The 114,547-nt window shown below is 38.1% G+C and overlaps 10 protein-coding genes, 2 long non-coding RNA genes and 1 other non-coding gene across 18 annotated transcripts; 5 read left to right on the top strand and 8 right to left on the bottom strand.

Annotated features, from left to right (window-relative positions):
* Positions 1-8,024: 8,024 nt before the first annotated feature.
* On the bottom strand, positions 8,025-16,590 carry LOC113666599 (protein DD3-3). Its single transcript, XM_027182425.2, has 10 exons — positions 16,350-16,590; positions 14,390-14,553; positions 13,321-13,407; positions 12,413-12,743; positions 11,428-11,646; positions 10,647-11,070; positions 10,132-10,188; positions 9,552-9,835; positions 9,294-9,338; positions 8,025-8,630 (listed from the first exon to the last, which is right to left on the bottom strand). Exons 2-10 carry the CDS (start codon positions 14,540-14,542, stop codon positions 8,314-8,316), a joined length of 1,917 nt encoding a protein of 638 aa, XP_027038226.2. The 5' UTR covers positions 14,543-14,553; positions 16,350-16,590; the 3' UTR covers positions 8,025-8,313.
* Positions 16,591-21,126: 4,536 nt separating this feature from the next.
* LOC113665425 (protein DD3-3-like) lies at positions 21,127-27,584 on the bottom strand. Its single transcript, XM_089195167.1, has 10 exons — positions 27,426-27,584; positions 26,858-27,013; positions 26,069-26,155; positions 25,644-25,971; positions 25,323-25,541; positions 23,979-24,402; positions 22,768-22,824; positions 21,824-22,107; positions 21,686-21,727; positions 21,127-21,535 (listed from the first exon to the last, which is right to left on the bottom strand). Exons 2-10 carry the CDS (start codon positions 27,008-27,010, stop codon positions 21,207-21,209), a joined length of 1,923 nt encoding a protein of 640 aa, XP_089051293.1. The 5' UTR covers positions 27,011-27,013; positions 27,426-27,584; the 3' UTR covers positions 21,127-21,206.
* Positions 25,070-25,143, top strand: Trnar-ucu (transfer RNA arginine (anticodon UCU)). The gene has a single exon. It is a non-coding gene; the product is annotated as a tRNA-Arg (tRNA).
* A 1,537-nt stretch (positions 27,585-29,121) lies between the features above and the next one.
* LOC149050382 (uncharacterized) lies at positions 29,122-30,295 on the bottom strand. Its single transcript, XR_016183320.1, has 2 exons — positions 30,153-30,295; positions 29,122-29,455 (listed from the first exon to the last, which is right to left on the bottom strand). It is a non-coding gene; the product is annotated as an uncharacterized LOC149050382 (long non-coding RNA).
* Positions 30,296-33,864: 3,569 nt separating this feature from the next.
* On the bottom strand, positions 33,865-39,807 carry LOC149050381 (protein DD3-3-like). Its single transcript, XM_089195166.1, has 10 exons — positions 39,658-39,807; positions 39,230-39,385; positions 38,358-38,444; positions 37,934-38,261; positions 37,614-37,832; positions 37,060-37,483; positions 35,684-35,740; positions 34,605-34,888; positions 34,432-34,473; positions 33,865-34,271 (listed from the first exon to the last, which is right to left on the bottom strand). The coding sequence occupies exons 2-10, from the start codon at positions 39,380-39,382 to the stop codon at positions 33,943-33,945; spliced, it is 1,923 nt and encodes a 640-aa protein (XP_089051292.1). The 5' UTR covers positions 39,383-39,385; positions 39,658-39,807; the 3' UTR covers positions 33,865-33,942.
* A 5,167-nt stretch (positions 39,808-44,974) lies between these two features.
* LOC113668037 (protein DD3-3-like) lies at positions 44,975-50,722 on the bottom strand. The gene is made up of 9 exons (XM_027184260.2): positions 50,570-50,722; positions 49,712-49,798; positions 48,393-48,693; positions 48,055-48,270; positions 47,589-47,976; positions 46,986-47,042; positions 46,319-46,602; positions 45,698-45,739; positions 44,975-45,335 (listed from the first exon to the last, which is right to left on the bottom strand). The coding sequence occupies exons 1-9, from the start codon at positions 50,720-50,722 to the stop codon at positions 45,025-45,027; spliced, it is 1,839 nt and encodes a 612-aa protein (XP_027040061.2). The 3' UTR covers positions 44,975-45,024.
* Positions 50,723-56,473: 5,751 nt separating this feature from the next.
* On the bottom strand, positions 56,474-62,034 carry LOC113665613 (protein DD3-3). Its single transcript, XM_027181362.2, has 10 exons — positions 61,974-62,034; positions 61,348-61,504; positions 60,886-60,972; positions 60,304-60,625; positions 59,481-59,699; positions 58,993-59,407; positions 58,426-58,482; positions 57,655-57,938; positions 57,113-57,154; positions 56,474-56,877 (listed from the first exon to the last, which is right to left on the bottom strand). Exons 2-10 carry the CDS (start codon positions 61,498-61,500, stop codon positions 56,573-56,575), a joined length of 1,884 nt encoding a protein of 627 aa, XP_027037163.2. The 5' UTR covers positions 61,501-61,504; positions 61,974-62,034; the 3' UTR covers positions 56,474-56,572.
* Positions 62,035-63,646: 1,612 nt separating this feature from the next.
* On the bottom strand, positions 63,647-71,655 carry LOC113665515 (protein DD3-3). The gene is made up of 10 exons (XM_027181260.2): positions 71,477-71,655; positions 69,504-69,660; positions 69,177-69,263; positions 68,536-68,857; positions 67,846-68,064; positions 67,345-67,756; positions 66,792-66,848; positions 66,183-66,466; positions 64,840-64,884; positions 63,647-64,375 (listed from the first exon to the last, which is right to left on the bottom strand). Exons 2-10 carry the CDS (start codon positions 69,654-69,656, stop codon positions 64,065-64,067), a joined length of 1,890 nt encoding a protein of 629 aa, XP_027037061.2. The 5' UTR covers positions 69,657-69,660; positions 71,477-71,655; the 3' UTR covers positions 63,647-64,064.
* A 970-nt stretch (positions 71,656-72,625) lies between these two features.
* On the top strand, positions 72,626-81,330 carry LOC113680347 (ATP-binding cassette sub-family D member 2). Its single transcript, XM_027197714.2, has 9 exons — positions 72,626-74,445; positions 75,505-75,670; positions 76,377-76,507; positions 77,041-77,328; positions 77,903-78,048; positions 78,621-78,766; positions 79,191-79,275; positions 79,801-79,926; positions 80,374-81,330. The coding sequence occupies exons 1-9, from the start codon at positions 73,549-73,551 to the stop codon at positions 80,576-80,578; spliced, it is 2,190 nt and encodes a 729-aa protein (XP_027053515.2). The 5' UTR covers positions 72,626-73,548; the 3' UTR covers positions 80,579-81,330.
* Positions 81,331-82,631: 1,301 nt separating this feature from the next.
* LOC113681330 (protein DD3-3) lies at positions 82,632-90,971 on the top strand. 3 transcript variants are annotated; one of them, XM_027198770.2, is made up of 11 exons: positions 82,632-82,947; positions 84,163-84,240; positions 84,457-84,808; positions 85,336-85,548; positions 86,226-86,595; positions 87,535-87,594; positions 88,132-88,330; positions 88,577-88,661; positions 88,818-88,889; positions 89,224-89,385; positions 90,013-90,971. In XM_027198770.2, exons 1-11 carry the CDS (start codon positions 82,777-82,779, stop codon positions 90,219-90,221), a joined length of 1,971 nt encoding a protein of 656 aa, XP_027054571.2. In that variant the 5' UTR covers positions 82,632-82,776; the 3' UTR covers positions 90,222-90,971. The 3 variants fall into 3 exon arrangements, with proteins under 3 accessions (XP_027054571.2, XP_089051289.1, XP_089051290.1); XM_089195163.1 differs by lacking the exon at positions 84,163-84,240 and adding an exon at positions 84,040-84,113 and having other exon boundaries at positions 82,675-82,947; XM_089195164.1 differs by having other exon boundaries at positions 82,696-82,947; positions 84,040-84,240.
* A 7,026-nt stretch (positions 90,972-97,997) lies between these two features.
* On the top strand, positions 97,998-103,848 carry LOC113682315 (protein DD3-3). The gene is made up of 10 exons (XM_089195161.1): positions 97,998-98,194; positions 99,132-99,287; positions 100,212-100,298; positions 100,397-100,724; positions 100,830-101,048; positions 101,161-101,584; positions 102,079-102,135; positions 102,788-103,071; positions 103,200-103,241; positions 103,415-103,848. Exons 2-10 carry the CDS (start codon positions 99,135-99,137, stop codon positions 103,738-103,740), a joined length of 1,920 nt encoding a protein of 639 aa, XP_089051287.1. The 5' UTR covers positions 97,998-98,194; positions 99,132-99,134; the 3' UTR covers positions 103,741-103,848.
* Positions 100,293-102,048, bottom strand: LOC149050380 (uncharacterized). Its single transcript, XR_016183319.1, has 2 exons — positions 101,914-102,048; positions 100,293-101,799 (listed from the first exon to the last, which is right to left on the bottom strand). It is a non-coding gene; the product is annotated as an uncharacterized LOC149050380 (long non-coding RNA).
* A 1,246-nt stretch (positions 103,849-105,094) lies between the features above and the next one.
* LOC113667687 (uncharacterized) lies at positions 105,095-113,928 on the top strand. Of its 4 annotated transcripts, XM_089195162.1 has the most exons (7): positions 105,184-105,389; positions 106,712-106,758; positions 108,398-108,566; positions 109,859-110,066; positions 111,312-111,503; positions 111,612-111,838; positions 112,408-113,928. In XM_089195162.1, exons 3-7 carry the CDS (start codon positions 108,477-108,479, stop codon positions 112,654-112,656), a joined length of 966 nt encoding a protein of 321 aa, XP_089051288.1. In that variant the 5' UTR covers positions 105,184-105,389; positions 106,712-106,758; positions 108,398-108,476; the 3' UTR covers positions 112,657-113,928. The 4 variants fall into 4 exon arrangements, with proteins under 4 accessions (XP_027039378.2, XP_089051288.1, XP_027039578.2 ...); XM_027183577.2 differs by lacking the exon at positions 106,712-106,758 and having other exon boundaries at positions 105,095-105,389; XM_027183777.2 differs by lacking the exons at positions 105,184-105,389; positions 106,712-106,758 and adding an exon at positions 106,509-106,668.
* Positions 113,929-114,547: the final 619 nt, after the last annotated feature.

Raw genomic sequence — 114,547 nt, 5'->3', positions numbered from 1 at the left:
CTTATGCTTTAGCTGTGCGCATATCAAGTTATGGATGCACTTAGAAAGTTTGGAGAGCACTCAAAAAGCTTGAGTTGCTCTCGGCTGCGCCTCGAGCTACTCTTACGCATTTCTCGTTCTCTCAAAACTCCCGCGTGCATCCATAACTCGATATACGCACGCTAAGCATGAAAAAATTCTTAATTTTAACTCCAAATGTGATGCTATGGTCATCAGACTAAATATATACGAATAAATATGGGCATAAAAATCGACTTGAGGAACGATATAGGGGAAAATCTGATGTAGTAAGAGTCCTGCATGATCTTCATTAAGAAAATATGTAAATTATTGCTTCAGAATACAATACAAATCTTTAGATGGTTTGAAATTATAACTCTAGAGTGTGGATCTCCCGAACTAAATTTACTTTTCAGTGGAATATTCAAAATATATGACATACTAGGGAAACTTTCATTGTCACCTTTGTATCAACAGCATGCCGATATACGGGACGCCTTTGTATTACTTCCAGTGTTCATCTCTCCCACAGCAAAGACGCAAACCTCAAACTCGCTCCTTAGTCGTTTTTTATTGTAGGAAAAATCATATGACGCACGTTGAATACACTAGAAAGCAGGAAGCAACCATAAACATCGTCAGGTGATATCCCCGTTTGTAGAACTTACTATGTAGTCTTCTAACGATTTTGAATTTAGAAACATTAATTATTTTTAAAAGCAGACTGTTCGGATTGTAAAATACACTGCGCACTTTGCAAGAATCATCATGCAGATGGTTTGGGACTAACAACTTCGATAACTCCAATGTGGCGTCGGTCGGAGAAGCTGTTATTGCGCGTGCCCATATTGCAGTACTTCCCAGGCTTCTTTATGCGGAAGCTCTGCGGATTGCAGGAGGCTGAGGCCTTGTTTAATCGAGCGTTCAGGATTTTTACGTTACCGCTGTGACATCCAGTGTTGGGGTGAAGATTCAATTCATCTGGATCATCAAAGTCGTCAACATAGTCAACCAGTTCGAGAGGCTAGCTGAAACATGCTGCTGGTTTGAGATAGCTGCATCCTTTTTTTCACGAGTTTTTGCCACCGTAATCACCAAGAATTGCTAATGGCGCCCTGCTAATCAGGTTTCCCGTTATCTTTGTGGTTTTCGCTAAAAGTCTGTTCAGGTTGACTGCTTAAGACATAATATGTCCTACCGATATTCCAAAAAAATTGTATGGTACCATAGTTTAACAAGGGAAAATCTTGCTATAAGGCACTTAGCAAAAAGTAGAGTTGGTTCGTGGTTGGTCAGGACGAGTCTTCCCGGAGATGTTCTCATATTTCAGTTATTTTCCTTTTTCTGCAAGATGTTACGATAATCATATCGCCAAGTAATAAGTCTTATAACTTGGAAATCACACCCTGTTCTCCTCATATCTTTTTTCACTTGTGCTGAGTGCCCACAGTGCATTAAGTATAAAGAAAACAAACACTTTATTATCGGCAGGTATGTCTTACCCGAGAATCAAACAACTTAGTTGCGTTACTAGAGTTTGTAGGAATACGTCAGACATGCAAGGCTTCAGAAGTAAAGCCACGAAATATCCCCAAATCAAACTGTATTTAATGGTCTGTTTAACACATACAGAATCGATCTGGGAGGTTTTGCAATTGTCTTGTAGAAGATGGCAAATTCTACACTAACCTTTTGGTGAAACTTCCGTAAAGTAGAGAAATTAATTTTTAGTGAGAAGGCAGTCTAGCTGTAAAGCATGACAGCAAATATTGGTACAAATCTGGGAAACACCCTTCAACTCCCAGGAATAAATGACTAATATGTAACTTCTCCTTTCAATATCATTACATTATCCAACAAACAGGTTATGAGACTAAAAGACTCGTCAGCTTAACAAAGCTTAAGATCTTTATCTTGATATGACACAAAATTCTCTCCAATGCATGGTTTCTGTTGATTTTAGAGCTCGTAGAGAGAATAACGAAAGTAACAAAACCAGAATGCCATTGAACAAACACTACTGATTCAATACACCAAAATTTTCAAATCTTCACGTGGAAGGGTGAATGAACCGAGGATTGTACTATACGCACTCAGCCCGGCTTTGATTTCGATGCGATGCAACACTTAAACTCAATTTAGAGCTTTAAAAGAAAATTCAGTGTATCTCTCTTTGTGTACAGTTTGATGATTGGGTGCCCTAAAGAGAACAGAAAATCATCCAACATGGCTTTTGAATTTTGGAATAAAGACACCTGGATTAAAATTTAACCTTGGGTTAGCGCCAATCGGCCTTCGAACAACTGGGCCCAATTCCGGATTTAAATCAGAGAGCCCTGTCAATGTAATTATTTACATGTATACTAAAAATGTGGAATTCGAGCTCAAACCCAATATCGTGACACGCTAATTCGATTGATCAATAGAGAATAACACATGGGCGTGCGTAGATATGGAATTTCTCTTCGAGTATTTAACTCGACAGCTCACGAGTAAGCGCAGCGAGCGAGTGAGATGTCGAGTTGAACACGAGAAGAGAAATTCCGTATCTACAAGCAACCATGTATTATTTTGCTTATCATATAAACATAATAGCCCTTTACTGACGAGAAAAGCCGACTTCATCGATGAATAAAAACAAATGAATCGACAATCCCCAAATAACAATCGTAAAGTGCGTTGGCGCTAACTCTTAACATGAAAAAATGCGTTGAATCATGATTACAAAAAAACAATGGTCGTAATTTGCAATTTACAAAATTCTTATTTATTGACTTTTTCCTTACCGACGGAAGAAGTCTTTCAGGTAAACGGCCAAAATCGGCCCGTGGCAAATCTTTCAGTTGTCATTGTTACAAAGTAACAGTGATTAGATCTTTCCTAATCCCAAAATTATTATATGTTTTTTCAATAATAGAAACCCCACCCGAAATTATTAAACAGATGGAGAAAATGATCTACAAATTTTTGTGGAAAGGCCCTGATAAAGTCACAAGGCTTTCTGTGATAAATACTTTAGAGAATGGTAGACTGAATCTCACAGACCTTGAGCTACATATTAAAGCATTAAGATTGTCCTGGATTCCGCGTCTCATAGATGAGAAGGAAGGGCCATGGATTTCTTATCTCAAATACAACTTAAAAAAATACGGAGGATGTTTTCTTTTTAGATGTAACTATGATGTAAATGATCTTGACTTAAGTCTTAGTAAGTTTTACTTACAGCTTCTTAGATGGTGGGCGAATTTTAGATGCTCCTTTTCTGATGGGAATTATTCTCAAAATGCAATTTGGAATAATAGGGATATACGAATAAATAATAAACCTGTTTTTTATAAAACATACTTTGACAAGGGCATAACTTATTCGAATGATTTACAGTTCGATGTTGACAATGTGCGTTCTTATGAATTCTTTAAGCAAAAAGGACTTAACACTAATTTCCTGACTTGGACAGCCTTGAGATCTTCTATTATTAATATGAAATCAAAAAGCTCCTGCCCCATCCCCACAGCGGGTAATCTCGATCCTATGAATTTTGATTATAAGTCTAAATCTTTTAATGCATATACTGCAAAGTATAAACAGTTTTATTCTACGATGATAACAAGTAAAGCGAGAATCCCGAATGGCTTTAAAAAGTTGACAGCGGATTTTGAGCTTTCAAATGCGCAGGAAGTTTTCTCTATTCCTTATCTTGTTGCGAGCGAAACGTATGTTTGGTCGTTTCAATACAGAGTATTTAATTTCATTTTGTTTACAAACGATAAATTGTTCAAAATAGGGTTAAGTGATTCGGACAAGTGTTCTTTTTGTGGAACCTATACGGAAGATCTGTACCACCTCTTCTTTAACTGCTCCTTTGTGCAAGCTTTTTGGAAGGTATTTACAGTCTGGTGGTTTGATCTTAGTGGCGAATATTTAACTTTGTCTTTAAAAGATATTATGGTTGGCTTACTTCAGAGGAACGATTTGTTAAATTATTTGATAATTTTAGGGAAATTGACTATTTGGGAATGTAGAAAAAAATAACACCTCTCCAATATTTAGATTGTTTTTGCACAAGGTTGAAGTTAAAAAACAAGTTGAAAAAATAATTGCTATAAGAAACAGAAAGCTTCGCGATTTTCAAATTAGATGGGAATTTCTCATATAATTTTGTGTTTGCCCTTTTTTTAAGGAAAAGAATGGAAGACCAATGCATAAACTTAGATCTCATATTCTTCCTTGTTTATTAGTTTATTGTAGTTTGTTTTTGTAAGAGAATTAACTGGGCGTCGCCATCGCCGGTATGTGTCACTGTGCAATGTTAAAAGAAAATAGTACTTTTTGTATGTAATGGTATAATTAGTCGATTGTGTTGTTAATGGAGCTGGATACTGTAAGTAGTGTAATTATTAGTGACTGTAAGTAGAGTAATGTAAATAAGCATTGTAATTAGTGTAAGTGGTGTTTCATATTGTATTGTAAGTATTGTGTTTGTAATTTAAAAAAAAAAAAAAAAAAAATCTTTCAGTTGTCGGTTTTCATCCTCAGCCGCGAGAAAAACCGACACCAAAGCCACTGAATACTTAACTTTCGGTTTTTCTTTTTGTATATTGGTTTTTTCCCCTTCTAGGAAAGTTTGAACCTCACTGTCTGTCAGCAATACGGATATTTAAGTGTTTTGGCCGCCACAATCCGAGAAAGTTCTGATAAACTACCTTGTATTGAGAGTGATTGGGGTCGATTCGGGTCTTCTTGATCTAACCTCATGGTCAGTTTTTTTTGCCATAATCCCGAGGTAATTTTAAATTTTCATTCTCCACGACGCTCTCTGGTACATATCTACACCATTCTTCTCCTCGCCGGAAGCCGCGTTTTCCTGCAAAGTCCCAATGAACTGGCCTTACAATGTTGTCGTACCTTCTCTTATACTCCAACTCAGCTAATGAAGGGGAACCATTCACAATATGCCTTCCTGTATTTCCTGGTTCAACGACGAGGGCCTTCTCTGTTTCAAGCTCCTCTCTCTACATTCCTACCTATGCCATCATTTCTCTCATTTTGCCTGAGAAGTTGGCCATATAGGCTCTCTATTCTGCCTTTCTATCCATTCGAATATTATTATCCCTATTATTACTACTGTTATTATCATCACCATCATTATTAGTACCCTTGTCATCATTATTATCATTTTTATTATTCCTATTATCACTGCTGTTATTATTGGGAAGCTAAAATTAGACTAGTATGCTTGATATATATGTATATAACACTGATTTACTCCTCGTAACCACACGCAGGATTTTCTAGAGCAGAGAACGAGTAGGTCAAGTCAACACGAAGCCAAATTAATAGCTGCCCTACGCCGCTACTTCATTCTCCAAGACAACGAACAGATTGGTAACAGTACGTTGATATGTACAATGCTGAGTAGTAATGAGGCTAACAAGAGAGGCTTCTTTCTTGTAAAAAATCCAAGTCTATTAAGCGGAACGAAAGGAGAACTACATCAGTATCCCTTAAATCTTTTTGGCTTCTTTATTGTTGGAAAATTTGAACATGATGAAGATTATTTGTTAACTTAAGGAGAAAATGAGTCATTTCCATTGAGAACCGTGACTGCATCCGAAAGGTTATATGTTATCAATTAACAGCCTTTCTGTGACTTTAGGGATCACCTTTGAAATGAAAGGGCTATTTGTTAACAGATTAGAAGTGAATTGTTATGATATGCAGGCGTGCTTTGAAAGACGGTTTGTCTCTTAATCGGACAATAATTTCCTACAAAACAGGTTAGAAGTGAATTGTTATGATATGCAGGCGTGCTTTGAAAGACGGTTTGTCTCTTAATCGGACAATAATTTCCTACAAAACAGGTGTACTACTTAGTAAGCGTGAAAGGGATAGGTACAATCCCCCACACCCTTGCCATAACAGCGTCTTATTTTGATTTTCGGGTCAAGTCTTACTGACAGTCTTATCATTCTTATCGACAGTCTTTGATTTAACAATTACACTTGGAAAATTTTCAGGCGACACATTTCGAAATCGATACACTGCTCGAATTCAACGTGTAAGACGGGAGCAGAACAGTCAAGTTTGCGACAAGACAGGTTAAAGTGACAACCAGAGTCATAGCGTTAATTCAAAGTGCCTTGCACAGGTTTATTGGCTCAAGTGTACAAGAGCTAAGTTTAACTTATGATCGTTTGTTTAGAAAAATTCCTTAAATAGCATTAGCCCCTAGTTCGGCATTTTAACTCCACTTATCCTCTTATTTTTGTTCTATAAACTGTTGTTTAAGTCTTTCTTTTTGTTTAGAGTGGTTCAAAGTAGTTTCGTAATTTTTAAACACGAGCTCTTTGAATTACTTAATGTGCTTCTCTTTTTCATTTGTTCCTTTTAAAAATGGCGAAAAAATGACAGATTTTTCCTACCATTTTTTATGGTACACTAGTTTACTATAGCAACATTAATTTTTACAAAAAAAATAAACAAGTTTGGCGATTCTCATTCTAATCATTGAATTGCAATGAGCAAATCAGAGTCCATGTTTGTGCCAAGTTTGGCTCTGAGCAATGGGTTAACTCTGCAGGAGTACTGAAGTCAACTCTAATATATAGATTTAGCCAAGCCTAAAAGCGGAGCTCGCACTTTTTTTTCCCCGCACGTCTCAAGGGCACAACGCCTTGCTCCGGCCTGGACTAGAACCCGCGTCGTCCAACTTGGAGCCCAGTGCACTGACCACTGGACTACTGAATAAAGCCCGCGGCGTTCCCGCGGTACAGTTGACCACGCATTTTAAAAGTAGCACCTTGTACGGTCGCACAGTCGTACGGTCGTACATCCATATTTTTTCGGCTTAATTGGTTACTACTATTTTGTATAATTATGGGGCTGCGCTCTGCGAGCTGCGCTATGAATAATTATAAGAAATGGGGCTCATTCAACTTGTCTTCAAGCTACAGGTGCGTGAAGCTAGAAATAAGAGTGCTTTTAAGAAGCTGTAGTTTTGCTATGGTAACCTAAGTTGCTAGATGAACTATCACAACTTGTTGATAAGTAATGGCGTCATTTTTTATTCCAGTTTAAAAGAAAAAAACGAAAGTGCACGAGCTGTGATCCGTCGAAGAATTATTGCTTAAAAACAGGCAGGAAACTAAGCAATCGTTTTCAATCGTTTAGTTCCTTTGAAAAAAATGTCTGAATGGCTACATAAAGGTAACAACAGCACCTGCTACGAGTGAATCTCTTTGCTCTTAGAAACTATATTCTTATTTTGAGGGTCACATCACAGAGTGAGGCGAGGTGATAGAGGAAAACAAATGTCAAGATTGTGAATGAGGATCGTTGGCCACAATCGTCAGAATATCAGATGTAACAATCACAAAATAATCAGTAGTAACCCTTATATAAGGGTGAAGCTCAGTAACTCAAATTATAAAAGTAGAAAACATTTAAAAGTCTGCAGAGGGAGCTCTATTAGTAAGTCTCCTTATCAAGATCGTTAGAAACTATCAAATTAGCTTTTTAATTGACGCATTGTAGTCGTAGCTTCCAGCTTTTGAGAGAACGTTTTAAACCGAAACTACAACCTTTAACGATACCCGGTCACGTGACCATAAGGTTAGCTTACAGACTCATTGTTTATTTTGTATTGCAGGGGTAGTCCTTTCTAATTGTTTTTTGCTTAGCCGTCGGGGAACTGAAACTTGCCTCAGTTTAATATACTGTGAGACAGATATTATCAGCAGGTCATGATATGTTCATCTTAAACTTTCCTAACGATCGTGCGAGGAGTAAAATCTACAAATTATTGCTTTGGAATGCAACTCGAATCTTTAGATGGTCTGAAATTATAACTCTGGAGTTTGGATACCACTAACTAAAAGTTTCTTTATAGTGGAAGATTTTAAGGATATGACACACCAGGGGAGAAAACTGTCAGTGTCACCTTTGTATCAACAGCATGCCGATAGGGGCGACACCTTTGTATTAGCTCCAGTGTTCATCTCGCCCACAGAAAAGATGTAAACCTCGAAGTTACTTTGTTATTTTATTTTACTGAAGAAAGAAAATCATACAACGCACACTGAATACACTTAAAACAGGTAGCACCCATAAACATCGTCAGGTCTTATTCCCTTCTGTGGAACTTATTAAGTAGACTTCTTACAAAAATTTTCCATTGGAGTCGACCTCTAGAAAATTTTGGAATTTGGACACATCAATTATTTTTAAGAGAAAGCTGTTCATATTGCAAAATACACTGCACACTTTGCAAGAATGAAATCACATCTTAAATGCAACGTTGAATCATGCAGATGGTTAGGGATTGACAACTTCGATAACTCCGATGTGGCGTCGGTTGGAGAAGTTGTTATTGCGTGTGCCCATGTAGCAGTACTTCCCAGGCTTCCTGATGCGGAAGCACGGCGGATTGCAGGAGGCTGGGGCATTGTTCAATTGATTCTGGAGCGCAGCGGCTCCGGTGTAGCATCCTTTGTTGAGGAAAAGATTCAACCCTTCGGGATCCTCGTAGTCGACAACCTGTTCAACCACTTCAGTAGGCAAGCTGGAACACGCCGCTGGTTTGAGAGAGCTGCATCCTTCTTTTACCCAACACACGTTTGTGCGATCCGAACCTGAAATATGAATGACAACTTTTCAATCTCGTATTCAGCGGTGTTACAGACTGGTTTTTCACGAGTTTTCGCCACCTTCAATCAATAAGAATCGCTGATGGCGCAGTCCTCATCCTCACGTTATCATCTTGACAATAATCGTATGATTTCGGCTATTTCACTTCTTTTCAGTAATGCCCACCGAAACATTTGATTACCTCATAACAAAGAATACTTCCCATACTTAGATGATAGCAAAAATTTAAGTCATTCGCGTTTGCAATTTCTCATTATTACCCAAGAGATAGAAACAAGTTCGCGCATGTGTAAAGACGAAAATTGAAAGGGCTATGGGGAACTCACCAAAGTATCGGCCTTAGGACATTCGGCCGTGTAAAACTCGAAATCTGGTCACCCTTGCATCACAGCACAAGACGGTTAAAGACAGTTGCTCTCGAGCTCCCTCTCTCAGAAGTGAAACTTTTAGTGTCATAATCAAGTTCAATAAATTCGGATATAAAAATCAAGAAAACCACAGCGTTATGAGCCCTAAGTAGCCTAATAGTTTTGGCTCAACGCCGGGGTATTGTGATATCATCTGAAGTTGTAACTTCAACAACCTATCGCAAAACTTACAGCGTTGGGGAATACTGTTCCCTTATTTTCTAAGAATGACAGTCTTACCTGCTTGTCCGTTACCAGCGTTTCCGCCAGGATTGTTGTTTGAACCTATGAAAAATGAAGAAATGCTGTTGAAACTTAAATGCAAACGTGGAAGTATGTGAAAGAATTTTATAACAAAGGTCGAAAATGGCAACTTTATTTGAAAAATGAGAGATTACAAAAACTAATTCTATGTCAAAGTCACACAACGTTACAGCAACTTTTTGTCAACCAAATAAAGATGTAATTCTACACGGAAAAGACAGGATTTCTTCCTACCAGACCACACAAAGCACACCACATCTTCTGTTGTAACTCTCTGTCGTTCAGGGAAGAAACGATACTCCATGGCTGGATAAGTCTGCACAATGTTCCCCCTTTTCCCCATTCCGAAAATGTAATAGATGTTGCGATGTTGATGTTTCTTTTCCATTTTATTTCGGGCTTTAAGAATGAAAACATGACTTCTGTCCTGGAATGTTCGGCCAACCTGAGCAGTGTTCAAAGCGAGTTGAAGATCCGTTTTTCCGTCAACAGTTTTAGTCGTGGGGTTATTCTTAACTCTGTAAACAAAAGTCATGACGATGAAATTTTCATATTAAAGCAAGTGATTTGTGTTAATTCCTCTTGTTTTCATCTTGAGTAAGGTTTGAATATTTCTAATAGTGCCCTTTATGGAGTGTTTGTTTTAACACAGTGGTAGTTTTCATTTAATCTTAACATATAGACGTGTATTTGAGCGCATAAACTGTTAGTTTGAAGTTGTGAACAGTTCTGCGAGCTAGTAGCCGAACCTCATCTAAATCTACGAGTTCCTAGCGCGTTACATGGAGTTGACCTTAGTTCCATCAATACTTACTGTCCATTGTTACTGGCATTAAACTCGCGTGGTACGTCATCTGAGGTGATGTTGTACCTGCAGATATGTAAGACACGATCATAAATGTACAGCAATAATCTCATGCCTATTTTCCTTGTGTGTTACGACTACGTTTGCGTCTGCGTGCTTCCTTTAGTCAGGCACTTGACCAAGAATTCTGCCAGTTATCTAGTGAAGTAGCTTCATCGGCTTTCCGTCTCATGAGCTGCTCGCTACTGTCTCAAGGTAAACTCAGGAGGGAGGTTCGAGTCAAGTCGTCCTTATTTTTTTTCTCCCTCGTTTCTATCGAGCCGTTTATAATCATGCTCGCGCTTCATTTTACTTATTCGAGGTCTGAAACAGGCTTCATTATTATGAAAAATGTGTACATTGTTAGCTTGACATGCGAGTATCCCAAATAGCTAAAAAAATAAGTGGAATCCCTTCTAAACTCAATTCCCTGCCTGCTGAATGAAAACACGCTTCTTCTTTCCTTGTTTTATAACACCTCTTACCTTATTCGCAGCACACAACGTTGAGTAATGTTTGTTGGAAAACAAGGAACTTTCCATTTGTAGGACGAAAATTTGCCATTTGAGCTAATTCCATTATGATTAACGACCGTGGATGGGGCGAAGATCACTTCGGGAGACTCGTGAAGGAGGACAAACTGGCTAGGATTGTCAGATCCTTGTGAAATCTTATGTGCTTCATAGGGAACACCTCTGGACAGTTTCTCGTTGCCTTCGCCATGGCAGGTGCTTAGTACTCCTCCGGTTTTCTCCAAGTAGTTTGTGATAAATCTAACCCAGCGGCCTTTATGCTTTTTACAATCTTCTTGCGTGATGTATGGGCCCACGCACCTAACAGAAGCCCTGTTATTGTTGTCTGGGGGGCACTTTGGGTTACCGTGGACCCCGGAGTCCATGATACACATGTCTTAGAAACACAGTTCAAGGAAAAAATTAGTTCTAAGATGTTTAGTCATTATGTTTGCAATCCCTATACAAAAATTCTAAGTGTATCGAACTTAACTGTAAAAGCTGATTTTGATATGCAAACTTTTCAAATTAAGAATTGCTGAATAACATGTTGAATGTCTTATCGTTTGGTAAATGCTGTTACTGAACTGATTTATTTCCCAACAAATTAATGCGGTATGTTTTTCTAGAACTTTTCATTTTCTTTCATTTCGTTTTTTTTTATTCCTAATTAATACGTTAAAGATAAGAAGCATTTAGATGAATGCAAGGATCCCGAAATTTTACTGACGAGGATGAAAAATTCTAGACTTACATTTGAATCCATAGTGTTTGTCATTCACGTAATCTTTCATTAATTTCTCGGTCTTATTATCGCTGACCATTATAGCGATGTCCTTCCAAGGAGTAGGGCCCCAATATGGAAAATAATCGCGTTCCTCAGGGACTTCCAAGCCCCTTCTTGTACCTCCGGGATTCTGTCGCGTATGAATAGCTCTGTCCGCTGTAAGTTTTTGGTCATCAGTGTACAAACCTGCCAGAGAAACGAGACACAATGGTTCGTTTGTGTTTAACATCAATTAGCTTAACCGAGTCTTGTTCTTAGCTATAAATGTGCCTGGCTTTAGTAGCAAATTAGTAAACTGCATTGCTTTAGTTGAATCAATGTAAAATCTTCAGTGGAAAAATAATGTAAAAACGAAAATCGATTTCCAAGTATGTTCGCAAAGCTTCATTTGAGGCCAGTAAACTAACTTATAAAACTCACTTTCGCTTTGCTTGCTACACAAATAATTTATCATGCTTTAGGTCTGAATTCGTAGCGCCTAAAATTCCGAGAAAAATTCGAATCATCATAATTTATTTCAGTTATATCACAGTAAAAAGACATAGCGATACTTAAAATCAAACTTACCTCGACTTATCATTCTTAACACCTTGAAAGAATTTAATTTATGTCCTACTGTTCTCTCTCGCGTTATACTGAAACTTCATCTCAGATAATGTGCCAAAGCACCTGAATACTCAACATATTCCATATTTTGGCTTACAAAACAGATAACATTTTGATTTATAGAACAGATCCTTGGAAGTCGTGGAAACCAGCAGTCATTCTGAGCCTCCCTTAAATATAATTTTCTTGGGTGACAACTTCATTGACCCACTTAGTGCCTTCTATTGAAAATACGCGCTTCACTCTTGTTACTCGCTCTCCAGAGCCAACTGATGTTTTACCTATATGGGTGTTTTTAAAGCATTTCTCGTTTTCGGGATTTTATGCACACTCCGATGATTCTCACCTGAATTTCTTTTCCTGGTATAGTATGACTGATAGTAATTTGCGGGCTCGTGAAGCCCTACAGCTTTACTTATGTATGCATTCTCGCGATGACCAGTCCTAAAAGCCACTTGGGCAGTTGATGACTGTCCGTTACGAATGGTATGATATTCAAACTCTGAGTTAACATCGGAGGTTGCCATCTTTTCTCGAGGATACGGCTGGCACATGAACTGTAGGATAATTTGTGATTCTACCATATCATCAGTCTCCAAGCCAGTTCCATGTTGATTGGTCCACATAACTTCTACTTCAGTTTTTGCCTTGTCTGAGCATCCACTCATGTAGAATTCCTGATATCATGAAGTCATGATCGGTATTAGTTCCATTTCGCGGGCCAGTTAGTCAGTCAATAGGTCAAAACTGTAAGTCGTCCACATAATCCCACTGACTGATAGTAAGCCATTCACACAATCAGTCGGGTAGTCAGTCAGTCAGTCACTGAGTCAGGCAGACCATCAGTCAGATCAGTGTTGGTCAGTCATTCTATCACGAAGTCAGCCAGACCATCATTCAGATCAGTGTTGGTCGGTCAGTCAGTCAGTCGGTCACTGAGTCAGCCAGATCATCGTTCAGATCAGTGTTGGTCAGTCAGTCACCGAGTCGGTTAAACCATCATTTAGATAAATGTTGGTCAGTCATTCTATCACGGAGTCAGCCAGACCATCATTCAGATCAGTGTTGGTCAGTCAGTCAGTCAGTCAGTCACTGGGTCAGGTAAAACATCGGTCAGATCAGACTTTCAGTCCGTCAGAGGATCTGTTAGTCAGTTTTTCTTTCCTTAATCAAGTAAGTCATTTCATTTATGCATTATTGCAATAATAATATGCATTCATTTACTCATACGACATAAATAATTCTACTGGTTACCATTGGCTTCTGTAGAATTTCAGGAATGTTTTCTCCAGGGTTAGCATTCTGTTTGTCTCCAACATTGTAGCCGGCTTTGCCATTATTCTGAGGAACAAAATGAACGTTAAAACGTCCTGAAATTATCAAAATACTTCATCACCTTCGAAACACTTTGACTCTGCCAACACAATTTGCTTTTTCAATTACGTAATAACCACAAAATTGAAAAATTCAACGATTTTAACAAAATCTGACACAATTGAAAATTGAAAATGAGAATTGATTGTGTCAAAAGTGAATGAATAAATTATAGACAAAGTATTCTTCAGATAAACTCTACGGAAAAATAATAAATGGAAGGGGTTTCGTGACGTAAACATAAAATCAATCTCGAAGAAGCTCAACAGGGCTGATGTATACGGATGTATACTGGAGCTAACTTCTTTGAATTTTGGAGTGAAAAGCACGTTTTTCCTCAAAAGCGTCATTGTTGGGAATGTATTACAAAACTACACAAAAGGTACACTACTTTGTTTGCCTTTTAGACACGATACCAGCAGCCGTTTGGAAAAATAAAACCAAGAAAATTTTGTACAATATCGATTCTGTAAGCCTTGGATTGAAACGATTCTGGAACCTCTCTTAAGTCGGAGAAAATTATCTTCCCTTCTCTGTAATCTAATTACCGAGTTTTCCTTTTTAATCAGTACCCGAAAAGAGCAGGGAGGATTTGAAAGTTTTAAAACGACATTTGTTTACACTCAGCGATGGAAAGACGTTTGGCTTTGTTAAGGTTTGGGTGGAGTGATTAATTCTTTATTGGTGAAATTGCAAATGAAACTTGCATTCAAGGAAACAAATACAAATGTTCATGTTCTATTAAATTCTCTTTAGAAGTCACTACACAGTTGAAACTTGAGTAACGTGCAATATTCTAGTTTAAGATAACGTGCAGGTAAATGATAAGTGTTATGCCTTGAAAACCATACCCTGTTCTCCTTAAATCTTGGTTCTCTTTTTCTGAGTTCCCACACGTGCAATAAGCGTAAAGATAACAAACACTTCATCATCAATGGGTTTGTCTTACCTGAGAATCAAACAACCTATTTGCGTTCCTGACATTAGCTTGGCCACCATTCAATCGATTGTTGGATCCAGGTGGAGTATGGAGGTATACGTCAGACATGCAAGGCCTCAGAAGTACAGCCACGAAACAGCCCCAAATCAAACTGTACTTCATGGTCTGTTTAACTGACAAAAAATTGAACTGAGAGGTTTAGAAATTGTCTCGTAGAAGATGACAACTCTTACACTAACCTTAAAGCTGAAACCTCCTTAAGGAGAGGAATGAATTTCTGGTGAGAAAGCAGTTTAGCCACACGACCTGATTGCAAACACTGGTACAAACCTTGGGACCACCCTTCAACTCCCAGGAATGAATAACTAATATATAACTTCTCCTTTCAAAATCAACACACTATCCAGCAAACAGGTTACGAGACTACAAAACTCATCAACTTCAGGTTTTTATTTAAGTATGACAAAAAATTCTCTCCTTTGATTTTTTTTTTTATTTTACAGCTAGTAGAAAGAATAACGGAAGTAACAAAATCAGAAGGCCATTGAACAAACGCTACTGATGGGAATTATTCAATGCACCAAACAGTAGTATTAGTACTACAGAGTCATATTTGCGTTTTTTTTTAAAATTCTGATCAGTTACTGCTCTGAATTTTCGCAGTTCATTTATCCTTTCAGAGCCAGAGTGGAAACACAATTTTAGAGAAATGAATGGTAGTTTTCATCTAAAAAATTTTTGGAAAGAACTTATCTAATGGAGTGCGTATTTTGTTACATTACATATTACAATTTGTAGCTACTCAGCTACAATTTTAAAAGTACCCTGTCAATCTGTCAAAAAAATTTATGCACATTTCGCTTTGATATCAGATTTGGTTTTCGATGAAGCAATCGCATTTCAAAGATATCCAGTTTCTATTCAAATAAGATTTGGAATCTTTTCTTTGCATGCGAAATGAAACATTCCCAATCAGCGCCCACAGTCAGTTGGGGGCGGCTTCCTCCATGCAGCTTCTGTTTGACGTGATATCAAGGGTATCGCTTGTTGTTATTTTAGTAGTGGTGAATATTATAAATGACTAATGTAACTCCTTTTTATGGGCCAGTCAGATACAAATTTAAAACTTCTGCTCGCAGCTGTCTGTCTGGTAAACAATACCTCAAGCAAATAATTACAGTGAAAACACATTTCTTTTCAGTAAGGATTTATTAGAATCATTTACGATTGGGAATAAGGCTTGAGGTCTCTTGCTTGTCTAACGAAGAAAGCTTGTTGAGTCATCGAAGCATATAAGTACGTGATGTCTTTTTTTCTAGGGAAGATGTAAGCGTTTCAAGTAGATCATATTTTTCTTCTAGATCATGCTATTTTGATGACACGGGTTTTTGGGACCTATTGTTATCTCTACGTCATAAACATTCCTAATCCCCGCAGAATTTTAAAAGACAATTTTCTGCACGAACCATCGCTTTGCCTCATTTAGCTTAAGGTTGCTTTTATGAAAAGAAAACAATGAAGGTTAATGAACTACCTTAAGGCACATGCACATACATGCATTGAGCCATGAAACCTTTCTCTTTAAGGGCGTTGTCAATAAACAACCATGGAATTTAGCCCTTGTGGAATGTTGCTCACAAAGAACATGGAAATTTTTAAGTACTCACAAATACACTTTTTACTTGGTAGTCTAATCTTGATTACTGAAGGGGCCTTAAAAATCGATAGATGTCGCTAAATACGTCCAGAATGCACACTAAAAGATTTTAACAACCGAGTACTACTCGGTCGGTAAGGGTGAGAGAACCGAGGATTGTATCACACGCACTCAACCCAGCTTTGATTTTGATTTAACGCATGACTTTAACACAATTTAGAGACCAGTTGCGGGTTTCAATCACAGAATCCCCTTAAATTTCATAAAAGAGCGATCGGTTTCGGCAAGGTGTTACTAAATGATCTCACTTACCTTGGTTTGACCGATTGGTAAGTTAAAACGCCTTACAGCGTAATTAGTGTGATGAGGTCCGCACCAGTTGAGCTGCAACGAAGTTGTAGTGAGCTTAAGGTGTGCGCCTGGATTTATACAAAATTGAAAATCTGAACATAAAAGCGGGACAATAGCGGGTCAAGTAGGACTGACATTGGTTGCCAAATACCATTAGCTCACTGAAGCTTCACGTTCACGAGTTGTTTGTCAGAATATTCATGACATTTTTGCATTGAAATAATATTTACTCGCTTATCTGCATACTTACCACTACTGACTGCGTACTAACTCATTCATTTAGCTACAAAAGATTCTTTTGAAGATGGAAGTATAGGAAAAAGTAGAATTAAAAGTGGGCTCCTTAATGTTTTAATGTAATTATATGCATATCCTCAAACAATGAATATCTCCACCTAAATTAATTTTATGTCCACTTTGGGCCTTTTTAAGATTCCTCAGATTTCTTGAGGATCTCAGAAGTTTTATTTCTTCAAAGTGTTGGTCAAATTTAAGAGAACAGATGTTCTGATACATTCACCAATGGGTTTCAATAAACTTATGAGGAGCGACGAGGTCAATGAACCTTGCATTTTGTTCTTTTGTTCTTTTGGGAGAGGCAATTTGTTTCTGCTGTGATGAACCTGAAGAATTAAGAATACAGATTAAATGACAGAAGTTCCCGTTGTGGTTTTCACCACGAAAAATCTTTTGCGTAAAAATCTTCTATAAATATATAATTACAATTGTTTTATCCTGTGAACTCTACCGCTTAACGCCCTTTTGCTCGCCTTTTTCCTAATCAATTAGTGCTGTGCTTCCAAATGGGGCATTTCTTTGTTAATTTATCCCATCAGGATTTTGTTGTCGTGCATATTTCCTATGGCTTTTTTTCCTTTTATTTTTTTCTTTTCTCGACTTTAATGCAAAGCTTTTGACTGAAATACTAATGAATTGGTAAAAGATGAACTATTTAGTGTTGCGAACCAGAATCGTGCCCGATCTTTCTTGTTAACTATGCATGAGCTGGTACAAAAGTGAATTCAATATCTTAACAATCTGTGTAGCCATAATAGATATTGCACTATGTCTATCCTGTTTGTCCGTCTCCTTTTACTCATAATGCACGCTACTCGAGCATCACCATATCTGAGTGATGCATTCCATCTATTGACCGAGTATGATGAGTGTTTTGCCAAAGTTTAAGTTCAGCAAGTGATTTTAAGTGTTTGGGGATGTTTTGTATATTTTCTTGAATTTATTACAATGAATTTTTGTAATTGGTTAGTTGGCGTTATTTTGGGCACGGGAACGGACTTTTCAGGCATATTCTCAATCTTGGCTCCAAATGAAGAGTGTTACTAAGATCTCTAGTTTGCCGTTTTTTCCGAGGAATTTAGCTAATCGACGTTCATTAATGTTAAGTATTATCCTAGTTTGATTTTATACTAGTTTCAATTGTGATGAAACCTCATCTAATTTCAACGAATCATTTTTACGATGTAGAATGTAATCCGAGATAGAAGGTTTTGGTTTTTACCGGCGAGGATAGCTCTGAAGAAGCCATTCTTTTTAAACAGCCAGCATTTCTCGTCTGAAGATATTTCAGGGTTCTATGCCTCTTGCGAAATATGGTAGACTTGCGAGTCGATGCAAATTTTTAATTAACAACTGTCGAGGTCGTGAACGATGGACCAGTTGCTTTGTTTTCTTGGTTGGATCTTGATTAATGATTTTTGTTAACTGCGTGCTTGAGTTGTGCATAAATAATGTTTTATATGGCACGATCTGCATGCATCCAGTCCAGTAACAGTATATGATAAGAAATTTGCCTTAATTTTTGGTGAAAACTTGTCGATTCATACAACTTCTGTTCTCCAAATCGTCTCTTAGATCGCGCGCTTTTTGCCGATACGCAACCAAACCGAGCATTTTTTGTCCAAAGGTCATTATGGAGTTGTTGTTTTGTTATTGCATACATCACGCGAAATTCCCGCACATAGAAAACCAACTCCTTCCTCTTTCCCTTCGCCATGCCAATGCAAAAGTCTTCATGAAGTTTATCAGAAATCAGTTCGGTTTAAAGCCGAGCTAATAATCAAGATTTTGATCTTGGATCGTGGCAAATTATTTCAGGCAATACACGATGCATGAGTTATTGCAAAGATGAATGAGACTGGACCTAATCTTCCTTCCCCTTTGCTATATGTTCCGGTGCTTTGTTTCAGCATGGTACTTTAAAATCGTTGCATACACTTGCTTGGCTGTTGCTACGCAATGTTCAGTTCATGACACGTCCATTTGTCAGTATTCACTAAAACTTAATTTCAAACAAAGTACTCGACTGCTTCGAGTCAAATGAATAAAGGGGTAAGTTTCTAAAGAAACTGTGGTGCTGCGTCGGTGGGAGAGTATAGCAGGTAATTTAGTGTTAACGACTGAGTTGAAAACGTAAATTAGCCACCGTAAAGGGTAAAAAAGCTGACGTTTCGAGCGTTAGCCCTTCGTCAGAGCGATTGGAAGAGGGCTAACGCTCGAAAGGTCAGCTTTTTTACCCTTTACGGTGGCTAATTTACGTTTTCAACTCAGTTGTTAACACTGAATTACCTTCTTAGAGTCAGTTTTTTAGGTTTAACATTTGTTTTGAGTTTCTACCAATGTACATGCAGGAATAGTGGGAATTCATTGTAGTGAAAGTTTCTATCATAAACTTTTTGAGCTGAAATCACTGATTAATCGAGATTATTTGGCTGGAGATATAGGGAGAGGACAAATCTACTCTCAGTACACGGGTTGAGCCGACTTGTGCCCACCCCCTGTGCCTAAGATGCTATTGCGTAACTGCTAAATAACTCAAGTAGGCGTCTCGTGGCACAAAAATAACGGCCAATGATTTTGATGCAATAATAAAAACACTTAACAAGCCATGTAGGCGGTTTATTGCATGCGGTTCCTTTCAGGAAAATGCGCTTTGTTTAGAAAAAATAATTATGCCGACATAAAGGAAACTGAGCTTTTAATAATGTTGAGAGACGATTGTTTTTCAAGACACCAAGGTTGGGTTCCAGATGTAATGAATATATAGCATGCATGCAGCTGCTCAGTAAGAAAGCGAGAGAGACTGAGTAACTACTTTGTAAGCTACGGTTCTTGGCATGGGGACCCAAGACATTCACATTTACCCAGTGACGGAACAGAAACCTATAACTAGAGTTAGGGCGACTTATCTTGGAATAACAACATCCCTACAACCCCCTTTTACGACATTCAGGTTTTAAACTGATCAATTAAAAACGCCTAAAGCTATGGTGCTTGTCACAGTCTGTGATTTTGCTCGCTGGCTTGGATGCCTTTCTATATGAGGCTATTTTCGGAGCCATTTCAATGGTTTCAAATTTACCTCAAGTAGTTTTAAACAGCACTATCTTTTGTATCATTTAGAAACTGATTATTCTCTCACCAAAAGTTTCAACGGGTGACATGTAAAACATTTGCCACCCTTAAGGAAAATTAAATCGTGATGTAATACTGACTCCCTTACCAGCATCGCAAAACAACGCCATCGATTTACTTATGACTTTCCCGCAACACTATTCTGCTGTCTAACAATTTTGAGCCTGTCATTGTTTTGCTTTCAGTTTTTTCGAAATACCAAAATTTCAATTGAGTCACAGGCGGCCCAAGCTCACGTCTCGAGAGAAAGCAAACGATTAATTCATGAAAGGATCATGTGCTGTGTGACTCGGTATTAAGTTTCGAGAGGAACCGTTGAGAATTTGAACACGCTGTAAGGATTAGTATGGGAAACGAAATATGGTCGATTTACAACGATAAATATTTCGAAATATGGACATTCTACAGAGAGAAAACATTCTCTAAAGAGAAAATTGACCTCGTACCCAAGTCTCTTCCGCGGCCGTGTCTAGTCTGATTATCAAGAGCATAGCCAGAGAGAAGCGAACTTGGAAATGCAAGTAGAAAACGCTCGTTTTCAGCGAAATGCACGGGGAGTTTTGGTATTGAGACATGTCCCAGGATGTAATGATCTTAGATCGTGAACTATGGCTGAGAAAAATGCCGATCGGGAGGATTTTTTGGGTGCAAACCACTTTCGCGTGGACAACGGTCGAAAATGGAGTGTGCAGCCTCGACTTCGTCTTTTTACTGGAATAACAGTGATGGAAAAGCAAGCTTAAAACGGCAGAAATCGCAAGAAACCACAACGAACACACAAGATGTGAGTAAGTTCTATTGATTTTACGTGTAGTATGCTCATATTTTGAAACATTTATTGTTGTAAATCGACCATATTTCGTTCCCCATACTATGCCTTACTGAGCGTGTTCAAATTCTCAACGGCTCCTCTCGTAACTTACCACCGAGTCACACAACGCGTGACACTTTCATGAATTAATCGTTTGCTTTCTCTCGAGACGTGAGCTTGGGCCGCCTGTCGTTGAGTTGAATCTGATCAGGAGGGTTTTGTTTAGTTGGCACATTTACCGTGATCTTAAGTTTTGTGATCGTGAGTTTCGTGTCCGTGCCCGTGAACAGGCTTTATTTAAGGGACGGATGCAACCTTATCCGTGAGCTTTACATCGAAATCTGGATAAGACAAAAAAATAGAGGGTGAGGAGTAACTACATGACGTACTAAAAACATCAACTTTCAATTAAAACCGTCGTATCTACGTAAGAAATGAAGAAGAAAAAAACAACAACAACAATAAAAGCAAAGAAAAAGTTGGACGCACTTGTTCTTCAGTTCGAATGCCTCCTCAGTTTTTTTATTTGAGAAGCGTTCCTTGCTCTGTGTTTCTAGAGTTATTTACTGATAAGTTTATTTAGGAGTAGTTTTAGCTTTACTGACTTTTATCTGTCCTATGTGACGTCGGTTGGAGAAGTTGTTATTGCGCGTGCCCATGTAACAGTATGTCCCGGGCTTCGTGATGCGGAAGCATGGCGGGTTGCAAGAGGCCGGGGCGTTGTTCAGTTGAGCCTGCAGTGTTTGGCCACCAGTGTAACAGCCCTTGTTAAGGTGAACATTTAACTTGGCGGCATCAAATTCGTCGACATGGTCAACTACTTCAAGAGGAAGGCTGGAACACGCTGCTGGTTTGAGAGATTGGCATCCTTCCTTTATCCAGCACACGTTGGTGCGATCAGTACCTGAAATGATGAAATGAAATGGAAAATTATTTAGGGCGGTATACTTATAAGATTTACTTCACTCAGCTGTGTTTTGCTAAAATTTTCAAGTTTGAGCTTTTTAAGTCCGTTGGGTGCCTAAATAATTCATATGTGCAGTATTTTTCTCACGTGCTGTTCCCTCTCCAGCATTGTTCTGATTGTTGTTTGAGCCTACCGATAGAAGCAAATAAATAGGTAAACAATTAGAAACAATGAAAGAACGAAATGGAAACAACAGTTCGTATCAAATAGATTGTTCCTTCTCACCGGACCAGACGAAACACACCACATCCTCTGTTGTAACAGTAAGCCGTTCAGGATAAAAGCGATATTCCATGGCTGGATACGCTTGAACGATGTTTCCTCTCTTGCCCATTCCACTGATGTAGTAGATACTGCTATGCTGAAATTTCATGGGCAGTTTGCTGCGTGGTTTGAGGATGATCACATGACTTCTATCCTGGAATGTTCTGCCAAGCTGGGCAGTGTTCAAAGCGATTTGAAGAACGGTCGTTTTGTCAACAGCTTTAGTTTTCGGATTATTTTTAACCCTGTGAAGAAAAGAATATTCGATCTGTAAAGGCTGTTTTCCCACGTTGGTCTTTATGTCCAGTCGGCTCCTTCCGGTGGAGTGTAATTTTACCGAGGTCTTTACCAGTTTGAATCAAATCCCAGTGTTTTATGTTTCCTTTCCACTCAGTAGTTTTTCACTTATCCTAACGGATTTCATGTCGATGGAACTCAGAACTGAGAGCTATCAGATCAAAAATTACAAATTGAACGATTGTGAATTCAAGATCACGGTAGCAATGTGCTATTGTTGTAAAAAGGAGAAAATCGAGCCTTATTTTGTTGATAATAGAGAATAAACATTGTTATTAGACGGTCGGGTTTACAAACATTTAGGAAACTAAGACATTTCACTTTAACTTTTGTTAACTTTGGTGATTCTACTAACGGTAAAATGGAATGACTTGGTAAAGAAGGCATAAACCCTTAATCTCCTAACATCAGTTTGCATGTTGTCCATGTACTGCTCACTACATATTTCCTGAGTTACTAACAAGGAGAATTTGTTTAACAGTCAAGAGCTTCTTAAGTTGGTGATCATTTCCTTTATTCTTGTGACCTTAGTGTTTGATTAAGGGGTGTTATTGTAAGGAGAAATGAGAAGCTGGTCACTCTTAGGGGTAAAAGGATTACGTACTTACTTGTGATTGTTGCTAGCAGTAAACCCACGGGGCACATCTCTTGTGGTTATGTTGTACCTGCGAAGAAAAACATCAGTCTCATTTAAGCTTAACAGACTTTCTTCATAGCTGACTTAAGTTTTGAGTTAGGCACTTTATGTCGGTTCTAGATAAACCCGTGAAGTGATGAATAAATGACTGCACGTATATGAAAATCATATATGTGAACTGCGGTAAAGAAGTAATATTTCATAAAAACGAGGGCGAGTGTTTCATCAGGGTTTCCAAACACGAGAAAACTGATGAAAGCACGAGGCCAAAGGTCGAGTGCTTTTATTGTTTTCGAGTGTTTGGAAATCCTGATGAAACACGAAGCTCGAGTTTATGAATGGCTTCTCAAAAGGGCCTAATTTATTAACAATAAACACAAAAACAGAGAGACCACGTAAATAATCAATTTTTGCTTTCTTTTGTTTCATTATCGCATGTGCATAGTTGTTAGTAAGTGTCATGAAGGGCGTTGAGTTTTTTCACAATTTCAGCTTTTTAATCAGAGCCAGTCACACTTTGCATTGGCGTCCTCATTTGCAATTTTGAGAAATGGAAGAAGCAGCCACGGAAAGGTCTTCTTGGTTTCGACCGCCGAAAAGTTGTAAAGAGGAAGTTTCTTTGCTCAAACGTTCAAAGCATAAAAGTACTCAGCACAACGGGGGTCACACAATTGGTTAATGTTAACCGCAAAGAATGGTTACTGTAATCCTGGAACTTAATAAACGTTTGTTCAAGTACTGCATTCTTTTGGAAATTGATTTCCAAACAAAAGTGTTTGGATATCCTAACACGTGTGTTTGGATACCTAATCACGCGTGTTTGGATCTGTTCTTTACCGGGTATCAAGGGGCATCCATGTGACCCAAATGAGGCCACACAATTGGTTAATTACCTCATGCATTATCAATGAGTTTGAGAAGTGAATATGAAAGCGATCTACGCAGTAATGAACATTACTTAATAGGATTTGAGAATATTGGTGCTGAAAAATCATAAGGCCAAAACGGGTTACATGAAGGAATCTTGGGTTGAATGCGACCGTTTCTCCTTTCTGGTGAAAGAGAGGAAAATTTATCATTATGAAACCTACTGATATTTAAAGTCCCGCTTCTTGCTTTCAACGCCCCATCGCCTTTACTATCATCGCACGCCTGGAGTCAAAGGATTATTAGTTGTCTCACCTGATTCGTAATACACAGCGTTGGGTGGTGTTTGTTGGAAAGCAAGGAACCTTCCACTTGTAGGACGAAAACTTTCCTTCCATGCTCATTCCGTTATGATTAACGACAGTGGATGGGGCGTAGATCACTTCCGGAGGCTTGTGAACAAGAACAAACTGCTCCTTTTGATCAGCTCCTTGAGAGATCTTGTGTGGTTCGTAAGGAATTCCTCTTGCCAGTTTCATTTCGCCCACATTATGACACGTGCTTAACACACCAGCAGTTTTTTCAACATAATTCGTAATGAATTTTGTCCAGGTTCCTCCAGCCGCCTTGCATTTCTCTGAGGTGATGTATTTTGCAACACATTTTTCTCCTTTAACGTTCGCGTTGTCCGGCGGACAGTCGTCATTTCCGGCAAGCTTGGTAGGCATTATACACAAGTCTAAAATATGAGATTTAGGGGAAATTTTCAAATGGATTTGCTCTTTTACCATTTTAGTGATAACAAAAGTAGGTCAGTGCTATATAGTATGAATGTTGTGCCGCGTAGCACTGGGAACACAAATGGTGAAACAGAGAATTAACTCTGAAGTGTAAATTAAAGTGCTATTTAAACCCATGAATAACCCATAGGGCGTTAGCCCTAATAAAGGGAAACAGGGAACCACACGAGGCAAAGAAAAAATCTTTTGACCTCGGTGGGAATCGAACCCACGACCTCCGGATTAGATCTACCGTTACTCTGCCGACTGAGCTACGAGGTCGCACAGAGAAAGTCGGGGACGATTTAGGATGGTGAATCGCGGCGAAGAGAAAGTAAGGGTACATATGAATGTTGTGCCGCGTAGCACTGGGAACACAAATGGTGAAACAGAGAATTAACTCTGAAGTGTAAATTAAAGTGCTATTTAAACCCATGAATAACCCATAGGGCGTTAGCCCTAATAAAGGGAAACAGGGAACCACACGCACTTTAATTTACACTTCAGAGTTAATTCTCTGTTTCACCATTTGTGTTCCCAGTGCTACGCGGCACAACATTCATATGTACCCTTACTTTCTCTTCGCCGCGATTCACCATCCTAAATCGTCCCCGACTTTCTCTGTGCGACCTCGTAGCTCAGTCGGCAGAGTAACGGTAGATCTAATCCGGAGGTCGTGGGTTCGATTCCCACCGAGGTCAAAAGATTTTTTCTTTGCCTCGTGTGGTTCCCTGTTTCCCTTTATTAGGGCTAACGCCCTATGGGTTATTCATGGGTTTAAATAGCACTTTAATTTACACTTCAGAGTTAATTCTCTGTTTCACCACCAGTGCTATATAGTACTGTACTTATAAAACCGTTCAGATCAAACCTGACTTACATTTGTATCCATAGTGAGGGCTGTTTACGTATTCTTTCATCAGTTGCTCGGTCTTTTTATCGCTGACCATGATAGCAATGTCCCTCCAAGGGGTAGGGCCCCAGTATGGATAGTAATCGCGTTCCTCAGGGACCTCCAAGCCCCTCCTTGTCCCTGCAGCATTCTGTCGCGTATAAATCGGTAGATCACCTTTAAGTTTTTGGTCAGCAGTGAACAAGCCTGGAGTATGAACAATAGTATTATTACTATAAAGAGAGTGACTCATCGAGATTCATTTTTGTATCAGCCAGTTCGGTATTTCAGTTTGTTTAAACCTCTTACCTTTGTTTCTCTCTCTCCGATAATACGCCTGATAATAGTTGGCTGGTTCGTGAAGTCCTCTGTCTTTTCTTATGTAAGCATTCTCTCGCGCGTTTTTCGAAAATGATTGAGTGGTAAGAGTCTGCCCATTACGAATTGTATGATATTCAAATTCTTTGTTCACGTCGTTGGTTGCCATCTTGCCCTGTGGATAAGGCTGACACATGTACTGTAAAATAACTTGGGTTTCTACCATGTCATTGGTACCTGGTCCAGTTCCGTGTTGGTTTGTCCACATGATATCAACTTCGGTTTTTGCCTTAGCATCGCATCCACTCATGTAATATTCCTGATTGGATCATTTGAAAAAATATCAAGCATAAGAAAAAGAAAGGCAAGAGAGCAAACAAAAAGACAACTGCTAACAAATGATAAACGAGTTTTACCTGTGGCAGTTGTCTGAACTCTCGAATATTGTCTCCGGGGTTGCTATCCAAACTGTCGCCGACATTGTAACCAGCCTTATCATTATTCTTAGAAAGAAAGAAGATGAAGGAATCATTTACGAACTGAATTGCTTTTGTCCTCTATTTTTATGTAATTAAATCTCTCCTCGGACTGGGTTTATTTTCATGTCTAAATAAAATAACCACGAGGTTAAAACATCTGCAAAAGTTCATTGGGCTATTTTGATTTCCCTCTTCTATTGGATATTTTAGTTTTGAATGCTCTAAAAATTTCATTTTTTTCTCTGTTACCTTACAGCCTATCATCGATGTTATACAAGTAGTTTCCAAGTTTTCTAGGCTGGTCATTATTCTGTTTTACTTTCTAGCAGCAGTAGTACTATCGGCCTTTTTTCTACTCTGAATATCATGGTAGATGCTTACCGACCCTTTTTTCAGGAAAGGCAAACCAAAAATTTAATAAAGATACTCTTTCCAGAAATATTAACGCTCTGTCTAAAAACAGATGAAGATTAATTTATACGAGAAATTGGTAAATTTACCATCTTATCTGACTTGTGCTGTACAAAACATCGGAAAGTTTGGGCAAGGAAAACAATTAGCAAGCGAATGGGTGCGTTCAGGAATTTCCTGATCTAAGCTGCTTCGTTTATCTATTTCTTGCAATTTCTTTGTGCTTGCTTGGCCGACCGACCGACCAATCAGTCGACTACTTTGGCCTAGGAGAAGGTTATCGTGATGAAAAGCGAGTATGTAATGGCACTATACCTGGGAATCAAACAATCTGTTCGCATTTCTGACGTTATCTTGGTTGCCGTTCAAGCGATTGTTGGATCCTGGTGGAGCATGCAAGTACATGTCCGATATACAAAGCTCGATAAGAGTAGCCATGAGGCAGCCCCAAACAAAAATGGTCTTCATGACCTGTATGAAAGCCAAGATCAGTGTTAACGAGAATGCGGAAAAAAAAAGAAAAAAAATTTGGGTATACCTAAGTTTTAGCTCAGTATAGGTTGTCATAGTAGCATATTTTTTTCTTTGTCATGACATCTCAGCTATTTTTGTGGTACGTACGATGCAAGCGTTGAGTTGAAAAGAACCGTTTGGGTGCGTGGCAACCTCGGTCAAAAGAAACAGAATAACATTATTTCTGTCAAAAGAAATTTTACTCTTCTAAACTGATCGTGAATCATTTGGAACTCAGGAAATTTTTCGAACTCATGCGATCACATGCCTTACTTTGAGGTTACTTTGAGTCATAGTAAGACTCATGAAAAGTATGTTAAGTGATTACTAGTCATTACTAATTACACGATAATTGAATATCATGACATACCTCTTAGTTCTGTCTACCACTCGAAGCTGTTTCTTGTTCAGCAACCTTTAGAATTTAATAGCGCCGAAAACCTGTTGAGGGCTTTGACTAAAGTGGCTTAAAATGACCTTAGCTGTTCGGTACAAAATGGAAATTCGCAGCCAATGGCAGTTTAAAACAATTCACTTATTGGATAGACGTCTGTGCGATTTGATAAGACAATAGATGAAAGAAACAAAGGCAAATTCAACTACATAACACAGAGGTGATCAAAATGTAATTATAAAATGAAAGAGTGGTTATTTGCCGCCGATCTTTTTACAGCCTTCTTTTAATTTTACATTCAAGGTGATGCTCAAAAACCTCCTCTGTAGCCTGTCCAAGAAAACACACAACTTTTCGGTACGTCCATGTGTCAGTAATTACACTGCTATTCCCGTCACAAAGAAGAACATTTTTTCCGCATTCAACACCCGTGTATAAATATTATATATGAGATACAGTTAGAGGTTACAGAATCACAAAGCTTAACAATGGCCATTGCGGAAAATGTCAAGGCTAAACGCGTAAATAAGAATTGTTTCTATATGATAAACAGCCATAACCTGCGGTGTTGGTTATAAATAGTTTTTACTGAAGTAGAGAATAAATATATTTGTAGCATGCAATCAAATTGAATTATGTTTTATGGAGTATCCTTTTCAATCTGGTCAGTGAGCTTAAACAATTACAGAAAATTTAAGCTTCTCACTCGTTCCCTTTGATTTTCCTTTTTCTTGTAATTGCTGTGAAGTATCCTGCTTACATTTTGAGATTGGCAAGATAATTTTTCTCCTGTGGCAACAGTCTCTATTCTGCAAATCGGGAGGTATGATATTTAATTGAGTAACTGAAGGTTTTATGGAGCCCATCATACAGTCTAGTAGCTGTTTGTTTGGTCATGAAAATCAAAACTATGGTGTTATAAGTGACTGTCATTTGGACATAAAACCGCCTTTTTCGGTAAAAGATCGGCTGATTTAAAGTGCACAGCCGGAGGGATGTATGTATGTATGGTAAAGAATAGAAGTGTTCCCCATTCCGCGATAGTGACTGAAGTGAGGGGTTATACAGAACCTCTTAAATCTTGTTGTACTGACCAAAATCTGTTTGCTCGTGTCGAATGGATAACTCGAAAAACTCTCGTAACATGTGGTGTTTTATATTTGTGACATCAAAAGATATGCATTTCCGCGATTCCTTTTCTTGCTGTACTGACACATTTAAAATTAGAATAGCCGTGTGCTGCGTCACAGGAACCTTGATTTATAGTTAATAGAAAACATTATATGCATTTTCTTCGTTCTTTCCACTTGGTGTCTTTGTAAGGTAATGAAGAATAACTAAATGAAGATTTCAAATAACGAGGTGGCTCAAATCTTTTTTGCACTCAGATAACATGAAGCAATAGGTGCACGATCTTCAGGAACACTTGACTCCCACACCAAAGCTACTTGCCCTCGATATAGCTTCAAAATTCTCGACAAACGGCCCAATTCACCAATTTCTTTCAAAATTAAAAAGATCAACCATGCAATTCTGGACTGTTTCGCATAATTTTGAAAATATATGGAGTGTTCTCTTTATTGAATTTTTTTTCTTAGGTTTTACTCACGTCCTCACCGATATGAAGTCTGAGGTTGTTTTCATTTTGAACGTAGTCATTTCCATTCTGATTTCTAACTCGGCGTTATCACTGATGAAACAAAAGGCAGGTTAATGAATTATCTTTGAACGCAGGGAAGCTATAAATAACATTTGCTTTTGATAAAAAGTGTACGGCCGCAATCGCTAAACAATGTTTTAGTTTAATGAACATTCGCGGTTGTACGTGCCGGTTCTCACAACGGTTGCCCCATCAGCCCTTCTGTTCTTTTCTTGTATTCCAAACTTCAAAATACTGATAAAACGTATCAGCCTGTTCACTACCTCGAGAGGCAGGCTCGCACAAGCCTCTGGTTTAAGAGATTGGCATCCTTCATTTACCCAGCACAAGTTTGTTCTGTCTGATCCTGAAAAGATACAAAAATTTCTTTAAGATGAAATGTCCAGGTACTGACAGAGAGAATCATTTTATTTCATTGCCAATCCAAAGAGTTTAGTTTAAGAGAATGGATGTTCTGATACTTCATTAGCGGGTTTCAATAAACTTATGAGGAGCGACGAGGTCAATGAACCTTGCATTTTGTTCTTTTGTTCTTTTGGGAGAGGACGCGGCATCTTTTTACTACGGACTTGTCAATTTGTTTCTGCTGTGACGAGCCCTAGGAATTAAGAATGCAAAGTAAATGATAGAAATTACCGTCGTGGTTTCACCACGAGAAATCTTTCGCGAATAAATCTTCTATAGATATATAATTAAAAGTGTTTTTTCGTTCAATCACTGACGCTTAACGACCTTCCTTTGTTTTGCTCGCCTTTTTCCTAATCAATTAATGCTGCGCTTCCAAATGGGGCATTTCTTTGTTAATTGATCACATCGGAATTTTGTTGTCGTGCATATTTTCTATGGCTCTTTTTCCTTTTCTTTCCTTCTTCTCTCGATCTCAATGCAAAGCTTTTGACTGAAATACCATTAAACTGGTGAAAAATGAACTGTTTGTCGTGCCCGATCTTTCTTGTTAACTATGCATGAGCTGGTACAAAAGTGAATTCAACATCCTAACAATCTGTGTAGCCATAACAGGTATTGCACCATGGCTATCCTACCTGTCCGTCTCCTTTTACTCATATTTCACGCTACTCAAGTCTAGCTAAATAGCTCAGAAAGAAAACAGCTGCTATGCGAGCGACGCCATATCTGGTCGATGCACTCCATCTATTGACCGAGTTTAACGAGTGTTTTGCCAAAGTTCAAGTGCAGCAAGTGGTTTTAAGTAATTGGGAATGTTTGTATATTTTATTTAATTTATTACAATGAATTTGCAACAGGTAATTGGCGTTATTTTGGGCATGGTAACAACCATGTTTTAAGCACATTCTCAATCTTGGCTCTTAGGCCACTAGACGAACAGTGTTAGCAAGATCTCTGGAGTTTGCCGTTTGTTCCGAGAAATTTAGCCAATCAATGTTCATTAATCTAAATATTATCCTGGTTTGAATTTGTGCTATTTTCATTGCGCTAAAACTTATGTAATTTCAACGAATCGTTTTTACGATGCAGAATGTAATTCGAGATAAAAGGTTGTGGTTTTTATCAAGGACGGCTCCAAAGAAGCCATTATTTTTAATCAGCCAGTCGTTTTGACAAACGAGGCATTTCTAGTCTGAAGATATTTCAGGGTTCTTTTCCTTTTGCGAAATATGGTAGACTTGCAAGTCGACCCAGATTTTTGATTAACTACTGTCAAGGTAGTGAACGATGAACCAGTTGGTTTGTTTTCTTGGTTGGATCTTCACCAAAGTCTTCTGTTAACTGCGTGCTTGAGTTGTTGCATAAATTACGTTTTACATAGCACGATCTGCATCCAATCCAGTAACAGTACATGATACGAAATTTGCCTTAATTTCGGTGGAGAGAGTAGTTTCAAGCGTGGTAGATTATGAATAGTTGTTTCATTTGACCTGCATCTGTTTGCAACGGGCAGACGTGTGTCCAGCGTTACATAGATATGCTGATATTTTCGCCAGAGATGCCGCTCTAATCCCATTGATGCTTGATTAATCATTAAGCTGGTCTTCAAGTGGAATATTTAGAAGGCTGATATGCAGTATTGCTTTCTGCTTCGTCAAAACTTGTCGATTCATACAACTTCTGTTCTCCAAATAGAGAAAAAGTTAGTAGTTTTATCCAAACCCCCCTTGACCAACCAGTTCCTTCCAGCGTAAACTGTGTTTTGTCTCTTTCAAAACTATAAAGGGTTATGGATTGTAAGTAACTGAAGCTCAGTTGAAGTCACTGATTTCCTCGAAGGGAGCCAATCTCCAGTTATCTTTTTCATAATTCCCTAAATTCAAGTGTTAAAACATTTAGGTTAGGAAATGTAATGCGGGTAAGTCCTGAAATATCGGCTCTTCGTTCGCGCGCCTTTTTGCCGTTAGGCAACCAAACCGAGCATTTCTTGTCCAAAGATCATTATAAAGTTGTTGCATACATCATGCAAAATTCATAGAAAACCAACTCCTTCGTCTTTCCCTTTGCCATGCCAACGCAAATGTCTTCATGAAATTTATGAAATCAGCTAGACTTAAAGCCGAGTTAGTTATCAGGATTTTGATCTTGGATCGTGGCCATAATTTCAGTCAATAAAATACACATGATGCATGAGTTATTTCAAAGATGAATGAGAAGAGTGGTGTAGCCGTGACCCAGAGGCCAGAGAATATTACATATTAATATGCACTTATGTACAAGTCTGTTTGATACCTTCAGTTTACTTGTAAACATCATCTCAAGTCAAGACGATCGGACTTAAATCTCCATCCCCCTTTGCTCTAAGTTCTGGTGCTTTGTCGGTTTTACTTCCCTTATGTTCATATCGGCACACAATGAATTCACCGGGTTCAATAATGCTTTTGCCAAAGTTTGTGTTATGTGGGTGAATTCGAATTATATCGCCGATGAAGAATTGTAGATATTTACTATACTTTCTTTACATTTACTTTTAGTGAAATACATTCAAAAAAGAACTGTGATAACGGCGGCACAGATGTTTCATAGCATGGTACCTGACAATCGTTGCATACACTTGCTTGGCTGTTGCTTCGCAATGTTTTCAGTTCATGACACGTCCATCTGTCAGTATTCAATAATACTTTATTTTAAGCAAAGTACTCGACTGCTTAGGGTCACTTTTTTAGATTTAACATTTGTTTTGAGTTTTTACTAATATGCATGCAGGAATAGTGGGAATTCATCGTAGTGAAAGTTTCTCTCGTAAAATTTTGAGCTGAAATCACTGAGCCATCCCGATTGATCGGGATTATTTGGCTGGAGATATAGGGAGAGGACAAATCTACTCTCAGTACACGGGTTGAGCCGACTTGTGCCCACCCCCTGTGCCTAAGGTGCTATTGTGTAACTGCTAAATAACTCAAGTAGGGTCTCGTGGCACAAAAATAACGGCCAATGATTTTGGTGCAGTAATAATAACACTTAACAAGCCATGTAGGTGGTTTATTGCATGCGGTTCCACTTCAAGAAAATGCGCTTTGTTTTAAAAAAAATAATTACGTAGACATAAAAGAAAGCTTTTAAGAAGCTTGTGAGACGAGTGTTTTTCGAGTAGAGTGCAAGCATTATATGATTTACAAAGTTAGAACGTATTGCGCAAGACGCCAAGGTTGGGTTCCAGATGTAATGTATATGTATCATGCATACAGCCACTCAGCAAGAAAGCGAGAGAGAATGAACTGCTACGGTTCTTGGTATGGGGACTCAAGACATTCACATTTACCTGGTAACAAAACAGGAACCTATGACTAAAGTTAAGGCGGTTTATTTTGGATTAATAACATATCCCTAGGACTCCCTTCCACCACATTCAAGTTTTAAACTAATGAAGTAAAAACGCCTAAAGCTATGGTGCTTGTTACAGTCTGTGGTTTTGCTTGTTCGCTTGGATTCCTCTCTTCTTTAGGCTATTTTCAACGCCATTTAAATGTTTTCAAATTAATCTCAAGTAGTTTTAGATAGCTCTTTTCTTTGTATCATTTAGAAACTGATTATTCTCTCACCAAAATTTTCAATGAGTGACTTGTAAAACATTTGCCACCCTTAAGAAAAATTAGATCGTGATTACATGCCATTGAAATCTTTGATATAATTACGGATGCCTGGAAATATCCACTACGTGTGATTTTTTTTCCTTGTGTGTCACGAATTGGCTCTCATCGTCCTTTTAAAAAATTGTTTGACCAACCTGCTCCCTCACCGGCATCGCGAAACAGAGTAAACGAGCAAATTCCGTGCAGGAGTCTACCGATTTGCTTATGACTTTCCTGCATCACTGTTCTGCCGTTTAAAATTTGATAGTACTATAACCAGAATCCAGCCTTCACTGGGCAATTTGTTCGAAGGGAAGAACGAAAAAGCTGAGAGATCAACAGAAAAAGGAGGGTAATTGACGAGCAGCCAAAACGCTAATCAAGTTAATTCCAAAGGACTGGAGATCTACAGTATGAGCCTGCCATTAATTTGCTTTCAGTTTTTTCGAACTACTTAAATTTCAGTTGAGTTGGATCTGATCAAGGGGTTTTGGTTTAGTAGACACATTTACCGTGATCGTGAGTTTCGTGATCGTGGGTTTTGTGACCATGCACAGACTCTATTCAGGGGACGGATGCAGCCTTATCCGTGAGTGTTACATCGACATCCGGGTAAGACAAAAAATTGAGGGTGAGGAGTAACTACACGACGTACCTAAAACGTAACAATAAAAAATAACAATAAAGACAAAGAAAAAGTTGGACGAACTTGTTCTTCAGTTCGAATGCCTTGTCAGTTTTTTATTTGAGAAGCATTGCTTGCTCTGTATTTTTAGAGCTATTCACTGAGGTATTATTCAGGAGTAGTTTTAGCTTCATTGACTGTTATCTGTCCTATGTGACGTCGGTTAGAGAAGTTGTTATTGCGCGTGCCCATGTAACAGTATGTCCCGGGCTTCGTGATGCGGAAGCATGGCGGGTTGCAAGAGGCCGGGGCGTTGTTCAGTTGAGCCTGCAGCGTTTTGCCACCAGTGTAACAGCCCTTGTTAAGGTGAACATTTAACTTGGCGGCATCAAATTCGTCGACATGGTCAACTACTTCAAGAGGAAGGCTGGAACACGCTGCTGGTTTGAGAGACTGGCATCCTTCGTTTATCCAGCACACGTTGGTGCGATCAGTTCCTGAAATGATGAAATGAAATGGAAAATTATTTAGGGCGATGTACTTATCAGATTAACTCCACTCAGCTGTGTTTTGCTCAAAAATTTTCGAGTTTGAGCTTTTTAAGTTTTAAAGTTAGTTGTGTGCCTAAATAATTCATATGTGCGATATTTTTCTCACGTGCTGTTCCTTCTCCAGCATTGTTCTGATTGTTGTTTGAGCCTACCGATAGAAGCAATAAATAGGTAAATAATTAGACACATAATGAAACAACGAAATTGAAAATGGATAAAAAGAATGAAAATACGACTGAGGTCACAAGAGTTCGTATCAAATAGATTGTTCCTTCTCACCGGACCAGACGAAACACACCACATCCTCTGTTGTAACAGTAAGGCGTTCAGGATAAAAGCGATATTCCATGGCAGGATACGCCTGCACTATGTTTCCTCTCTTGCCCATTCCATTAATGTAATAGATGTTGCTATGCTGAAATTTCATGGGCAGTTTGCTGCGTGGTTTAAGGATGATCACATGACTTCTATCCTGGAATGTTCTGCCGAGCTGGGCAGTGTTCAAAGCGATTTGAAGATCGGTCTTATTGTCAACAGCTTTTGTTTTCGGATTATTTTTAATCCTAAGAAGAAAATAATAAAATCAATCGATCTGATCTTTTTGTGAGTCTGACCAATTCGTCGTAACGTATTGGACGCATCAATTTACCAAGGTATAATTAACAATTGGTTCATACGTCAGCGTGCGTTCATCGAGATATGAAGCACGCGGGAAGTTTGGAGGGCACGAAAGATGCGAAAGAGTTGCTCAAGGCGTAGCTGAGAGTAACTCTAGCTTCTCGAGTGCTCTCCAAACTTCCCAAGTGCTTCATATCTCGATGAACGCACAGATGACGTATGAACCAATTGTTTTATAACATTTTCAACCCAATGGAAATTTTTTTTCTCGAGGGATTTGTTTGCTGAGCGTGCATAATAGGAATATGAAGCACGTTCGCGCAATTGAATTTGAGTAGACAAATTTACAAGCTATGTTATAATCCAATTTGAATCAAGTCCCAGTGCTCAGTGATTGTTGTCTTTCCGTTAGTTTTTATTTCATTCGCTTTCGTGGCATTTTCATGTCGAAGGAGCGTACAGAGAAGTCATCAGATCAAAGACTGAATGAATGCTCGTTCATTTAGACTATTGTAACAATATGTTGTTGTTCTAAACAGAAGAAAGTAGAGCGCTCTCCAGTTGATCATATAGCTAGTAAATGGTAAGTGCTACACGGCTGGGTTTTCAATCATTCAGGAAAATAAAAATGTCATATTTACAGTTCTGTTATCAGGTTCACCTAACACCTCGGGGTTACTGAGATAACAGTTGGGGGACATACTTGGTGTAGTGGTCAAATATATTCATTGAGTACTTACTCGTTATTGTTCTTAGCAGTGAACTCACGTGGTACATCACTGGTGGTTATATTATACCTGTCAAAAGAGTGAACGCCACTTAACGTTTCAAAATTGGTTCAACTACGAAACCCAGTTCTGAGCTAACATAGGTTTTTTTAGAAAGAAGATGTAACGTTCTTGAAAAGTTTCATCTTTAGTATGGGAACTCTTTAAGGAGGCTCCATAAGATTTTTGTTTATAGTTGGCGCGCGCGCCAGCGTAATGTTTTTCCAGAAAATTTTAATATGTTCGCTTCATCAAGGTCATTAAAAGCCATCAAAAGGCAATGAGCAAGGTTCAAAGTATCGTTTGCTGTAGTAGATATTATCAAAATGATTTTTGTTATTAAGCTAAGGCTCCACAAAGGAAGGCGCTCGTCAGCGATAATTTGGCTTTGTCTCTGATTTTCATAAATTTGCTGCGGTGAAATCTCTCAAAATTTTCTCCATTTGTGAAAATTATCCTGCCGATCATTAAAAAGCCTAAAAAAATAGGGGTTAGTAAGGCAGTTTCCTCGCTATTTGCAATTTTGTGTTTTCTTCCTCGATCTCAAATTTGGTCTTATGAATTTTTTTTTATCAACAGGCACTAGGAAGGGCACAAGTATGTTTAACGGTCCAGAAAATTTGAGGACATTCCACAGAAGGAAACGCGATAAATCTTGCTCGAGAGATCCTTATTTTCTTTGTCGCAAAAGTTTACGTAATGGAATAGAACTTCACCAAGATCGGTATCTGAGCATGCGTAGACTTTCGAATCTGTCGCCTTTTGGCAATCTTTCCCACGGTGTTTTCTTTTCGGTTGACCTTTTTTCCAGGCGTAGAAGGCCAATGAATATTACGGGTGCAGTTGTTGGAAACCCTAGATTCAAGTGTCTTTAACACCGAGCCGCCATAGCTCGTGCTATGTTCGGACCCAGATCTTGCACGGTCACACAATCTATGAAGCCTTCTTAAGTTGGGAGCAACATAATGAAACAATTTTAAGGCGGCAATAGGAAATAAAATTTCACCAAAAGCTTATAGGTCGTCCTAGTATGATTGTGTGCTGAAGGGCGAACATGTAGCTGTCCCGACTTTATATGATGGGCTGAAGGCTTTGTACCTCTTGCAATCATTTGCGCACCGGATCTGGGATTACATGTTTTTTTTTCGATGAGGTGATTGGGGCTCGATGTGGTACATGAAGGGATCTTAGAATGAACCCCACCTTTTCTCCCTCTCTAATACGTATGGAAAGAACAAAATTATCACGATGCAAGCCCTGATATACAAAATTCTGCTTCTCGTTTTCAACACCCCGTCGCCTTTACTTCCATCGCACGCTTAGAGTCAAATGATGATTAGTTGTCTCACCTGATTCGTAATACACAGCGTTGGGTGGTGTTTGTTGGAAAACAAGGAACCTTCCACTTGTAGGACGAAAACTTTCCTTCCATGCTCATTCCGTTATGATTAACGACAGTGGATGGGGCGTAGATCACTTCAGGAGGCTTGTGAACAAGAACAAACTGCTCCTTTTGATCAGCTCCTTGAGAGATCTTGTGTGGTTCGTAAGGAATGCCTCTCGCCAGTTTCATTTCGCCCACATTATGACAAGTGCTCAACACGCCAGCGGTTTTCTCAACATAATTCGCGATGAACTTTGTCCAGGTTCCTCCAGCCGCCTTGCATTTCTTTGAGGTGATGTATTTTGCGACACATTTTTCACCTTTAAGGTTATAGTTGTTCCGTGGACAGTCTTCATTTCCGGCAAGCTTGGTAGGCATTATACACAAGTCTAAAACATGAGATTTAGAGGAAAATTTCAAATGTATTTGCCCTTTTGTTACCATTTTAGTGATGACGAAAGTCAGTCAATGTTGTGTTGTATTGTACTCATAAAACCGTTCAGATCAAGCCTGACTTACATTTGTGTCCATAGTGAGGGCTGTTTACGTATTCTTTGATTAGTTCCTCGGTCTTTTTATCGCTGACCATGATAGCAATGTCCCTCCAAGGGGTAGGGCCCCAGTAAGGGTAGTAATCGCGTTCCTCCGGAACCTCCAAGCCCCTCCTTGTCCCTGCGGCATTTTGTCGCGTATAAATCGGTAGATCACCTTTAAGTTGTTGATCAGCAGTGAACAAGCCTGGAGTATGAGCAAAAGTGTCATAACTATAAGGAGAGTGACTAATGAGAGTCATTTTTGTATCAGTCAGTTCTGTATTTCAGTTTGTTTAAACCTCTTACCTTTGTTTCTCTCTCTCCGATAATACGCCTGATAATAGTTGGCTGGTTCGTGAAGTCCTCTGTCTCTTCTTATGTAAGCACTCTCTCGCGCGTTTTTTACAAATGATTGAGTGGTAAGAGTCTGCCCATTACGAATTGTATGATATTCAAATTCTTTGTTCACGTCGTTGGTTGCCATCTTGCTCTGTGGATAAGGCTGACACATGTACTGTAAAATAACTTGGGTTTCTACCATGTCATTGGTACCTGGTCCAGTTCCGTGTTGGTTTGTCCACATGATATCAACTTCGGTTTTTGCCTTAGCATCGCATCCACTCATGTAATATTCCTGATTGGATCATTTGAAAAAATATCAAGCATAAGAAAAAAAAGGCAAGAGAGCAAACAAAAAGACAACTGCTAACAAATGATAAACGAGTTTTACCTGTGGCAGCTGTCTGAACTCTTGAATGTTGTCGCCAGGGTTGCTATCCAAACTGTCGCCGACATTGTAACCAGCCTTACCATTATTCTTAGAAAGAAAGAAGACGAAGGAATCATTTATGAACTGAATTACTCTTGTCCCCTATTATTATGTAGTTAAATCTCTTTTCAGACTGGGTTTACCCTTATGTCTAAATTAAATAACTACGAGGTTAAAACTTCTGCAAAAGTCCATTGGGCTAATTTCATTATTTCCCTCTTCTATTAGATATTTTACTTTTATATGCTTTAAAAATTTCACTTTTTTCTCTGTTACCTTAAGCGAGAATCTAAAAGTAGCACTGACGAAAATTTTACAGCCGATCATCGATGTTGTACAAGTAGTTTCTTAGCTTTCCGAGCTAGTCGTTATTCAGGTTTGCTTTTTAACACCAGCAGCAGTAACACTATTGGCCTTTATTCTTCTCTGAATATCATGGTAGATACTAACCGACCCATTTTTTCAAGGAAAGCAAACAACAAAATTAATAAATATACTCTTCCCAGAAAAATTAACTCTGAGTCTTAAAACAGATGAAGATGACTTTGTGATAGAAATTGGTCAGTTTATCATCTTATTTGACCTGTGCTGTACATATCATCGGAAAGTTTGGGCAAAAAACAATTAGTAAGCGAATGGGTGCTTCCAAGATTTTCCTGATCTAAGCTGCTTCATGTAGTTACTTCTTGTATTTTCTTTTTGCTTGTTTGGCCGACCGACCTATCAGTCGACCACTTTAACGAGTAGGATGGTAATGGGGAACAAAACATGTTTGAGGGATGGCCTAAAAAAAGGTTACCGTGATGAAAAGCGAGTATGTAATGGCACTGTACCTGTGAATCAAACAGTCTGTTCGCGTTTCTGACGTTATCTTGGTTGCCGTTCAAGCGATTGTTGGATCCTGGTGGAGCATGCAAGTACATGTCCGATATACAAGGCTCGATTAGAGTAGCCATAAGGCAGCCCCAAACAAAAATGGTCTTCATGACCTGTATGAAAGCCAAGATCAGTGTTAACGAGAAAAATGCGGAAAAAAAATTGGGTATACGTAAGTTTTAGCTCAGTTCAGGTTGTCATGGTAGCATATTTTTTCGTTGTCATGACATCTCAGCTATTTTTGTGGTACATGCAATGCAAGCGTTGTTTAGCGATCACATGCCTTACTTTTAGGTTACTTTGACTCACAGAAAGAGTCATGAAAAGTATTTTAAATGATTACTGGTCATTACTAATTGTACGATAATTGAATATCATGAAATACCTCTTAGTTCTGTCTACCACTTGAAGCTGTTTCTTGTTCAGCAACCTTTATAATTTAATTGCGCGGAGAACTCAACTTGTTGATGGCTTTGATTAAACTGGCCTAAAATGACCTTAGCCGTTCAGTTCTAAGTGGAAACTCGCAGCTAATGCCAGTTTGAAACAAATCACTTGCTGGGCAGACCTCTGTGTGATTGATAAGACAATAAATGAAGGAAACAAAGGCAAATTCGACCATAGAGCAGCAGAGGTGATCAAAATGTAACTTTAAAATGAAAAGAGTGGCTTTTTGCCGCCGATCTTTTTTTAAAAATGCCTTATTTTAATTTTATATTCAAGGTGATACTCAAAAACCTCCTCTGTAGCCTGTCCAAGAAAACACACAAATTTTCGGCACGTGCATGTGTCAGTAATTACACTGCTATTTCCGTCACAAAGAAGAAAATTTTTTCCGCATTTAACACCCGTATATGAATATTATATCTTAGACACAGCTGGAGGTTACATAACCATAAAGCTTAACAATGGGTACTGCGGAAAATTTTAAGGCTAAACGCGTAAACAAGAATTGTTTTTATATGATAAACAGCCATAACCGCAAATCCGGAGGTATAATATTTAATTGAGTAACTGAAGGTTTTATAGAGCTCACCATACAGAGGGTCTCTAATAGGTTTTTCGGGATCAGGGATTGGGTTTATTTAAAGGCCGGGATCTAAGAATTTAAAGTAAGAAGGGAGCGAGATGCGGGATTGCTATTATGAACGGGACACGGGATTCGGGAAATAATCACTTAAACGAACCGAGTACCGGGATGTCCGTTGACGAGAATTTAGGAAGAAATTGATCTTCTCAGTCATGCATACAGGCTCTCTAGTATTCAATGGGCGGTCGGGCTACTCAGCGGCACTCTTCAGTAATTGCCCGGGAATGAAAATTTTATCAGAAGCGAAGTTGCCAATTTATCAAAAATCCTCAGTGGCCCACGGAGCTCGTGTAGAACGTGGTCTAAGACTGCTGCGTCAATTGAAATGCTTAACAGCGTTGAAAAGCCTCCAGCAAGTCTCAGAATTATACCGATGTGATGCTCTTAACCTGATGAGTTACATGATACTTCAAGAGCAGAATTGTGTTCAGTTTATTTGTCTTTATCTCCGTTGTTATGGAACTACGGGATTGCCGTGACCTTTTGTGTTTCATGCAGTTGTTAAAAATTGTTTTTCGTTTCTTTGATACTGACCTGCCTGTACCTATACGTTTGTCCGTGATCGAATTTAATGAAAGGGAGTCGCTACCGTGACTAGCGTGAGTTATCCGTGCAAAACTTTGAAAACTTCTTAAATAAACAATATCATCATTTTGGTGAAAAGAGATAAACTCATGCCTGACGGTAACTATAGAAATCAACGGATCAATGCTGGTTAAGAAAATTATCACCCACCGGAAAGGCCCTTCTAGGTTTAGGAAATGAGCGAAGACAAAATTGTATGATCGGGATCGGGATTACGGGATTGAGAGAAAATTTTAGTCGGGATCGCGGGATTGAAGAACCCTATTGGCGATCCTCCATACAGTCTGATAGCTGTTTGTTTGGACATGGAAATCAAAACTATGATTTTATAGATAATTGTCATTTGCACACAAAACCGCCTTTTTTGGTAAAAGATCGGCTGATTTAAAGTGCTCTGCCGGAGGGATGTATGTACTGTAGAACATAGAAACTTTCCGCATTCCGCGATAGTGACTAAAATGAGGGGTTATATAGTACCTCTTAAATCTCGTTGTACTGACCAAAATCTGTTTGCTCGTGTCGAATGGATAACTTGACAAACTCTCGTAAAATATAATGTTTATATTTGTGACATCAAAAGATATGCATTCCCGCGATTCCTTTTTTTGCTGTACTGACACGTTGAACGGTTAGATTAATTAGCCTCGTACTAGGTCTCAGGAACCTTGATTTATAGTTGATAGAAAATATCATACGCATTTTCTTCGTTCTTTCCTTGTGGTATCTTTGGAGGTAATGAAGAATAGCTAAATGAAGATTTCACATAGCGAGTTGGCTCAAATCTTTGTTGCACTCAGATAACATGAAGCAATAGGTGCACAATCTTCAGGACCACTTGACTCCCACACCAAAGCTACTTGCCCTCGATATAGCTTCAAAATCTCTGACAAATGGCCCAGTTCACTAATTATTTTCAAAATTAAAAAGATTTACCATACAATTCTAGACTGTTTCGCATAATTTTGAAATATATGCAGTTTTTTCTTTCTTCATTTTTTTTCTTAAGTTTAAGTCACTTCCTCACCGATATGACGTCTGAGGTTGTTTTCATTTTGAACGTAGTCATTTCCGTTCTGATTTCTAACTCGGCGCTATCACAGATGAAACAAAAGGCAGGTTAATGAATTATCTTTGAACGTAGGGAAGCTATAAATAACATTTGCTTTTGTTAAAAAGTGTTCGGCCGCCATCGCTAAACAATGTTTTAGTTTAATAAACATTTGCGGTTGTGCGTGCCGATTCTCTCAGCGGTTGCCCCTATCAGCTCCTCTGTTCTTTTCTTGTATTCCAAACTTCAATTACTCCTCAAGCTTCCCTTTAAATGCACTTTAACCCAATTTCTTAGTTGAAAACTGAAATACAGACAACATCCCACCTTGAACTGAGTAGTTGGAACATCGCTCAACCATACAGCAGATGTTACGACATGCGTACTGCCGCTTTTCTTTTCTGATGCAATGTTGAGTCTGTCAAGCATCCTCGTAATCGAAAGTATGGAATCCTCGATTATAATTCTAAACTCTTTTAATGGAAACTTCTACTTCTCTAATCCTGCTCGTAATAACAACCCAGTGCGCATACTCGTAATGCAATACAAGACACTACAGAAAGCTCAACTGCTGGTTGGTTCAGATTTGTTTAAATTCTACCTTCTGCATAAAATGGCTTGTTATGTGAACGAACACTTGAGTTTCACCTCGTGGTCAATTAAAATAGTTTTTCTTATCAGTTTCGTTCTTTGGAACACAATGATGAGTGCTGTACTGCAATTATTTCTAACATTTTGGGCATTTTTATCAATGCAATAAAGGAAGGGAAATGGGTGCCATGCTATTCGATTCATTTTGACGATGAAAAACGTGTTTAAGGGTCTATTGATACGCGCTGAACAACTTGTATGTTCGTCCATCAAAATACGGCCGCTACACTACTTCCGTACATAAATCCCAAAGCGCCCCAGATAGTAGAAGTAACATTGTGCGTTTTCCTTTTCGTGTACAAATTACAAACAGCTTCAGTCTTAATTCTCCAAGGTATCATGTGCCCCCCTTGCATTGCTCGAGTCAGTCAAGAGAAGGAAGATCAGATGATAACTGCGCTTCAGTTGTTCTTCGTCATTTTGCTTAACAGCGGCTTGATGATGCCAACATAGACCGTCGTTTTAGCTGTCATTCCCTTCGACAGGTTGGGCTGAGGAAGTTGATGAGTATAAACTATCTGAACAAGGAGCTCGTACAGGGACTTCATCTTTTGTTAGTAATGGTACCGAATCCCAGTCACCATAAATATTTCAACCTGTCTATTTCTGTTGTTTATCTTTTTGCTTTTTGGTAAAATAAACAACTACGTCCCAGCGGAGGCCCATCAACTAAAGTTTGGTGGCTTGGTATCTCAAGTCCTAATCAACGATATAACCAACAATGTTCATTTGAAAATCTATTGTTATTAATTCGGCTTGTATCTTGGGGCCTTGTTCATCGCGATTACATAAAATGTTCTAATCGTTTTGAGAAATGTCCACTATATAACACTGCCGAAAAGAGGATTTCGAGTTTGAGAATGTAATATCTGATAGTGGGGGCTCCTTAGAAGGATCAACAACGTGATGCAGCAACTTCTTATTTCAGTACGAACGACACATTATAAACTGAAAGTAAAGATACCGATGAAAACCCTTTATAATAATGAAATCAGTATCAATTTAATACAATTTACAGGGCTCAAAATAATTTTCCGGCTGGAGCTGATCAAGATGTCTCGTCAAAACTACTTTTTCTCGGATGTAATCCACATATCCATTACGTCAAATCTCGATAAATCCCATCCTCCTCTCCCCCTCCTCTCCCCCTCCTCTCCCCCTCCTCTCCCCCTCCTCTCCCCCTCCTCTCCCCCTCCCCCTCCCCCTCCCCTTCTCCTTTCTACAAAACGAGAATATTAACCATGCTTTTATTGTACATGAGACCTCGAAATAGTTCGTGACAGGAAAAGTGATGCAGTGGTAACACTTGTAAGTTTGTGCATACAAGTATCACTTCAGTACACGGTTTAACATTTATACCAACAGAAATTGTGAAGGTGATAAAGTTGAGGCTTGCTTGCTTGCTCACAAGCGAACTTACAAGTAGAATTCATATGAACCAATGATTTGATACAATGCAAGATTATATTAACTTCGTATTAACCGAACGCAAAGGTTATACATTGGAATATTGGCCCGAGGTCGTGGCAGTACGTGCCGAGCGTAAAGAGGTCCGTAGAAAAACCACCAAAGACCAATATTTCCCAGTAGGGCTTGAGTAAGAGAGGTAGTAAGTAGTTTATAAAATGGCACTCGGATAAAACTTGTTTATTTTGAATTTGTAGCTATTGCAAACAAAAGCACAAGGCATATGACCGTTTCCGTGGAAATGATCCATGTGGACGTTGAAAATTACAGAGGAAGCTTATATGAAGTTACACTCTAGATGGCTAATTTTGTAATACTTTGAGATCATCACGCGATGAGGATTTCACCATATACCTTACACTTGCGCAAGGAGAGAGGTTTATCGGTATCTTTAATAACACATTTCGCGGTTATTCAAACAAAAACTTGCGGTTCCCTCGTATCAACATTATCTAAAACCAGTTATGATAAAACAGCCGCTAGAAAGCGTTGATCTCTTTCAAAATCGATTTTTTTGGACGTCGAAACAACCTTTCGCCATATATTTCCTTCTAGCAACTTGGAATTTTCCCCCCTTGGCGATCCCACAAATATTTGCGCAAACACAAGGATCCGATCACTGACAACTAATTCATGAAATTCTTCTTCATATGCGTTAACAACCGTAAAAAAAATTTCAATCAGACCAAAGGAGTTCACCGGACAAAACTTATTCTAGAATAGACATTCTCCGTTTAACAGCTGTTATTTTAGCCCTGATATGGTAGAAAAAACTGATACCCAACAGTATTAGCTGTAATAATCCCAATCAACTATCTAAAGGCAATCAAGAAAAATAAGCTGGGAAAACCATTCCCTACGATGTAGGAAAGCTGATTCCTAACAGTCTTACCCCCAGTTACCGAACTACTTTAATTAACGGTAATCTGTCCCATGTGACGGCGGTTGGAGAAGTTGTTATTGCGCGTGCTCATGTAACAGTATGTCCCAGACTTCGTGATGCGGAAGCAAGGCGGGTTGCAGGAGGCTGGGGCGTTGTCCAGTTGAACATTCAGTTTATTTAGGTTACCGCTGTAGCATCCAGTGTTGAGGTGAAGATTCAACTTGTCCGCAGAAAACTTATCAGCCTGTTCAACTACTTCAAGAGGCAGGCTCGTACAAGCCTTTGGTTTAAGTGATTGGCATCCTTCCTTTACCCAGCACACGTTTGTTCTGTCTGATCCTGAAAAGATACAAAAATTTCTTTAAGATGAAATGTCCGGGTGCTGACAGAGAGAATTGTTTTATTTCATTGACCATCCCAAAGAGAATCAATGAAGCTTTGGGTTTTCAGTGTTCAATTAAGATTCTTTAAAGGAATGAAATGTACACTTTGCAGGTTCAGATCTAAGCAAGACAACATTTTTTTTTATCCCACAAGAACGCATACAGTCGAACACCTGTTCTGTGGAACCTGTAGTTAACGGTCACCTCACTATTCCCCGTGGGTGACCGCTAAATACCGATTCGATTGTAATTATGTTTACTTTCTATTCACATTAATGCTTAATCTCCATGGAGCAAATTTTCATCAAAATTACTCACTTTTTTTCCCTTGGCCCTCATTATCTGGATTATCGTTGGAACCTGAAGAAGGGATTGGAAACGAAAAATTAACTCTCTGACTGTAATTATGATTATTGAGTGAAGTTGAGCTAATTCTGTCCGAATTTGACGATAAATAATTTATGTGGAAAATGATGGATTTCTTTTCGCTAATGAATTCAGTGCTGAGTCTATAACTTCAAAGTTCGATGATGGCTTGAGAGAATGCTTTGGCTGATTTTCCTACCTTTGAGGCCTTCAACATACGACTTAGCTGCCTCACCACTCCAATTCACTTGCATAAATATTCTCATTTTACTCTGGACTCTAGCGCACGTATTATAATATGTATCATAGTAGCTATGGTTACGGTCTTTGAGCATTTTGAAAAAATTCGCCTAAACTTCTTAAGTCCTCCATTTGTAATTCGTAACAATCTGTGAATTTTAATTTTCCATCTCCACTGTTTTTACATTTCAGAAAAATTTTTTGCGGTTTCCCTCGTGCTGAGGTTTTTATGTCAGAAATCTAGATAAATTACCATGACGTGACTTCAGTATCAAACCTTAAAACACAAAACATTCCGCTCCACGGTAACTACGTTACTGCAAACAGACTCACCTGACCAAGCGAAGCACAAGACATCATTTCTAGAAACAGTGATACTTTCAGGGGTAAAGCGATATTCCATGGCTGGGTAAGTCTGAACGATGTTTCCTCTCTTTCCCATTCCTCCGATGTAGAAGATTTTGGAATTCTGGAATTTTTGAAGCAAAGAGCTTCTTGGCTTGAGGTGGATTACATGTGATCTGTCCTGGAATGTACGACCCAGTTGAGCGGTGTTCAAGGCTAGTTGAAGTTTGGTTTTGCCGTCAACAGCAAGTGTTTTGGGATTATTCTCTTCGCTAAAAAGGCAATAATGTTTCACGATTTTACTGCTGTTCCTTAACCTCACTTGGATGTGTCGTAATAAAATTACCCATAAGGCTCGGTGATATTCTTATGATCCCCTCTCATTGGCAGTTAATTGGCATTTAATTTTCCATAGTCCCCCCCTTGACCACTTAACTAATAGAAGCCATAACACTGACTGATTATTTTACACCCATTCAATAAAGTCTTAATACAACCTAATATCGACAAGGTATACTTAACCCTTTATTAATTGATGCATAAAGTTTGCGAAGGTGGCTCAAAATAAAACAAACAAACAAAAACAAAACAAAACAAAACAAAAACAAGGAAACAAGTAAACAAAAAAGCATAACCAGTCCTCCTGTTTACTCACCCATCGTTATTTGAAACAGTAAACGTCCTCGGTACATCTTTTGTTGTGATGTTATATCTGTCAATTTAAACCAGCATGTCACAGTTAATTATATGAAAATGTAATGAAAATGTAGGAAAAAAATTATAATGACCGAAGAGAAAACAGAAAACTTAAGATTCAGGCCTTCTTCCACACAGGTCAGAGTAACAAGTTCAGGATGGATGCAGAGGAAGCAATAGTCGAAGGAGGTCACCCCGCAATTTGCTTAGCACCAGGATTTCAAATTACTTTAGAGACGATTTGGAAACGCCTCCTGTTTTGTTGGTATAAAGGATCGCTTAAGTGTTGCATGAAAACCAGACTAATACGCACCTTTCTTGCATATGGTTGGGAATGGAAGGGAGGGGCATATGAATGCTAGGAGACCTATTCAAAATCATGGTTTATTTTCCGTGAGCCTTCCTTAATCTGCGTTTGTTACCTCGATTTAACCATTTTACCAGGTTGCAATGGAGGAACTCAAATTAAATTAATGATCACATCTACCATACTTGTTTCAAAATTCGTATTCGGATCTCGTAACAGATCTAAATAAAAAAATTTAAACTTGACTTTTCTCACCTGATTCTCAACACGCATCGTTGTGGAGTGTTTGAAGGAAAGTGAGGAATCTTCCATTTGTATGAGGAGAACTTCCCGTCCATGTTCATGCCATTGTGATTCACAACTGTGGATGGTGCGTCTAAAACCTCAGGGGGGTCTGCCAGTACAAGACCTTGCTGGCCCTCTCCAGTACCCTGTGTTATCAGATGAGGCTCATACGCCACATCCTTGTCCTTAGATCCGAACTTTTCTATGAAGTTTGTTTGTACTTGGGTCCAACTTCCTCCTGCGCCTGGGCACGAATCCTGTGTAATGAACCTGGCCACACATTTTGCGTTTCGTTTGTTCTTTTGAGGCACTTTTGGACAGAGAGTTTTTGCGACACCATCATCTATAATGCACAACCCTGAAAGTTAACCAAAGAGCGTCATTTTTCAACATACAATCGTGGACTCTTATGAGGGGAAGTATTTGAAAAACTTACATTTTTTTCCGTAGTCTCTCTTCACATGATCCCGCATAGCACTTTTTGTAGTGCTGTCACTGACCAAGATAGCAATGTCCTTCCAGGGGGTGGGGCCCCAGTAAGGATAGTAATCACGTTCCTCTGGTACTTCAAATCCCCTTCTCTTCCCATCTGGGTTCTGCCTGGTGTAAATTGCACTGTTACCTTTTAGGTCTTGATTAGCGGTAAACAAATCTGTGAAATGCAATATCTGAGGCTAGAAATGTTTGAATTCTTTGTTAAAGTGTAATTAAAACTTAATCGGAAAAAGTGAGAAGTGAGTTGAGAGGAATATTGACTCTAATAGAAAATGCCACCTTTGTTTCTTTCTCTGCGCTGATAGGTTCTGTAGTACTCTAAGGGCTCATGCAATCCGCGTTCCATTTTCACTTCATTATTTTCCTGTGAGCCGGCATTGAAATTTTGCTTGTCCCGTTCTTCACCATTTCGAATGTTGGGATACTTATAATTAGACTCCGTAACTTCTTGACACATGTATTGCAGGATGATTTGTGATTCCACTATATCTGCACTCTCTTTTCCGGTTCCATGTTGATTTGTCCACATAATTTCAACCTCAGTTTTTGCATTCCCTTTACTGCCGCTCATGAAAAATTCCTTTGGTTCAAGAAAAAAAGGACCTATTTATGAACTATTTGGCGAGAAAAAAAAATTAATTAGAGAATAACACATGGGCGCACGTGGATATGGAATTTCTCTTCGAGTGTTCCACTTGATAGCCTACGAGTGAGCGCATAGAACGAGTAAGATGTCGAGTTGAACACTAGAACAGAAATTTCATATCTACAAGCAACCATGTATTATTTTGTTTATCGTATAAACACACCAGCCCTTTACTGACAAGAAAAGTCACGACTTTACTCATGAATGAAAATATAAGGCCGGGATCGACAGTCCCTGAATAAGAATCGTAAGATGCGTTTGCACTAAAGCTCAAGATGAAAAAGTGCGTTGAATCGTTACTAAAACAACAATGGGCGTGATTTTCAATATACAAAGTTTTCATCCTGACCAAGTGACGCTTTCAGCAGCTGATTGGCGATATCAAACAGACGTGAAAAAATATCGTATTTTTTCACGTGTGTTGTTTCGGCTTTTTTCAGTGATGGAAATCTTTGTATAATACCTTAGTTTATTTGCTAATATGTTTTAATATTCCTGGCTAAAAAACAGGATATCTTCACCGCGGTTTTAACTCAGACCTCGGTTTTGATAATTCATGATATCATGTTCGACCTCATCCAATAATTGCTTATCACGCCTGGCATGGATTTGAACATTGTGTGCCACTGCCCAATCTAGGGCACGATTTTGACGCCATTTCTATGAAATTGCTTATTTAACTTCGAATGCAGCAGCTCCTAATGCCGTTTGTTTTCTTTGTTGATCATTACTTGTAATGTATTTTGATTTCGCTTATGGTTTCTCTAAATATGCTTGCAAAACCATGGAAACTTCTAACGCAGTGTCAGGATCAACTGCTGTGTAGGACATGATTGGCACTTGGTCATAAATATATATCAATGTATATGATGAGTTGGCGGCAAAACAGGCTGATTACTCTAATGAGGATAAGAGTCTTAAGATTATGCATTAAATTGAAAATATATCCAACCAATGGAAGCTGCCTGTCTTTCGGTATTTTGTTCCCGGTAGTGCCAGTTCCACTGTCTCCAACGTTGTAACCGCCCTTACCATTGTTCTAAAAGAGGATAATAAAGAACTGATTAAGATAATAGGGAACAACACCAAACAATAGTTCCAGCAAGCGACTGAGTGTGTATATTTTATTTCAATTTAAATTTTTAAATAAAGATGACTTCCTCTGATTGAGAATTCTGTCTGATCTTATTATCTGACTGATGGAAATATTTCGAAATTATTTGGAGAAGTTTTATGTTAATTATTTCTGGTCGAGGGGTCTCAGTCTGCTAAAGTAAAGCTATGCAACTTCATTGTATCTTGAATTTACAGATTGGCTTAGTTGCTAGAATAGATCTTCGAAAAATAATCCTTCAAAGACAAAAACCACAAATAATATGACAAAATGAATAATTAGAATAAAAATAAAGATAATATATCTATATATATGATATATATATATTTATACTCTATATATGCTATATAAATGATACATATAAATATATATATATATATATATATAGTGTCTCCTTTTGATGAGAAAACAAAAGGTAAATATATTTAATGCACATTTTCAAATTGCAACGTTTTTGACAACGGATGTATATATATATATATATATATATATGTGTGTGTGTGTGTGTGTGTGTGTGTGTGTGTGTGTGTGTGTGTGTGTGTGTGTGTATGCATGCATAGTGTAGTGATCAGTAATCATGCCTGATCAAAAGGGAAATGTTTCCACGGGACGTTTGAATCCAGTTTAAGTAGCGGAGTCGGTTATCTACAAGCATGCGCAGTATACGACATCAATTGCATGCTTCGTGACACCCACCTGAGAGTCGAAAAGCCTGTCATCTTTGTCCACGTTTTCCTTGTTCCCGTTCAATCTATTGTTGCTTCCAGGAGGAAAATGAAGATATACATCCGCCCAACAGAGATATAAGAACGTTGACAACGCGAAACCAAAGGTCAATATGATCTGCATATTTCTGACGAATGAAAATAACCGCTCTAACTAAGATGATGGCTTTATCAACTTCTAAGATGCTATTTTAAAATCATCAAGTTAAGGATTTTCACTTTAACAATAGGTTAAAAATTAGAGAAAAAGATGTCAGTAAAAGTATAATAAATGAAAGGTGGATAAAAATCACTGAAACTGATCCTATAAAACCTTCATCCACTTTTTTTATTGCTCAGTTCTGGTGCATCTTGCAGTATTTATTCAATTTAAGAGGGTCTCGATGGGGTGATGACTTTTACGGCTAACGGTAAAAATTCTGGCCAATTAACGGCTAACAGTTAGTATCTTTCCAATGTGGTCACCAGAATTTTTTTGTACGGTGAACTTTTTTTCTGCGACTGTCCCGACTAAAAATTGACAATTTTTACGCCTGAAGGCTAAATTTTGTGGCTGTTTTATGGCTAACGATGAACGCCATTGTGACCCTCATCTAAGTGTTCCCTTATCTATTACATAAGCCAAATCCTGTTTCGAATGTCGCAGACAAATTCCATAAAGAACTATCACTGCCTCAATTAAGCAAGCTACATTTAACAAAGTAAGTTTACTTCTTCAGTTAGCGTCGTGGATAAGAAATGTAATCAAACAAACCAAAATCGAAATCAAGGACTCTCATACAAATTCACAACGGGCTAGAAAAGTTGTTCAGTTCTGGCAAATCACCTAAAATGAACTTATGCCTCTGTTCAAGTTATTACTCAGTATATTAGCCTACTTTGTCTGTTTCTCCGTTAAGTTCTTGTTTTCACTCAGAATGTCAATTTTCCTATATTACGTTAAGGGCCAGAATATTCACTATCGCAAAGTTCTGCATACTTTTTTTTTTGTACTATCATAGCAAAAGGGAACTAAGATCTTGTTCGAAACTAATACGGATTTACTCCACTTGGTCAGTGAAACACTGAATTTGTCCGAACATAATTATAATTCATACATTTAGGGAAGAAATCGCATCATACTGATTGGAAAGTCAACCGTCAAAAGCCCAAACCCGCGGTTAAAGCTACTCTTTTTGAGACTCTCGTATAACGCCCCTTACGCAAGCGCTTGTCTGCTACCTGACTTGGAAAAAAACAAGAAAAGGAAACTAAACTGGCTTAGGAAAGATTTTAATTAATTTCATAACATGATTTTATAGCTTATACTGGCTTCTTAATTGATTGATTAATACTCACGACTCGGTAACATATTGCAAGAGATCAGTATTTCAGAACACGTCTTACCGTTTATTTCGCTCTCTCCGTTCACAGACAACAGTTGTGGTAGCTTAGTTCGCTCTACTGAAATTATCAGTTCTACCACTCAGTTATATTACCACCTTGAGATCAAATAAACTGAGCCACAATTTGGTAATCAAATTGTTGCCGAGGAAATCACTATGTTAGCAAAAACTCCCAGAGTGCTGTTTGTTTTCTTCAATACAAACTCGAGTCTTTTTTTTTTTTTAACAATACAGGCTATTTACACTACTGACAGTCAAAATGTTCTTCTTACTGTTAAGCACTTATATTGCTTATGTTTTTTAATATAATCTTATAATCATGATTATTGTCCTTTGATTAGAATTGATTTTTTTTGTAACTTGTTCATATTTGCTTTACAATAAGAGAAAAGAAGAAAATTTACACCTCGCGCACACTCTCACATCCATAAAAAGCATATTGACACATGCATACAACTTTTACTAAAGACAAAGAAAAAATTACACTCACGCTTAGCTTTTTAGCTTACAATTTAGCTGACAATTCAGTGTTACAGATGCATCATTGGTTTGAGAGGGAACCAGTAATTTGAGATACCCAGTACTAAAAGGAGAACAAGGTGTTTTCTTGTTTACCTCAGAGAACGTAATAAAGGTTCTCATTTCTTTGGTGTAGCTGTAACGTTCTTCCCTATATAATATATAAGTTTCAGAGATCGTCTAAAGTAATGATGGAGTATTAGGTTGCCACGGAAATCACTACGTTGCCGAAAAAACTCCCGGAGTGCGCTTTCGGTTTTCTTCAGTAGTTTCTATAGTCTTTTTTCGCCCAAATCGTAACTTCTGCTTAATCATAAAAGCGAACGACGGCTTTCAGGACTCTCGACATGATCTCACCATGTGATTTACTCGAAGGGGGCATGACGCGGCACCGCTTGGAAGGAGCCATTCTTTAAATAGTAGAGTTTACACGTTAAATATTAAAGTACATGTATCTTCAAACTGCCAGTTTATGCCAAAATCAATCAAATGATTGTAAGGTAGTAATTAAAATATATTTTAATACTTGGACACTGGTTTGCCATTCTCATGCAAGATTCTTCGAGATTTAGAACTGTTCGTGGCAAGAGGGTAGGCTAAATGAGATCTGAAAGATCACTGAAACCGCTCGGCGGTTAATAGTGAGCTGCGCTTTTAACTGTTGACTGTTTGAATATGTATATCCTTTTTGGTGGTTTGATTTTAGGCAGTGTCATAACTTACCATTAAACCCTGTTGACACCCGCTTATGCTTGTATTCACGTTCGTTAAGTTCTCCGCTGCTCTAATTTTGTTCGCGCTCTGGACAATGATTGTAAAAAAAAGAAAATGGTTGTGTTCCTAGTGAACACTTATTGTGATAGACACTGGAACTGGGTAGGTGAAACTTTGAACTGGGCTTTCAAGTACAATGAAATTTTTGAAGCATATCGGTCTAGTGTGTGACAGCTTCGGAATGACGTGCAATGAGGAACAGCTGTGCAAGATATCCATCCAGATCAAGTGCTTAAAAAGACACTAACCTTGATAATCACACGAAGTATACTGTCGCTCAAGTAAATAGAAGGCATAGGCCTGAAAGAATCTCCCAACACAAATGGCTCCTAAGGAGCCGTATCACAAACTACACAACAATTTGTTAAACCAGCATTGTGTAAGAGTTATAAGAGACTGATAGTCTGATAACGCTCATATGGAGAACAGAGAACCTGCTGGATACATAGATTGGTCAAGTATCCTCAATACCCAAGCGAAAAACTACCTCTATACTGTTTCTCAACTTCAACATGAATCTTTCAACATTCTACAGTATGCTTAGATTTTGAGGCAGTCGCAAAGAAAGTAGCCATGTACTTTACTCAGCGTTATCACTCATAATATTCGCTCGCTATACCTTTCGAGTCAGTCGATTTGATGGAATTTTGACCATCACTGACAATTTTTCAAGACAGAGGTTTCCAAGAGGGGAAAGTTTTGTGCGGTTGCCTTTGCAGTTTTAGCCACGTCACTAAGATGGGTGTCAAAAGTCCAAGGAAAGCACTTCTGTTGAGTGACCTGTCAGCAAACTGACACGATTCAAAAAACGACCTTATATGCAGCGGTTATTTTGATCGCCAAATTGAACAGATGCAGACAACAACCCTTATTTGGAGCACATGCCAATGATTTAAGTAAATATTGCATGGACAAATACTTTTGGGGGAGAGAAAAATCAGGAGAAAAAGAAGGAGGGAGGAGTGAGCAACAGATTTTGTTCTGCCTATAGCGGGATAAGATTCCTGTATACATAGAATATTAACTTTCTTATACTACGTTAACGGCCAGAAGAATCATCGCTGCAAAGTTCTGCAAATGTTGTTTGCACATGAAGTAAAGGGAACTATGATATGGTTTGAAACTAATAATTAATTATTGCTAGAGGTCTTTGAACTACGTTTCACTCCACTTAGTCAATGAAAAATTGATTAAGTTCAAATATAATTCATAAGTCATATATTTAAAGAATTTAAAGATTTATACTGATTCTAACTCATGCAAAAAGGAAACATCTTCCTAATAGCCCAAATGCACTATAATTTAACAGCCAACCTCAGAAATCGAAAAAAATTTGTCTGTCAACCGTCAAAAATATTCCCCATAGAGATCACCGCATAAAGTCCCATACACGATGGCTCGCCTCATTCTTCCTAACTTAGGAAAAAAATGAATAGATCGGAAGAGATAAACGACTAAGGGAAGGATATAATTAATTTGAGTTTTATACACACGGTTCAGTAACATATTGCAAGAGGCCAACATTTCAGGACACTTCTCACCTTTTAACTCGCTCTCTTCGTCTACGGACAACAGTTGCAGTGAGCTTTCACTCGAAAAGTTGTTAGGTCGCTGTTACTATTCTTTTCAGTTTTCACGCTCAGTAAAATTACCATCTGGTAAAAATTGAGCCCACAAAACTTAGCCAAAGTTTGATATGTAAGTGGTTGCCGAGAAAATTATTATGCTGGCAAAAACTCTCAGAGTGTTTCTGTTTTCCTCCTATGCAAACTTGCCTTTTTCAATATAACAATACAGGTTACTTAAAGTACCGACAGTCACAGTGTTCTTCCTACTGTTAAGTACTTATATTCTTATGTTTTTGCAATATGCTCATAATAATAATCTTTGTTCCCTATTTAGAAGTGGTTTTTTTTGTTACTTATTCATACTTGCTTTACATTACAAGAAAAAAAAGAGAAGTTACACCTTATGCACACTCCCCTATCTTCACAAACACAAAGCACATTGACACATTGACACAATCTCATTAGAGAAGAAGAAAAAAATGACACTCAAGCTTAGCCTTTTTGCTTACAATTGAGCTTACAATTCAGAGGTACAGAGAGAACATTGGTTTGAGAAAGATGGCCGATTTTATTTGCCACAGAAAACGTACGAAAGGTTCTCTTTTCTTTAATGTAGTTGTAACGTTCTTCTCTAGTTCTTAAGTATGTTATAAGAGTATAAAGTATTGATGAAGTATTGGGTTGCCAAGGAAATCGTTATGATGGCGAAAACTCCTAGAGTGAGTATTTAGATTTCTTGAGTAGTTGCTCGAGTCTTGTATCACCCAATTTTTTTTTCTTCAGCTTAATAACATAAGCTAAAAATGGCTTGCATGATCTCGCCTTTGATTTGAAGGGTGGGCATGGTATAGCACAAACAGACATTAATTTTTTTGTGTTCTTCAGTCAAAAGGATGGAAGCGCGAGGCGAGCGCCAAATGCGAGTCACGCGCGAAGGGGGAGAGTGAAAAAAAAAAAAGACTTTTTCCTCTGATGGATAGTATTCGAATTAATTTAGTTTTCTTTCTTTCTTTTTTTTTTTACATTGCTGTTACTCTCCCGCGATACATTCACTTATGGCAGATTAGAAAGTTTGTTTGAGTCTGTATGTAGAAATAGTACGCATCCCTTAGAATGTGGTATTACGATATGCTTTTAAGCTTTTCAGGACATTCAGGTTCGTATGAAGCAGCTAAAACAAAGATCTCTCTCTTTGATTCTGCTATGTGTTTTTTTTTGGGGGGGGGGGTGGGGGGAGTTTCGATAGCGTAGTATACATTTTTGTGGACTGAAACCTCCCAGGAAGTCGGAATTCTGTTGCTCCAATTAACTGCAGATCTCCGAGATTAAATTACCGGCTCGGTAGGTAGGTCGGTAGATCGGTAGGTGTCTCAACCATCTTTTAAAGCTGCAATGATGATGTTGATCAGAGTTTTCAGCGTTTTGACCTTCATGATGAAGGATATTTTTGAGGTGTTTTTTAATAATGCCGAACAAAAGCGTTCTTGTTATGACATGCAAATGATGTCTTTTGTTATCTCTTTCACGTGTCATCTGTAATCTGATTGTGAGTCTTACTGCAAAACGTCAAACGATCGACATGCAACCGATTCCTTGTATACAGCCATTATCAAAGGGCAAACAGGGAAATTAATAGAAATACTGTTTAATGGAATCATAAACAATTCACTACAATGTAGGAAAACTGATCTCCAACAGTATTTGCTCCAGTTACCACAGCGAACTACATTAAGTAACGGTGATCTGTCCTATGTGACGGCGGTTGGAGAAGTTATTATTGCGCGTGCCCATGTAACAGTATGTCCCGGGCTTCGTGATGCGGAAGCAAGGCGGGTTACAAGAGGCTGGGGCGTTGTTCAGTTGAGCCTGCAGATTGTTTTCGTCACCGCATCCAGTGTTGAGGTGAAGATTCAACTTGTCCGCAGAAAACTTATCAGCCTGTTCAACTACTTCAAGAGGCAGGCTCGTACAAGCTTTTGGTTTAAGAGATTGACATCCTTCCTTTACCCAGCACACATTTGTTCTATCTGATCCTGAAAAGATACAAAAATTTTTATAGGATGAAAATTTCCGGGCGCTGACAGGAGAATAATTTTATCCATTTCTTATCTCTGTATTTCCTCTCACCTTGACGTGCGTATATCGAGTTTTGGGGGTATGCAGCAAGTTTGGAGCTGATATTGAAAGACATCCAAATGTTTTGTTCATAGCAAGAATATTTCGTGTTTTATTTAGCGCTAGTAAATGTATTTTATCGAAACTACTCACTTGCTTGTCCTTCGCCAGCATTGTTCGGATTATTGTTGGAGCCTGAAGAAAAGAACGACAACGAAAAATTAACTTTCTGACCCTGATAATGAATATTGAGTGAAGTTAGTCTTATTTTTGAACGTTCAAGATGCACAAAAGAGAATATCTCTTGATATACATTAAAATGTTCTTTTGACTCTGTAATCATAAGCACGTCTTAGAAGACGAATCAAAGGAGGTACACCACTACTGCTTTTTCGCATCTTGAAAAGTTTTCGCTAAATTTTCTAAGCCCTCCATTTGTAATCCATGTCAATCGGTGAAGTTTAATTTTTCATTTACAATGTTTTTCTATCTTAAAAATCTGTTTTTTTTGGTGATTTCCCTTGTACTGAAATTAACATGGCAGAAAGTAAGGCAAGTAACCATGACGTGGCTTATGTAACCTTACAACGGGAAATATTGCGTTTCTGGACAAGGCTTGTTGGTTTAAATGTATATGTTTTAGTTGAAGGCGTAACTGTCACCGCCCATAACTATGTTATTTCAAACAGTCTCACCTGACCAAGCAAAGCACAAGACATCATTTCTAGAAACAGTGATACGTTCAGGGGTGAATCGATATTCCATGGCTGGATAAGCCTGAACGATGTTTCCTCTCTTTCCCATTCCTCCGATGTAGAAGATTTTGGAATTCTTGAATCGTTGGGGCAAAGAGCTTCTTGGCTTGAGGTAGATTACTTGTGTTCTGTCCTGGAATGTACGACCCAGTTGAGCGGTGTTCAAGGCCAGTTGAAGCTTGGTTTTGCCGTTAACAGCAAGTGTTGTGGGATTATTCTTTACGCTAAAAAGGCAATAATTTTTCACGATTTTACTGCTGTTTCTTAACCTCACTTTCATATCACCAATTTAGGGTCAGAAATTTGATTCCAGATGTCAAAAAGAGTTTAAGTCTCTTATAGACTTATTTAAAACTTTTTCTTTCATAAGGATTGCACTTGCTAAGCTACGTATTCTAACTTCATTCGCCCAACACGGTGACAGTTTGTATTTGTCCTTAAATACCTCCCGTGGCCTGTTTGTTAAGATAGTCTAAGTTTTGAAAAGTAAAGATTGCACCTGAAAAATCAATAATAAGAAAGTCGTCAGATAATGTCCTCAACGTGACAGGGCGTTTTCACATGACCTCATGGCAGCCAGATATTGGTGCATATATTAAAACAATCAAATGTTCTTCGACACTAAAACTATTTTCCTACGTAAATACTTTCGTTCGTTCCAATAAATTCAAACCGCGTCGGTGAAAACGCTTAGTACTCATCTTCACTTACTCATCATTGTTTGAAGCATCAAAACGCCTTGGTACATCGCTTGTTGTGATGTTGTATCTGTCAGTTATTAAATAATAATAATAAGTCGTAGATACAGGAACAGGAAAACAGATCATTATTTAGTGGGAGACAAAATGAAAAAAGTAAAATAAACACTTTGTATTTGATCTGCCTCTGACGCTAATCCGAATGGCGACACTAACACATGTAAAGGGGAGACGCGCACAAATAATGGTTTACAAAAATTTCTGGGGTGATTTAATGCAAGCGGCCTCACGACAACATACGATGGCCTTCTCGAGTCAGTCTTCCTTCTCTAGCTTAAAACAATGTTTGCTAAACTGTACCGTCAATGATCTACAGCATAGTATGTTGCTCAAACGCCACCCAATAGGTAAAAAAATGGTTAAAAGGTAATTTTACGTGCATTTGAGAAAGGTTTGACAAATGGAAATTTTATAATTTCGCTACCATTTACATTATAAAATGTAAACGATTTGTTTTCGACTATTAAATCATTTACAATGGGCTAATTAAACCCCCACCTATAATCTTGGCTTCCCTCACCTGATTCTCAACACGCATCGCTGAATAGTGTTGGAGGGAAAATGAGGAATCTTCCATTTGTATGAAGAGAACTTCCCGTCCATGTTCATGCCATTGTGATTCACAACTGTGGATGGTGCGTATATCACCTCAGGGGGGTCTGCCAGAACAAGATCTTGCTCGCCCTCTCCAGTACCCTGTGTTATCAGATGAGGCTCATACGCCACGCCTTTGACGGTCTTAATGTTGGCGCAAGACTTGGCGCCAGAGGATTTTTCTTTAAAGTTTGTTTTTACTATAGTCCACTTTCCTCCCGCCTGTTCACACGACTCCTTTGTAATGTACTTGGCCACACATTCCGCGCTTGGCCTGTTACGGGGAGGTATTCTTGGACAAGGTTTGTTCCCAGGTTGATTATTCCCCACAATGCACAATCCTGATGGTAAACAAAAGAACGCCATTTCTCTTACTGGTACAGTTATGGTGTTTAGTTATAAGAGACAACTTACCCTTGTCGCCATAGTTAGGACTGTTGAAATACTTTTTCATCACTCCTTCTGTAGCTCGGTCACTGACCATGATAGCAATGTCCTTCCAGGGGGTGGGGCCCCAGTAGGGATAGTAATCACGTTCCTCTGGCACTTCCAGTCCCCTTCTCTGGCCATTTGCGTTCTGTCTAGTGTAAATTGCACTGTCACCGTTTAGGTTCTGATCAGCGGTAAATAAACCTGTGAAATGGTTGCGAAAAAGTCAAAGAAGGATATCATTGTGAAAGATATAGCTTAGCTAACAAAAACCCTAAGCGTCACGCTGGTAGTTAGAGCCTTGCCATGCAAAATGATTATAGTTTAAAATTATTTAGAAGCCCTTCGGAAGCGTTACCGAATGTTGGACTTAAACAATTTTTTGCCCCCCTCCTCTAGGGCTCCGCTGGACATACTAGTCCCAGATAAAGTTTTATTCTGAGACATCCTCTTTTGGAACAAAGTGCAGTGTTATTGAAATTTACAACTGTAAGAGTAAAAATATAACTGGACCGGCGGATGATAGAAAGTCACAAAACAGTTATCACAGGGGGAACGGAGGGGGGACCTGTCGTCGCTATGGGGGGGAATTGATGCTAGTAACGGGGGAAGGGGGGGTGGGGGTCATAAGAATATTACGAGGCCTCGGGGGGGGATTAGGCAAATTTAATCGTGACGTTACAAAAATCCTCCAGTGACTGGCCCCTTATCAAAGTTTGATCGACCTCAGATTCAAATCTTTATCTGAACGGTGCATGTTTGTGAAAGGAACTTTCTTGTTGAACTACTTATTGAAGTTACATTTTACCTTTGTTTCTGTCCCTGCGGATATAAGCGTGATAATATTCCTTCGGTTCATGCAATCCGCGGTCTTTTTTGATCAAGCGATTTTCTGCTTGATTGGGGTTGAACGGTTGAGTTAAGCGGTTCCCGCCATTGCGAATGGTATGTAGCTGAAAGTCCGAGTTTATATCCGTAACTTTTCCTTGTGGAAAAGGTTGACACATGTATTGCAGTATGACTTGTGTTTCCACTACATCTTCACTCTTTGGTCCCGTTCCATGTTGGTTTGTCCACATAATTTCAACCTCAGTTTTTGCATCCTCTTCACAGCCACTCATGAAAAATTCCTTCGGTTGAAGAAAAAAGAAAAGCTAGTGTTATATCAGAATTTTTCCGGCTCGGAAACGTGATTTCTTCACCACGCGCACTGCACGTATTTATATCTTCACATGCATGTGAAGATAACAATTTCGTCATGGTAACAGACCGGTTTTATTTTTCGGAAGGGCATTTTTTAATTTTCTAACATTGTTAAGGCTGAATTCAGTCTGATCCTATAGAGTCTAAAGAATATGCTTTAAAGAAAAAGTTATCAAATATATCCAACCAATGGAAGCTGCCTTGTTTCTTTTATGTTTTCTCCTGGATTGTTACTTCCACTGTCACCAACGTTGTAACCGGCTTTACCATTGTTCTAAAAAAGAGTAATAAAGAAATGGAATAAGATTATAGGAGCAACACTATACAGAACTTCCGGCAAACGACTGTGTGTGTATGTTTTCATTTTCTTATTAATTGGTCCAGAGAATTTATTGTTAATAAAGATGAAACATTCAAATTGAGAAATTTGTCTGTTGGAAACATTCGCAAGAGTTTGGCATGAGATCGATTTTAATTAGCTCTGGCCAAGGAGTACAAGGATTAAAACAAAGCTGTGTTACTTTCCAAGCATGTGAAGCATTAGAAATCACTGGTATGGTGCTTTAAAAACAAGTTCTTTTTTTCAATTTTTAATCCACATGTATAGCGAGCTGTTCAATATGTAAATAATTGATTCGAATACACCCACCTGAGAGTTGAAAAGCCTGTTAGCATTCCTCACATTTGCCTGGTTCCCGTTCAATCTGTTGTTGCTTCCATGGGGGAAATGAAGGTACATATCACTCGAACAGAAATAAACGAGGGTTGACAAAAAAAAACCGAAGGTGAATATGGCCCGCATATTCCTGACGAAAGAAAAAAAGCAGTTAAGTTAAGATTTTGGTTTTTTAGCCCCGTCCAGTGTGCTAGTACGTTATGTTGATAGGCTCAAAGAGAATTTCACAAACAAAGTCTACGCAGTATAATGACATCCTTAATGAAGCAAACTACATTAGACCAATTAAACTTGTGACTTCGTTCATTCAAGTATTTTCAAAGACATCCAGTTATTTTTCGAGTGGTTTCTTCACTCACAATTATAGATAAGCAATGTAACTCGGGATCAAGGACTCCCCACTACCACAGGGAATGGAAATGTTCTTTAGGTCCGGTAGATCACCTTAAATGGGATATTCGTAAAGAAAAAAAAACGACAACTGCAGAAACAGTAATAGGATTCGTCCACGAGAGAAAACCACAAACCAAAAGGAAATCTAAATGCAAGACCTTCTTATTAATACACTATTGTTAAAAAAAAATTAACAAAACACTTACGTTCAATCGCAGCTTCGCTGGTTTTCAGTATTCGTGCACCTCAACTAAACCTTAGTATTGTGGCCTAAACTCGAATAGAGAAACACCTTCTATACCTTTGCAAAGTAATTATTTGTTCCATGTTTTCTGTAGCCTCGACACTGTTTGTTCCCAGCGTAACAAACGAATTTTTGTTCCACCTGAGAAACAGACACCTGAATAAATCAAGGATTGCAAAGTTCTAAAACGTTAAACAGACGCACCTCTTCGTCAAGTAAACAAAGCGCAAACGTGTGATATATGTTTATACAGTGAGAACGCTCCCTTCTTAAGTATTATTTCCTCTGTATACATTTAAGGCAATATGTTCAAACAGCAAGATAATCTATAGATGATTCAGAAAAACTTCCAACAAAGATTTATCAAAAGCAACATGTGTATGTACTTTCCGTTTTCAGTACAAAATATGTTTTTTTCCTGAGATGTTGTTTGATTTCTTTTCCGCTCGTGGTATTTCGTCAAAATTAGATAAACAACGTAATTTAATTTCATCCCGAAATAACAGACTCGGAAAAAAATCGTTGGTGCTAACATTCACAGCTTTGTGTTTTCCGGATTTAAAAAATAAATTTTCGGTTCTAGGAAGATGAAAACATTTCTCTGAAATAAAAAATGGCACATCCGAGAGTTTGATCATTAGTCTGGTTAATAGTAAAATTTTTATATTTAAAACTTGGCTCGTGCGCTTGTTTGAGAGTATGAAGAAACTCATAAATAAACATTTTAACATTTAAGTGTACTTCATTGAGAACTCACTTTTTATATCAATCTGGACCGGGAATTACTGTGTGGTTTATTTTTCGGGAAGAGCGTCATTAATAAATTTTAAAGAAGATAAGAGAGAACGTGACAGGGTACCATACTCGACGATTGACCTTCCAAGCGAGCTCTACAGGGGAGCATATCGCTAAGATTCAAGAGGAAGCGAGAAGTACAGAAATTAAAGACAGTGTTTCATAAGGTTTTGGTTAAGCTTATTAGTTCTTCTTTTGTCGACTCTGAAACTTCTGCAATTCTAACTCCTTTTTAAAAATTGAAAGTTTTCTCAAATGAAGTGAGCGCATCCGAATCATCGGAAAAATAAGATAGATCACACAAATATAGAGTGAAAATGTGATCGGATGATTGTCGAATCGTCATGAAATTGATTTCAAGGCACTGGCAGGACTAGAAGTCCAGCAGAAGCAACGCACGCATCGTTATATCACCATCGCTGTAAAACTTTGGCTGAAGTATTTTGGAAAGTGTAGAATGATGCCAAAACTCCACGACATTTGAGCACAGCTAGAAGACACGACCGCGGCATTTTTGTTGTCTCGTAGTAAGCGACATGGGTACAGCTAACTTGAAGCCCCCTTTTGGAAATTAGCAGTTGGTTAGTAATAAAGACAATTCAGTGTTTCAAAACACTTGGACTCATATGAGGCAAGTGCAACAAAAATATCTGTCTCTCTGACCAAGTTTGGGGGCAAGGAGAACTTCGAATGCAAAACCGGAATGTTTGTGGTTTGAATTCTCATGGGAAATTGGATTTTTAGTGTTCCTGTTAGCTGTAGGTTCACGAGAAAAGTTACCAGCTCGGGAGATTTTCCGGAAACAACTATCTTTTGAAGCTCCAACGAAGTTGGTCTGGCTTTCCGGTTATTTGACCTTTATTTCTCTTCATCTTTTATAGCCTTAGCTGCATTTTGTTACTCGTTATATAACTTTGTTAAGAATGTACACCAATTGCTGTTTTCCCTTTTTATAGCATTAGATAAGTAGAGAACACAGAAATTGAAGTGCTTACTGCTTCAGTATCCCATCCTGGTAAAAAATACTTTACAGTTATAATTATAATACTACTAAACGAAAGCGTTCTTTTTAGGAAATGCAAACGCGTATGTAATCTGTGAGGATCGACATACAACCGATTACTTGTAAGCAACCATTGTCAAAAGGAAAACAAGGAAATTAAGGGAAATACTGTTAAATGAAATCAAAAAAAATTCACTACTATGTAGGAAAAATGATTCCCAACAATGTTAGCTCCAGTTACCACAACGAACTACATTAAGTAACGGTGATCTGTCCTATGTGACGGCGGTTGGAGAAGTTGTTATTGCGCGTGCCCATGTAACAGTACGTCCCAGGCCTCTTGATGCGGAAGCAAGGCGGGTTGCAAGAAGCTGGGGCGTTGTTCAGTTGAGCTTGCAGATTTTTTTCGTTTCCGCTGTAACATCCAGTATTGAGGTGAAGATTCAACTTGTCAGCAGAAAACTTATCAGCCTGTTCAACTACTTCAAGAGGCAGGCTCGTACAAACCTTTGGTGTGAGAGACTGGCATCCTTCCTTTATCCAGCACACGTTTGTTCTGTCTGATCCTGGGAGAATTTAGAGAATGCAAGAGGGAAATGTTCAGTCGCTGGGGAAGAGGATGATTTTAATCTGGTTTTTGCTGTTTTTAGTTTTTATTTTGTTTTATTTTCTATCTAGAATTTCTGCAGCTATTCCGGTTAACGGATTCGTCCTGAAAAAGTCAGTCGTGCCGTCCATAGTTAGATTTACCGCAAAAAACCCGCTACTGGTTTAGAATGTTTTAAAAATAATTACTAACTCGTTCATGACAACTCGAACACCAAAAATTTCGTCCCGATGACATCACTGTTTTATAAAAAACCATCCCGGCTATCTCCTTGAAATTGAAAAAAGAGCCGTGTTGTGGGTAGCAAGTGCACTATTGAATTGAAAAAATTTTCATCAGTGTAGAATTAACGTTCATAGTTATGTGGTGGTCTATGAAGGCATAATATAGAGCAGACGAGTAAATCCCTTCGAAGCAACTAACCTCTCTGCCCTTCTCCTGCCACGTTATTTCGATTATCATTGGAACCTGAAAAAAAAAATACTAATTTAGCTAGGTTATTTCCTGAAAAGGTAATCCCTACCGCTGAAAGCACTGAGAAAAGTGACAAAACTAAGCTGAAAACCAACCCAAACTTCCTGTCTACTTTAATTCCCCGGGAACTTTCATTAGGCTCAGTATACCCCTGTAACGTGTTATTTCATGAGATGGTTAACTTGAAGGAACTTACATTGGGAGACCAAGGAAAATCCACTTCAGTTAGAGTGCAAAATTAACAACCACAAAATTTTGATGCCAGGATGTATCTCTAAAATGTGACGTTTTAGTCTTATTATCGAAAATATTTGGATCAATGTAATAAATAATTGCGCACCTACCCCTCCCCTAACAACAGTCAACTGATAACAAGTTAGGGCTAATTTTTGATTAGGAAAGGGGAAGGTGCGTTGTTGTTCGATACTGCCATTGATTCGAATTTTTCATATTATGATGGGATTTGTTTGTGTTTGTTTGATTGTTTTTCTATTTGGAAGAATCTTTAAGGTCACATTTCCATACCCAGTAGTTAGTTGATACGTCAGGAAATTTCTTCAGATCACTTAATTCGCAAGCTTCACATTTTCCATTGTATGTTTTCAGAAAACGCCTTTAACTAGCTTGTTACGTAACTAGTTTGTGGTTTTTATGCACTTTAATTAATTTACCCCGAACTTTCAAGTTTATGGACTTAACGATCCGAATAAAACTTCTCCCTCATTTTTATTTTTCTATCTTTCTAAACTAATATTTGGTTGCTTCCCTTATGCCGAGGATAACATCGCACGGGGAAGAAATCGACTGAAATATTCCCTTTTCAGCATTTAAGCTGGTCTAACAATAAGTTAAATTGATTTTTATCAACTGAGTTGAAAATGTAATTTGGCCACCGTAGTGAGTTTCTAAGGTTTCCTCAGCCCTAGAAACACTCTGTGGTAGCCAAACTAGTTGATAAGTCAAATTATGAAAATTCATACATTTGCACTGCGGTGGAGAGATGAAAATTTCAGGCCCGTACGGGATTTGAACCCATGACCTCTGCGATACCGGTGGAGCGCTCTACCAATTGAGCTAACAAGCCAACTGGGAGCTGGTCTTTTTTTCAGGTCCAATTTACAACTACTCGTTTCAGTAGTGTTCTTAGCTGCGAGGATCCCTTAATTTCAAGTCAAATTACTTTGCAATACCCCCAGTGACGCAGCACCACAATTTCTTAAGAAACCTTCTCCCTCTGATAATAAGTTCACAAGTTTCAGTTCAGAGAATATGACAGATCGTCACCGACTCACCTGACCAAGCGAAGCACAAGACATCATTTGTTGTAACATTGATACGTTCAGGGGTGAAGCGATATTCCATGGCTGGATAAGTCTGAACGATGTTTCCTCTCTTTCCCATTCCTCCGATGTAGTAGATTTTGGAATTCTGGAATCGTCTTGGTAACAACTTTCTTGGCTTGATGATGATTACATGCGATCTGTCCTGGAATGTTCGACCCAGTTGAGCTGTGTTCAAGGCCAGTTGAAGCTTGGTTTTGCCGTTAACAGCAAGTGTTGAAGGGTCATTTTTGACGCTAAAAAAGCAATCGTTTCTCACAATTATATTTTCCTGTTTTAAAATATTTTCATCACAGTTTACGCATGGCTTAGAGGGGGGTCCTGAATGGGGTTAACCGTCACATGACCAGGAATAAACCGCCGAGCGTTCGACCGTGGGAAATGCAGGATTGTTACAATTAACCGTCAATAATGCTAGTAAACTTGAACCACAAAAAAGAAACAAACAAACGAACAAATAAAAACATTATCAATTCGACAATATGAAATCAGAGTATTCTCTGGTGGGGTGGAAATTCTCAGCCATTATCCTCATCAGTTTCATTATTCCTTTATACTCACTCATTGTTATTTGAAGCATCAAAATTCCTCGGTACATCTTTTGTCGTGATGTTATATCTGTCAATTTTACCAGGAAGACACAGTTAACGTTATTGAAAGGTTATAAAAACACATTTTTGGGGGGAATAAATATAATGCCAAAAGATAAAACAAAGTCCCACACATATCCAAATAACAAGTCAAGGATGGATGTAGGTAAAGTAACAATCGAGGGAGGTCATTAAGCGGTGTAGCGTTGGCGTTTGAAAGTGAAGGGTTTCTTTAAATGGATATCATTTGCAGCTGTCTCTCATTTTGGTAATCTAAAGGACCATTTTAGTGTTGCTTGGAGGTTAAACCAAAGGAAAATAAAATAAACAATTTTATTTTATTTTAAGAGTTATTCAAGATTTTTCCGTGAGCCTTCATTAATTTTCGTCAGTGACATCGATTTGACCATTTTTCCAGGTTGCAATGGGTGCGCTCATAATCATATCTTCATGCTTGTTCTCAAAATTCGTATTCGGTCTTGTAACAGATCTAAACATAAGACTATAACCTTGGCCCTCGTCACCTGATTCTCAACACGCATCGCTGAATAGTGTTGGAGGGAAAATGAGGAATCTTCCATTTGTATGAAGAGAACTTCCCGTCCATGTTCATGCCATTGTGATTCACAACTGTGGATGGTGCGTCTAAAACCTCAGGGGGGTCTGCCGGAACAAGATCTTGCTCGATCTCGTCAGTACCCTGTGTTATCAGATGAGGATCATACGCCACGCCCTTGACGGTCTTGATGTTGGCGCAAGACTTGGCGCCAGAGGATTTCTCTTTAAAGTTTGTTTTTACTATGGTCCACCTTCCTCCTGCCTGTTCGCACGAAGCCTGTGTAATGAACCTGGCCACACATTCTGCGTTTCGTCTGTTGAGTGGAGGTATTCTTGGACATAGATGTTTTCGGACACCATTCTTTATGATGCACAACCCTGAAAGTAAACCAAAGAGCGTCTTTCTACAGCATGCACTTGTGCAGCTATCGAGGACTCTTATGAGGAGAAGTCTTTGTCAAACTTACCCTTGTCACCATAATTTGCACTGTTAACATATTCCCTTATCACTCCTTTTGTGGTTTTGTCACTGACCATGATAGCAATGTCCTTCCAGGGGGTGGGGCCCCAGTAGGGATAGTAATCACGTTCCTCTGGCACTTCAAATCCCCTTCTCTTCCCATTTGCGTTCTGCCTGGTGTAAATTGCACTGTCACCTTTCAGGTTTTGATCAGCGGTAAACAAACCTGTGAAATGATTGCGAAAAAGTCAAAAAAGGATATCATTGTGAAAGATATAGCTTAGCTAACAAAAACCCTCAGCGTCACGCTGGTAGTTAGAGCCTTGCTATGCAGTATACAACCTTGCGCAACAGAAGAGAAACAGTAAAAAATGAGGCAGTTATAGGAGGATATGAAATGGGATTAGCTAGGAAAAGACGCAATTGATTAATGATAAATAACTTAGGTTTAGTAGGTTCTTTGTTCCCGTAAAAGGAACAATTACTTAATATTAAACTATAACTACTTTTGGAACTTTAAACAGTGTCCTCTCCAGGTTTCTAGGCTCAATTGGATTTTCAAACCTCAAACTAGTATTGCTGCGAAATGGAGCTGAGAATGTTTGAATTCTCGGCTGAAGGGAGACTGACATTTATTATTTACGGAAAAAGTTGGAAATGAGATTGTTAGAATGTTTACTCTCATAGAATATGCCACCTTTGTTTCCGTCTCTGTGTCGATAGGATCTGTAGTATGCTAAAGGCTCGTGTAGCCCGCGGTCTTTCTCTATCACACGCGATTCTTGCATCGAGACCGAGAACCTTTGTGTAGTACGTTGTGCACCATTACGGATGGTATACAACTGGAAATCTTCGTTGATATCAGTTACGTTTCCTTGAGGATACGGTTGACACATGTATTGCAGGATGATTTGTGATTCCACTATATCTTCACTCTTTGGTCCCGTTCCATGTTGGTTTGTCCACATAATTTCAACCTCGGTTTTTGCATCCTCTTCACAGCCGCTCATGAAAAATTCCTTCGAGTGAAGAAGAGCATGATACGTTCAGGAAGTGGCATGAAAGCGAATACATTTTGGAATTATGGGCTAAAGTGATATTTGCGCGGGCTGATAGTTATTTACGATTGTCAGAGCGAATGACAAAGGGCTGACACTCGAAACCTCAGCTTTTACCCGCACCCCCTCCCCCACCGACCCAGAACCACAGTTTCTTTAGAAACTTACCCCTTATCATTATGGCGATTCAGCTAGTAAACATGTCGATTCTTTCCGTGGAACCAAGAGTGAAAATGAAACAGAAAGAGAAGGGAAGTAAAATTATCCAAATATGCCTTACCAATGGACGCTGCCTCGTTTCCGGTATCTCGTTTTTGGTAGCGTTGATTCCGCTGTCTCCGACATTGTAACCGGCTTTGCCATTGTTCTACAAACAAAATGTACCAAATAATCAATACATTCGTACATGGCGTGATTAGTTTGTCTCTTTTTATGCCATGAGCTGGATAACGTACTGAGATTTTAAGGAAGAAAAGTTTTAAGTCAAGCGATGAACATTTCCCGCTTTAGGTTATATTTCGTTCGTAAATGACTGAATACTTATTTAACGACATGTTTAAATTCCATCCGCCATATAAATGATGAGGCTGTCCTTCAAAACACCCACCTGAGAGTCAAACAGTCTGTTGGGATTCCTGACGTTGACACCATTCCCGTTTAATCTGTTGTTGCTACCTCCAGGAAAGTGGAGATATACGTCCGCCCAACATAAGGTAAGGAGAGTTGACAACAAGAAACCTAAGATGGTTGTGGCCTGCATATTTCTGGCAAAAAAGAGTAACATTACAAGCAAAGGTTAGTCTGAATGTTGAAGTCCTAAGGTGTGGTGTGTATCAAATGAGGTTTGAAACTGATTTGATTATCTCGTTGGCTAACAATGAATTAAAAACTGTAGGCAAGGATTCTGCAAAGAAAAAAGGAAGAAAGTAGTGAATAGCTGTGAGAAGTGCCTAAAAATTTTTTCCAAGTTTCTCATCGCTGGATGTTGTGTAGTTTATCCAATTAAAGTAGCTACTCTATTTCCCTATTTGTGGGGGCATGTCAGTAAAAATGGTTTGATAGTTGATTGGACAAAGATTGAGTCATACTTAGAATTTGCCTAAACTGATATATATAGAACTCGAAACACAGGAATCCGGGATCAGGGTCGGCCAGGGTTTTTGGGTATTCGGTATTCAGGGGCGTTTTAAATCGGGTATACGGTATATTGCAGCTTAAATATGGGTATTCAGTATATCACTTTCTTTGAATTTCAGGTATAAAGTATTCAAAGCTTCGATTATTTTTGGGTATATTTGGAGGAATTTGGGGTATTTTGTCGATTTTTTTTCGGGTATATTGGTATTCCACTACCCCCCCGGCCGACCCTGCGGGATGAGCAGATCGAAATGTCATTACCATTCATCGAGTTGCGATGAAAGCCTGATTTCTTAGTATCAATTTCGGAAAAGAACGAACATGCTGAGGCGATCACGAAATTTCGGCGAAATGCTAAGTTTTACAAAGTGAACGGTAATACCACGAAACAAAGGCTTTGATTTACAAAAGGCAATGAATTGTCAGTTAAATTCACAAAACTCTCGCTCAGATCGCCTCGATCAGTTCTCTCTTCTTCCTCACTTCTAGGTCGACCGATCGACCTTCTTTCACAACAGGAAAGACGATGGCAAACAATACATTCTAGGTATGGCCTAAGTACTGCCGCTGACGAACATTTAAGATATCGATGTAAAAACGGATGCGGCCATTTTGATCAGACCGATAGTTGGAGAGTGCACCCTGTGTAATATTGCGCTCGCGGAAAACGATTTGAAAGGACAAAATGAAAATCTAAATATTGTGCGAAAAAGGAAAACTTTTTAAGATTAGGTTTTTCGTTTTTTGTCGTTAATTCTTTTCACGTGTACTTCAAGAGTTGCGCTTTTACTAATACGCCCGGATGCAAAGCATTTTCGTCCAAAGGACTTTGAGATCTTCAAACAGACCGAGGGGTATATCATCAGAATCCTGCTTCGTCAACAGAAAAGTGTGAATAAAAATATTGGGTGTAAAAACACAGATAATAGCGATGATTAATTGTAGGTGTGCTTCGTCTAACACCATCAACGAGAATAGACACAACATGAACAACAATATTTTGAGCGGCCGATCATTTCGGGAGAATATTGTTTTGTTTGTTGTTCGGCGCTTTACGCCTATGTCAACAGGAAGGTAATTATAATATCATGATTTTAATTATAACTTCTTCATGTTTAACCAGAGGTATGAAACATGAAGAAGTTATGAAAACTTGAGAGCACAAGACAAAAGCACAAACAATAATTTATTTCGTGCTCTCTGAGCTTAAACTTTTATATACATGTACTTGCAGGAATAAATGTCCCAAATTAATTGCTTTCAATCGTTAAACTTAACTGGATAATGGTTCTTAAGTCTGATGAAAGTATTGCGAGGACAAAAGGAATAAAATCGGTTAATAGTGAACTACTATTAAATGTAACTAAAAATAACTCACAAAAGTACGATCGACGAAACAGGCTAGGATGTATTTTTGAACACAAAAAGCTTTTAGTTACTTACCGATGGCCGAGTTATGCTCCTTACCAACTATAAAAAATGTTATCCAGTTTGAACTGCTCTGAACTAACGCTGATTTGAAGTTCACTGAGTGAGGGCCTACGGCTTATATGAGCAGCAATGACGTGTGCTAGCGCATGCATTTTCTGCAACACGTGCATATGGGCAGTTCCGCGGCAAACGGAATTAATTCAGTCAGTTCCCACGCAATTTAAAAGGTAGCATGGTGCCTCGCTTCCGTAGAATATTCGATGAAGGTTCTGGTAAGTGCCTGACCCGATTGTTTGTTTGGTTTTTCAATTGTTATAAGTGCAGTTCAAGACAACCGCCGGGGGCAAAACAAGATCAAACTCAAACTAAACAAATCGTCTCTACTTCTTCTAACTCTCCCAGGAGAGTTTTTCCCTGCAAAGCGTTGGCGAGCGGTGCGGAAGAGCGCTGGTCCGCCTCATTTCTCACGCCCGCTTTGATCACGCTTGAGCAACATTTCCTTTTGGGCCGATGGTTTGAAAAGGTTTCGGTTTTTTTTATTTTTTATTTTTTCGATTTATAGATAGTAAATTCCAAACTAAAAAGTTAAAAGGTGTACAATGTAGTTTGAACATTTACAGCCACAGACTAAATGGGCAAGAATGGTTTGAGCACTCTTAAAGAAGTCTATTCAGGTAAAGATTTCCTAAAACGTTATTTTACCAAAAGCTGCTAAAAACTTAGTAGCGAGTTCAATATTGATTTTTTTACGTGATTTTTCGATTCAATAAACTTCTGATATTAGCCAAGGTTTATATTGAAAGGCCTTATGCATGCTCTTGTCGGATTCAAATTTAACCCCAAAGCCTCGCTTTTGAGGTTCTGGTAACATTTACTTGGAAAGTTTTCCCTAAATACCTGTATTCAAAGAATACCTACATAAAGAAAACAAAAAAGGGCAAAGATTCATGAAAATTCTAGTGCAAACGAGCCTTGAGTTGATCTTGCCGTGACGGACGTCAAAAGTTAACATTGGTATTTCACTGCGGCAAGATGCTAAACAAATGCCTCATCTACTATATCACTGATACAGTTCACGCTCTGCGGCTCTCTAATCTCACCTTCATACCACACATTTTTGAAGCGGTTTCTAATAATCAGAGTCAATTAGGAGCGTAGCGCTTTTGACCACTTCAAGAGTTTTAAAAGAGCCGATTATTTCGGGAAAACCTTACTTGTTGCCATAAACTCAGTGATTTTGTTTCATCGATCTGAGCCGCTCTTTTGTATGCATGTGTCTTCCAATAATGGCATGGTCAAGACAGTCAAACACTAGGACTGAAATGAAAAACACGAATATTGAAGAAAAGTTCAAAAAATTACAACTGCACCATGAGAAACTTTATTCTTTTCTGAAGAGCTCATAGCAAAATGAATAAAAGGGTAAGTTTTTACGAATCTTTTACAATTAACGTAAATGAGTTTGCTTGGAAACTGATCCTAGATAAAGTGCCTATTTTTTACCTTTACGCATGGTATGATACAGTGCATGCAGGAAGTATATGCAAGGTTTGGACATTTTTTTTGGACATTTCATGTATACCGTGAGCACGTTGTTTGGGGCCACAGATTAGCCACGACTACAGTTCGCAAAGTGCCGCTCACTGGTTGAGATTTAAAATAAATTGAATTAATAAATTAGCTACCTTTAAGAATCTGGCAAAAACTCTGAAAAGCTCATGGTCGATTCATGTAACAGTCTGACATTTCTCAAACTTAATCTACGGGTAACATAGCTGAGTTGCTTCGAGAGCTATTACATTTTGCGTCAGAAAAGTTATCACATCTTGCGTTAAAACATTTGATTACATTTTGCCGCGATTGTTACAACATTTTATGGCGATTATTACAAACATATTACAACGTAACAGTTTCTGTGAATGATATAGGATGGAATCCCTCAAACGTATAAAGTACTTCCAATCGCTGTACTAGCCGCGTTTCTATCAAGGCCCTGGGTACTAGATTATAGAGAGTTATGGCCGCGACCACGCACGATATCTTAAGCAGGTGGTACTACTACTTGCGTGGATAGCTATGAAAATATGGTTACTTTTTCAAAAAGACGCTTAGAAATTACGGGAGCTACTGCTCTGGCTGTCGCTAGCCTTTACATTCTTAAGAAATATGGACCTTCTGTGGGACGAAGGATCTTGAATAAACTACAACATGGAAGAAAAGCGAGATTGGCCATAGTAGAGTCGAGTTCAGGATCAAAAGTAAACCAGAGGACCGCAGCTTTGGACTCTACATTCATTTTACAAGCGTGGAGGCTATTGAAGATTCTTTTCCCTGGAATTTGGACGAAACAAGTTGGATTGTTGTTGCTTCATTCAGTTTGCCTTTTTGTCAGGACTTTTCTATCGATCTACGTGGCGACTCTCGACGGTCGAATAATAAGATCGGTAGTCCAGAAAAATGTCTTCAAGTTTGTTTTGTTATTGACTAATTGGATTGGCGTTGCCATTCCAGCAACTTTCATTAACAGCATGATTCGATATCTGGAGAGCAAACTTTCGCTAGCCTTCCGAACAGAGTTGGTGAATTACGCTTACGATAATTATTTCTCTAACCAAACCTACTATCGTGTTGGGAACTTGGACGGGCGACTAGCAAATGCAGACGAGTGTTTAACAGAAGATATACGCATGTTTTGCAGTTCAGTCGCTCATCTTTACTCTCATCTCACCAAACCTTGCCTAGATATTTTTGTTATTTGTTGGACCTTGGATGGAATGGCCAGAAAGAGAGGAACTTCGTGGAAGGTACCAGTCACCATAGCTGCTGTGGTGATTTATCTTACTGCGGAGATTTTAAGAAAGTTAAGTCCCAGGTTCGGCAAGATTGTCGCCGAAGAGTCACAGCGGAGGGGTCAGCTTAGATTCCTTCACTCTAGAGTGATTACAAATGCTGAGGAAATAGCCTTTTATGGTGGCCACAAGGTAGGTGAATTGTATGTACATGTATTGATAATAAATTATCTTGGAGCACTAATGAATAATTAATTGGGGGTGGATAGGGGGCGGTGACCGAGGAGTAAAAAGCCGGGAGGAAAAGGAAGTGGTAGCTTTTCAGTGAATAAAAATTAAAAAAAAGAGACAACAACAATCAAAGGGCAAAACAAAACAAAATCAAAATGATAAAAAAAAAAGAAATAAAAAACCACAGAAAATTAGGCAATTATGTGCTTTGAAAGGTCAATGCCTGTTATTTAACTTGAATAACCCATTCTAAGAAGAGCATAATACTGATACTCTAATTTTGACTACCATATGTCTGTTGATGTCTCAAGAGCTAAAAAAAGACAGATCAACATAAATGTAGTTGCACAGCTATCTAAGCAATACCAATATTATATATTTTCAAACAATTCCCTTAATTTTTCCTCACAGATTATTTGACACAAGCAATCTTTGCCTTTGCTTAGTAATTTACACTACACAGAAAAGAATCTAAAGGAGAAACTTTTGTGATAAATTTCCAAACCTTTAGGAAATAGACAATAAGGTCAACCACTATCCAAGGTTAAAAAACAGTAAACTATATGTTTGAAGGAGGACAATTGTATTGAATATGGGGAAAACCATCTTTGAAATTAGATAGTGCTGTCACAATTCTAAGAGTCTGATAAGACATTTCTCTTGGGCTATGACCATCTTACATGAACAGCCTGTGCACACTGAGTCTCTGCCAATAATGTATGTTTGGTTGATCATTCTCCCCCCTTACCCCCCCCCCCCTTCGTACCCAGAGAGTGACAAGCATCTAATTTCTTTTAACAACATCACCCCAGAATCTCACATTAAGTTCATGAGAATGACAGAAAGGATTGCCAACAAAAGAAGCTCTTGATTGTTGAACAAATTCTCCTTGTTAGCATTGTAGGAAATGTTCAGAGAGCAGTATCAGGAATCTCCATACTGATGTTAGGGGGGAAAAGGTTAAGGATGGTAACATAGTGATGAGTCTATGTGACTATAGCTACTTTGTTTTGTTTACAGGTTGAACTGTCGTTATTGAAACAAAGTTTTCAATCATTAGCACAACAAATGGAGTTGCTCTTCAGCAAGCGTTTGTGGTTCATCATGCTGGAACAGTTCTTAATGAAGTATGTGTGGAGTGCATCAGGTCTTGTCATGGTTGGATCAAGCATATTGACAGGAAAAGGTTGATGTCAAAAGTTTTCACCAAATGTGCATTACTCATGTGACTCTCTTTATTTACTGTGTTCCTTTTTGGGTGTGAAAAGTGCTTCAGATCTTAAGACAAATCTACATGTAGCCAAATTACTGAGTGTATACATTTTGTCTACATGTATGGAGGGTATATTTTTAATGAGTTAACTTAATTTTCAAAAATCAGTATTGTTAAAGCAGGTTTGGTATGGTACATGACTGTACAGTATTGTGCAAAAGTAATTTGCAAAATGAAAGCAAGAACTTTTTTTTGTTTTTGTACATTGTTAAGTTTCCTCAAAATTTTGTGTGAAAATTTTTGTAAAGATTTGCACCCTCAATTTGCATCATTTTGCTAGAACAAAGAGCAGTTACTCTATTTCTTTGAATGTACAACACCATATGAAAGTTTGCAATGAAAAATATCTTTATGCTGAGAAATTTAAAAATTTGAGGAATTGGCAAAAGTTTAATTGAATATAGTTATTATAATTATTATGATAACATTTTGAGAGAGTCAACAATTTTGGAGGTGTTCTGATAATTTTATAGATTCCTAAAGTTGACCTTTTTTAATTATTTCAAAGTATAGATTTCAGAATTACAATATCCTTTCTTGGGTGTGGCTAAAATATTTTTACTGCTCTTTATAAAGCCCTGCAAAAGTAATGCCCTACTTAATGTTTCTTTTTATTTAGGGACTGAAAAAGAACAACTGGGGCCGGCAGATCAAGGTGTAAGTGAAAGAACTGAGCATGTAACAACATCACGCTCGCTGATGGTTTCTGCTGCAGATGCCATAGAAAGGGTCATGTCTTCTTACAAGGAGGTGAGCATTGAAAATACAATTTAATGAAATATTTATTTGTAATTTCTGTATTTAAAATTATTGGTTGTTTCCCTGTCTAAAGGATTGATTAATGTTTGTCAGGACATGCTTAAAACACTGTTTATGACTAATTAGTGTATGTTTGCAAACAGACATACCATTAATTGAGTTTTGCAACGATTATTTAGGTGACGCACACTGTATGCACTAATCTGCTGCTTCTGAAAGCATATTGTTGCAAAACATTAAAAGAAAGTAGTTTCAAAAGCTGAGAATGTACTTGTACTAAGCCTTAATTGAGGCATGTGTCTTCCACTTTTTTGGATTCTGACCCCCTTCAGCAGTCAGTGGCAAATAATAACTATAATAGTAAAGGGTTTTTCATGACACAGTTCTGAGTATTTGGCTGCTATATTGTTATATTCTAATTTAAAGCACTTAAATTTGTAAATCTTGGCTAAATGGTTGTTCTTTTTTTTCAGAAACACCAATTAAGATTTTAATCAATATTTTTGTCTTCTGCATTCTGTTAGATTATAGAGCTGAGTGGTTACACAGCCAGAGTATCAGAGATGCTTGATGTTTTTGAAGATGTTCAACAGGGGCACTGTGAACGACAGATCTCACGAGAGTTGACACAGGTGGAGGACTCTCTTCTTGAGGAAAAGGAGCATTCCAGTGTGGGGGTACATGGTGAAGTTGTTGATTTAAATCAAATGCCTGGTGGTGAAGTAGTGGATACAGAGGGTAGTATTGTCCTGAAAGATGTTGCTATTATCACGCCATGTGGCGATGTGGTTGTGTCAAGTTTATCATTTGAGGTGAGCTATGAAATGAATCAAGTAATGGTGGATAATGATTATACAACCAAGTGGAGTCAAATTCAGTCTGAAAATGTGAGGTCTAGTTGTTTAGACAGCAATTTGACAGATAAATCTTTATCCAGCAGATCTGTTAGCTAAAGAAAATGCACTGCTCTAACCATTGGATAGAAGTTTATCTAGTAGATAGCTCCCTTTAAACAACCAGGGCCAGGAGTTCAATACATGAAATACATGAAGTCTGTATTAATAACATTGTACACTAATGATTGGTGGTGTTTAGAGTTGTACAGGCATGACATGTCGCTCAAGACTGTCCAATCACAAGCATGATGAATACTCTGTGGAATAAATGCTCAAATTAGACTGCTGATAGCCTTGATTACAATAGAAAAATTGTTTAATTTTTGACTATGCTGATGACTAATAATCATCAGTTGCATGTACATGTAAGTGTATGGCACGAAGTTGTGTTTGAAGATGAAATACTTACTACTGGTAACTGCACTTTCAATCAACAGATATTCCACTATAATTTTTTATGTTCATTCTTGATTTAACTTAATTTTCTCAGATGGAACCAGGAATGCATCTGTTGATCACAGGTCCAAATGGTTGTGGTAAAAGTTCATTATTTCGTATTCTCGGTGGTCTGTGGCCAGTTTACAAAGGATTCTTGGCAAAACCTCCCCCAAGCCACATGTTCTACATACCACAAAGGTGGGCTGTGCGACTATACAATCTATATTGATTTATATAACAAAATACTTTTAGCTCTGCTTTCGGTTTTAGACTGCTTAATTTATCTTTTTCTTTTCAGCTTTTTGTCCTTTAAGTTATGGCATATTGACCCACTAGAACATGTAAATATTTTGTTTACCAGAGAATGATTTTGACACTTACTTGTTAATAATGACAGAACCTACTGAAATTGGGATGTTAAATGCAAGTTCTCTTGGGTCAATTACACTTTTTAACAATTAACTATTTACTAATAGTAAAAATTAATCTGTTGTTAATAATAGTAGTGAAAAGTACACTCTTACCCTCAGTTATCTTGATAATGTTTCAAACAACTTGGGTCTTGGGTTAACTGACTGGTTTGAATCATTTATTCCAGGTAAACACAGAACTATTTGGTACTGTATATTGTACTGTAACTGTCATGGGACAGTATTATTAAACATTAAAATAAAATATTCATGCCTGCTATACTGTTAACTGTAAAGATCAAATAAGCAATAAATAAATTATACATGGTAATTAATTGAAACTGTTACTTATGTTTTTAGACCCTACATGCCTATTGGTTCACTTCGTGATCAAGTGATTTACCCTCACACTTTTGAAGACATGCATGTCCATGGCATTACTGATGATGACTTAGAGACTATTTTGACCACAGTTCACCTGCAGTACATCATCAAAAGAGAGGGAGGTCTGATATTTTATCCCTAGGAAAAGTCATAATTTAAATGATCTGTGAATTCCTAAAAATGACGTGACATCTTATTTAATCCTGAAGTTTGTGAAATTTAACTTGCTTTTGTGAAATTAAGTCACTGGAGTAACAGGTTACAAGTTAACACATGTATGTGTAAGGTATGCTGCCATATTTAAATTATTTTGAAATATCCCAATTAAAGTGTTCCAAAACCCCCACTAGTGCTCAATCTCCCTAACAGGGGTGGGGGGGGGGGAGGGGGGGATTAGGGAAGTATGATCATTAACATGGACTTCTCCTTTCTGGCTTTGAGATTAAGCTTTTGTATACTCTTAATTACATATTTATAGTCAGCTGTGATGCATAATTAGTACATTATTGTTGGTAATTTATTTGTATGCTGTGTTATATTTTGAAGGGTGGGATGCCATCAAGGAATGGAAGGATGTGTTCTCAGGTGGAGAAAAACAGAGAATGGGAATGGCACGTCTCTTCTATCACAAGTGTGTTCTAATTATCATCCAACTCTTCTAATTTTAATTAGCTCAATTGACATAAAAAGAGTTATTCACTGATTGTCATAAGCTAATTTGATTATCACTCCATTTCACTTGCCTGACTGTATATAATTTGCCTTCATTGGTCTGCTTTTGCTGCTGAAATAAAATGATATGGGCAAAAGTGTGTGCAAATTTGCAAGAGAAAATGTTTAATCACCATGACTCACTCAGACATCAGAGACTTTAACTCTTTTGCTCCCAAGATCTCATTTTAGTAATTCTCCTCGCTGACTGACATTCAATTATTATGATATGTTAGTTTTAATTAAGAGCTTGGTTTTAGATCAACTAATAATCCCTTAATTGATATTTTTCTTTATTCTTGTCACTTTTATGCCAGATACTGTATTGATATTGTACAGGGTAACGATATATTCTATCTTGGTCAGGACTGGGGTTAAAGGTTTAGAAGGGTTAGACCAGTCCAATGATATAATTTTAACAATAAAATTTGCTGCTGATTTGCAGGCCACAGTTTGCTCTTCTTGATGAGTGTACTAGTGCTGTGAGCATTGATGTTGAAGGGAGTATTTTCCAAGCTGCCAAAGATGAAGGCATAAGTCTGTTAAGCATCTCACACAGACCTTCACTCTGGTTTGTATTTAATTAAGAACATTTTCTGTTGAAATGTAATGTAAATTACTGGAAATTGTTTGATGAGAACCTTTCATACAGTTACTGTTTTAACTATGATGTTCACATCCCATAAAAGCAGGGCTATAAAGTTGTAGGTCATGAGGAGTCACTTGAAAGTATCTGAATTACAGCCTATGCACATACATGTACAGCTTGATGTGCAAGACTTCAGTAAACACTTACATGGAATGGTACTTTCTTTAGACTCCACTTTTGAAACTGTTTTTAATTAGAGAGTTTCTGTTTTCATCTGCAATTTCATGCATTTTAGTTCAGGAAACAGGAAAAAATGTGCCAAAAAGTATGTGTATACAGAAAAAATTAGGGGAATAGGATGATAGCTCTAAGAGCCCAGGACTTCCCATCATATTAGCACATCAAAGACCCCTCTTTTTTTCCTTACAGGAAATTTCACACACATTTGCTACAGTTTGATGGAGAAGGTGGATGGCGCTGGGAGGAACTGAACACTGCCACCAGACTCACACTGAATGAAGAGAAACAGAAACTTGAATCCCAGCTTGCAGGAGTTCCTAAGATGCAGCAAAGATTACAGGAGTTGTGTTCTCTTCTTGGGGAGGACTCAGTTTTGTGTATAAAGAAGTCATAAAAAGATGGCAGAATACCTTGGAAACCTTAACTTCTTTATTGGTGCTGTGATTTTAGGCTGGTGAACAAGCTGACTCATTAAAGCCAGCAGAATGCACATGTGGTAGAACCAATGAGAAAGCCTGCTTTCACACTATGCATTTCCCTTATCCCATTTTATTAAATTTGTTATTTGCTGACATTTTCAAAAGGAAAACATTGATAATTTTTATTTAGACATTGAATTAAACTTATTCTAAACTTAAACCTAGGCATAGATTATAGCCACTTCCATTGGTACACTTAATAAAACATAATTGTTAATGGTTACTGGTTAAAGAGATCAGGTGATTATTGCATCTCATTTTAAGGATGATTTCTGAATTATTTTGCAAAATATTTGGAGGTGATATGAATCGTTTCTATTCATGTCTAGCAGTTTTATAATTTATTGAGTGGCTTGATCTATGTCCTGTTTGACTGCAGCAAATAATTATTTGATTATGATAAACAATCATTTTTAAATTTCATTTTTATCTTGTATGGAAGCAATTGTAATGGGACAGCATGCATTATATCCAAAAATATTGTCCAAAATTACATCATTCCAAGTGGTGTAAATTATTGTAGCATTTGTTTATTGTAGATTTAATATTATTGATAAATTAAATTTATCACAAGTTGTAAGACATTTGAAGAAAAAAATTTTATCAAAATCTTTCTGATATTTTTTTGTTTCAGGTGTGGTAAATAAAACAAATTTCACTCTTGAAAGGAAGTTGAAATTTCTCAGTTTTGATTTTAGTGAGTTTTGTGGACAGTACTTGATCTGCAAAAAGAATTTCCTGTAGATGATGATAACAACATTAATAATAACGATGGTTAGCTCCGCTTTTAGGCTTGGCTAAATCTATATATTAAACAAAGCATCATGGGAAGGGCTTTCAATCGTTAATCCAGTGAACACGGACGTGTGGTCAACCATGGAGAGCCTAGTCTTTATTCGAGCCAAGACATTGATTACTAGGGGAATAGGGCACTTTTGGGCAAAGTTGGCAGGCTGAAACCTTTTCGTATACTTTGGATGAATGTTTAAATGGATATTTTTTCGAAACTCTTAGAGAATTACGGTCAACCATTTGCAGTTTCTTATAATTCCCAGAGCTTGAGGTTGCCACGTATCAAAGTTGGGAATCGGAATCCTAGTCGACCAAACTGCACTGAATTAACACATGTATTCGTTACGGACGCGGTAAGAATCTCCACTATATTTATCTGAGAATATATGTTTAAATTGAGAACAAAACATTTTAACTTCAACTGCAACTTGGCTTGACATACGAGCTACACGTCATACAATTCGTTCATGGATGTTTATGGTAATCTGAATGGGAAGAAAATTAATTGATACGACCTATACCCCATACTCTCTATCGCCGTGGTAGACCCCACCTGTAGATAAAAAGAAAGCGAGAGTTTATATAAGCTAATGAAAATTTCGAACACGAGATACCCAAAGCCCATATCATTATCACTTTGTTGAGCATGGTGGCACTTTTTGCGGGCTGGAAAGGAGACTGGCAGACTGGAATGTATTTTGGCCCTCCCTCACGCTTGCGTGATTGTTCAGACTGCTTGTTGTCATTTTTTTTTTCTTTTTATCAACGGCACTCCAAAGTGATAATATTTATAATAAAGTTTATGTTCTTAAGCAAAAATATACTTTGGTGTCCCTCAGAGTCATTTTAATCCTCGCCTGATTCTCGGGCTATAATGATTTTGAGTTGAGCTCACATTGGCCCGCGACGGCCGTGGCGTGACCTCGAACACTTGAAATCGTTTCGAATAATCCAGTAGGCGTGTGCTTGGCTTGAACTTTTATTTTAAATAAAGCCGCAAACATATGGATAATTACCGACAAAGTTCAGGGACTAGAATCACTTCCGTAAAATCGGCACCATCCATGAATAGCCACTTAGCAACGAAACCGGAAACAGCTAAAGCCACCTCTGATGTCACCTACATAGACCATCTCGTCAGTGACGTCATTTTCCGTTTTTGACACCCGGAAGCCAGGGTTCATAACCAAATATGGTAATGATAACAGGCTAACTTCTTGTGCCTGGTGCAAGTTGAAACATCTGCAGCTTATTTCGAAATCGCTTTGCTCTTTTCTTTTTGTGCGAGAAGACGGCAAGTTAGTCCAACCAACTCTAATCGATGGTCTCACCAACCTTAGGAAGGATGAATTTTTGCTATATTTCGGTGCTTGTCTTGGCTATTTCTCGCTGTTATGGAGACGTCTACTTGCACAATCCCCGTGGAAGCAATAATCGGTTGAACGAGAGATCGGCTCAGAGAAGAAATGCTAACAGACTCTTTGATTCTCAGGTAAAGAATAGCGTTTAAGCAAGTGACTGTTGCCCTTGGAAAGCCACAATAAGCGTACATCTCAAAAGCTACTTAATTACCGTGATGTGCGTGGATGATTTTATGTCATGGTATTCCAACTTGATAAACTTGTCAGATGGTAGAGCTAACACTCTTTGCTAAATTGAGAGCTCATAAGAAAACGGAAAAGTTGTTTCGGGGAAAGTGATGAATGAATCAAGTTATAATTAGGCGTTAGCCTACCAGGGACTTTGAAGGCGACATAGGTGAGAGTCAACACTTTCGTTCTCGAAAAAACTTTGAGATTTTTATGGTTGGCTGGAAGTGGTAGATTCAGCATTGTGATTTAGTTTTTTAGTTAAACCCTCCAGCTGTCGATATCTGAGAAGTAAGTCCCCTTACTAGCTCCAATTTATTATCTCGTAGCTAAGTGAAGAGAATTCGGTTTCTTATCAACAAAATGCCCACATGTTGACAAGGCGGTCATCTCTTTTCCACAAATTATTTGCTACAGGATATTGTTTTGATAACTATTATCAGGGTCACTTGCTAACTGCTTTCATGAGGAAGTTGAACAAGAGCCTATTATTGGAAGAAGCTCTTGTTTTTAAGAAGCATTTGCATTGTTCAATTAATTTTTGGCTGGTCACCACAAACACTTGACCAAGCATCCTAAAAAAGACAATTATTTAAAACTACTCTACAATTAAAGGGAAATTCTTGAAATAACCCCTCTTTCTAACACTTAACAGAATTTGAAGTGGTGCCAGAAAAAATGTGCCATATAGTACTCTTAACTGAAAGGTCTCAGTCATGTTAACTTTACAAGTCTGAGCTGTAACTTGAATTCTAAGTCTAAGGAGTAGTACTGCCTGCCTCAGTCCAAAAACTAGTCTATTCTTCTTAATTTCCCAATATTTTTATTCCTTTGAAATTGGAAGTTGTTGACCTCTTGTTATTGGGCAAAAAATGGCAAAGAGAAGATTGGTTTTTGGGATCAGTAACCATCAGGATTCTGAGAAAAAGGCCACAGGACCTAGTCAGAACATTGGGTTTTTAGGAAGGACTCACACAATAATTCTCTTCACCCAGGTGTATCAAAAGGTTCCAAGAAATTGCTAGGAAATGCTAGGGGCAGCCTTATGATGGACTGGCATCATGTCCAGGTAGAATTACTGTTACTGGCAGTTTACATACAATACTTTTTTTTCACAGAATAATAATCGAGGTGGATATAATGTTGGAGACAAGACAGATAAAGCTGCGACAAGTGCTAAAGACCAATATAATATGGTAAGCTCTCTTTTGATTCTAAAGTAGAGCATTGTCAGAGTTAATCATATGTACAGGGAAAATGTGAAGATCTTTGAACCCCTGTCAGGATTTCAGGATCTCATTTTCATTTTTATTATGAGTTGTTTTGAAGATAAAGGGAAAAGTATTTCTATCACACAATAATTCTTCATATTAAGTAATGTTCCTACATGTAAACTGTTTTTCTCTCTCCAGAAATTTTTCCAAAGTGGACCCAAGAGTGGACCCAAAAGTGGAGGGAAATCATTTCTCACATTTGAGTGGACCAATCAACATGGCTCTGGGGGAAATGACATAAACCCTCACAAGATGAACAGTAATGTTGTTTTGCAATACATGTGTCAGCCGTTAGCAGACAAACCTGATGATGATACTAAACGCAATGGTATAAATACAAACACACCGAAGTTCACTGCTACAAAAAAGAAAGATGCAGAAAAGCATAATGAGTATGAATCAAGGAAAAATGGAGATAATGATAATAACAGAGGACTACATGAGTCATGGGAGTGGTATGATAAATGCAGAAGAAGGGAACGCAATGGAGGTGAGTTTTTCTAGTTGACCTTAGTTTTCTGACACTGCAGATTTACATGTTTTAATTTTAGTGGCAAAACCTAGAGAATTAATGTACATGAATCAATGATAAGTATTCATCTACTGGCTCTTATTTCCTTTGCTTGTCTATAGATTTGTGTTTTGGAAAATTAGGTCCTTGAAGATTTTCTCAAATATAATGAAATGATATTCATGTGATATCTAATATTCATTTAACCTGGTGCACTGAATTTGCTGTAGTGTAAGCTACAGCTCAAAGGTAATGGAACCAAAATATGTGATTATAATGGGCATAGCACACAGGAAAGACCATGCCATGAATATATCTCCATGTCACTGTCATATACAATTCATTTAAAGATCATGGTTCAATGCTTTGTAGACCTGAGTTGTTTAGATCTCTGCATTGCTGTCACCGGGTCACAGTGTCCCAAACAGGCTGAAATCTTGTTGAATCATTCTCTATTATTTGTTCTTATAAGAAATTCTCACTAACTCTATATATAAATTTCTCAGGTTTGTTCACAGCTGATCAAAAGCTAGCTGGTAAAGAGAGTATCTACACCAGACAGAATCCCACAGGCACACGACGAGGATACGAGTGCCCAGAGGAGAGAGATTATTATCCTTATTGGCATCCTACAGAATGGAAAGACATTGCAGTTTTAACAAGTGATACATCCCAGTGTGAATATTACAAAAAGCACAGCTTCAATGTTGAACCCAAAGGTAAATATTTATAGGCTCTAGAATTAAAAATTATACAGTAACTTTTTGGATTTTTTTTTTGTTATAATAAGTGACCAGTCGTAAGTTGCTTGCATGGTCTGCACCTGTACTTGACCATATACTGTAAATGTGCTTCTCAACCCTTTTACTTCCAGGAGTGACTGAAAGGGAATTTCTCCTCAGTACAATATCCATTCATTTCTAAACAGAAAGGTAACAAGAAGAAACAAAAATATCAAAGATGAAAATATCAAATTCTCAGAACAAGAATGATAAACAACATATGGGAAATTGTATGGAGAATTCATGATTAGATCTTGAGAGTTAAAGGGTCAAAAATGTTATTAGCTCCTGTAATTTACTTGATGTACCAATGCAAATGTTACATTTCAAAATTAATGCCAGGTTGAAGTGACTTCAGACAAGTGTGATTAATATGTATTTTCCTTTTTCAGGATATTTTCTATCAACCATAGTCTCTTTAACAGAAAGAAAAATCCAAATCAAAGTTGTCTGAAATCATTTTGAACTGCAAAATGTTCACAAAGTGTTTTGTCGTTAGCATCTGATGCGTTTTCAATGTTCCTTTCAATTGGTTTCCTAGCATTAGGGGTTGAATCCATTGAACGTATGATGAACTAATTGACTGATTGGCTGATTGATCGATTGATTGTTAGGAGAGTGTGTTGAGTATTACCTAGCACCTGATGAGAAGGTACGCAAACAATGGTCAAAACATAACAATGAAAAGGACTGTACTGAGAATGGAGGGAAATGGATGATGTTTACAAACTATCTTGAGGATATAACTTCTGTACAGTACAACAATCAAGATAAATGTAAAAATGCAGGACATGTTTGGGGTATCCCTCTTGGTTCTGATAACCCTCGGTGTTTAGTTAAACTTGATGCACCTCACTGTGGTCAAGCTCCTTGGACAAGGGACAATCATCTTGGTAACACTCCAGATGGGGTGACACCAAACTTTACTTGGACAATTCCACGCTTTCCATCTGATTTAGCTCAATTATGTGTATTTAGGATAAGGTGAGTAACATTAAAGATGGGTAAACCTGTTAATATTCAGCAGTGTGTAATCACCCAGTTAATAGTAGCCTTGGAAAAGAATGTTATTGCTAGCAGTGACTGGCATTTCAACAGCCTTAGTAGGAGTGAAGGCAGCTGTTACTATTTCTCAACTACTACACAAGGGGTGTAGCCAGGATTTTTCAAAGGGGGGTTACACTGTGTCAAATAGAGGATACTCACTAGATTGTCATGTTGACCTCCACGCCATGTTTATCCTAATGTTACAAATAAAAGAACTTACAAAGGGAGGATACAGGCAACCCAGGACCCCCCCTAGCTATGCCCTTGGACCAGCACCATACAAGCCAATTACTCAAAACATTTACATAACAAACAAATGGAATACAACAACCTAAACTTACTGACAGATAAAAGTTGACCAATTAGGCTACTTGAGTCATTACAAAACAGACCATTCAGTTTACATGCACTGCAGTACTTAAATATTGGGACAGATAAACAACTCTCCACTTGACATGGATGATAGCAACCTCCACTGGGTGTGTGTGTGTATGTGTGTCAGAGGGAGGGGTGTAATCAAATGTCATTTACCACCAACTACTACTTACCAATATTAATCAGAAATGCAGGCACTCAAGCCCATTTTAAATCTCAAGTTTAAAGACAATTTTTCTTTACTACACTGGAGCTTCTGATGTAGGATATGCATTTAAGTACAATGTTTTTTTTTTCTAGGATATAGAATGTATTTTTACTTATTAATAATGAATTTTAACTTTTAAGATGGTTTTTTTGTTGTAAAGCTCATTTGATCAAATGCATAAGTCATGTTTATCTGCACCATAGAAATATATAAATGGTATTTTTATTAGTGTTATTGTAACAGTAATTGTTGCTTAACTGTCCTTCTGCAGTGTTTTTTCGTATCTCTTTCAGATATAACATATCAACAAGTGACTATGATGGCTGGAACACTAATGCTACTTACAATAATAAGTAAGTATCCTTGCCACTGCAGTGAAACTATACAATGTGAAAACTGCATTTTAACCTTTAAAACCCTAAAAGTGACCAGCATCTAAATTCTCCTTACTGTAATACTGTTAAATCATTCATTAAGATCATGAGAATAAAGGAAGTGCTTGCCGAGCTAAGATGCTCTGATATTCAAATGAATTCTCCTTGTCAGTACTAAAAGATATCTGTAGAGAATAGAATGGAGAATGTGGATACTCATGTTAGGGTGTAATGGGTTAACTCCTTTGTCATGTTGTAAATGGATGGTTGTACAAGAGTTGTGATCTTGAGTTGTAAGTAGTGGGGTCTATTCCTTGTTGGTTTGTTTTTGTTGTTGTTGTTTATTTTCCATTATTATTATTATTATTATTACACTATTCAACTGACTGAAATGCCATCTTAAGCATACTCTTTTCTGCAAAGTAAAGTTCATAGTTTGCATGGTAATTGAAGGTGCAGTGGCAAGTTTTAAAATTTATACCACAAAGTTTGTAATATGTTGTATGTTTTCACCAGGTTGATTCAGCAGAATCCTGCAGTTGACATTGGTGCTACATCACCTCTAAAACTTGCTTTAAATACCGCACAGTATGGAAGAACATTTCAGGACAGGTCCCACATCATTCAACTTAGTCCACGATTTACAGAAGCTGTGCCTCTTGACAAGAATATCTATAATTTGAATATTCGTGGGAAAAGAGGAAATATTGTACAGGTATTTATCATCAATAGAGAGTACTTTGTTGTGGAAGATTATAGACTATAACCCACTTTTAAAACCTCTTAGCTTTTGACGTAACTGTATCTGTGTCAGATTGAATTTTTACCAGCTAAAATTTGGGTTTGTAGACTTCAGCTCTGCTGTTTTATTGTGAACCATTTTGTACAAACGTGACAACTGCTTCATTGTTGAGGGACAGATAATTGATTATTTTCTTGTTGAATTTTTTTTTCCTATGAGGTTTATCCAGCTGTTGAGTATGACTTTGTCCCAAACAAACTGAACATTAAAAAAGAAACTGATGTTGTGCACATTCAATGGACAGGTAAGAAAAACTTTTTCTCAACATCTAACATAAACAGATCTTTGTGCCAGTTGTTACTGTACATGAATACCAGTTTTTGTAAAGGTGGCTAACAAATCCTTCTATCATCATGATGGCTTCAGCATGGATAAATTCTTTTGTGGCTGTCATTTGTAGGCTCCAATTCACATAACAACAATAGTCCAGCTGGTGATGGCCAAGCTGGGGATGCTGGTGAAGGCAAGAGTGGTAAGTGGGTTTTTTTTTTGTTTTTGTTTTTGTTTTTTTTTTAACTTCTGCATTCTGTATATAAATTCATGAAAAAATTAAGGAAAACAGATATTTGACTGAAGGTGAAAGATAGTAATAAAACCAATGTCATTCAGCACCCCATTTTTGTAGCGCATAGTGAGTGATAATATTCGAGGTATGAAAACACACCTGAACCAGGCTTAGAGATGGTACCAGCCTTCACAGATAAAATGTACAGTTGATACTATATCTTCTTTTTGAGGACAGTCAGGAACTTGTTATGATTTTAAAACTGAGGAGGTGAAATGTTCTCTGATTTGTTATTCCACAGGCTCTGACAGAAATAACATTGTAGAAACTGGCAATTCCTTGGATAACTACCCCCTCCCATTTGAAATGTCCAAAATGTTTCAGGGGGCCACAGCTGTTTGGTCCAGCCTTGAATTAAAAGACCCCAAACCAGAGGATATTGCTGTCAGCTTGGCAAGTGCAGGTATGGCAGTTTAATCATTTTTTAAATTGGCAGTCTTGTACAATATTTGTCCATTTTCATATGGCATGTCATGCGGAAGGGTGGGATACAAAAGGAAACCCTAGTCAGTAATTCAAAGTAATTGTAACTGCTGGCTGTGCAGTAAGCTCTCTAACTCCTTCTTGGTTAGGTGAATTCATCTGTTTTACACAGAAACATGCATAGATTATTCCCAGATTTTTATTGTTTGGAGGGAAAAGTTGGTTAGATTGGGCAAACAAAATTAATGTGTAGTCTGATCCTCTTACCAGCAGTAACTTTGAAATGGGAATTTTACAACCAACAGCAATACAGAAAAAAGATACCTTAGTGTGGGGTTTAACCCTTCACATCCTGAGTTTAGTATGCATATTCTCCATACTGCTCTCCATTCAATTCCCATACACAGGCAAGGAGAATTTGTTTAACAATCAAGGACTTCTTAAGTTGGCAATCATTTTCTTTGTTGTCAAGACCTTCATGTTTGACTCAGAGATGATACTGTTCGGGGAAATTAAATGCTAGTCACTCCTAGGGGTGAAAGGTTAATGTTTCTAGTAATTGATTACAAATCCAATTTCCAATTTTGTTGTGTGTTTCATTTGAAAGGTTACTATACCTGTCTGCGGAGTAAGACATGTGCTGCTGAGTCTGTGGAAACCAAGAATAACAAAATGGATGTTCTTTTGAATAATGCCCCAGCATCATTTGGAGGCATTATGTTGAAATTCAGTAACAAAGGATGTTTCTACTACATGTGCTCACGCAATAATAACTTTTCAAATCGAAGTCAAAAAGGAGTGTTGTGCATCAGTTGAATGAATTCTGAGAGTGAATTTTGCATAGAAAATTGTTTCTCTATTGTTCAACCAAAAATTGATGACAATTATTATGTTATAATTATGTTCAACCAATTGATGTGATAGCATAATTTCTACTTAAAACTTTTCTTAGAGTTACTGGCTTAAACCGAGAGAAACAACGGTCTTTTTCAGCAAATTTGAGCCCCTGACCTCCCCCCTCAACCACCCAGCTCCTCCAGCCTCTCCGCACCCATTCCCTACCCCTTAAGATGCTCTTTAAAAAACGTCAGAATTCTGACCACTCTTTCAGAATTTCCAAAATGTTCTCATCTTTGAAATTGCTGTGCTTTTTTTTCATTCAAGCAACATCCTTCTTTCAGTACGGATCTTGAAACAGTCAGCAATATCTTTTGAAGATAGATAATCATTTGAGTACAAAGTTTGCGTCAGGGGTCAAATTTTTTTCTACATTTCTTACTTCAATATGTCAAGCTCCGATTTTTTTTTCATTTTTTACATCTCATTGTATGAAGTAATTGTAAATAATATTTAAAAGAATAACTTTTATGAGATTTTGATGATAAAAGTGCTGGTCACCTCCTTTTTTGGGCAAATGACATGCATACATGAGTCTTGTTGTTTTTGCAATGGAATTTTTTAAAAAACTAGAATGTTAATAATGAGTCAAAATAGTAATATAATAGAGATCCTTTCAAACTGGCTTGTTAGATCATTTGATCAAGTATTAAATGACAGTTGTGTTAATTATGTATTATCAAGACCACTTTCTTCTAAAGAGTTTGTCAGTGTGAAGTGTTTTCCTTTTCTTCTTTTCTTCTTGTATTGGTGGAGAACAAGCTTCCAGTGCATTTCAATTGAACAAACAACCTATTTGAACTGTTCCCGCGATATCTGAAGTACCATACTTACTCGTGTATAAGTCGACCCCCATTTTTAAGAACAAAAATCAGATTTTTCATCATTTCTGGTCAAAGAGGTAGCATTCAGACAGATAGAAATTTCCCAAAAGTTAATCTCTTATTTCTGGGAATGTGTTGAAAACACGGGGAATTAAAAAACTGCAGAGCACAATGCAACCGTGTGGAAGTTTATCAGCACTTGTTTATATTGCCACGACTTAAGTGCACTAGCCTTCGATTTATTGGAGAAGTACTTTGCCATATTTTGTAAATCACATTGAAAATGAAATCTTCTTGCCTTTACCTAACCTTTATTTTAATGCTGAGTTTGAAAGTAGATAAGTAGAACGAAGGAACACCGAACAGCTTTGAAGTATCGCGCGTAACAAAACCGCGCGAGACAACGGCATATGTCAGGTTACTAAGTTACTGTAATCGTTGGATGAAATCGAAAGTTCAGCAGTGTAAATAACAGCGAAGCTGTAAGAAATGTAAATGTTCCTTTTCAAGCTAGAGCTAGAAACTCGATTCCCGGGTTGATACACGCGCACGCCATGAACACCAAACTAATATATAATCTTTCCTTTCTTTATTATTTTTCCTATTCCATGAGGCCTTCTTATATCGAAGCGGTCAACTGAAATCATTACGAAAAAAAATCACCTAAGTATTGTGATCATAGCATGAGATTAATCTCGATTTTGGAAACGAGCACATGGCAATTAAAAGAACCAAAAGAAAGGTAAAAAACGAGCGATAAGTTTGGCTTTGAGTAACGACTACGAGCTGGGTAACATGACCACATAACAAGTTATTCCTTACTAACGTTCGTGGGCCTTGATTACTTTATCGAGGATTACGGTCTAACTTGTCTTCTATTCAAAAACGATCTTGATCACACGGGGTCTCTCTGAACTGAAACGCTAACTATAATTTTCTATCTAAAAGGAACTAATCACAGGGGCGTCAATCTAACCAGAAAATATTTCGCACCTTTTCCCGAAAGCGGTAACATTTAGCTTCAACGGAAGCAGTTACAAGAAAAAATGTCTGCTCTACAATCCGAAGACACAATAGAAATCAGCTTCAGTAGCTTTGTGTTAAGCCACTTAAAATTTATTATTTCAAAAATTTGGGTCGGTGGGGGAGGGGTGGTATTACAAAATAATTTGACTTATCAACTAGTTTGGCCACCACAGAATGTTTCTAAGGTTGAAGAAACCATAGAAACTATCTATGGTGGCCAAATTAAATTTTCAACTCAGTTGATAAAACCAATTTAACTTATTGTTAGACCTGCCTAAATGCTGAAAACGGAATATTTCAGTCGATTTCTTTCACGTGCGATGTTATCCTCGGCATAAGGGAAGCAACCAAATATTAGTTTAGAAAGATAGAAGAATAAAAATGAGGGAGAAGTTTTATTTTGATCATCAAGTCCATAAACTTACCCTTTCATTCGTGGCTAATCTGTGGCCAATTTCATTACTGCTCAAGAAGCGTTCAATACTGCGAAGATCGCTTTCATATTCACGTCTTTATCCGCAGTACAAATATACGACTTTCATATATTCACAGTCGGTACAGGAAATTTCCAAAAATGTCCAAACCTTGCATATACTTCCTGCGTGCATAGTATCATACCATGCGTAAAGGTCGAAAATAGGCACATTATCTAGGATCAGTTTACAAGGAAACTCAGTTAAGTTAATTGTAAAAGACTCGTATAAACTTACCCTTTTTATTCATTTTGCTATGAGCTCTTCATAAAAAAATATAGTTTCTCATGGTGCAGTTGTAATGTTTTGAACTTTTCTTCAATATTTGTGTTTTTCGTTTCATTCCTAGTGCTTGACCATCTTGAACATAGCTGCAGAGCGTGAACTGTATTAGTGATATGGTAAATGAGGCATTTGTTTAGCATCTTGCCGCAGTGAAATACCGTGAATCTTAACTTCTGACGTCCTTCACGGCAAGATCAACTCAAGGCTCGTTTGCACTAGAATTTTCATGAATCTTTTCCCCTTTTTTTTTGCTTTCTTTATGAAGGTATTGTTTTGATACAGGTGTTTTGGGAAAACTTTCCAAGTAAGTGTTACTAGAACCTCAAAAGCGAGGCTTTTGGGTTAAATTTGGTAATCCGACGAGAGCATGCTAAGGCCTAACATCAGAAGTTTATTGAATCGAAAAATCACGTCGAAAAATCAATATTGAACTCATTACTAAGTTTTTAGTAGCTTTTGGTATAATCACGTTATATGAAATCTTAATCTGAATAGACTTCTTTAACAATGCTAAAGCCATTCTTGCCCATTTAGTCTGTGGCTGTAAATGTTAAAACTACGTTGTACACCTTTTAACTTTTTAGTTTGGAATTTACTATCTAGAAATCGCGAAAAGAAAAAAAAAAGAAAAAAACCAAAACCCTTGACCTAAACCTTTTGAAACCATCGGCCTACAAGGAAATGTTGCTCAAGCGTGATCAAAGCTGGCGTGAGAAATGAGGCGGACCAGTGCTCTTCCGCACCAATCGCCAACGCTTTGCAGGGCAAAACTCTCCTGGGAGAGTTAGAAGAAGTAGACACAATTTGTTTAGGTTAAGTTTGATCTTGTCCCCTGTGATTGCATTGAACTGCAATTATAATAATTAAAAAAGAAAACAGACAATCGAGTCAGGCACTTCGAATATTCTTCGAGAGCGAGGCGCCAGGCTACCTTTTGAATTTGCGTGGGAACTGACTGAATTCCGTTTGCCGCGGAACTGCCTATAGGCGCGTGTTGCAGATGACACGTGTACTAACACACGTCATTGCTGCTCATATAAGCCGTAAACTTTCGTTCAGTGAACTTCAAATCACTGTCAGTTTAGAGAAGCTTTGTCAGCCCTCAAACTGGACAACATTTTTTTGTAATTGGTAAAGAGCATAACTCGGCCATCGGTAAGTAATTTAAAGCTTTTTGTGTTCAAAAATACATCCTAGCCTACATCGATCGTACTTTTGTTAGTTATTTTAGCTACATTTAATGGTAGTTCACTATTAACCAATTTTATTCCTTTTGTTGTCGCAATACTTTCATCAGACTTAAGAACCATTATCCAGGTAAGTTTAACGATAACTGTTATGTTACTAAAAGCAATTAATTGTGACATTTATTCTTGCAAATACTTGTATATAAAAATTTAAGCTCAGAGAGCACGAAATAAATTATTTTTTGTGCTTTTATCTTGTTCTCTCAATGAAATTTTCATAACTTGCTAATGTCTCATATCTCTGGTTGAAACATGAAGAAGTTATCAATAAAATCACGATATTATACTTTCCTTCCTGTTTACATCGGCGTAACGCACCGAACAACAGACAAAACAATATTCTCCTGAAATGATCAGCCGCACAAAATATTGTTGTTCATGTTGTGTCTATTCTCGTTGATGGTGTTAGACGAAGCACACCTATATGAAATCATCTGTGTTTTTACCGACACCCAATATTTTTTTCATACTTCCCTGTTGACGAAGCAGGACTCTGATGATATACCCCTTGGTCTGTTTGAAGATCTCAAAGTCCTTTGGAAGAAAATACTTTGCATCAGGCGTATTAGTAAGAGCACATCTCATAAAGTATACGTGAAAAGAATTCAGGACAAAAAACGAAAAACCTAAGCTTAAAAAGTTTTTCTTTTTCCCACAATATTTAGATTTTCATTTTGTCCCTGCAAATCATTTTCCCGGCGCGAGCGCAATATTACACAGCGCACACTCTCCAACCATCGGTCTGATCAAAATGGCCGCATCCGTTTTTACGTTGATGTCTTAATTGTTTGGATGTGTTCGAATATACACCTGTGAAATTAAAAGTGGTATAAGACTTTCGAGGCGAAATGGCTCATTTCGATTGTTTTTTTTTTAGTGTTGAAGTAAATCATTGTCTGCGCTGATACGTATGATCTAGGTAAAAACTTGAGCACAAAGTGAACCTGGCAATTGCATATTCCGTCAGTGGCGGTATTTAGGCCATATCCATAAAATGTGTTGTTTGCCATCGTCTTTCCTGTTGTAAAAGAAGGTCGATCGGTTGAGTAAGAAGTGAAGAAGAAGAGAGAACTGACCGAGGCGATCTGAGCGAGAGTTTTATGAATTTTACCGACAATTCATTGCCTTTTGTACATCAAGGCCTTTGTTTCTTGGTATTACTGTTCACTTGGTAAAACTGAGCATTTCGCCGAAATTTCGTGATCGCCTCAGCATGTTCGTTCTTCGCCGAAATTGTTACTAAGAAATCAGGCTTTCATCGCAACTCGATAAATGGCAATTATATTTCGATCTGCACATCCCGGATTCCCGTGTGTCTAGTTCTATATTTTCGACAAATCCTAAGTACGACTCAATCTTTGTCCAACCAACAATCAAACCATTTTTACATGCCCCGGTTTGGGGCTATTTCTGGTTAGAATTGCTTCTGAAAACCGTTGCTTTTTCTCTGCATGTATCTTCTAAACGAGTTTTAGGAATTTTCAAGTAATTAACCCTTGAACCAATAAGAGTGACGAGCGTCTAATTTCTCCTTACAATATCAACCCCAGAATCACGTAATAAAGTCGCGAGAATGAAGGAAATGATCACTAACTAAAAAGCTTTCGATTATTACACAAACTTTTCTTGTCAGCATATTTAAAAGGTTTGAGAATAGTATGGATAATATGCATAGTGATGTTGAGTTATAAAAGGTTAAGGGTCTTGTCCAGTGAACTGAAATTGAATTTAAAACAATTTTTTTTTCTGAAAGTCACAACGCGCGTAATCAAGTACTGCTGCAAAATAGCTTTTCTCTCATAGGGGCTCTATCTCAATCTTAATGCTTAGGGTAACCGTCTCAATAGATAAGTATGCGTTTGATCAATAGCCAATGTTTGCGGCGATTTTCCTCTAAACAAATATCATAAAAATACGTGTGGTAAGTTAGATCTCTCGACAGACTCCGCAATCAAATATTCGTTTGATTACATGATAGGTAAGTAATTTGGTGGCATTGAAGACTGCACGTGCCTGAATTGCAAACAGATCGCAATGGTTATGTCATCATTTGACGTTCGAAAAGCTAGGACGTACCGAAGAGAAATGCAAAATGGTGTTTGAGTAAGCTTGGGGTTTCTACGTATGACATAAAGGTCGGCGAAATTCGTGTTCTTGAACTTGAACGAAATGATTTTTGAAAGATAAGTCCTTTCTTATCCTTATAATCCTTGTAATTGAAAGTACTAGTAATGAAAGAAAAAACAAAAAACGTCTAAAGCAATCCTCTTCAATTTTGACCTCGATGTGGAAACGGTATGTTTTGAGATAGTAACCATGAAGAGCTCGCCAAAGTGAAGCTGCAAATTTAGCAGCTGAGGGAAAAGTGACAATTGTTTGAATACCTCACTTTCGACATTTCTCCTTCCGTTCCCTAGTAGAATACAAACTCATTCCCAAGCATATCGGGATGGGGGGGGGGGGGGGGCGAGAAGGAGAAAGACCTCAACAAGCTTGGTTGAGAGAAGTACGGTACCACTCAGGAAGCTGCTGAGTAAATTATAAGCCATAATTTTAAGATTTGATGTTAAGGTGGGCTCTTGCTTTTTGAGATCCTTGAATTATTTTGATTCTAATTCAGATAAAACCTGCTTTGACGATTCTTATCGCAGAATGTAATTCTTTTATCGCAGAATGTAATTTACGGGAAGCCCCCTATTGACAATTTCAGTCCGGTATAAATTTGAGAGATGGAAGAGTTATTCTTTCAGAAATTACCACCTCATTTATCATCGCAAAATTTGAGGAAAGCACGTCTCTCATAGTTTTTTCTATAGTTTTCTCCTTTCGAGAGAAAATTACCGAAAAAGGTTTAAACGATTTCCAATCCAATAACGTATGAAATCCGCGGAATGCGAAAAGTAGGGAATTTACCTTGTACTCCCTAATAAGTATTTACCTCCTCGTCAAACAAATCAGAGAAAAAACTAAACACATATCACCTGCCCCCTTAATAATGCATAGACTGATACATATTGTAAATTTCTCCTTATCAAACAAATCAAGAAAACTCAACAACGACGACACTCCCCCTTTAACAATCCAGACTGACACCCTTGATTGTACAATATCAAGCAAGAGTTTGATAGACAGAATAATATATAGATAACAGCATTTGAATAAAAATGAAGCCTACTTTGTCTGTTAAGCTGATAAAAACTCGCTGGCACTTTTCACCGGCTTCATACAAGGTGTTAATTCATTCCAAAGTTGCACTAAGAGTGATTTAGTAGCAGATATTAAAGATATCATGAATTCTGCTTTTGAATACACTGAAGTTTCGCTAGAAACTAGAACCTTTCAGTGTTTGAGGTTCTTTCAAGTAAATTCTTCAAACAACCAAATGTGTCCGAGAGTTTGCACTTATTTTTCTTTCACTTAATTGAATAGGAACCTATCAATCGCCTGTGTTTATGATAATTATACTGTTCAGACACTTTCAACGAAGATACATGTGTGGTAAGAAGAACTGAGCTTTTTCGTGATACACAGTTTCAATGAATTGTTGAGATTCCAAATGAAATAGATTTGTGCAAACAAGGACAGCAGCCTTTACGTAAAGAACTTTCAAGTATAAATAACTGTTGATAGAATAATATCTTTTTCTCATTCATCTCATAATAATGTCTATTACAACTTCACACGTTCATTGTACAAACATTTCTTTGAAAGACTGTCAGCAAAGAAACACACGTTACACAAACGTGTTATGGCTGTTTGTTGTTGTCCAGAACGTTTTATTCAACTCTTCTATAGTGAAACTTTGCACAGCTGCATAATTCTCAGCATAACATGAATAAAGGGATTCATTTTCTTTCATATGCAAGCGCAAACATCATTAACTCTTCAAAACGTGATACAATGTATGTGAAAAAGGTCAAGAGTCCTGATAAGAGATGTTATAAATTAGTTTTCAGGGCGTTGATACCAATACATTACGAAACTTTACACGGTGCGGGTATTAGCAGCGGGAACTAGCTGACAGTAAACTCGGAGCCGTAAGTAAAACGCTTGAATGCTCATTTTAGACACTGCTACCAAGTTTTAATTCTCAGTTGCAACACTATTTTCAGCGTTAAAAACTGGCAAGATAAACGCTAGAACAGAATTGCCACCTTCGTGGCGTATAGGGAGAGTCGTTTGAAATTGCTCAAGTTTCTCTCTGGGTGATAGCTTTTGATTTTTTAATCGAGTAAACTTAAACGAGAGACTTGATTGCGGCAATGACTTAAACATTATTCAAGTCATCATAACCAGCATCAAATTTAAGCTGGGGTTTTTTAAATAAATTAAGCTTTTAAATTCAGAAATTTTCCCTAAGTCCCTGGCGACTCTTCACCAACTGATTGGAAAAATTGGAGACGAGAAATCACAAAGATTCTCGTCCAATTCCTTGTGACTTTGTTTCAGGTTCATTGGGGGCTGTTGTGTATTTATTTAGAGAAAACACTCACTCTTCAACTGCTTTCTGTATTCTGTCTTTATTCATCGATCAACCACCTAATAAGCTGGTGCAATCATGTTACTTGTTTAAAGTCCTTTAACGTCATTCAGTCACGGTCCCACAGTGATGTTAATTACTTTGGTACAAGTACTTTCCTTTTGTCCTCAATACACTACAGGAGGGAAAACGTGGTTACTAAACTTCAGTTTCATGGGAGGTTTCAGAGGGCAAACATGGTTACAACTCTTCTCGTACTCGGATTTCTGTCATTTGTTTTCTTCCTTAACGTAGAGTCGTTTGAATAAATATTGTTCTTTTTATTTCTGTTGATTGAAGTTGCAAAGCCAAATTTTTTTTTCACTCAACGCTTGTATCGCACGTACCACGACATTAAATGAAATGCCTTGACAACGTCAAAATCTGTTGCTATGACAACAAGAACAGAGTTTAATTTTCTCATTAAAAACTGATCTTGGCTTTCTTTCATGTAGGTCATGAAGACCATCTTTATTTGGGGCTGCCTCATGGCTCTTTTCATCGAGCCTTGTATATCGGACATGTACATGCATGCTCCAGCAGGATCCAACAATCGCTTGAACGGTAACCAAGATAACGTCAGAAATGCAAACAGATTGTTTGATTCGCAGGTAGATTACCATTACAAACTCGATTTTTATTGCGGTAACCTTATCGAAGGCTATTCCCATAAAATATTTTGTTACCCATTGCCGTCCCCCTGGTGAAAGTGATTGACCAACACTGAGGAAAATCCTGGACTTGCTCGTTCTATTGATTTAACCAAACGATTTCTTTTTTGAATAAAGTCTTCTTCATCTGGTTAAAACGGGATAAACCTGAGAACGTAAATTTACAGAAAGCGTATCCTTCCCCTTTTTTTTTCGTTTGCCTTCTTTCCAAGAATTGAGTCCATGAGAAACGATCATTTTTATGTTTATGGCCATATAACTGCATTTCATGGGGAGGGGGGGGAAGAGATTGGGAAGAAACAACCACCCCACCGCACCGGTACTTTTGATTTTACCCCAAAGTTAAGGGAGAGTTAATAAAACAAGACAAACTAAAATCATTATCATAGTAAGATGTAAAAAAAATAATGATAATGCCTCTGCTGCTGCTACTAGAAAGAGAATCGGGATAATGACTGGTTTAGAAATCTGAAGACTACCTGCATAGCATCGAGGATCGGCTGACTGTAACATTTTCCTGAAGCGTTAGAAAGGTTAGAAAAAGCAGACTTCGCCGGCTACTGGAACGCCTTGATGATCAAAGAGGGAAATGAAAATGACCCTCTTAAGAAATTTTGCCGCAGACGCTTTCACCTCGTGGTCATTTGGATTGAGGTGGACTCAGTCTAATCACAGTTTGAAGGGGGAAGGCTGCTAAAGACACTAATCGTCAATCGCTCGAAACGTCAGCTTTGAAACTCTTTACGGTGGCCAATTTACGCTCTCAACTACGTTGATAATACTTAATTACCCTGTTAATCGCAGTTTAACCACAAAGACGAAAGTAATTCAGTTCATAAATAACTCTTTTGTCTTCTTCCTAAGAATAACGGTAAGGCTGGTTACAATGTCGGCGACAGTTTGGATAGTAACCCTGGAGACAACATTCAAGAGTTCAGACAACTGCCACAGGTAAAACTCGTTTATCATTTATTAGTAGTTGTCTTTTTGTTTGCTCTCTTGCATTTCTTTCTCTTATGCTTGATATTTTCTTTAAATAATCCAATCAGGAATATTACATGAGTGGATGCGATGCTAAGGTAAAAACCGAAGTTGATATCATGTGGACAAACCAACACGGAACTGGACCAGATACCAACGACATGGTAGAAACCCAAGTTATTCTACAATACATGTGTCAGCCTTATCCAGAGGGCAAGATGGCAACCAACGACGTGAACAAAGAATTTGAATATCATACAATTCGTAATGGGCAGACTCTTGCCACTCAGTCATTTTCGAAAAACGCGCGAGAGAATGCTTACATAAGAAGAGACAGAGGACTTCACGAACCAGCCAACTATTATCAGGCGTATTATCGGAGAGAGAGAAACAAAGGTAAGAGGTTTAAACAAACTGAAATACCGAACTGACTGATACAAAAATGAATCTCGATGAGTCACTCTCTTCATGATAGTAACGATACTATTGCTCATGCTCCAGGTTTGTTCACTGCTGACCAACAACTTAAGGGTGATCTACCGATTTATACGCGACAGAATGCCGCAGGGACAAGGAGGGGCTTGGAGGTCCCTGAGGAACGCGATTACTATCCATACTGGGGCCCTACCCCTTGGAAGGATATTGCTATCATGGTCAGCGATAATAAGACCGAGCAACTAATGAAAGAATACGTAAACAGCCCTCACTATGGACACAAATGTAAGTCAGGTTTGCTCTTTACGGTTTTATAAGTACAGTACTATACAGCATTGACTGACCTTTGTTATCAAAGCAAATCCATTTGAAACTTTCCCTAAATCTCACGTTTTAGACTTATGTATAATGCCTACCAAACTTGCCGGAAATGAAGACTGTCCGCCCGACAACGCGAACGTTAAAGGAGAAAAATGTGTTGCAAAATACATCACCTCAGAGAAATGCAAGGCGGCTGGAGGAACTTGGACAAAATTCATAACGAATTACGTTGAGAAAACTGCTGGTGTGTTGAGCACTTGTCATAATGTGGGCGAAATGAAACTGGCAAGAGGCATTCCTTACGAACCACACAAGATCTCTCAAGGAGCTGATCAAAAGGAGCAGTTTGTTCTTGTTCACAAGCCTCCTGAAGTGATCTACGCCCCATCCACTGTCGTTAATCATAACGGAATGAGCATGGAAGGAAAGTTTTCGTCCTACAAGTGGAAGGTTCCTTGCTTTCCAACAAACACCACCCAACGCTGTGTGATACGACTCAGGTGAGAAAACTAATCATCAGGAAGTAGAGGCGATGGAGCGTTGAAAACAAGAAGCAGGACTTTAAATATCAGTAGGTTTCATGATGATAAATTTTCTTCTCTTTACATCAGAAAGGAGAAACGGACGCATTCAACTCGAGATTCCTTCATGTAACCCATTTTGGCCTTATGATTTTTCAGTACCAATCTTCCCAAATCCTGTTAAAACAAGAGAACTGTAAAAGAAAATAAAAATAACTGGATATCAACCTTTTTACCAACTCATGATGACATGTCGAACACCGCATATGCTTATTAAAATTAATTGATAACGCTTCCTGAGAACGTACCTCATTATGATACCCTCAACTTAACGAGTTTTCATAAAATACTAAAAACCATTTCAAGAACATTATATACACTAGTTTTCAGACATGCTTGTGTCTAACTCAAAACCTAGTTCAGTTATGGAAGCAATTCTGTCACGCTTAAGTGACACTGATTTTTCCTCGCAGGTACAATATAACCACAAGCGATGTGCCCCGTGGGTTTACTGCTAAGAACAATAACGAGTAGGTACTTAATCCATTTCCCCTTAGAGTGACTAACTTCTCATTTCTCCTTACAATAACACCCTGAATCAAACACTAAGGTCGCAAGAATAAAGTAATGGATGGCCAACTAAAGAAGCTCTTGATTGTTAGACAAATTCTCCTTATCAGTCAGTGAACTGTGTATTGAACAGTATGGATAATATACATACTGATGTTCTAGGATGTGTAGGGCTCCTGACCACTTTACCAAGTCATTCCATTTTACCGTTAGTAGAATCGCCAAAGTTAACAAAAATTAAAGTGAAATGTTTTAGTTTCCTAAATGTTTGAAAACCCGATCGTCTAATAACACTGTTTGTTCTCTATTATCAACAAAATAAGGCTCAAATTTCTTCTGTTTACAACAATAACACATTGCTATCGTGATCTGGAATACACAAGCGTTCATTTCGTAATTTTTGATCTGATAGCTCTCAGTGAGTTTCATCGACATGAAATCCCTTAAGACGAGTGAAAAGCTGACGGGTGGAAAGGAAACATGGTACTCTGGGATTTGATTCAAACTGGAATAGACCTCGGTTAAATTGCACTCAGCCGAATAGATCTGATTGGACATAGAGACCAACGTGAAAAAAGAGCGTTTACAGATCGATTATTCTTTTCTTCTCAGGGTTAAAAATAATCCGAAAACAAAAGCTGTTGACAATAAGACCGATCTTCAAATCGCTTTGAACACTGCTCAGCTTGGTAGAACATTCCAGGATAGAAGTCATGTGATCATTCTTAAACCACGCAGCAAACTGCCCATGAAATTTCAGCATAGCAACATCTATTACATTAATGGAATGGGCAAGAGAGGAAACATAGTGCAGGCGTATCCTGCCATGGAATATCGCTTTTATCCTGAACGCCTCACTGTTACAACGGAGGATGTGGTGTGTTTCGTCTGGTCCGGTGAGAAGGAACAATCTATTTGATACGAACTCTTGTGACCTGTTCATAAATTCATTCTTATTTCCATTTCCCATTTCGTTTTTTCATTGTGTCCAATTGTTTACCTATTTATTTGCTTCTATCGGTAGGCTCAAACAACAATCAGAACAATGCTGGAGAGGGAACAGCACGTGAGAAAAACACGATATTGCATATTTAATTCTGGATTCATCTGACTTAAAAAGCTCAAGCCTGAATATTTTCGATGACTAATCAATATATTACCACGATGAGCAAATAACAGCCGACCGAGTAAACTAAATCTGATTAGTAAAACCTTGAATCAATTCCTTTCTCATTTCAGGTACTGATCGCACCAACGTGTGCTGGATAAAGGAAGGATGCCAATCTCTCAAACCGGCAGCGTGTTCCAGCCTTCCTCTTGAAGTAGTTGACCATGTCGACGAATTTGATGCCGCCAAGTTAAATCTTCACCTTAACAAGGGCTGTTACACTGGTGACAAAACACTGCAGGCTCAACTGAACAACGCCCCGGCCTCTTGCAACCCGCCATGCTTCCGCATCACAAAGCCTGGGGAGTACTGTTACATGGGCACGCGCAATAACAACTTCTCCAACCGGCGTCACATAGGACAGATCACTGTCACTGGGAAAACTCCGGCTAAATGATTGAACTGTGTTATTTATGTGCTAAATTCGTTCATTTCTTGATTTTGTTTAGGTAGATTACGCTGTAACACGCACTGGGATGTTGGAAGAATAAAACAAGGGAATTGATTTCTGCTTTTTTGCATATGTCTATCAACCTACTCAACACTGATTACTTCGCATTAACAATGAATCTTTCAGAAGAATATTTTTTTAAAAAAACAAAGCAAAACAAAATGACATAATGATTGTATCAGCCCTAATTTTCATTATTGTACATATCAAATGGAATGGCGATGCTTGAAACAAAACCTTCTACCAAGGAAAAAAAGTTTTCCCTGATTCCGTGTTTAAATGTATATATATTTTTTCTTCATTATAAAAGTGTGACGGTTGTTATCAGTGTCATTTAAAAAACTGACCAATCCGTATACAGGAAACGAGCGATTAGATCAAATTCAATTAAGGCTGTTTTTTTCAATCAGGTTTTTCGTCGGAAGAAAGGGTTACCCCGGTCGATCTCGAAACGAATCACATATTAATGCAGAACTGCAACGCGGATTCGCGTAAAGTGAATCAATATTTTTAGGATTGTTGCGGTGATCCAAATTGGGCTACAAATCAACCTGGGCTCGTGCAAAGAGGCCCTTAGTTGAACAGCTTCAAACTGAGTGATGTTTATGCTAGTGGAATTGTTAGCAATTTCTAGTTATTCTTTAACACTTGTCAACATTTGGTAGAATTAATTCATGCGGGAATTGCTAAACGTAAGAAAAACTTTCCTTGTAGCACAAGCAAGCTCTGCTGTAAGGTAAGAATCGTCAAGTCTGTGACGACATTAGCCGGAACGTAAGGAATAACTGATGAGAGTGAGAGATGGAGGCAGTACTTTTTATTTTATTTTCCCTAGCTTTCTTCATGCTTGAATCAAGTAATTACACAGATTGCCCAAACTCCATAAGAACCGTTCTAAAGTTCATTTTTCGAGCATCGTTTGGATTTGCGTTTATAAGAGATAGTGTGATGATAACCAAAATATGGCATAAAATGATGGCTTTTGCATTAAACAACTTGAAACAAGAATAATCCACCTCAAATTTGTGTTTCGCCTCTTGGCCATCTTGGAGCTGTTCAGGCGAATATCTTGATTTCGAAATGAACCTTTTCAACTATACATGTATTCACGAATGAAGGTAAGCTTAGTTGTTTAGCACTTGTTACTCATACTCTTTTAATTGTACTTGGAGTAGTGAGAATCGAGTCAGCAAGGGTTTCTTCTTTTCTTAGGTGTTTTCCTCCGCATTGTGTAGCTATTTTCTTGTAACCAGTCTTCCGCGTTCATTTTTTCAGACCACGTGTGGTAAAAATGTCACGTGCTTCATACGGCCGTCTGCTTTTGACGGGTTCTCTTTATCCCTACCAGAAAACAATACGATAAATAATTCAGCGATAAGGTGTGACAACAGATGACTTCAAAGCAGGTAACGTATTTTGGCTGTTCTCGGACAATAAGCCGTCTTGAGAAACATGATTTGGGAAGGCGAGTGACGCAAGCCGAAATGACCACGACAGACAAGACTAAATAATTCTCCTTGGTTCGAATGATTTTAACTGGCTTCGCTGATAATCGGAAGCGATGAAAGCTCTCTGGATTTGTTGATATTTAAAAGGTAAGATAACATTCGATCTAGTCAGACCTTCCAGCAATATATACTTATTGGCGACCAAACTACTGCTGGATAACTGATCGAATAATGTTTCTTAAAAAATATTGTTCGAGAAAATATACGATTTTAAATCATTGCAGATGTCGAAAGCTACGAGATGGGAAGATTACTGTAAAATTTATATAAATAATCATAGTGAGATCAGGATCGCTTGAGATTTATTTTTAGAAAACTGACTCTTTGGATTTAGAGATATATTTACGAATTTGATGATGCGTTCGCATGGTCACGGCGATCACATTTCTTGATAAAAAAAATCTCAAAAGCTTATCTATGAAACGTGTTTATGGCCATATGCTGGAAGTTGAATTAAATTTTAGGGGTAGAACAGAGGTATCGAGTAAGTTTATCCTCAGGCCAATTATATTCAACCAGGAACAGCAAAAACACAAGGGAATCGTATTCAAAGAAGCTCTTTTTACTCTGACTTCTTTGAAGCTTGTTAAAACACCTTGCTAATTATAAATAAATCGCTGAAAGCCTCGAACAAAACCGAATTGCAAGAATTACACAGTCAACTCGTGTTGTGTTATTGCAAATTATGCATGTATTTCTTTAAGTTCCAACCAGCCGCCACGAGGTTTCCTAGAAGCAAAGGTAACAATGGAAATAATAACAGAGTGTCTATCTACAGTAAATACTGAGAATACTGAGAACAGCCTGAGTACAGCTCAGTACGGTAAATAATCAACTAGGAGCGAATTTGTCCTCCAAAACAGAATGTTCCTCGTTATTTCTGATGGAATATTTGAGGCTCGCTGCCGCCTCTTAAAAGCTTTGTTCTCGAAATCAAGTCACACCTTCCATTCTTTCCTTCGCAGTTCAAAATATTATTATTTGTTTAATTAAAATTGTGATCTACGGGAACGAAGAATTCACAAGAATTTGCCTCGCTCCCAATATGAGGCTCATTGCTAGGTTGGTAATGGCGCCCAACTAGTATCTAAGAGGCCTGAAATTTTCAGGCTTCTTTCCTGCAATTGCTTGAATTGCAGCTCACTTGCGATGCTTATTGGAAAGATTTTCTTACAAACAAAGCCGTAATCCCTAAGACAATTCATTGTTTTCACTTTTGTTTTCTGTATTCAAGAACTGTCGGCATATAATGAGTATGGGACCGTTCGGAAATCTTTTTCATACACCTCATGCACAATATTCATCAGCCAGATAATGTTCTGCGGTTAAGGATTTTTTAAGCTAGAAGATCCAAGAAAATACGCAGGTGAGCACTATTCTTGATTAGGCATCTTTTTTTTTTGCGCCAGTCAGAGAGTAAAGACATCAAGCTAAGAGGAGTGAAGCAAAGTGAAGTGTAAGTGTCCTTGACAATCCATTGTTATTACTAAAATTTAAGTGTGTAAGCGATTGCAATCGGTTGTCAATTTCGTGCGAAGACGTCACAGATCAAAGCCTTAATCGAGCAGTCAACTTAGTGCAACACAAATGGATAACGGAGCTGAGTACACCTTTTTTGTTAAAAACGTCTCATTTTTGGGCTGAGGCTGGACGTTCTCATTTATTAATTTATTTATTTATTTATTTATTATTTCTTATATTTGCAATTTGAGCCTGAAAACGTTCCAAACATGAAGTATAAGTTGTACGGTAATAAATGCATTCAGACGTGATCAGAATAAGTTCGACAACAAACTGAGTTGTTCTTCAGTGTATCGTGCAATAACCGCATTGTTTACGTCCCCAAGGATCTGAGTTAACTGTCCTGTTGGATCAGAGTTTTACATTCCTTTTACCTTTATTTACACTTCTCACCAAAAATCAGCCGTTCTTAACTGACTCACGGCCCGGGTGTGTTCTTGGGTTGTTCTCAAAATTTTGCTTAATCTCTGCCTGAACGTTCCGTTATAAAATAGGTCCTCATTAAAAAAAGAGTGTACAGATACTCACAACTAAATCGGCATCGTTCTACAAACAATGAAAGCAAAGCTCTGTTAGAACGTCTAAGAAATAAGCTGATTTTATCGTATGCTCCTCATCTAATATTTTTATGTTATGAGAACAAATCTTGCGGTCAATTCAGTGTCTCGAGAAAAGCGATTGCCTACACATTCATGAAAGTATTAAGTGTTGTATGACTCCTAACGCAACTTCCCAGATAACGCGTATTAGGTCTTGGCGCATGGAGGATTACAGTGCTACAGTAGACCACGTACAGGGAATGAAATATCGTTGATTTACATTTTAAACATGAGATGAATAAAACTCACTCACCTTTTGTGTTTCCTTGATCCTTTTGGCGTCCCCAGGGAAGTGTTCTTTCCTACAGTTCAGCGTTACTTTTATTACTCGGGTTAGCTAATCCCTTCATTTACATATTGATTTGCGGCTTCGAAGATTGTGACTGCCTACCGATGGAGGTACTTTTGTATTGTTTTGCCTTTTCAAGTTTTGTCTCCTATCCCACCAAATTGTAAACATACGAGACTTCTCATCAAACCTTTGAAATGGCTGCAAAGGGCAAGTTTACGACTTTGAAAAAACTTTGTTACCTGATCTGAGGATTTGATCTTCCACGAACAGGCTTGTAATTAGAGGTTAGATCAATATTTTTTGAGACAAAATCCGTAGAAAGTATTTCCACAGCTAGTGTTGTTATGTGACTCTATTCGATTAAGAAAAAAAAATTAGAAAACATACTAACGGTGTTTGGGGAGTATATCAGTAGACTCCATAGTCGATCAGGACCTGTTTAAAGAGTACGAAATATTAGCGGGAAAAAAACCCCAGCTTTTCCAGATTTTTATTTCAGTTTTAGTGCCAGAATAATTATGCAACAATTTTTTTCAATTTGTCGTTTAATGACTGTAGACAGCTGTTTTGTTTTTGCCTGTCATACACAACATATTTTGTCTCAGCCACTACAGGATATCGCGTCCACGTACAATTTTGCCCGTCTCCCTCTGAGTGAAAACAAACTACTTCAACTTTTGCAGGATGACATTTGAAAGCCATTGAAGTAATTGAGCTACTAGGTAGTTCAGAGCTTTGGTAATCGACGTGAAAGCAGATAATATGGAATCGAAAAAAGAATGGAGTCGACCTGACCAACAGATCATTGCCTTCTACGTCGCTCAAGAGGCCGCTGTTGAGAAAAGAAATGAGGTAGGTCAAGCTTTGGAAATTAAATTTATGAGAAGTTTTGCTGTTAAATTTTCCTCTGGTTAATTCTGGAACTTTCAAATGCGCTCGCTCACGATGTAAAACTTGTTCTTTCATTCATAACGTAGAGAAAATATCGGGACCCAAGAGATCCATTAAGATCACTGATCACTTTACGTGTACCTCCGCCAATGTCATTTACTGCATAACTTGCACTTAGTGCAATAAGTTATACATCGACGAAACAGGAAGACGACTAGGTGACCGATTCCGAGAAAAACTTCGCGACGTGGAAAGAAATGACAGGGACGCATCAAACCAGTCGCGAGACACTTTAATCTCCCTAATCATTCTAAACAGCATATGGCAGTCTGCGGCCTTTCCTTACATCTAGGCAGTTCGGAAAGCCGCAAAACACTAAAACAAAAGTATATCTTCCAAATCGGCACCCTTAATCCCCACGGAATCAACGAGCGCTTTTCATTCAACTAATTTATTCATGTTTTCTCGTCACCATATTCCCACCGATGGCGTAGCTCCACTTTCTGCATATAAACCCACACACAACCCACAATTTATCCAATCGCTCTGACGAAGGGCTAACGCTCGAAATGTCAGCTTTTTTACCCTTTACGGTGGCTAATTTACGTATTCAACTCAGTTGTTAACACTAAATTACTAGTTTTATTAGTGGTTAAGGGAGGGCTCTTCCCTGGAAGCCGAGATTTGACTGCACATGAGCTTGGATCGGAATTTTCGTGTTTGCCTTCTGTGCTATTAATTGGCAAGACTCTTTACTCACACAATGCTCAGGAATAAAACTGGTTCTGACAGACTATCGGGGAAACCTGACGCATTGATATGGGTTAACCCTGGAATGGACTCACCCGCCAAGGGGGAAGGAGCAATATTCCTGGTCGCTTCGCGCTACAGACAATTGAATCAGCTGGGTAAAGAGGGGCCACCCAGCTCGTTAGCTGATTGTAACTAGTTATAGCCATAGAATGTATCATTCGGTAGGAAGTGCTGTCGAGTCTGTAGTACCTGAAAATTGTTGCACAGCTGTTTCGGCTACTAATAGAACTCAGATTTTGTGTTTGGGGAGGGGAGGGGGCTTAATGCACGAGCTTTGTAGAGACGAGAGGGACGATTGCGTGTCCCTAGTATTTTCATACTAGGCGTCATGGTACACAAACTTACAGTGACCCTTAAAATTTGAAGTCTTTTTGTTTTTCATTTATCCATTCACTTATTTTTCCTTTTTCGTTTTTTTTTTTTTTTTTTTTTTTTTTCAGGAAAATAATGTTGTGCCTCTTATAAAGTTCTTTTCATTTCTTTGTGTACTGCTTGGTTTCACTCTTCTTGTTCTTCGCATGGAATATCAGCCTTCTTTTACAAAGAACTGGTTCAACGAACCTTTAGATCAACCACTTGATATGGAACCTTTTGACTGGGGTATAGAAACAACAAAATCCACGGACGATACACATGAAGGTGGCTCTGGTAAGTGACTTAGCTTATTCACCATGAATTTTAACAACTATAGTCTTTATTCGCATTTCCTGTTTTATTCAAGCCTCTTTGTCTTCGCTAACTCTTATTCAAAATTCTTTTGTTCTTCGATCGATCTTACCCCTTTAATTTGGTCGTTTGAATCATCGTCCGGTTCTCTTGAACATAAGGTAATCTCTCAAATCGAAACTCTTATTCCCCACGGTATCAGCGAACGCTTTTCAGTCAATTCATTTGTTCTTGTGTCTTTTATGTTCCCATTTCTCAACCAGTAGCGCAGCTTCATCTTTTTGTTTATAAAAACCTCACACAATCCACAATCCCTCTATTCACTCTGATGAAGGGATAACACTGAAAACGTAAACTTTAAAACTCTTAACTTGGGTCAATTACACTATGAACGCAGTTGATGAAACCAAATCATCGTTTGCGGGCGAGCCGTGCATGAAACTTATAGTTTCAAGCCGAGATAGTGCCGCAGTTCTCTGACTGGATTAGATATTGTACCACATGCAAAATTCATTGAAAATCTTTCTGATTGGCCGAAAGTGTACGGTGAATTTTCGAAAATAACGCCTGGGACGTCGTCTAGCTGCAGATTACACAATAATCATGTCATGTATGACCGCGGCGCATGATTTTTAAGGGTAATCATGTCAAGTACGCGCGCTTTGTGATGCTCGCTGATTTGTATCTTTTTACACGTTTAGAAATAAATTACCAGTTCCCCTCACTGTCGTGACCATTTTTTTTCGTTCAATGTATAATAAAACAATTATTATATTCGGTTTTTGTGATATCCAGAATAATCAAGGTCTCGGTTAGGGTTATATCCCCCTACCTCGACCTTGTTCTTAGTATCGCATAAACCTTATCCAATAATTGTTTATAAAGCCATAATAAGCTCAAACCTCAAAGCTGTGTCTCGCAGGCAATCATAGTCGTGTGATGATGAATAGGGTATTTTTTTGGTGGTAAATTGGTTACTGTGGGAGCAAGTAGCATTGGAAAGTCGCTAAGCAACTAGTCATTTTATATCACCTGGGGAGGTCGGAAGATTTTTGCGGTGATCATATGGTTATCAAGGTTGAACGGAAAGGTGATCAGTCATTGGCAACAGCCTGAGAGAAAAAAGTGGGGAAATTGACTGCCAATGTGGGGGATCTTGAGAGTAATATAAATAGAAGTCTATTAGCTCTCTACTAAAATGTAAAGAAATAATCTTGTGACTCTCAGAAGCGTCAGACGTCCTCCCCTTGGCTGTTTGGGGTTTGTGGGGTCCGTGGAGTGAATGCAGCAAGAGGAAATATTGCCAAGAAGGACAACAACATCGCCGTAGAGTATGTTTGTCTTTGGAAGAATCGGCTCAATGTATGGGTGTCTCCATGGAAGCCAGAGATTGCCCTACTGCTGCCTGTGTACATGCATGTAAGTTCGGATGATCTTCTTTATTAATATGAGGGCCTGAGACTATCTTTGTTAGTGATGAACTTGCCGTAGTAAGTGCAATTATTGTTTTATACATTTCGCTTGCAGATAGTTCCCCTCCCATTTTAGTGGACAAGTCACCAGCATCGGCAACATCATTTCTTGCTCAAGAATGCAACGCTACAGTTAAATATGCGGCAAGTGGTAGATTTGGAGACCTTGTACCAAACACTGTTTATAGTTTATATCCTTCTGCTAAAAAGATGTTTAAAAGCGGATTTTTTGCCTTGGAGAGGATTCCTAAAGTTCTCAAGCACGAGTCTGATATAACTAAGGTACAAAATGACGTAAGATAGTCAGTTGGTTAGTTAGTCGGTCTGTACGTCAGTCAGTCGGTCAGTCATTAGTCAGCCGTTGGCTAATCATTTAGTCAGCCAGTCAACCATTCAGTAAATCAGCCAACTAATAACTCAGCCAGAGGGTTACTTAGTTGGCCTTCCAGTCAATCAGTTGGACACTTGGTCTGCTGGTCAGGCAGCCAGTCAGTTAATCGGCGAGTTAGCCATTGAGTCAGTCAGACGGTTTCTCAGACAGTCAGCCAGTCACCTAGTCAGTCAGCTAGATAGTCTCCTAGCCAGTCACTCTGTTAGCCGATTGGTCCGTCGGTTTTTTCAGTCAGTTACTTAGTTAGCAAGGCGAAAAGTCGAAAGTCCGCTGTTCAGCCTCTCGCATAGCTGGTCAGTTAGTCAGTCGGTCAGTCACTCCCTATGTCTGTCTGGTGTTCACTGAGTCAGTCACTGATTCAATTAGTCAGTATCTCAATCAGTTATATATCGTTAATCAGCCTGTTAAGTCTGGCGGTAACTGACCAACCCTTTATGAAATTCTCCCAATCTCCATGCAGGTGTGTTTTGAACCTTTTGGAGTGTGGTCTTTGACAGTAGCTCGAAAAGTGTTCCACTTAAACAGATCCACGAGAGCCTCTCTGAACGAAGTAAAATCAAATCGCGTGATTGGGTTGGCCATAGCTCTTCGACCTGATGGGACGTTATACGGGGTACTGTTAGCAACAGGAACCTCAGGAGGGGTCTATGGCAACGTTTATTACAGGCGTTTTCGAGGAGTGAGTTTCCACGATGATATATCATTTTAAGATGTTGACGACATTGGTTGTTCTTAGAATTATTTGTTTTTTAAAACCGTTCCAAGGAAACTGAAAGCGCCCCAGAAGACTGATTTCTTCGTGCACGATGTTAGTAATGCTGGAAATCATTTTTGTAACAGTTTTGAAATGTTTTTAAAATGTTTTTCATCAGATCATGAAATGATTTTTAGACTTGTACACACATTAGAAGGTCTGGGCCGCTACTTAAGCCTGTTTACCAGCAAGGATCGGTAAAAGAGAGGTTGCTACACCGTGCTCGATAATCAAAGGCCAAGCGCTTAAGAGTTTCGTGGATAAACTCAATGGTCATGCAGTTATGGAATTTTTTTAAGTGAAAATGATTACAGCAACAACAAGCTGCTCACAGAAACACATGTTTTGTATTGCAATGAAGTCAATAACTAACAGGAAACGATGAACAAAAGGTGGCATAAATATTTATTGAGGAATTAGCCCGAGCAACTTAATTTTTTTAAGAGCGTATAGCAATACTTAGGAGTTATTTGAATAACTAGTGTATTTATTTAATAAACATTCCTACTTCTTGTACTTTAGCAGATATTGAATTCCTCGCTAGCTTTTCAAGTTCACGAGCTGTCTTAGCTACCAAGCTAGTCCAAGCTAGCTTACAAATATATTAATGTTTCTGGTTACCAGGGTTACACTACATGTTCTTCTTCCATTGATTCCTCCAAACGCCTCTTGGGAATGATTAAGATAACTTCTCTGTTATAGCCCAAAACCTTACGCAACACCTTGAAACCAAATACAATGAAGATGATAGAGGATGCAAACAATACCATGGAGAAAAACAGCAACAATGTAAGAAGGAGAGCAATAACTCCGGAAGAATTGTCTTGGCTTTCATCTGAGCTATTTATATGATCGGCAAAATACTTGCTGTTCATTTTGAATATGTAGTAGAGAAACGGAATCTCGAGAATGAATAACAAGAAGTTTACAAATCCCAGCATAAGGACGCCCTTTTCGTTGCTGTTAAGCATTTCGAAGACTTGGATGAACTGCCACTGTAAAATTACAAAGTTGTTGTTAATTGTATCAAATATCATCTTTCACAAGATTTGCAGGGATCTACATTCGACGTGCGATTTTGATGACCAGGTACAAGCATGTTACAAAAGAGTTATATAACATACTCAACCCTTTAAACTCATAGCGTGACCAGCATCTAATTTCTCCTTAAAGTAATACTGCTGAATCATTTATTAGGATCGTAAGAATAAAGGAAATGTTCACCCAGTTAAGAAGCTTTGATTTTTAAATGAATATATCCTTATCAGAATTATAGCACACGAATAACGAATTGAGGTGCGTATGGCGAATATAGATACTGATGTTAGGGTGTAAAGGGTTAGGTTAAACGTTTTTGGATATTTTCGACCACAAATTTTCGTTGTATGAAGTTTTCGTTGTATCAAGCTCTTTTGGCAACATGTAAGTCTATGTTTTGGACATTATTTTATTTAACTCTTTTGACTTAACATTTGTTCCTGGTTCAACTTCAACAGGTTATCTCTCTTACTTCTCAGGTTTTAAATATTTTTGATCCATGCCCATCTTAAGAGGTCGATTACTATTTTTCATGGGGAATCGGCTTACGCCTTATCAGTATAATGCTAACTGCGTACGATCTTAACAATGAATGTGCAATACAGACTGAGACCCCTGCCTACCTCACGAAATGGCTTGTATCTCCACCTCGTCTCAAATTTAAAATGACACAATTCACAGGTGTCTTGCTTGCGCACGCGCAACCATGTCTCCATGCAATGTTTGTGTACGAAACCAAGAGTGCCCCTGCAATGACAGGGACTATCAAGGAGCTCCCCCAATTCCTGAACAGACCGCCTGGATGACT

The sequence above is a fragment of the Pocillopora damicornis genome, chromosome 2 (genome assembly GCF_964200805.1).
Source record: "Pocillopora damicornis chromosome 2, jaPocDami1.2, whole genome shotgun sequence".
NCBI classification, from domain to species: Eukaryota; Metazoa; Cnidaria; class Anthozoa; order Scleractinia; family Pocilloporidae; genus Pocillopora; species Pocillopora damicornis.
The sequence above is the reverse complement of the archived record's forward strand: the minus strand, read 5'-3'. Positions and strand labels throughout refer to the sequence as shown.

What these genes read in the sequence shown, in the direction of transcription:
- LOC113666599 (XM_027182425.2), bottom strand. Translation starts at nt 14,542, where the DNA reads ATGAAGTACAGTTTGATTTGGGGCTGTTTCGTGGCTGTACTTCTGAGG. An exon ending in AAATTCTACAGAAGCCAATG is followed by an intron (nt 12,744 to 13,320) that starts GTAACCAGTAGA and finishes TCATGATATCAG; the next exon opens with GAATTCTACATGAGTGGATG. An exon ending in CGTTGTGTGCTGCGAATAAG is followed by an intron (nt 10,189 to 10,646) that starts GTAAGAGGTGTT and finishes ACATATCTGCAG; the next exon opens with GTACAACATCACCTCAGATG.
- LOC113665425 (XM_089195167.1), bottom strand. Translation starts at nt 27,010, where the DNA reads ATGAAGACCATTTTTGTTTGGGGCTGCCTCATGGCTACTCTTATCGAG. An exon ending in TCGGAGAGAGAGAAACAAAG is followed by an intron (nt 25,542 to 25,643) that starts GTAAGAGGTTTA and finishes TTCATACTCCAG; the next exon opens with GCTTGTTCACTGCTGACCAA. An exon ending in GGTGTGTTTCGTCTGGTCCG is followed by an intron (nt 21,728 to 21,823) that starts GTGAGAAGGAAC and finishes TTCTATCGGTAG; the next exon opens with GCTCAAACAACAATCAGAAC.
- LOC149050381 (XM_089195166.1), bottom strand. Translation starts at nt 39,382, where the DNA reads ATGAAGACCATTTTTGTTTGGGGCTGCCTTATGGCTACTCTAATCGAG. An exon ending in ACAGACTGTTTGATTCACAG is followed by an intron (nt 38,445 to 39,229) that starts GTACAGTGCCAT and finishes TTTCTTTCTAAG; the next exon opens with AATAATGGTAAGGCTGGTTA. An exon ending in CGCTGTGTATTACGAATCAG is followed by an intron (nt 35,741 to 37,059) that starts GTGAGACAACTA and finishes CTCTTTTGACAG; the next exon opens with GTATAATATAACCACCAGTG.
- LOC113668037 (XM_027184260.2), bottom strand. Translation starts at nt 50,722, where the DNA reads ATGCAGATCATATTGACCTTTGGTTTCGCGTTGTCAACGTTCTTATAT. An exon ending in AAGACAGGCAGCTTCCATTG is followed by an intron (nt 48,694 to 49,711) that starts GTTGGATATATT and finishes CTTGAACCAAAG; the next exon opens with GAATTTTTCATGAGCGGCAG. An exon ending in ACTGTTTCAAATAACGATGG is followed by an intron (nt 46,603 to 46,985) that starts GTGAGTAAACAG and finishes TTGCCTTTTTAG; the next exon opens with CGAAGAGAATAATCCCAAAA.
- LOC113665613 (XM_027181362.2), bottom strand. Translation starts at nt 61,500, where the DNA reads ATGCGGGCCATATTCACCTTCGGTTTTTTTTTGTCAACCCTCGTTTAT. An exon ending in CGATGCGTGTTGAGAATCAG is followed by an intron (nt 58,483 to 58,992) that starts GTGAGGGAAGCC and finishes AATAACTGACAG; the next exon opens with ATACAACATCACAACAAGCG. An exon ending in CTTGTGCTTTGCTTGGTCAG is followed by an intron (nt 57,155 to 57,654) that starts GTGAGACTGTTT and finishes TCTTTTCTTCAG; the next exon opens with GCTCCAACAATAATCCGAAC.
- LOC113665515 (XM_027181260.2), bottom strand. Translation starts at nt 69,656, where the DNA reads ATGCAGGCCACAACCATCTTAGGTTTCTTGTTGTCAACTCTCCTTACC. An exon ending in AAACGAGGCAGCGTCCATTG is followed by an intron (nt 68,858 to 69,176) that starts GTAAGGCATATT and finishes CTTCACTCGAAG; the next exon opens with GAATTTTTCATGAGCGGCTG. An exon ending in GGCAGGAGAAGGGCAGAGAG is followed by an intron (nt 64,376 to 64,839) that starts GTTAGTTGCTTC and finishes AAATTCTCCCAG; the next exon opens with GATCAGACAGAACAAACGTG.
- LOC113680347 (XM_027197714.2), top strand. Translation starts at nt 73,549, where the DNA reads ATGGTTACTTTTTCAAAAAGACGCTTAGAAATTACGGGAGCTACTGCT. An exon ending in ATGTTCTACATACCACAAAG is followed by an intron (nt 78,049 to 78,620) that starts GTGGGCTGTGCG and finishes TTATGTTTTTAG; the next exon opens with ACCCTACATGCCTATTGGTT. An exon ending in GCACGTCTCTTCTATCACAA is followed by an intron (nt 79,276 to 79,800) that starts GTGTGTTCTAAT and finishes GCTGATTTGCAG; the next exon opens with GCCACAGTTTGCTCTTCTTG.
- LOC113681330 (XM_027198770.2), top strand. Translation starts at nt 82,777, where the DNA reads ATGGTCTCACCAACCTTAGGAAGGATGAATTTTTGCTATATTTCGGTG. An exon ending in CTTCAATGTTGAACCCAAAG is followed by an intron (nt 85,549 to 86,225) that starts GTAAATATTTAT and finishes ATTGATTGTTAG; the next exon opens with GAGAGTGTGTTGAGTATTAC. An exon ending in TTATGTGTATTTAGGATAAG is followed by an intron (nt 86,596 to 87,534) that starts GTGAGTAACATT and finishes TATCTCTTTCAG; the next exon opens with ATATAACATATCAACAAGTG.
- LOC113682315 (XM_089195161.1), top strand. Translation starts at nt 99,135, where the DNA reads ATGAAGACCATCTTTATTTGGGGCTGCCTCATGGCTCTTTTCATCGAG. An exon ending in AGTTCAGACAACTGCCACAG is followed by an intron (nt 100,299 to 100,396) that starts GTAAAACTCGTT and finishes TAATCCAATCAG; the next exon opens with GAATATTACATGAGTGGATG. An exon ending in GGTGTGTTTCGTCTGGTCCG is followed by an intron (nt 103,072 to 103,199) that starts GTGAGAAGGAAC and finishes TTCTATCGGTAG; the next exon opens with GCTCAAACAACAATCAGAAC.
- LOC113667687 (XM_027183577.2), top strand. Translation starts at nt 108,477, where the DNA reads ATGGAATCGAAAAAAGAATGGAGTCGACCTGACCAACAGATCATTGCC. An exon ending in CTGTTGAGAAAAGAAATGAG is followed by an intron (nt 108,567 to 109,858) that starts GTAGGTCAAGCT and finishes TTTTTTTTTCAG; the next exon opens with GAAAATAATGTTGTGCCTCT. An exon ending in TGCTGCCTGTGTACATGCAT is followed by an intron (nt 111,504 to 111,611) that starts GTAAGTTCGGAT and finishes TTTCGCTTGCAG; the next exon opens with ATAGTTCCCCTCCCATTTTA.